General features: G+C 41.1%; 2 protein-coding genes across 6 annotated transcripts in view; both read right to left on the bottom strand.

Moving 5' to 3' along the window:
• The window catches only part of LBR (lamin B receptor), a 19435-nt gene extending 5738 nt beyond the window's left edge, over positions 1-13697 (bottom strand). The window contains exons 1-10 of the mRNA XM_058800762.1: positions 13586-13697; positions 8498-8678; positions 6056-6250; positions 4648-4731; positions 4078-4255; positions 3344-3537; positions 2561-2615; positions 1179-1373; positions 440-543; positions 1-35 (exon numbers count right to left, since the gene is read on the bottom strand). The exon at positions 1-35 is cut by the window's left edge and continues 91 nt beyond it. Coding sequence (XP_058656745.1) covers positions 1-35; positions 440-543; positions 1179-1373; positions 2561-2615; positions 3344-3537; positions 4078-4255; positions 4648-4731; positions 6056-6250; positions 8498-8662 — 1205 coding nt within the window. The 5' untranslated portion in view covers positions 8663-8678; positions 13586-13697. The remainder of the gene's footprint in view (positions 36-439; positions 544-1178; positions 1374-2560; positions 2616-3343; positions 3538-4077; positions 4256-4647; positions 4732-6055; positions 6251-8497; positions 8679-13585) is intronic.
• A 28249-nt stretch (positions 13698-41946) lies between these two features.
• ENAH (ENAH actin regulator) lies at positions 41947-134316 on the bottom strand. Of its 5 annotated transcripts, none has more exons than XM_058801187.1 (15): positions 134139-134316; positions 90239-90404; positions 88682-88859; positions 76846-76930; positions 61802-62121; positions 59793-60602; positions 57556-57863; positions 56563-56702; positions 56130-56184; positions 55787-55835; positions 53222-53288; positions 50771-50833; positions 47365-47443; positions 46096-46153; positions 41947-45000 (listed from the first exon to the last, which is right to left on the bottom strand). In XM_058801187.1, the coding sequence occupies exons 1-15, from the start codon at positions 134141-134143 to the stop codon at positions 44963-44965; spliced, it is 2421 nt and encodes an 806-aa protein (XP_058657170.1). In that variant the 5' UTR covers positions 134144-134316; the 3' UTR covers positions 41947-44962. The 5 variants fall into 5 exon arrangements, with proteins under 5 accessions (XP_058657170.1, XP_058657171.1, XP_058657173.1 ...); XM_058801188.1 differs by having other exon boundaries at positions 59793-59903; XM_058801190.1 differs by lacking the exon at positions 50771-50833 and having other exon boundaries at positions 59793-59903.
• Between the last annotated feature and the right edge of the window lie 9863 nt (positions 134317-144179).

Below are 144179 nucleotides of genomic sequence, written 5' to 3'. Positions count from 1 at the left end.
ATCTCAGCCAAGAGCATTGCCAAGTTTATAACAACCTAAGTTAGAAAAGATTTCATTTAAAAGTTCACTTGTAAAAGAAACTGGTATTTTCTATTACACTACAGGACATTTTAACACAAGTATTTTTGACCAATGTTTAGTTTAAAAAAACCAATAAACTATTTTACAAGTAATTTTGCAACTGACCATATTTTTGAAGCTGTAAAACCTCAACACATGAATACCTTAAAAAGGGTTTTCATCTGCCACAAAACTAAGCTAGAAATTTCCTTCAAATGAATAAAAACAGTCATTAAAAAAATAGCAACGTGGAACTGTTTTTCAGTACTCATTTATAATTACTTATAAATATCCTTAATATCAATTATATGTGTGTGTGTAAAAAAAATCCCTCAGTGTAGTATTTAAGGAAATAAAATAATTCAGATTACTGACTCACCCAGCCAATTAATCCTGGACGCAACTCACAGAAGTATTTGAGGTCAAAGCTGCCAATACGAGGGTTTAATTCATGTCCAGTAAAAAAGTCATAAATAAAATACCCTGCAGGTAAGACAAAACTCTGTTAGCAACTCTTGCTTTTATCTGCCACTACTCTCCTCCCCATAAATAAAATCCTACTGTCCACTAATGTTCTCTCATTACGAATTTTTAAAAGCCTTCAGATTAGCAAAAAAAAAAAAAAAAAAAAACCCCAAAAAATTTTGAAGAGTATGTGCAAAATACAAAACCAAATCTACATAGTTTGTATTTTAAGATGCCCTAATTTTTTATTAATTAGGAGGACTAACCACTTTGGAAGTTCTCCCTGACACTTGTTCCTTCTTTATTTTCAGCCTTATCCTGAAGCTTACATCACAGTGTCTATGAACATGGTCATATGGCATTAATTAATTTTACATTTTCTCCTATTTAGTTGCTTTTGTCTGGGAAAAAGAATTCCCTTTAGCTGTGACAATGACCCATCCATCAAAAAAGGTGGACAAGAAGGAAAACACCATGCCCTGACTTCATACCTGGGACTGAGTTTGTGGGAAAAAACCCAACAAACAAAACTACACAGAGCAAAATTGGAGTCACAGTGTTATAATAACCAGCCCCAAATCCAGCCTGTAATTTGTAGAAATGAAACTATAGCAAACAATTGGACAGGAATCACCCAGAATGTTCCAACTCACCAGAATTTCCACCTGGTGCCAGCTCCTCCTCAGGTGCCTTCAGGGAGCGCAGGTACAGGTAAACGCTCAGCGCCAGAGCAAACGCTGCGGCTGCCACTGCAAACTGCACCAGGTGATCGTACAAGGAATGGAGCTCAAATCCAAAGTACAACAGAACTCCAATGGCTGCAGCAGTCAAAATAAAAGCATAAAACCCTAAAGGATGTAGAAGAAAGATATATTAGTCAAAATAAAAAAAAAATATCTTTTTAGTAGGACCTACCTAATCCAATGTTTCTGCACTTTTACTTCTTCCAGTATTTGTCCATATTCCAGTAACACCTTGGACATCCCATGGTTCACACTTCTGGGGCACAGCAATCTAACTAAGAGACTCTAAGCCCTGAAGTTGTGCTCACCAAAAGGACAAGAGGCAGGAACACTGAATACTTCTCAATCTTTTATGCCATAGGATCCAATTTCAGATTTTAGTGGGAAAATGGACACTGACACTACTAATGGATAATGAGAGCAGGTCACAAAGTCTCATCTGTGAGACAGCTGAGACAACCATAGTCTCATCTTTGAATTATCTTCATATATAGCTTGACACAGATAGCAGTAATTAAAGTATTAAAATGGCTTATCAAGAAGGTAAAACTTGAACACAAACACTTTTGCATACATTGAGAGTATAATTTCACACAGAAAGGACTGATGCCCAAATAGGATCAGGCAGTTCTCTGCTGCCCTCAGCTAAGGACTTGCTCTGGATCCCTTCACAGGGTCATGGAGGGTGAGGTTAGAAGGAACCTCCAGAGCTCACCTGGTCTAGCTCAGCTGGAACCTCCTGTGCTTCACCTGGTGCCCAGTGCCTCCTGTCCTCACCTTTCCTCAAGAAGACTTTTAAATTTGCTGTTATAATTAGCTTTTGCAGCACCAAGACAATGGCTTTTCTTTTTTAACAATCCAAATTATGTAGCTTATTTCCTCCCTTTACCAGAATGCATGGCACAACTACAGACAAAAGTCCAAAACCAAGACAGGTATGAGAAGCCTCAAGGAGCTCACTTTTACAGGATGTAATTCCCCTTGTTTGTTACTTACAGCCCCATTCCAGCTTTAAATGGTGCATCTTACCAGACTATGACAAAACTAATTCACTACCACCCCATACAGTGTAATGTCCTGCTCTTGGGTCACTTAGTTCCTGATGAATACTAAGCACCTTTTCCCAAGAAAAGGCTCATCCTATTTTACCCAAGATTTACACAGACTGTATTCTGTTCTGTATTCTACTCTCTGGTCAAACTGTATCTTTCAATATTTGTGTTTTATGGTGCTGAGCACTGGAAATCCCACAATGGAATCAGTTCTGGAATAACCAGCTGCACCATGCTCACCATTTATCCGGTACTGCAGTCTCCTTCCACTGGAAAGAGGCAGGCCTTCTACAACCTGAGGAGAATAAAATATTAATGATCAAGAAAATGTTTTGTGTGGGCTCTTCAGGTGAGGAAAAGCAAGCTTAACTCTGTCAGAAAGGCATTCAGTCAAAGCAACCAGGCTGGATACACTCAAACCTGAAGCTCATGCACTGTTCTAAAAAACATACTCTGGATAGCAAATGAAAAAGATTAGCAGTTTCGAATAAAAACATTTTTTAAAATAAACCTCTTCTTAAGCAGCTCCAAGAAAGCAGAACTTCTCCAGTCATTGTGAACATGTACAGCAATAAAACATGATTGATCTACTTCAGAGTGTCCTTCCAGAATCTGCCACTAACCCTCAAGTCACAAGAGAAGGAAGGAGAGCCTTTACCTGATATTCATACATATGGCTAGAAAGGTTTATAGACTCCTGTAAATGAAGATTGCATTCCAAAATGCTGGATATCCACAAGAAACTGAGTATTGAAATACTTTGTGAAATTAAAAGTCAGACACCTAAAACTCTTCTAGAATTCCATCAAGCAAAGTTTGTCCACACTTTGATCTGAATGCCTATAAAATGCTTTCTGCCTTCTCTACTGGAAGGCTCTGAAATGCAAAAATGCTGAACCAGCTGAGCTGCTTTAAGCTTACAGAAATCTGCAGCTGCTATATTCCAGTTTATTAAGAAAAACTCATTAAATTGCTTTGAAATTCACTGCATTTAGAACACACTCCACCTTCCAGCCAGCCTACCTTTCCAATTGGCAGCAAGTAAAATGCAGCTTGAAGGAAAAACCACAGGAGAATGACACCAAACACCCTCCAATCCCAAAGACTCTCAAGTGCTGGCAGAGGAGGCAAGTTCAGAAGACTTGGATCATCTTGTTTGCACATCAACAGCAGGTAGAATACAGTAGCAGGCAGGACTAACATCAGCATGAAGGTCCCTGTAAACAGACATCATGGCAGGTTAGAAGGTAAGTACAGAAAATTTAAAAAAAAAATTTCAATCCCACGAAAAAAGCTCAGTATTAAGTAACAAAGAAGAGGTTGCCATTATTTTCTCCTGAACAAGACAGCAGCAATCCCATAGTCATGTAACAGGACACTGAGACATTCTTCTCACTCCCATACATGGTCACTGCATCCCTCCAAAAATAATCCAAAAACTGTCTAAAAATACTTTACTGTCAAGTTTCAAGCACCTATGTTTTGAAAACGTAAAAGCTTTGCTGGTTAATTCTTAAATTTAATCTGGAAATATTTAAATCTCACTGTGGCAAGAGGTGGCACAAGATCTCTGCTGTATTTCACATATGAACTAAGTGCAATAAAGGCTCTTTGCCACTAAATGAAGTGAAACCCAACAATTTTACTCTGAGTTCTGCAGCCAAGGTCCAAAAAACCTGGCATGACAGTATGGTCAGTAAATAAAAACCCACAAAACAGTACCAATTTTCAACTATTAAGACAATTTGCACACGTACCAACTCTTCCCCCAAACTCCATCTCCTTTGTTTTTGTTGATACTTTCTCAATTGGTTTCACAGCCACAAAAGTTTTTTTCTCTGAATAAATCTCTTCTTTTTTCTTGTCATCTTTCCTCGAACGCAAGCTGTACTGCTCGAGCACACGCTTCATTTCCAGGTCTGGTTTTAACTTTTGCTGTAAATGAATAGCAATAATTTACTGTAAGGTTTCCCAGTGATTCTACTTTATTTAACATTTCAGAGGACTGTAAAACACCAGTACACAATTACCCATTCATACAAAGAGACTGCTAAAACCAAGCCCAGTAACCTGTTCGGCTGTGATCACAGATCAGCAGCACAGATCCTCCACTGCCACCCTCCCCTTTCCCTTCTGCCACGTGCCTGGGCACCAGATAACAATCAGGACAATTTAAAATCACTTTCTCTGTAGCAACTTACTCAACCTCTAAGTTTTATGTTGCCTTCTATTTCTGTTTGATTATTGTATTGCCCTTTTTTAAGAATTTCTGAGAGAGCCAAGCTAGCAGTGTGACAAAAAGCTAAGAGCAAGTTCTGTGCTCTTACCTCCAAGATGATGCAGGATGTGGCATTTTTCTCTGTACTTTCAGGTTCACCATTGTACCTTTTGGTGTTATTCTCACTCGGTTTCTGGTCAAAACAAGAAACACATTTTAAGCTTTCAGTGTCCTATATATGGCACTGTTCTGCAGAACTGGAAGTTTGGATTTCTATAAAATACCTTTGAAGAAATAAATTCTCTCATAAAAATTCTTCTCCAGTGAGTCTAGCTTACACAGCTCTGGGAAGACATGACTCACATGTTTTATTTCAACTCCAGTTTTGTTGAAGAGAACCTGGTCTTTCCAGTCTTACAAGAACCAACAGATCAATCCTACTCCTCAAACAGAAGCCAGGACAAAACCACCAAAGACTTTTTGACCCTTTTATCCCAAAAGGTTAAAAGTACTACAAGTAAACAGCAGCTGCTGGCTAAAAAGCTACTTTAAACCAGATTGTGATCCACAGGCACTGGACCACACAGCTCAAAGGAGCTCACTGCAAAACAAACCCCACAACTATTTCAATGCCTAAGAGTACCCATTTACTAAACCTATCTAGCTAGTTTGTATTAACCTGGTTTAGTCTAGCTGGAACCTAATTAAAACCTGTTCATTCCCAATAGATCAGCAGAATGCACTTCCAGTTCCAGGGACTGTGTCTCAGACAAGTGAGAAACCATCTCAAGGGCACAAGAGGCAGAAGAAATGCTGTTTTTCTCTTCATAGAGAAACACCACCTCTACTCCTCTTCACTTAAAGATCACCAGAACCATTTGCAGCACTCAATCTTCACAAAAATGCTAAGAACAAACCTAATAAATTTCAGCTAGACACCAGATACTGGTAAACTTAGAAATCCTTACAAGTTAGTTTTTATAATGAAATCAGTTTTGCAATATTATCCATCAGCATGGCCATATTTAAATATTCCACACTGCCTGTTTTCCACTACTGTTGCACAAAACTGTATATGGTACAGAACTCATTTTATTTCAAATCCTAATACCTACCTGCTATGTAGCAATTAACCGACCCAAAAGTAAGCTAACTTCCATTGCCCCATTTCACAAGTGGAAGCACATGGCTAACAATTACTTCAACATCAAATACCTAATTTTTTTTTGTTTGGATTCAGAGTTCTCACTATCACCAAATTCAGGTAGAACTTTATAACCTTGGTTTACCTCTCAAGAATTTCCTCAAACTTTGCAAGCTAGAAACCCAATTTCTAAAGAAATAAAAGGCAGTTCTGAGATATACTTTTGCAGGTAATTATGCTGTCCAGGGAACATGAACTGCAGCTGGCTTTTACAATGATAAACCCACTGTGCAAAAAAAACAAACAGCAAAAGTTTCTTTAACTAAAAATCCAGCAAACCCCCACAGAAAAAGCCAACAAACAGAACAAATACCGGCAGAGCTATGCTGGGCTCCTGGCTGGGTTTCTTTTTGTCCTCCTTGTGCTCCCTGCTCTGGGAAGCAGAGCGACGCCTGCCCTTGGCCGGCCGGCCGGGAGAGCGGGAGCGGGAGCGGGATCGGCTGCTGCTCCTCCGGGAGGGAGAGCTCGAGGAGGACTGGCTCTTCCTGGGCTTGAACGATGACTGCGACTGAACAAAGATGGAGAGCAAGCAGAGTCTTAGCATGAACCAAAGAACAATTTTAGAAACATGGGGGGGGGTTGTGGTGAGGACTCTGGCACACAGTTCTGTAGATCTGTCTCATATTTCCTCTACTGATGCTCTACAAAGGCTGGTAAGAAAGAGCAACTGCAGAATACTCATTTTGCTGGCAATTCCCAAAGAAGCCCGTTCCGAGTCCAACTGTTGAAGCTGCAGAAATCAGGCTATGGATGTAAGCTACAAAGTGAGCACCAAGCTGTTTGGCACACCACCCTCTCAATCCTGTGCATAGGGAGAGGAATGCAGAGCTGTCTCTCAAGCCCTCAGTGGCTGCTCTCATTTCCACTGCTCAACTTTATTAATGCATTTGAGATAGCAAGGGTCATCATCTGTGTGAGACAACACGGCCTCAACACTAAAATCAACACTAAAAACCCAAGTCAGCCTAATAATTTAATTATATCTGGTAACTCATTTCATAAACAAAAGCACTTTACCCCAAAAGCACTGTTTGATTTCTCTGGGAAGTCTACAATGCTGATTTCCCCATGTAAAGTTTCCACAATGCAACTTTTAGAATGCATAAATGTTTCATGACAAAGAAAGGCACTTTCCCAGCTTGAGTCTGCTAACCTGCATGCAGAAGTAAAAAGTCAGAAAGTCTTGAAACAGTGAAAACTGCTGCCTATCTCAAGGCAGAAACATTTTGGTCCTTGCCTACCTCAAGGCAGAAACATTTTGGTCCTTGCCTACCTCAAGGCAGAAACATTTTGGTCCTTGCCTACCTCAAGGCAGAAACATTTTGGTCCTTGCCTACCTCAAGGCAGAAACATTCTGGTCCCAAAAGAGAAGGCCACTGACTGGGCACGGAGACTGCCACCAGAAGTGACACTATAGCTCACATAAAGGCACACAAACTGGCTTTGAACCCATGCAGGTTTCAGAAGAGGCCATAGAAATGAACTACAGTGAACATTCAAACAAGGTTTTTTCCTCCTGCATTAATAATTTTAAACTGGTTATGAAGTTTCAAAGGCCTTTATTAGTAACAAAAAATAAAATAATGATGAGTAAAGAGGAAGAAATATGCTTATATGACATGAACCTTTCTCAGGGGATTGCAATTGTCACAAACACAGCAGAATGCCTCATGAAGCCTTTGAGGACCTGAACAAGCAGAAGCTCTTTGCAGAAGTTTGAAGTATGAGCTTGAAGGGCATGCACTGTTTATATTTAGTGACATTTAACTGCATCTTCACATTTGTTATCAAATTTTCTTATTTAGAGATGGAAAGCCATCAAATTAGTATCAACCCATTGATTACTACCTTTGTAAAGTACTCAAACTAGTTTTTTATTAAAATCATGCTATAGAGTTCCTGAAGGACCAGACTTGGTTTTCCTCAAAAATATGATACTTTTTTGACATAAATAAAACAACTATGAAACTTGAAAAATGAGGTCATTCTGAACTTCTACTTGTGGTGTCACATAGGAAGAAACTTCTACTTAGCACCAATTCCTTGAAGACACAGTAAAGAAAAACTTGCAAAATAACTACCCAGTCCTAAGCTGAAGTACTGAAAATTAAATACATGTGTACACACTGTGAAAAATGCCAATCACTTATTTTAAATTTTTTAAAGTTTAATAGTAATAAAATGGTTATAAAAATAGTAATATAATTAGAGTAATAATAATTTGGACAATTTGGATTTAGGACAAAATACGAGACAAAAATAAAGTTATGGACAGTCTGAGTACCTCTTTCTGGGCAAGGTAAGCCCGAAAAAGGACCCACATTAACAGAGAATTAACCCTTAAAAGCAACAGCCTGTTGCATATTCATACACCTCATACATGATGCATAAATTCCATTCAAACACAGGATTCTGTCTGGTCAGTGACAGCTTCTTCCTCTGAATCCTGATGGCATCCTCAGGGCTGAGCAAGGTGGGAAGAAATTTGTTTCTTCTGATAATGGAGCAATAAATTCTTTTTCTCTGAAAGATTTAGGTGTCTTGCGGATGCTATCTCAGCGAGAGTACCTCATTCCTTTCTTAAAAAAATATCCCACATACACAGTTTCTATTTTAACATTCCGTGATAAGTTAAAACTATATTGAACACACTACTTAAAAAAATTAACGCAGCATAACTTCTAACATAACACATGCAATATTCATTTGAATATTTGCAAAAAGCCAATCATGACACAGCCATTTTCACACTCACCCTTATGTCACTTTCCTTGAGCGCAAGCTCAGTTCCATCCTTGTACTTGACAGTGTAGAGATGAGCCACATCATCGTAGCTGGTCACCTGCACCTCGTAGTACAGGACGCTGCCCGGCCAGCGGCCCATCACCACCTCGCCATCGGCGAACTTGCGGCTGGGCATCTTCCACACACAGACCCTGCAAAACAAATCCTCAGTGACATGGCAGCCAAACACCAGCCTTCACCTTCCCTCCTCGCTGCCTGTGTCATGGCACTGAAACGGGGACACTTTCAACAAGCCTTCGCCTGAAATAGGGAAAAGGGTGTGCAGTAAGAAACCAGCAGTGGTGTCTTAAAATAGAGACAGGATTGAAGGTGCACATTCTGGACAAACATTCAGATGTATTAAACCAGTACTGAGCAATGCACAATCAGGCAAAGCACATCTTTGACCAAACTTACATCATGAAGCCCATCTTATCTAGAGAGAAATGCAATTACATGGTACTGAAGTGTGCTCTAACCCTTGTTTCCTGTGGTTCTACAGAAATTACACAAGTGATGATTTCTAAACATTAAACATCCCCAATCATTCAACACTTACAGCCACATTACAGTCTCTCTTCAATTTATTATGCCAAACACTCCAAAGTTAGGAAACTTCAGAATTTAAGCTCCTGTCTGGGTTGAACATTTTATATTTTCCACCTCTTTAACAAAAGGGCACAATGCCTTTTCCAGGGCCCCATGGGCAAACAAAGCTCAGCATCAGAGCAATCCCACAGCAAGCTGAAAAATGAAATTCTATCCCCCATTGCACCATCAGGTTTTTATTTGATATTAACAAAACCTGGTGTGAGTGACTACTACCCTTGGGAAAAAAGGTGCTGGGAAAAACCACAACTACAACTTGGAGGAAGTTGTTTTCAAGTGCAAACTCCTGTAGAACTGTTTGTATGCTGCTCTGTGTTATGTCACTGCCTTCTGAAACAGATACCCCAAGCAGAATATACTTTTAATCTCAATGTATCAAGTGAGACTACCTTAAAAGTCTAAGGTGAAATATCCACTAAGTAACTATGGTGAAATAAATATATACTAAATAACTAAGGTGAAATAAATATATACTAAATAACTAAGGTGAAATAAATATATACTAAATAACTAAGGTGAAATAAATATATACTAAATAACTAAGGTGAAATAAATATACACTAACATAACTAGGGTGAAATAAATATATACTAAATAACTAAGGGGAAATATACACTAAATAACTAAGGTGAAATAAATATACACTAAATAACTAAGGTGAAATAAATATATACTGAATAACCAAGGTGAAATATACACTAAATAACTAAGGTAAAGTAAATATATACTAAATAACTAAGGTATAATAACATAAGGTATATACTAACATAACTATGGTAGAATATGCACTAAATAACTAAGGTGAAATAAATACACACTAAATAACAAAGGTAAAATATACACTAACATAACTATGGTGAAGTATACACTAAATAACTAATATGAAATAAACATACACTAAATAACCAAGGTGAAATATACACTAAATAACTAAGGTGAAATAAACATACACTAAAAAACTAAGGTGAAATACACACTAAATAACTAAGGTGAAATATACACTAACATAACTATGGTAAAATATACACTAACATAATCAAGGTAAAATAAATATAACATAACTAACATAACTAAGGTGAAATAAATATACACTAAATAACCAAGGTGAAATATACACTAAATAACTAATATAAAATAAATATACACTAAATAACCAAGGTGAAATATACACTAAATAACTAATATAAAATAAATATACACTAAATAACTAATATAAAATAAATATACACTAAATAACCAAGGTGAAATACACTCTAACATTTCTACCAGCACCCTGTGTACAACCAACACAGAACTCAGAGGGGATGGCAGGGACAGGGAACAAACACAAACTATAAAATGTTGGTGTCAAAGCGTTTCATTGTAACTTGTTTGCTTTATCAATTTGATAAGAAAGTGAAACCACATAAACTAAGGTAAACACAAGTCTTTAACTAGTTAATCATTACATATGAACTAACCTGAAGTGAAAAGTTAAGATTCTTGGGGAAAAAATACTGTTAATATTCAATCACAGACCTTCACCCCACACTGGGAGATGGGGCTCAGTGAGGTTTTACAACCAACATTCATTCTGGCATTTTCTGATAAATTTTACACCTGTGTAGCTCTCCAAGTCAAAAATCAAACAAATTCAGCAGAATTCCCTCATTCGGATTTTATTACTAATACTCCAAACTGCTTCAGACCAGAAATACCTGGCCATCTCCTCTGCTGTATAATATTTGAGGGAGAAAAAAAAAAGTTTTATAGTTTGGTTTCAGTGACACTTGCCAGTCAGAAAAATGATGAGCTCTAGTCTGTGCCTGTCAGGCCTGTGCTATTCCAGCTCTTCTGCCTTTTAACTCGTGTTTGCTGTCCCAGTTTCTTGTTTCTGTCTCATTCTTTCTGAACTCTCACTCCTCCAATTTTCTTTTATCCCAGTCAGCTGAACCCCTTCAAATTCACAGCCCTGCTTCTTATGAACTCCATATTTTTATTTCAATTTCTCCCTTCTCTCCTCGGTCCCAATCTTGGAGTCTTTGTGGATTTTCTGCCCTTTCTGACCAAACCAGTCCTGGCTCCTGTTTGGCACCTCAGCCCAGCTCTGCTCTCACTGCCCGTCCCTGTCTCCCTGTGCAGCTCTCGGGAGATGCAGAGCTGCCCCTGCTCTGTGCCAGCCTCCCGCAGCCACAGCTCCCTGCTGCCCTCCCAGGAGCTGCTGAGGGCACTCACAGCTGTCCCCAGATGTCACCACGGCCCCGTTTCCCCTCTGCTGCTGCACTGCCCACAGCCCAGTCCGGTTTTCCCCTCCTGAGCTGCAGCACCTCAGGCACAGCTGCAGACCTGGAGCCTGAGCAGGACAAAGCTGATCTCACGCAGAGCTGCACAAAACACATCTTTTCTCAAAAAGGGGAACGTGTTTTCATGAAGTTGTCACTGAGGACATGTAAACTGGGGTGGTTTTTTTTTCAATTTACAGCAACCACTCCAGAATTTAGACACAATTTCTGAATTTGAATTCATAAGGATACTAAAATGCAATTCTCTGCTAGATTTGAAAACCCAGCACTTCTGTATGCAAACGTGAAGTCCAAAGAAAAAGTAACTTGATGATTTAATTATTGTGAAAGGCAGAAAGACTTTCTCTTTCTCCAACCTTGTTCCCAAAAGGAGCTCAAGTTAGTTTTAAAAAACTGAGAAATGTGGTTGAAAGACCTGTAGCTAAATCCATGTCATGTAACAGCCTGAGGCAGATACTGCCAATATGAGATCCCAAAGAATAAATCAGCAAGTGAAAATATCTCCTGACTCAAATCTTATTAATGGGAAAATGTATGTATTTTTCAATTCTTTAAATATTACAGCTTAATAATGAGCTCGAATATTAAACATTAAAATAAGTAAATGTAACTTCTTGCCCTATTCCTCATTCCTTACATCCCACTTCAAAAGCTGCACCTTTTCAAGGCAGCCTTCGTCTGTTCAGATGCACACACACAATTACTGCCATCCAGAAGAGAAAACACAGCAAGTCTTTCCAAAAAAATTCTGTTTGGAGATTACATTTCTCATGCACTGCTCTTTCAAGCTCTACACACCCCTGATGATTTTCATGCTATCAGCTGGCATCAGCCTAATATTCCCAGCAGCTCTGCACAAACGTTTGAATTCCCAGGGATTTAAAACATAAATCCAAAGAAAATCAGCTCATACAATGAACCCTGCACTGTGCAGACACCTGAGTGCAAGTTTCGCCACTTATTCAGGAGATGAAATTTGTGTTTTCTCAACCATTACAATTTTCCTTTAGGAATCTAGATTCTAAGAGAAAGGACTTTGAAAAAGAAAAGGACTTTGTATCTTATACCAAGCCAAGCCAATTAATGCAAATCTCCCTGGAGCTTGAAAGTGGGTAAAGAACAAAAGTTTCTGCTGACTCAAACAAGAATGAAATAATTAAAAAGAAACTTGGCTGAGAAACATTATTGCCCCATGCATGAATTTCTGGTCTGCTTAATGACTCTCTCACTAGAGATGTGGGGAAGATATTTCAGTGTGGAGAAAGTGATGACTGCTACCTTGTAGCCACAGGGAGATCAGCAAAGTTGGGCACACAGTTTTAATAATAAATATATAAACACTAAAGAAGTTTTCCCTCTTGGGAGAAAAAAGTTCAGTAATTCCATTTACTAATTCTGATATTTCATCACTGTTAGGTAGTCAGAGGAGGGAGCCAGCTGAATGCAAGAAGAAATGCAGGAAAACACAGAAAACGCTGACAGTCAAGGCTAACAAAACATAGAAAGTTATGAATTCACCACAGAGAGCTGAGCAGGGCCTTTTCAGCAACGCCATTATTCTCTCCTCATTGAGAACAGTGGAGGCACCTATCCCTGTCCAAACCTACTTAACCTCACCACTAAAACCAAGCATCAACAAGCCTCGGGGCAAAAACAACAACGCATCAACCCTCGGGCCGGGAACCGCGGATCTTCCCTTTAGAGAGCCCTTCTACCGGAAACCCCGCGGCAGGGCCTGGAGCCCGGCAGGACCCGGAGCCGGGCAGGGCGGGCCCGGGAGCGGCGGCCGCCGTTGACAGGAAGGCCCCACGGGCCGCCCAGGCCCGGCCCCTCAGCCCCGCCCCGCCCGCGGCCCGGGCCTGGCGCGGCGCCTCCGCCGCGGGGGAAGGGAGGGGCCGGGCCGCACCGCCCCTCAGCGGCCTACTCCCGCTCGGAGCCCGGCGTGGCGGAGCGGCCCCGCTTTGTTCGGCTCCGCCGCGCCACCTCCGGTGCTCCGAGCGAGGCGCCCGCAGCGCTCGTCTGCCCGCCGGGAGCGAGGCCCGAGCGCGGGCCGCGGCCATCAGCCGGAGCGCTTCCCGCCGGGAAAGCCGCCAAGGAAACGCTGCGGGGGAGGGGAGGGGGTGGGAGCTGGGGGTATCCGGGCCCGCGCGCGCCGCCGTTGCCGTTACCTGGAGCCCGCCCGCGCCGGGCCGGGCCGGAGGCGGTTCCGCGGAGCGGCGGGAGCGGGGCCCGAGCGCGCGCCGCTCTCCGCTGAGGGGAACAACCGCCCCGCCGAGCGACGGTTACGGCCGCGCGCACGGCCCCGCCCCCTCGCCCGCCCCGCCAAGCGCGCCCATTGGCCGGGATTGGCCGGGACGCGCCGTTTGAATCGCGGGGTGGCCGCGCCCCATTGGCTGCGCCGGCGATGGCGCGGTCCGCGCGCCCGGCCCCGCCCCGGCGTGAGGGAAATGAGCGCGTTCGGCCCCCGCCCCCCCCCCCCCCCCCCCCCCCCGCCGCCCCTCACGGCGGGTGATGGCGGGAGGGGAGGGAGAGCGGGGCGGAAAGGTCGCTGTCGCGGCGGTGGGGGCAGGCTCAGACCGCCTGCGCCACCCAGGCCCCGCCGCCCGGGTAAACAAAACGGAGCGTTTTGTTTACGGAGCGCTCGCGGTCTCGCCGCCTCCGCCGCCGCCAGTGCTCCTACGCTGTCCGAACAACAGCCTCTGTTCCTTCCATCCCTGCTCCTCCAGTACTCAACAACGACCAAATGTGATAAATATGCAAAAAACAATAAAAAGAAAAAATAGGGCTTAAAAGCAGAGGTGCTTTTAAGCACCTCTCAAAAAGAAAAGTTAGAAAGGGCTGAAAAGCGGAGGTGGCGAGTGCTGCTACACTGACCGAACAGCAGCGAGTGCTGCTACACTGACCGAACAACAGGCTGTGCTCCCTCCAGCGCTAAACAAAGCCAAAATGTGGTAAAAATTGGGTGAAAACAAAGCCGAAATGTGGTAAAATGGGGTGAAAACGCACTGAAACACCCGTTTCTCTCCAAAAGAAAAACAAAAATAAAAGCAGAGGAAGCTTTTGAAGCCGTGAGAGAAGTGCGCCTGCACTGACAGAATAGGCTGTGCTCCCTCCAGCCCTGCACCTCAAGCACTCGACAAAGCCAAAATGTGGCAAAAATACGGTAATAAAGTGTAGTAAAAGCACACCCACTGTCTCCAAAAGGAAAATAAAAAATGGGCTACAAAACAGCAGCGTGCAGTGTGGTTACCCCTGTGCTTTTGGGGCAACTTTTCCAGAAAGGCCACTTGAGCTCCTGGCCAGATTTTGAAATCAGGAAGTCTAAGCAATACTTGAGCAGGCAGAAACAAAATGTGTTGTGAAAAAGTTAACAAATCGTCCTTAACATTGAGGTTTAGCGTTCAAATGAGTTGTTTCCAGAGCTGAGATGTTAAAAGTGGTGTTAAGAAATGTTAAGAGTGAAATACAGAGTGTTTGTGTCCACACAATTTTTATGGACCTCCCAAATTTTCTAAATTTAGCTAACAAGTGGTGCTCTGTGCTAATAAAGCTTCCTAAATGAAGAGAAATTCCCTAAAGACAAGACCACCATTGTCCCATACAGAAAACTGCCAGTGCTGTACAGACACAGCAAAAATCTCAGATAAAAAAGAACCCTGAAACAACAGCAACATCATAGAATAAAAAATAAAAATAAAAAAAAAACACGGACCAAAAAACCACAGCCAAAATGAACTGACATAAACAGGCCCCATGGTATTCATGAGCTTAACTTGTCTGAGATATAATTGTTGTATTTGGGAGGTTGTTTTTGCTGGTTTGTTTGTTTGTTTGTTTCTGTTTGTTTCTATTTTTTTAAGTTTCTAGCTATAATTTTTGAATAAAGAGTATGGCAAGCTTGTTTCTTCTAAGTGATTGCAGGAAAGGGGACGTCCTGAGTGAATTATAAAAAATGGGTATATTTTATTATTTATTCTGCTTATCTTATCCTTGAATTTTTAATTTTCACAAGCAATTCTTTTTAAATTGCATTTGTATGTCCCCTATTTTTGTATCACAGAGGCCCAGTTTATTTTGTCAAGGATTCATTGTATTTTTCACTACAAGATACAGCAAAAGATGTCTAAAGAAGGTTAAAAGTTACTCAGTCTAACCAGACCCCGACGTAAGCATCAATTTTAATAAATGCAGTCAGAATAAATTTGGTTATTAATTGTGTTAAGGCAATCAGCTTTATCTGAGAGACATTTGATTATTTACTACACAAAAGATGCAAATGAAGCTTGATTTCTGGCTTCAGATAATGAATATTTTGGTTCCAGCTAAGATTTCTGCTTTGCTTACTATTGCAAAGTTTAGAACTGTGATGTTAAGAACTGTTTTCAGCAGTTCAGCAATTACAGCAGGTATTGCTTGGAATGAGCCTGCTTTGTTTTGTTGGCAGCAGAGGCCTAGAATTAATATGTTCAAATAATGAAGGGTTTCAGTTGAAATCTTGTTTAGAAAATAAACTTGCCTTCAGAGAAATGGTTTGGGATTGTTTACTCAGCTTGGATTAGAAAGCTCTTGGGCCACTAAGAACTGTTTATTTCAATTCTGCCAGTGATAATTGAGATACATTCGAGAGATAATTTCAGAAATATTTATGGGGCAACCAAGGAACAGGACAAATGTGAAATCCAATCAGCATCACCACCACCAAAACGATCTGCTGTAAGTTAGGTCTGAAATTTGCCAAGATCTAATAAAGCATCCCAATCCCACACTGTAAAACTAAGAAAATAATTCCATTTTAATGAGAATCCCAGAATCATCAAGGTTGGAAGAGATCCTCAATGTCCCTTAGTCCAGCCACCACCTCAGCACCACCATAATCACCCATCACCCAAAAAAAGTTGCAAAAACCTAAAGCTGCCAACACAAGGAGGTTGAGAAACATGGTGATAAATGCCTTTAGCAGAGTCTGCTGGGGTGGGTGGGGTAATAAACTTCTGTTTCCTCTCCTGATTAGGCCTTGGCTAAGAAAACACCCATAAGACTCAGTGGTGTGGTGGGTTTTGTAGTCTTTTAAACAACCCATGTATTCATATATATTAATAAATATATATATATGTGTGTGTGTGTACATTCTATGTGTACATATATAAAAATGTGTGTACATTTATAAATATATATATATAAATATAAATAAATATATAAATACATATAAATATATATATGGTTTCTCTTTCTCCTTCTGTCATATTGGATCAAAGCATCCCAGCCTGTCTGTTGAAAATTTATCTACTTTTTAGAGGAAAGCTCTTGGCTGGCAGCTGTGCTCCTGACATGAAGCCACCATTTACCTGCTGCAGCCAAGCTGCTGCTGAGGAACACATGCACTGGGTCACATCACAAAACAACTGGAAGGAAAGGCAGACCAAATTCTGCATGTGGACAAAACCCATCTCCTCTCTGCTTCTCAAACATTGAAAAGCTGATGGTCCACTTCTTGAAGGTGTTTGAGTGTTTTCAGGCATTTTGGGGATTTCCATTATTATATTTAATTTGCTTCCTATTTTTTTCAGTGGTTGAACGCTTCTTATTTAAGGAGCAGGAGATTTGGGATTAACCTCTGAATGTTACCTAACTAAATCAATAAAGGTTTTGTTTGCACAGACCTCAATGAGGCAGGGATTCCACCCTTGACCATGGAAAAAGTTTCTCATTATATATTCATTTGTGATGTAGAGAATTGGAACTTCAGCCTGCCTATAATAAAGGAGCAGCCTGCCAACAAACACTGCTGCTCTGGGCAAATTGGGTTGAGCACTTGCATTCTGGGAAGTTTTGCAAAATGTTTATCTTTGGAAACAGCTTTAACAAAATACTCAAGGCTATCAAGCATGCTGGGCTCAGCAATAAGAAGAGGGACACAGACTCATGCAAACTGACTCCAGTTCTCTAAACAGGAGAAAGAGGCAAAAAAAGCACATTGAAACTTTGATCTCCACAACAGTGCAACAAATTTCCTTTCTGTATTGTATGTGAATTTGTAAATAAGACTCATTATTGACTGAGGGAAGTTGATGCGATTCTCCAAGAAATGGTTCTTGAGATAAGAGTTTTGGCTGCTGTGTCTTCTGCTGGGCTGCTTACCTTGCCATTTTGCAGCATGGCTGTTCAATTGCTCCAGCAGAAAGCCCTGGGGACAGCTGAGTTTCTGAGGGTTTATGGAAAACACAGACTACAGGATTTGCAAGCATTGGTAATGCAGACCCATTTCTGTGTAGCAAAGTTATGTCCTTGAAAGGGTTGTAAGTGATTAAACAGAAAGTGGCTTTCATTCTAGAGAAAGAAAGAAAATTTCAAAGTTTAAATGGCTTATTCTGAATACAAAGAAAAGCCACTCATCCCCTGGGTACTCCTGACTCACAAGCAGTTTCCCAGAACTCTTCTGGCTTTTAAACCTGTGTTTTAGTCTTCAGAAAGAGGTTACAGAGCAGAGTGACTCCTGCAGGGATCTCCACAGGAAGGGAGGGACAGAACCTACCTTTTCCTGGTTCCTGTGTGACAACCTGCCCTGCATGAAGGGGGAAACCTGGCCTCAATCCCCACTGCTGGCACATGAACAACGTTCCATCCCTAAACATGAAGGCACTCTGGTACCTGAGAAAAAGAAACAAATGAAACACATGGAAAATGCAAAACAGACAGAGCCCAAAGGCTTTGAAGTGTCAGCACAAACAAATACACATGTCTATATATGTATGTGCATATAACACACATAAATATTTATGTATATAGATAAAGAATGAAAACAACATTCACTTTCCAGCCTTATTTTTGCAACCAGTGCATGACTTTTATGCCCACGGCTGGCACTGTATGCAAGACTCTGGAGTAAGACAAAAACTAACATTTCAAATTTATTTATTTATTTGTAAAACAGGCTGAAGAAGCTTCTGGTCTGGAGTGAGCAGGCATTGGAGCATCCATGGGACACAGCCAGGAGGGATCAGCAGGGATCAGAGGCTGCTGACTGGGCCAGTGGCAAACGAGGCCCTGCATCAAGGCACAGTGTTGCACCCACCTCCAGTTTTCTAAATTGTGTTTAAAATTTGCTGCACTATGGGGAAATATTTAGGGAAAATAACCAGGGTAAATTTGGACACATTTGTAACAAATATTTATAACACTGGGATATGTGGAATAGATGATAATTCTTACCAGGGTAAAGACACCAAAGATATGATTTTATTTAACATGGCATTCATATTCTGTCTCATATTTGGTGCTATTGCTATCCTCCCACCTCTCATCTTATTCTGGAAAAAAAATAAAATCTAATTACTCCAAACAGGCCTAAACCTGAAGTGATAAATGAAGTAATCATCTCGATGTATCTAGCAAAAGATGAGCTCACATATTTTGGCTTTAGGAGCTGGTATCACTGCATATCTACTCTCAACAAAATTTACTTCTTCTCTGATTAAACCTGCTCAACTAGTCCTGTTTATAATGTTTTAAAGCACAGTAATTTAAATATTAATTAACTCTTTGAACTTAAACATCTATATTTCTAATAACATGTTAAGATATATATTCATATATGTATCTTATATATCTTATTAATGGATCTACTGTGGTTTATGAAAATTCAGGGTTTACACCGATTCAGATGTGGTGTTTACTTTTTAGAAGAGATTTCTAAAAACCAAACTAGCATATATGTGTCAAGTTCAGCATTTCCAGAAGTATTAGTAAGAAGTGTTAGAGAAGGGCTTCAATACATGTGTGATCCTTGTTCATTGTTTAACATTTAAAATCCTTGTTCCAAAAAATGTTCACATGGATTTAGTTCTGTCAGAAGCAATTTCACTAAATTAATCAAGATGCTTCAGGGCAGGATTTGCATGTACAAGCCTACACCTCCCTCATCTCCACACATCTCTCTTACCTTCCTTCCCTGCATTTTACAGTCTGTTTGCTCTGGCCATGGCTTTATATGTGGACCATTTATGACAAAAAAGCACAATGACAAATCTGTGTCCAGATTCTTGGTGAAACACTGAGCATCCAAGAGCTAGAACAAAACTGCTGAAAGACACTGTCAGTGTGGAAACTTCCCATGAGCCAGTACCTGGAGACAGATAAGCAGCAAAGATTGATACTTCAGAGTCTTCTCTTTTTCTCTCTCCCTTGTTTCTCTCCATTTACCAGGCAGGACAAGCTCAGCTCAAAATATGAGTAATGGCAAACCTCTCCTTTAATTGAAGGAGAAAGGAGAGTTAGGATGATTCCTTACCTAAACCATATTAAACACAGAATTCATAATGAATTCTGGCACTAGGCACACTGCCAGTTTTCAGACATTTCTATGCTTAATTTCAACTGCAGAACCATCCCTGATGTTATTGTAGTAGTTATCTTTTCCCACCATGGATACCTCTGTAGTTTTTGAGTTTCACAAACCAGTCACAGGCATTCCCAAGAGTCAGTGTTCTGGGAAAAAAAAAAAAGTGACTTGGATATTTTAAAAAATAATAAATTTCAGTTAGGACCAATTCCCACACAATGTTTGTTTGTTCAGCACACAAAAGGAAACTGCACTTTGTTCTCCAAGAAAGCTGGCTGTGCTGCAGACATCATTACACTGGCTGAGAGTCCCAGTAGGGCAATTCAGATGGCTCACAGGATATTTTTCCCAACCTGTGCAGAGCTGACCAGACCACCAGTCCCAGAGAGCTTTGGTGAGGTTTTTGAGTCCAAAATGAGACTGCTGTGCACACACCACATCTGGCAGTAAGTGGCAGGATGCTGGTTTAAGATTCAGTGTTGTTAAATACAGTGCTAAAAACAAAAAGCAGAATCTTGGGTACCTGATACTGAACTGCATGAAACCGTTTCCCCCTTCCAGGTAGGATGGTCATGCTGCTGGAGCAAGACCTTATTTTGGTAGCCAGAGATGCACCTCGGTGATAACCTGCCCTGAGCACACTCCCCTGCACAAAAACAAAGACACTTCCTGCTCCTAAGTACTTTGCATTTATGCCAGCAGGCAACGTGACTCACTGCCTTCACTTTGAAATTGTGTTTTTCCCTTCAAAATGGCTCTGGCTGAGCTGGTGTGGATGCATCCATCCTGCTACAACAGGTGGTGCCCAAGTCCAACTGCTGGAACCCCCATGGATCTTAACTGTGCATAACATGGTGCTGCACTGGAGTTATTTATCCTTTTCCTCACTTGTTTCATGAAGAAAATCCCACTCAGAGGTTACTGCTGTAAAGCTCTGCTGTTCCTTGCCTCACACAGCCCTGGTGGAGGCACATGGCAGGAGATCCTCGTGGTGCAAAGGGATTGGGCAAGCAGGGCTGAAAGCCACGCTGCAATTGAAAAACTTGGGTACTTCTCTGTTCCCTTCCTCCCTGCTATATATAATGACATTTCTCAGAGCACGTTTCCCCCTGTTACAACCATTGCACCAGCCCTGGGTGAAGAAGCTGTGGTGGCTGCAAAGCCACTTCCTGCCCTGGCTGAGTTCAGGCTCTGCAGAGGTGCAGCAGCCACCCCATCCTCACCTGCCTCTTCAGCACTGAGACACTATGAGAGCTTTCACCTGATGGAGGGAGAAAAAGAGAAAATCCAGGCAGAATTACAGAGCAGCTCCTGATGGCCAAAAAAGCCAGGGTTGCTTCTGCAGGCTGCAGCAGGCAAGGCTAAACAGAAATCAGGAGATCAACACTGAAGCTTTGCTTCAAAGCTGGGGTTTTACAGCATTTTTGAGTTTGGAGGAGAGGTTTTTGGGTTGTTTTTTTTTTTTTTTTGGTTTGAAAATATGTTATTCAGAAACACCATAATATTCAGACTACTAAAGCCAGTTTGTAGACAGCTACTGATCCAGCATCTCTCGCAGATCCCCCTTTCTCCTGCAGCACTCATTTCAAAAAGGTCAATTTCATAAATGCACAAAGTCTGGGGAGGCTTCTCCCATTCCTTCAAAGGAAAACCTCAGGGAAAGGCCTTTCTGTATATCCTTTCCTGCCTACATATTTACATTTCAGTGAAGGAACTGTGCAGCTCACCCAAGCTGCAGACTTTGCCAGTGACACTGCTGCTCTGCTGTTCACTTGAAACCCAGTTTTGCTTTCAAGTTCAAAATGAAATGCTTTTCTCTTCCTGCTCACAGCAGCCAAACGCTCCTTGAGCCTTCTGAGGCACAGCACGTTTCCTTCGCTGGGAGAGGGGAATTTCCTCTTTTCAAAGCATCAAATCCCTCTCCACACCACAGTCTATATCTGGTTACTGTATACAGCCTCTCAGAAAACTGAAAAAAAAATGGGAAATACAAATTGTTTGGCCACTTTGTATGTATTCAGTAGCTTTGGTCGTTAATTGTACTAGTCTAAACTTTCCTTTCCTTGCAGGGGTGGGGATAAGGACTTAAAATCATCACTTTTAAGAGCAAAGGGAGCCCAGTTTCTGCTTTGCCTCATGCTCCCCAGGTGTCCGTAAGTCAGCACCAAAGATTTCCACTGACTTCCCTTTGCAAAACGAGAGCCCTGTAAGTCTTTAGTGACTTATTCCTACTCATTCTCGTTCTTCTGCCTTATTTTTATTAGCATGGTAGAGCTGCTATGGCTTTGCCATAGCTTTTCATGTGCAGGCAAACAAAATGTCACAGCTCCCAAGGGGTATGGGAGGATTGGAGTCATACACTGGAGAGAAGTTTTCTATAACTCAATAGTTAAAACAAATCAGAGCTTATAGGCTTATAAACATGCAAGGAACTGTTCATAAATACATAAGAAATCTGTAACTGCAAATTTATCTCATTATATAGGCTATATATTGCAAATAATCCACAATAATACATTACTGCTATAGAATTCATTACTATACGGTTATGCAGAATGACATGATTTATAATATAAAACCCCCCATGTGTTATATATATATATATATATATATATATACATATAAATATGTGTATGTGTGCAATATAAACACTTTTTAAATTTTATAATACAAAACTTACATGGTAAAGACAGCTATGAGCCTTCTCTGAAATTCCTGAAAGCACTTGAAATCTGTTCAGCCCTCTTAACATCTAGTTTATAGTTTCAGCACATTCAGTGTGTAAGAAGTTTGCCTGTGTTTCCAGAAGCCATGTGTTTGAGCCTTATTGTTTTGTTTCTCAGGAAAAGTATTGTATCCCTGGCATCCTGAGCAGCTGCTCCAGGGAGGGCAATTCCAAGATACAGTCTTGAGCCATGCTGCCTGTCACAGCAATTTCTCCTAAGCTGTCACAGCAATTTCTCCTAAGCAATTTCTCCTATGCAAATGACCCCGTTTGAGAGCACGGCACAGTGCAAGTGTGAAACAAAACACGAAAAAGAAAAGGGGTAAAAAAGAAAGGAAAAAAAGAGAAAGGAAAAAAGAACGAAAAAAGTGAGAGAAGAGAAAGAAAGAAAAAAAGAAAAAAGCACTTCAAGCTTCTGATTTTAATCTGTTTGGTTTCTTTCATTACTTGTTTGCATGTTTCTTCCCACCTCTCATTATCCCTTTACAAAGCAGCCAAACTTGCCCAACATCTATGCTGGTGGCACGGGAGCAGAGCTGAGCTTTGATGTTGTGTTCTGGATATGAATAACTTCATGTGAGGAGCAAAACAAGCCCTCAGCCACTCCTGCTCCCTAAATTTCATGCTCAGGGTGTGAGTGCTGGGCTGCATGGCACAGCAGGGCCACAGGGAGGGAAGACCTGTGCCCTTCCCAGGGCAGCATTACTGCAGTGACACCAAAACCATACAGAGCAGTTTCCAACCTGAGGCATTGAGGGGCTTGGGTTTGGGACCATTCCCACAAATTAGAGATCTTTTAAAATTATTGTGGTTTTTTTTTTTTTGTTTTTTTTTTTTTTTTTTTTTTTAATGCAGGCCCTTACCTCTCAGTAGAAATAGCTTTTAGAGACATTATCAGAGAAACCACAGACACCAAGATCATGATGAGCTGCCTCTGGGTTTCACCTTGTGGTCTCAGGGGGTGGCATCCTGCAGGACCATAGAGATGGGGGGAAATTGGACAAGGCAGAGAGGAGAAACTCTATAATGAATTTGTCCTCTTTTGCACAAAACACAGCTACTTTAGTCACAGCTGTGGTACCCTTGCAGTCTAGTCTATGCAGTCCAATCTAGGCTGTATTTGCTCTCTGGTATACAGAATAAAATCATTTTAAAATAGCAGGGGTAAAATTAACAAATACACAGACCAATTAGGAAGAATCTGGTTTTGGTAATGAGAATAATACCTCCACCTAAACTGGTGGAAGCTGGAGAACTGTGCTGGTAGGAAACATGGGAGCATTATCCATATGCAGCAGGACATGGAGGCTGTGGGCTGTCCCATGTCTCGCTGGCATTACTGTAATTCCACGGTCCTGTGGAATACCCATTCCCACTGCTGCAGTTTGTGTGAGATTGTCACTGGGCAGATGCCAACAGCCCCCTCAGCTGCCTGCTCTGTGTCCCTGCACTGAGGGCCGGCCTTGGTGACCTGGTGACATTGGCTGCTGCAGGCTGGCAGCTTTTTTGGGGGATTCACAGTGTTCACAGCATGGAAGGAAAAGGCTCACACAGTTACCCTGGTGTGTTTTTTCCCCTCTCCTTCATTCCAAGTCTCACCTCTCAGCTGTCCCTTGCAGGACCAGGTTGTTGCAGGGTTTGGATCTGAGCTGGCGCTCACTGGGTTTAGGGGAGGATCCATCTTCCTGCTGCTGCCGCAGCCAGCTCTTCCTCTCCTGTGCTTTCTGAGGCTCCCTGGAAAAGCTTTCACAGAGATAGAAGAAAAAAGAGCAGCTCTTACACCATGGTTTACTTGTCATGATATCAGGACAACCCCAGGAATTGTTGAAACCTAAAAAAAAAAAAAAAGAAAAAAGATTTGTTTCACTAGATAAGTTGTTTTTTTTTCAGGAAACAAAGTTTCCTCTACATTTTATTTATTGAAACTGTAGCAGCAAATTCCATCTGTAACAGCTTCGAAGGCTGTTGCAGCTCTCCCTTCTAAGAGCTTCCATTACTAAAGCTTGCAGGGGATATTTGTCATGGATAAAACCACAAAATTCAGGGACTGCAGAACCAGAATTGGGTGACTTCATGCTGTGATTTCTGAACCTGCACCTACTGCCTTCTCAATATATGTACTTCTTTTATCTCTTCTTTGAGGACGCTATCTGAAAGCCCCCTCAACTGCAACTTGAGGCAGAGGCAAACCTATTTTATCACATTCTACCTGAAAAACAGGATTTATTGGGTGTGAACATCCAACAAGCTGACAATACAGCACTGGTATGAACTGAGAAATGTTCCCGTGTGCTGGTGCTATTAATATATTATTAACTGAAGGATACCTCTCAGTATTAAAATGGCCTCTTTTGAAATGCCCACCTGGGGATCAGAGATATTCTCCGAGTGCTTTTGTGTCCAGCACCAACACTCTGCAAAAGCCCCCGGTCTCACAAAGCAGCAGGTTGCCCAAGACTGTCCAAATGAGCTCCCTTCACTCTTGGATTTACTCCCCTCATTAAAATCCACCTGAATCAGCAGCTCACAGGTGTGTGCACGAAGGGAGCCTATAAAGATCAGGGTTTGCATCATTAGCAGCCCTCTCTGATGGAGAATCGCACAGCACTGTGAGCTCAAAGTAAATTACACTTTTCTCAGCGAAGCCCACGTCCACAGCAGCCTCACACACAAAACCAGAGAGGATAACACTCTCAGAGTACCAGAGACCTTTCACCAGACCCTGCCTTGCACGTTGGACCATGAACGTGTGGTTTCTGGCTTGACAGACTGCAATTAGAGCAGGCGAGAGCCAAGCAATCAGTGCCTGCTATGACCTCTCACGCTAGGTGTGTGTTAAACACATCGCAATTAGCGTGCTAATTATCTGTGAGGAAAGCTGCTGCAAGGCTCCAGCCCTGCCTTCTCCTGGGAAGGGCAGAAAGTACTTGCTAGATACAAGTTAACTCACAAAATTCAACTTTCTTTTCTATTTTCAGTGGAAGTCACTGCTTTGCAGAGGTAGAACTGGACAAAAGGCTTGAGTTTCTTCATTTTCCTATGTTTTCCTCAGTCACTAGCAGAGCATCGAGGGTTCATCAGCTGAGGATGGCAGCAAAGCAGTTTGACCTGGCTGCCACCAAGGCATGGCCTGGGCTACCCTCCCTGCAGTGGTCCAGGATGCATTCCTGGGCTGGATTCCAGAGCCAGGAGCCTGTGAGAGGATGTGTGTCTGTCTGGTGGGTTTGGGAGCCAGGGTTTGTGCTGCCTTCCCCAGCACACAGCTGTGACCTCGTCCTGCCCTACTTTAGATGTTGTTCTTGGGCTTATGCCCTGCTTAGCCAAGCAAAGCCAAGTCTGATTTATGAGGTGTTGGCCTTTAACAGGCTGTGCAAAAAAAAAAATTATAAAGTCTGGGACACTTCTCATCCCTGCTCCTTCTCCCTGCCCACCCGTGTTTGTGGGAAATAACTTACAGGATAAAATCTTGCCCTGATGCTTCTTCCATGGTCTGTTCCTTCCCCACCTGTGCTTGATGCTGCTCAGAGGCCTCCAAGAGCAAATCCTGCATTTGCTGTGCCACAGCACTGCTGTGTTATTTACTATACCAGAATTATATTATGCTACACTGCTATAGTATTGTACTACACTATACTGGTACTTTACTATATTGATATAGTAAATATCCAGTTATAGCTGGTGTGTTATTTACCATATTGTACTTCTGCAACACGGTTTTAACGACCCAAAATGCAGAAATCTTTCTCTACCACTTTACAAGAGTAATTTCAGTCTGTGGTGATAAAAGGTACCAGTTTGTAGCTGGGATTTCGGCATTGTGAGGTTCACAGTTTGCACATAGGCTAATGCACATGTGAGGATGCAGGATTGGTCTTGTGCTGCCTGGATCCACCCTCAGCTTCCACACAGTGCCAAAAAAGCAGGGAAGGCTGCTTTGGCTGATAAATTGGAGGAATTTCTTGGACGAACTCTGATCAGTATTGCAATGCTGTGATGGCCCCAATGAGGGGAGAGAATGATGCATCTGACTGCATGGATATCAGAAGGTCAATTAATTACTTTATTATACTATATTATTATTCTATACATCTAAAACTGAATCTGCCAAGCACACAACTGCTCACACTGCACAGAATCCCATGACTGTCACCCAACAGTCCTGACACACACACACACACACTCTTGGCCCTGACAGGCCAAGGAAACAAAACCCCATCACTTTGGGTAAACAATCTCCATATTGCATTCTGCTTTTGCACAAACACAGGCACAGCAAGTGATAAGAATTGTGTTTTCTTTCTCTGAGGTTCAGAAAATGCGAATCTCAGAAATATTCTTGGGAAGAATCGTGCCTTACATTTCTCTGTGAGGAGAAATGTGGGGCTACAGATCAGGAAACAGCATCCAGCTCAGAGTAGCATGCTTTGAACAAGCAGATGGATTTTTATCTGGAGAGAGTGCGTGAAAACACCAACCTTGAGGATGCGGAGGGAGCAGATCTCAGTAGAAGCTGCGGGTGCCACACTCATCAAAAAGTACAACGTAAACACACAAGAACCTGCTCCTTTGGAAAGCCCAGGAGACTCCAGGGGAATCGGTGGTTGTGAACCCGATGCAAACCCCCCTGGCCCCATCACTGGCCCCAGAGGGGGATCCTGGCAGGGCTGTGACCTACATTGCTGTTCTGCATTGCTGTTCTGCATTGCTGTTCTGCATTGTTGCTCCCAGCACGTTCTGCAGGGTGAGCACGCTGCCCACAGCCAGCTCAGCATCATTAGTGGCCCTGACAGCCCACGGAGCAATAATTGCAGGCATTATGAGGCAGCCACAGCCCTGACAGGCTCAGAGGGCAGTGCCAGAATCGAGGGAATGTATAGATGAGAACAATAATAGCATCCGGGGACTCGGAGGGAGACAACAAGAGGGTTATTGAAATGTGCTTCGAGGAGGAGGGAGATGAACTCGGATAGGAGGGAATCAAACTGGCATTTCTTTTAATTCAAGTTTGATCTCTGTAATCTGTACATCCAGGGGTAGCTCCAACTCAGACTACCAACTAACACATACCCACCCCACTGCTTCACGTATGGGATTGAGCTGGATCACTTCAGACCTCAGCTGTGACAGCCACATTTTATGGAAAATCCTTTCCTTAGGATTTTTCCTCCTGAGAAGCTGAGAGGCCCCAGGAACAAAATGCAAACATTGATTATCTGCTGCTGGGGAATGCAACAGGTGCATCTGTGATTGGTCTCATGTGGTTGTTTCTAATTAATGGCCAATCACGGCCCAGCTGGCTTGGACAGAGAGCTGAGCCATAAACCTTTGTTATCATTCCTTTCTATTCTATTTCTGGCTAGCCTTCTGATGAAATCCTTTCTTCTATTCTTTTAGTATAGTTTTAATATAATATATACCATAAAATAATAAATCAAGCCTTCTGAAACATGGAGTCAGATCCTTTGTCTCTTCCCTCACCCTCAGATCTCTGTGAACACTGTCACACTCAGCTGCACTAGAAATATTTTTAAATGTGCATTTATATAAAGTTCTGAAAATATTCAGAAAAATAAATTTTTCTCCAGAAGGTTTTTGTGTTGCTAGGCAAAAATGCAGGAATCATTCTGATTAAACCTTAGACTCAAGGGACAGAATGATGATTTAAATCTTGATTATGGAAATACATTATTTTAAAAAGAGATTTTTAAAGCATTGACAGTGTTCGGAAAATTTAAACTTTTAACATATGGGAAGCTACACATGAAAAAGCAGTAACATCCCTTTAACATTACACCTGTGTCCTCATCAGCTGCACTTGGTAGCAACTTGTGCATGTTTTGATTTTGGGGTGAGATACAGCATTTTATGCCAAGCCCCAGAGCCTGCCAGGTTTTACTGTGGTAAAACTGTGGGATATAGTGGGATACTTCTAGACAAGCATGCAGCAGAGTAGCATCAGTTCTAGAAGAACCTGCCTTAGAAAAAAGGAGCAGAGGCTAGTTCCTGGGATTTTCTGGGTGCAGGTACCCCTCCAGTATGGTCATTTCGTGCTTGCTTTCCTCCCCTTCCCCAAAACAAACAGCACAAACTTCAATGTCACGTGTTTAAATTCCCATAATTCAAATAACCAGGGCAGGGCCTTCCCAGAAACAGGACCCAAAGCACAGCTAAGCTGGCACCAGCTGTACCTCCAGGATTCCCCATCCATTTCCCCCTGGGCTGCAGGAGTTCAGAGCCTCTTCCCCAGTGTGAAAAACACCAATCATTTGTTTTTTTAATTGTTTTTAAAATTTTAGAAGTTTAACATTATTAAAATGGACATAAAAATATAATATAATTAGTGTAATAAAAATTTGGACGTTTAGGATTGGGACAATATGAGACAATAAAAACAAAGAGTTATGGACAGTCCAGGTATCTCTTTCTGGGCAAAATCAGCCCGAAAAAGGACCCACATTAACAGAGGATTAACCCTTAAAAGCAACACCTGTTGCACATTCATACACCTCATCCATGATGCATAAATTCCATTCAAGCACAGGATTCTGTCTGGTCAGTGTCAGCTCCTTCCTCTGAATCCTGATGGCATCCTCAGGGCTGAGCGAGGTGGGAAGAAGTTCATTTCTCATGATAATGGAACAATAAATTCTTTTTCTCTGAAAGATTTAGGTGTCCTGCTGCTGCTATCTTGGTGGGAGTTCTTTTGCTTAAAAAAAGTATCTTAGCATAATTTCTATTTTAACATTTTGTTATAACCCAAAACTATATTTAACACGGTACTTAAGAAAACCAACGCAGCGCAACTTTCTAACACAACGCATACAATATTCACTTCAATATTTGCGAAAAGCCAATCCTAAACACCCATTTCCCACAGCCAGCTCTCGGATGAGCGGGGAGCCCTTTACTCCTGCACAGCCAGGGCTCGGAAGCTGCTGCGGAGGTTGGGCCGAGTTCGGGGCCGGGGCTCGCAGCGGGGCCGGGCCCGGAGCGCTCGGCGGGAAATGAGCGAGCTCTGGGCTCCAGAGCCGCCCGGCCCGGCCCAGCTTCTGCTCCATTCGGCATCCTCCGGCCCTGGGAGGCGTGGGGCCAGCGGCCGGGGGCGTTGCCGGGGTTTTTAGCGGAGGTTTTGGTGCTGTGGCCGCCGATGGATTCCTGCTCGCTGCTGTCGCTGCGGGGCCCGCCCTGCGCAGGAAGCTTTCCCAAGGAAAGCGCGTTCTGTAATCTGTAGGGATTCACCCCCCAGATGGCAGGGCGAGAGGTTTTTTTAAAAGGGATGTATTGGGTTATTTAGGTCAGCGTTAAGCTGCTTTACGCCTTTTGTTCTTCCGATCCCGTTCTGGTGTCCCCAAAGTGTGACATGCTGTATCAGAGCATCCTGTTGAGTTGTCTCAATGAAAACCTCTGACACTGCCCAGACAAAAATTGCTCCCTATTAAAATAATCTCATTGCTCCCTATTAAAATAATCCGAGTTGTGCTGGGTTTGTGCTGCTGCAGCTGTGAAACAACACCAAAACCTTTTATTTATTTTTATTTTCAGAGCACAGTAGGCTTCACGAAGGTCCAGCAGTGCTTTGCTCTGTCATTTCTCTCATTTCCTGCTGTAGAGGATGAGTTACATATAGAAATGGCTCTTGAAACTCTGCAGGAAAAAGGTAAATGGTATTGTTATGCACTACAGCAGTAGGCCCATCCAGCTAATAATGAAAAATGCATATTTTATGATTGGCTTTTCGCAAATATTGAAATGAATATTATATGTGTTGTGTTAGAAAGTTATGCTGCATTAATTCTCTTAAGTAGTGTGTTGAATTGAGGTTATAACAAAATGTTAAAATAGAAACTATGCTTTGTAGGAGACTTCTTTTCTAAAGAAAGGACTTGCACTGAGATAGCAGCCACAGGACACCTAAATCTTTCAGAGAAAAAGAATTTCTTGTTCCATTATCAGGAGAAATGAACTTCTTCCCACGTCGCTCAGCCCTGAGGATGCTGTCAGGATTGAGAGGAAGAAGCTGACACTGACCAGACAGAATCCTGTGTTTGAATGGAATTTATGCATCATGGATGAGATGTATGAATATGCAACAGGTGTTGCTTTTAAGGGTTAATCCTCTGTTAACGTGGGTCCTTTTTCAGGCTTATTTTGCCCAGAAAAAGGTACCTAGACTGTCTGTAACTCTTTGTTTCTATTGTCTCATTTTCTCCTAATTCCAATTGCCCAAATTATTATTACTCTGATTGTATTTCTATTTTTATAATCATTTTATTACTATTAAATTTAAAAATTTTAAAAACAAGTGATTGGCATTTTTCACACTAATTTTGTGTTTCACTCTATAATTATAAAACATAGGTAGATATCTTCTACAGAGATCTGAAACACTGAACACAAAGAGCATCTGTGCAGGTCTACTATGCCAAGTTAAAATTTTCCCAGGGGAAAAACATGCATTTCAGATGATGGTTTTTCCCCTCCTTTTTTTGTAATTACGTATTTACTACTATAATAATTACTTATTATTTAAAATACATTTAATGCCATTTTAGATAAAATATGCAGGCTGAAACCAAACATGTAATTTGGGTCTGCAAAGTCAGCAGTACCAGAGTGCTGCTATGAATTATACAATGAAATGAGCTGCAAGGATTTAAAGCTTCTACTACAATTGTTTCTCATTTACCAGTGATTTTACATATGAAGAGGTGTGTTAACTGAACTGAGTGCATCTTTTTACATCACCTGGAGATGAGTGAGTCCCTTCTGCTTTAAAAGCAGATTCTGTGTTCATCCACATGACGTGTGGGATTCAGTTGACTCCGTGTCTTTTCTGGTGGGGAGCCTTGGGGGTGAATAAAGCAGAGTTTTTCTTGTTTAGTTCAAATCACTGAACATTTGTCTCCAAAGTGACTTCTTTCAGCATTTGAAACAAGGTCTGTCTCTGGTGGTGAAGGACAATTCCCTAAGCTTGCAGGGTGTTTGAGGGGTTTTCACAGCAATCTTAATTCGAGTGTGATTTGCATGACGTCTGTTCTCTCTTCCACAATCAGCTCAGGGTCACCTCAGAGGGGCTGCACGCATCTGGATGAGAGCCAGGGAAACTCTCACACAGCTGGAGATGTGCTCAGGACCCTTCAGTCCCTCCTCCTCCTTGCACTGCTCCTGTCCTGGGACACATTCCTTCCTTGGACAGAATCCCAGTGAAGAACTTTGAAATTACCCAGCCTGACCAGGGAAACACATCTGGCATTTTTCATTGGTGACAGACAGAGAAAAGTGACTTCAGCTGGGCTGAGATCTTCTAGGACTGACACTGGTTCAAGGAAAGCAAATCCTTAAAGGAAATAAGAATCAGTGGGTTTTGTTCCATGATATTTAAAGCAAAGAATCAAAGAATCAACATTCCCCTAACAAATAATATTTCCTTTCAGCAACAACTCTCGCTCGTAAAGTGGATTGCAGGGAAATTCCAGAGGGAACAGACCCAGGCCTCATCTAACCTTCCTCTCAGAACAAGGTCAGCTGTAAGGCCAGGCCTGCTCACTCAGAGCTTTCACTGTCCTTGATATGGCATTTTAAATAGGCCAGCAGAACATTCCTCAGTGCCTGTACCAGCACCCAGCAGTCCCACCCTGCATCACATCACTGCAAACCCTGCAGCTGTCAACCTTGCCAGCAGATGCCACTGCAGGAAATTTGGTATGAAATACATAAAACAGTCAAGATTAGGACATTTTGTTACTTGTTATGTCATGGTGCCTGCCCAGCAGCTTTCCAGAATTGCTTAGATCAAAAGATGATGATTGGGAAAAAATTCCTTGGGTAAAAAACTCCTAAGTCCTGCATCACTGTCTCCCCTCTCAGGGGACTGAGTTATCTTGGGGTTGGTGCAGAAACCTCAGCATGGCAGAGAGAGGCTGGACAGGAGAGATGCTGCTCACTGCCCTTAACAATGAGGACACAACAGAAACCCCAAGGAACAGCCACCAGAAACCTCAAGGAACAGCCACACTGCCTTCAGTTCGTGCTGCCCAAATCCTCAGAGACCTGCAGAGCTCAGCAGCCTGAAATGTCCCAGAACCATGGAATAAGGTGAGTTGGAAGGATCCATCAGGATCACCGAGTCCAGCTCCTGGTTCTGCACAGGACATCCCAATAATCCCACCCTGAGGAGTCTCTCAGCTCCTTCCATAAGAAATGGGCTAGGAAAGGGTTTGGGGTTTTTGTTAGTTTCTTGCTGAAGTTTCTCTCTGTGAACTGTTGGTTCTTGACACAAGGAGCCTGGCCAGGCTCACACATGGAAATGCAGCAATCAGCAGGCACCAGCAGCCTCCTGTGGGCAAGGCCAGGCTCCACCTCTGCTGGAGCATTTTGCTGCTGAGGCTCTCAGTCCCTGACACTGCCCAGAGCAGGCAAGAGCAGCACTGCTGCCAGTGAACTGTCCAGACAATGCATGTGAGTCCCTGAGGAGGTGGTGGGAGAACCCATCTGTTTTTCTTGGCCTACATTCTCTGGAGACAGACAGACAGACAGACAGACAGACAGACGGACAGGAGCAGCCCAGCTGCTGCAGCACTCCTGCCAGCTCAGCAGCCTGAGGAGCCTTGATAAGGCTCAAAATGCTCTGTGGGGCTTGGCAGTGCTGGCCTGGGACTTATCCAGGCAGCAGCCAGGCAGGAACCACCACACCCCAGCCTCCCCCTGCTCCCTGGCTTCGTTTTTAAATGAAACTCTGGGTGCAGAGGCTGTGGTGGGAGATCAGGAGTGGTGGGTCCTGTGCTCTGATAAGGGCTGGGGGATGTGGAGGTGGGCCTGCAAATTGCAGAGCAGTAATTAAGGGGTCTCTGCTTCTGAGTGAGCACAGGAAGGTGAGAAAATCCACTTAGAAGAAAACTAAGAAAACCCACTTAGAAAAAAAAACTTAGAAAACCCACTTAGAAAAAAAAACTTAGAAAACCCGCTTAGAAAACCCCTTAGAAAAGGCAATAGGAGCAAGATGGACCCTTAAACAACCAGATGTCCACACAGTTCCTGGGCATCCTCTGAACTGAGGGAGCCTACCAGCTTCTGGAGGAGGTGGAGAGGGACACAGGAGGGATTCGCTCACCTCCCAGCAGAAGATTCTACCCCAGGCTCCTGGGTTTTTCAGAAGGGAATTTCTTCACAGGTGCATCCAACTCCTTGTGTAATGAGCCTCTTTTCCTTCTTAATCTCCCTGATCTCAAGTTAAATGATGAAAACCACCTACCAGCAGCACAGCAGTCAGGGAACTGGAGCAAATCCCTTGGCACTAAGAGCACAAAGGCTCTTCTTGGGCAAATGAGGTCCCCTGTTGTCAAGCCAGTTTGAGAGGGATGGATGAAGCCTCCATCCTCTGGAGATGCTGGTTCTCTCCAGAGCTTTCTAGGCTGGGCAGTTTGGAGTTGGAGACCTGACCAAGATGTGAGAGCTGAGGTGGTGCCAGTCCCTCCTGGAGCTGTAGGTTTCCTTTAGGGCTCCCAGCCTGACCCTTGGCATCCACAGCTCAGGATTTTCCCTGTTCCCAAGATGCTTTCTCCCACCCATAGGAGAAGAGGATGTTCCCTCTCCCTCAGCCCCACCCCTGGTTTCTCCTCATCTCTCCATGGTCAGAGCAGACTTTTGGGCAGGTGACGGTGGCATCTGTCCTGTAGCAGGGTGCAACTCCCAGCACCAACATTCCCCTAACAAATCAAATTTCCTTTCAGCAACAACCCTCACCTCACCGACTCCCCAGAGCCTTTTTGCCCTTCCAGCCTCAAACCCCACTGGCCATGGGATCTTCTGTACATCTCTAGTCTGGAAACATGGGCAGGCCCAGGAGCTCACCAGACAATTTTCTGCTAACTTTTTTGGTTAACTGTGCGCTTGTGGCACACAAAGGTGTTGCCTCATGGCAGGAAATAACTCAAACCACAGAAATATTTCCTTTCTCTTTCTCTTGAAATTTTAGCAGCATGTTTTAGGGTCAGCCCCTCAGAAATGTAGAAGTGTCACTCTCAGGTTTGTGCTAGAAGGTAAAATGCATATATTTTTTTTAGTGGGTGATTATTTGAAAGATTGTTATTTTTGCCCTTCAGAAAATTCTACCTGAATGTAACATCAACAGCTGAGCCCAAAGGCCACTCCGTCAGTGGAGAAAAACAAAAGAAACAGAGGAAATAGTTAATAAAATCCCTTAGAAGAATGAATGCACTTGGGCAAAACCATCACCAACATGCACCAACTGCATATTTGGCAGAACTGAAGCAGCAGATGCAGATTTTTCTTTTTCCCCCAGCAACTATTGCTGTCCAATGGTGCCTACCATCTCCACTTTTTGTTTTAACAGATCTTTTGGAACATGACACAGTATCTGTGCAGGCTCAGTATAAATTTTGGTCTGCAGGCAAAGCAGACTAAACACACAGAATCCATCTGGCTGTCCACAGACAGAGTTCTCTCATCTGCAACTTTTTTTACACTTGAAAAAAGTGGAAATTGTTAATCACAGGCTTAAGTAGGAGTTCAGATTTATGGATGAAAAGCCCATCAAGAATTAAATTGCTTTGCTAAACTAAGAAAATAACAGATGCTGATGCAAGGAGTGGAAATACCACAAGTTTCTTGTGATATCCCCTATGTAGTTCGCTACAAATATTTAACCTGAGTATGGAAAATTCCTTTTAAATTGTAGTCCTCACACAAGCAAAGGTTTGGTTTTGAATGAGACCAAAAGAATCAGCTCCTCTAATCAAAATCTCTCTATTGCCACATTCTACTTTGATGGTGTGCTTTTCATAGGAAATAGTGGAAGTGAGAGGAGTTTCCCTGCATGACCCCTCCATTGCCACATTTCTGTTACATTTTTCCAGAGAAAATCCATGCAAGGACACAAAGTAGATGGATGGATTTTCTTTGGGAAAATGTAACAGAAATGTGACTATGGAGGGGTCATGCAGGCAAACTCCTCTCACTTCCACTATTTCCTATGAAAAGCATAAGACAGAGAGGCTGGGAAGTTACAGTTATATTAATAATTTCTTGTAAGAAAAAAAAAAAAAAAAGACATTTTCCTTATTCCTGTCTTGGTCCAACACTGTCAGTGATCCTTTTGTCTCTGTGTCCCACACAGATTGCCAGCTCATCAATCCCATTTTATCCTGAGACCTTGGAAAGATCTTTGATCATTTTTTCATTTTAAGCAGAATCTCAGGTGTTTGAGAACAGAGATCATGCACTGAACATTTTCTCCTAATGGGCCCATTGTGTTTTTCTGAGGCTGGCAGGGTGCAATCACACACACATTACAATTTATTCCTTAGTTCCCACAGACCTTATTTTCCTTCTTCCTCAGCTCCAGCTCTTTTACACCTTTCCCATGACACAGCACAACACTGGGCATTGTATCTGGAAGGGAAACACCCTGCCCTTTGCAGAGGGATTTACCAGCAATAATTTACTTCTCAGTACACAATCATCTGCACAACCCTCCAGCCTGAGCATCCCTGAAGGGAATTCCATGGGTTTTTATTTTTAAGTTGTATCCTGGGTGCTGAAGTACTTGGGTGTTTGTACTGCTGTGCCCTGAGGCTTGCCAGGTATTTTTGCTGCTTGTCCAATGGCAAAGAGCATTGTGCCAAACAGCACAGCCCACATCACCTGCCCCCTCTCCTCCATAGCTCCAGACAGACTGTTCTGCCATTTATTTATTTATTTTGCCATCACTGTTTTTGGACAACAGCTGAAGAAGATCCTGTTGTGGTGGGAAGACATTGAGCACACCACCAACACAGGATTGCTTGTAAAGCCCCAGCAAACCCCCAGAGAGGAGCAGATCTCCTGGAGCCTAAACCTAATTCCTGACAGCCAATAACCCAAAGCACCTGGGCAAAGTGTCAAGGTTTAACCTCAGCAGCCAACCAAGCACCACACAGCTGCTTGCTCATTGCTCCTCCAGTGGGATGGGGAGGAGAATCAGGAAAAAAAAAAAAGATGCAAAAAGCCCTGAACTCATGGGGTGAGATAAGAGCAGGTCAATAATTGATAGTACTACTACTACTAATAGAGAGAGAAATAAACCCCAAGGAAAACAAGGGAGGCACAAGATAGCTCAGGCTCTGCCATGAGCTGCAAAAACCTTCTCAACAGGCAAGTGAGAGGATGCTAAGGGAGAAGATTTAGGAAGCCTGGAGGAAAAACATGGATCCAGATCCATGTGCCTACCTTTCAAGATGAATTCAAGGTTCAAAAGACCATGAACAGTCTGAACAGTCATCCCTGCCTCTTCTGAAGCTGTTTTAGGACTAAAATCACCTTGGAAACTGTTTTCCAGATTGGGAAGGAAGCAGTTCCATTAACAGCTCAGTGATGCTTTCAGCTGCTCCAAGGGGCATCTTCAAGAGGAAGAACTGAAATTAACTGGAACATGAAATCTCTATGAAGTTCACAAAATACAAAAAAACTGTTTCTAAGTCGGTTTGCAATACAGAATTTCAGTCTGTGATGCAGCACTTCAGTGAAGTCTTTTTCTGGCAGCATTAGCCTTGGCAATGATATTAAAAATCTCCTCTGAGAAAACTTTGTAATGGAAGCATTTTTATTCCCTTTAAATCAGACCTGTTGCCATTTCTGAGATTCTAATGAGGAACCTCTCCCTAAAAAGGAGTTTCCCTTACCTGTTGCAAATTTAGTTCTACTGCATTTAGTAGAAATTTAGTTCTACTGAAACTCAGTAGCAGAACTCCAAATTCCAAGGCTTGCAGTGGCTGCACCCCCCTGCAATGCCAGCTCCAAACTGCACCAGCTGGAGATGCCCTCCAGCTTCTTGCTCAAAAGGGAGCCCTGACTTGTCAGTAATTGCTGTTTATTTATCCAGTATCTCTGCCTCAGCTATTCCAGCTATTCAACAGGAAAAAAAACAAAAAGGTGCCATTTCCTCCAATTCACATTATATTTTATTGCTTAAAATATTTTTCATAGATGCATAAAAAATGCTGGGCAATTACTAGATTTACTAGTTGTGACAATTACTGGATTGTAGTAAGGACAAGACAATTCCATCTGATGGCTGGGAACATTTCAGACTGAAAAAAAGCCAAACTGGTCTTGACTTCAGAGAAGCTGAGAATACTCAGGGCTTGAACATGTGCAATGTTTTTCATCCTGATAGGTGAGAGTTATACAGGGAAACCTTCATGATTTGGGTCCAGTAAACAAATCACAAACCCTTTTGCCTTTAGAGTAACATGGAAGGTAAATTTGGTCTTTTTATTGATTTATTTGCTCTAAAGGTTGCAGGCTGACACTGAAGAGGAGCAATGACTTCATGCCCATGAGGCTGCCCTTCAGCAGACACACAAAATGCAATTATTGCACAATGACAGAAATTTCCTGGTGGTGCTCAGGGCTCCAGGGCCAGGCTGTGCTGGAGCCTGCAGGGCTCAGCCTCCACTCCTGAACTCATCTCCCTTTGTGCCAACCAGATATGTCAAAGGCATTATTTTGGTCATGTAGTTCACCTCTAATGAAAAAATAAAGGCATAAAAGTGAAAAGGAATGCAGCAAGAAATTGCAGTAATTTTAAAGTGCCCATTCCCCTTCTCTTCTTCTCCTCTGGTTTCCTCACACACAAAACCCAGATGCTCCAATCAACATTAATTGTTTTGACCATACTAATCCTGCCACCATCTTTGAAGCCCTTTGCAACCCTACTCCTTCATTTTCAAGGAAAGAATTTGCATTTTTGGCTGCCAAACCCTTTCTCTTGTGGAGTCCTCTCATTGCCCACCACTGCTGTGGACTTGTGATTTCTCTACCTATTTTCCCTGAGGCTGCAGTACCCCAGTTCCATCTCTAAGCCAATCAATAAATTGCACAACTGCCACATATCCGGCTTGATTTTGTAAAAGCCCTCAAAGAGTGCTTTTATTTATCTTTTTAAAAAGAAATTAATTTGAAGAGTACTTGAAAGCTGGCACTGGTATGCAGTGTGTTCCCTTTCCTTGCCCTCTGAGATCTGTGTGGGCATGGGACCTTGTGAAGATTTGGGGTAAATTTGCCACCACAGCTCCACAAAAGTACCTGGGAAGAGTGTTTAAATCTTTTAAATCTGAAGGAGTTTGTTTGCCCTCAAGGAACAGAACAACCAAAGCAAATTTTAAGGCCTCACTCAGCAATTCTGCCTCTAAAATCGTCTCCAGCACCCCCTGAGCTGCCAGGTTAGGCAGATCCCCCAATCTCCAGCTTTGCTGGGTATCACTGACTCATCTCTTTAAGGTGAGAACAAAGGAAAAAGCTGACAAGCAGTGGATTTCCTTTCTCCTCTGATGCTGCACCCACGGCTGACTGCACTCCTCTCCCTCTGGGGACACAGAATCCATCAGGTACTGCCCCTCCCATGCCCCTGAACTTCCTGTGCCCAACAGGACTGAGCTCCCCACTGCTCCTGGGTGTAGTGGTCACCTCCTCCTCATCCTCACTTCATTAAGGCACAGAACAGCCAATCTGAGTTTTCTGAGTGCCCAACTCCTGCTTCAAGTCACTCTGGGGAGGTGGAACACATGAACTGGCTCAGTGACTGAGACTCACTCTCATAACAAGAAGGAAGGTAAGAGTAGGCTCTAAAAGGTTCTCACCTCAGAGAATCCAAACACTGGCTGCATTTCTACCTTCACTCCCTCTGAACACAAAGATTTTTCACTTACCCCATGAACTCCTTGATGAAGCAGCTCCATCAGCACTGGACTCCTGGGACCCCTCAGCTTCCAACACTGCAGAGTTCCCCTGTGGCACTGAGAGCCAGGCAGAGCTTCTCTCATCACTGAGCTGTTTTTGATGCTCACCATTGAGGCAGAATTGGCCTGGCATTGGCAAAGGAAGATTTCAGCCTAAAAGCCATGGAAAATTGTGTTTCCTGGCAGTGACAGACAGCCCTGGATCCAGTCAGGAGGGAGTTATGAGTGTGTGTGCACCCCCCTTTTTTTCAGGAGGGCTTTTGGGGCTGGTTCTGCAGCGTCCCAGGGCTCACTGAGCTATGTGGGGTCTAAGGGGTTTCACAAGAACAGGACTTGGAAAAAAATGCCAAGTGGCAGAAAATTTACCTTCAACACAGAGATAATTTATTTTTAAACTTCTTAGCCCTAGATTGATGGACAAGCAGCCTTCAGACTGCCCAGAAAGCCTGACTATCTCAATTTATGGATTCCATCAGCATCCAGAGAAGGTTTAAAAGCTGTTTGTGTTTTCCAGCCCCATTCATTCCAGCAGCACCCTTCTCTGCAGGCAACCTGAACACTTCCAGACTCCCCTACACTTTCTCCTCCTGTACCCACTTCCTCACCTCTATTTTTTTCCCCTCTGCCTGTGTCAGCAGGACAATTCCCAGAGACTCTGCAAGGAAAAGCAGTTCAGCAGACCTCCAGCACATTAGCACAGAAAACTTATTGCTGGGCTGATGTTGTTCAGGGAATAGCTGGGGACTTGGTGATAAAAAGTTACATTAAAGATGGCAAACAGCAGATGATGATGGGAGATCCCTTCCAACTCTACTGTGCTTGAGCTGAGGCAGAGAGGGACCCGCAGTCACAAAGACAAGTGGAATTGTCACACAGGTGACAGCTCTAAAACAGGCTGAGAAGGGAGGAGAAGGTGGTGCCCACCGCTGAGTATCAATGATGGCAAAATGAAGCATCTCAGAGAAGATGTGAGCTTGCAGCTGCCACAGCCAGAGCAGCAACAGAGCCAGCTGCAGCAGCTGCTCCACATCTCCACTGAACATTTATCAGAGAGTAACACTCACTGAGATCCAGGACACCGAGTTCTACAATGTAAATGTTAGAAAACACAGCTACATAACGACAGAGTTCAACTGGGATCCAGCCATAAAAGGGAGGCCATTTCCAAAGCTCATCACTGTGACAACCAACCATCCAAGGGAGGCCCCTGCAGATTGTTGGGTTTGCCTGAGCTTTTCCACATCCAGAACCACCCCTCCTCTGCCATAACTTGGAAAATTACATCCATTTCTATTGTACATGTTTTTAATTAAGATTATAAACTTAGACTGACTTGAATACATCTCCTGTGTATCAATTTCAACAGTCTCAGGTGACCATTTCCAGTGTTCAAATAAATATTAACTCCTGGTAGGCCCTCAAAGAGGCTGACTTCAAAACAAGCTCTTCTGAATGTGCCAATGCATGCTGTGACAGCACTGATTTCACACACAACCTCCCTCTCCCTTAAGACTCACAGACAGCATGCAAAAGAAGCCTCATTTCCCAAAATCATCCCTTCAGACAATTTAAGTGATCTTTAGCCTATTCTTCAAGAACTTTCAAGTGGCCCCAGTTCCTCCAAAATCACCAACTTTTCCCTTTGTACCTTCTCTCCATCACCTCCTGCCCAGCAACAGCCGATAGAATCAAGACAAAATCACAGCTTCAAAAGGAATTGTGAAGTCTTTGGTAAAAAAACAATTTGGGGAAAATTTTTCTTGCTTCCCATCTTGGTCACCTACTGAAAACTGAGGGAATCTTCTTGATTTTGCACTTTCTTTGTATGACTAGACGTAAAAGACATTGGCAAGTAATATTCAGCACTGGAACTGAGCCAAACTGAACATTTTGAGAAGAGCCCATGGCAATCCCCACTGCGATCAACCACAGACCATCTCCCTGCCTTTTAATACACAACTTTAAAAAGTAGCTACCATCCACCTCCTGACACCAATGGACTGAGTTGGTAACACTGTTAGGACACTTAAATCAGAAATGTTTACTCCTGGTGCCTAAGCACTGCCCCAAGAACAGCAGACCATTTCAGAATCTGGTGATAATTTTATTTTAAAAACCCAAAACCTTTATAACTCACTAAGGTTGGTGCCAAACTCGGCACTGGGACCAAGGTTTGCCAAACAGCAGCACCAGTGAAGTACAGCCTCATCATGTCAAGGATATTTGAAGAGCTCTGCTCAGGATTCTGCTGCAAGATAAATTGAGGAAACTGTCCTTAGTGCACAGAAACCTCTAATGATCTGCCATGGTAGGTCATTGCTTTATTACCAGTACTGAAAATAAGTCATGAACTTAAAAGCAGCAAGAGAAAAAGTCAGACTGGCTGCAATTATTTCCCTCCCAGTCTTTCCTTCTCCCTCCATGTTCTCCATGGATACAGAGACCAAAGTGTGTATATGCCATGTGAGAGTGTAAATCACATCATACATTTGAAATTAATTTTAATTTATGTACAGCAGTCACCGTTCATGGATGTACACAGTCCCTGCAGTTACATTCTTTATAAGGTTAAATCTTCACTGTTCTCTACTGGATCTTCTGATGGAGAAACAGAAAGGAAGCGGAATCAAGGAGTAAGGAATGATCACAGTCATTAAAAATTTGGGGACTTTGAGCAGTGAATCTCAGAGAGTCTTCTATGAGGTTCCAGAAATAAATGGTGGCAACGCGTATATATTGCAATTTTATTTCATTCGCTCAAACAAAACGTTAGCATGTAAGAAATTTAAAATGACACAATATGATAAAAATAGCAGAGAATGAACTGAGAAACTAAAAAGAAGGTAAACCTAAATGCATGAAAAGTCAACATTCATTAGTGAACAGCTTCAGTCTTTGATTGACACTTGGTAACTTTAAAACAAGGAACTGGAAATCATTGTGACTGTCTGAAGAGATTTCAGCACCAGCACTAAGGGTTTTACATTCAGTTGGTTTGCGGTTGGCTCGGGAGCCACTCGTCTCTAGTGCAGGTTTATCACAGGTCAGATCACAGTGTTGAGGAAAGCAACGCCCTCCTGGCATTAGGAAGGATCCCTTAAACTGCCCTCAGCTTAAGACATCCATGTACAAAAGCACAGAACCACCACAATATGGTTTTTAAAGGACTTAAGTCACCGGTAAGCAAAGCAATCGCAGCTTCTGCAGTTCATTTTCAATACTGAAATCTCTGGAAACGGTGCAACTGTCAGTAGGTCAGGAAATGTCTACAGTCATCTTTAATTCAATCCAATTTCCTGGAAAGAACCAGTTCTGCAGGTTGGGATTACAGAAAGTATGGATGTAGAAGCAGCACAAAAAGACAACATCTGTTCCTTTTTCCTTTTAAACAGAAATCATGTTAATTGTAGACCAAGGCACAAAACGTTTAGTGCATAAGCCAGTTCCTTGCACAATCTAGAAGTTCAGCCTTTTATTTTGGACCACTTATAGCCATCCATGCTATTCCACTGTGTAACTCCTGAACCCTCCTAGAAACAAATCAAACGTGATTTCTGACAAGGGTAAACATCCTCACTGCTCAAAAAGTCTGTGTAAAACAAAAAGCTACATCAACAAAGATGAAAATGCCTCCTCTTGTTTTGAGAAAAACAGTACTTGACAAGCTTACTATAGATTTTTTCTTTTTAATGCCTTCAATAAATGCATGCAGAAAAGTGATGTTGTTTCTCCTCTTTATTAAAAAAAAAAAAAATAATAAATGGAGTTAGGCAATATTTCCACTGTCATCTTCCCTTAGAATCTGAACCTGAAGGATCAGGCAATGTCTGAATGGGAAAAAATTTCCTAGTGAAGCCTTTCTGAAGCTGTTGAGTGCTGTTTTGCTTTGGTGTTCAGCACTCTAGACACTCTGTTATTGAAGGAATCTGTGCCACGAATGGAGCTGCCTGTACTTGGTAAACAAATCTCTCCACAAGTTGTAAGTAAACTTTTCTTCTGGATCAGCACAGATTCCAAAGCAAACAGGGCTTGGAAAAATGGACAGTGCAAGGAAAAGGGAAGATTTTGATCCATTTTTTTTTTTGTTCAAAGCACTACAAAGCCAATTTGCAGAATGTCTATTCCACTGAACTTTACCACATTAAAAAACAAAATAAAAAAAAATAAAATTTACACTCATAAGACTGAAAACCCTGGGGAAAGAGAGAGGTATCACCTCACCTCCCCTAAAAATGACTCTCAAATTGTTGAGCAAAACCAATAGCATTTCATTGCTATTTTTCAGGGTTTGTCTGGTGTGGAGCTGTGCGGGTTTTTTGTCGGCTTTGAGTTTTTTTGGAAAGGAGGGTGGCAGATAAATAAGGAGGAGAAGGGGCCATTTACTGTGACCTGATGGTTCTCAGGTAACTCCTGCTGTTCTGTTTCATTAAACAACCAAACAAAAAGGAGTCTCAGAAAAGAGTGAAGCAGAGGGTCATGGTGAAAAGGTGAAGGACAATGCACTTACACAGGGGCATCCTCAGCAAGTCAGATGCCTACAACGTTTTTTCTCTCACCGAGAAATGAGTTTGGTTCACCTGGGAGTTTCAGAACCATTACTGGAAGTTATTACTGAATTTCAAATAGAAAACTGAAAAAAGATACAAAAGGATCAAGTACCTGGTTCCATTAACATGGTTACTGATAAAAGTCATGTTTTCCTCATTATTACACATGCATGTAAGATGAAGAAAAAGTGTAGAAATAATAAAAATGTGTCACCTTCCCCCTCCCTCTTCCCACATCTTCCTGGGCATAAATTAAGCCTTACAAATGAAAAGGCTACTCTGTGACATGCAATTTTTCTTTTAATTAAAAAGCTGGCTGTGTTGTGTTACATTACAAAATGTCCACATGCATAAATCTAAAAAAAGCCCCAAAATCTACTGTAAATCTACAACATACTAATGATTTACATTTGACTGCTGATTCGCTTTATGTCGAAGTCTTAGATTTGGTAAAGCATCGTAACAATGTAGGAAGGCATCTACATCTTTAAACTCTGGGCTGTATTTGCTTTTTTTCTTTTTTTAAATTTTCCTAGAAAATTGCATGAAGGCTAACTAGAGAGGCTTCCTATCATAAAATTCCAAAATCTTGATATGCCATCACCGTCTAGGTCACCCTCACTTACAAATATTGCCCTTTCAAAGCACGTGTCTCCAATTGCTCCTCGTCTCGTGAACCGAACTTCTACACATCTGATCTCTTAAATTACTCATGGAAACATCAGATATGATAGGAAGACAAACCTGAGATACATTTGAAGTACAACAGTATAACTTGCTAACTCCTTCATTAATAAAGAAAACCTCTCTGAAAAGCCTTCCCAAGCTTTTCCCTGTTGTTGTTTTGTTGTTTTGTTTTTCTTTTGTCTCAACAACAAATTCTGAAACGTGTGCAATTTTATCTTGACATGAGTAGACTTCAAAGCACTGTGATCTTGTCTGATAGATGTAGGAATTTCTGCATAATCATTACAGTAACTTTAAGAGTCTTTTCCACCCTGCTGTAAAGGTCAGAAAAAAGCTGCAAACTAGGAGGGGAAGAGCATTATCACCAGAGTGATGTGTCTGAAGCTTTTCAGAATAGGTTGTTTCTCCCTCCTTCCAAGTGTCTGTCTGTCTCCGTTTTCTTCTAACAGCTCACAAAACGTAGTCAGTTTTATATCAAGTTAAAGAGTCACATCGGCTTAGTACGAGTCTTTCTATGCAGTATTGGACTTGCTGAGTTCCTGCCTGATAGCTGCAGAGAGACAGAGACAGGGTTAGCAAATCAAATAAAGAATTCTTTACTTCAGGGCAGCAAGCTGGACACACAACTGACCCCCCAAAGCAGGCTCATCCTGCTCTCACAATGTGAAGAACCAGCACCTAAGGCAGCCCCACGTGGCTTCACACAAGTGGCATTAGCAACCAGGCACTGCCTTGTTTCTTCCTGTAAAATTTATGTTGAAATCCTAATTTTCAGTTCTCACCTCCAGCAAGCCTGTGGGAAACACCACCATTGGGATTTTCAAAGCGATTTTCATTTATTTTAATTTTTTTTTTAATTTAAGAGCAGCCTCGGGGGCCTGTTTGTACTCTACTGGTCTAAAAGGCCGTGGTACAACACAGCACAAACAAAATATACTTTCCTTTGTCCCAAACCAGCCAGTTCTTTCTACATATCAGTTGATGACATTCAATATTTTATCAGCAGTGGTATTAGATTATTATGACTTTTTTTCCTCCCCACTTTGTTTTGGTACATTCCACAAAGCCAAAAAGAACAAAAGGCCCAGCAAGGTAGTAAATAATATACAGAGTTTTGCTTAATTCCTGACAGGTGAACCTTTAGGATTATGTTTTCTCAATGATTTCCCTTAAGTACAGAAGACTACATAGGAAAATATCTTGTGTTAAAATAGAAATTAAAACTGTGAGACTTCTTTTCTTTGAATCATTTGTTACAGATCAAAGAGGTAACTGAAAGCTGGAAGCTTTCATTAGAATTCTTTCAAATTCTCTTCTAAATATTTCTAGTTTTGAAATACATACCTCAGCAGCTCTGGATTATTTAGAAATAACCCACCTACCACCACATGACATTAAAGATAACTTCAAATCACTCAAATACACCATCACTTCAACCACTCTTAAAAGACACCTTTGTATCAATATTCTACTAAAACAAAACCCCCAGGAGGGAAATCCCTGAAGCACATCAACTGGAACAGGTCTGGCACTAGTGCTTTGCCACCAGACAAAGAACAAAGCTACTTTTACTTTTACTTTTTACTTTAAAGCACCTGCAGCTACTCTAACTCTGAGCAGCAGCAGTGAACAGAGCAATACTTACCATCAATGAGTTCTTCCTTTAATTTTGTTAACTCCTTCCTCATTTCATCTAAAATATCCTAAAAATGTGTCAAGGCATAAATAACAGATTAGCAAAGAGATTAGTTTTTGCAAACTGTAAATTTCTGTGGAGAGAAATCCAGAATTATCCCACTACAATTCTTCCCATTAATCCTTAACCCTTTTGAGAAGCATAACCCACCCCTCAGCTTCCAAATTAATCCTGAATACCTAAGGCATCCCTAGAACATTATTAGTGCAGTTACAACACAGAAAAAACAGCCCCTAGATTGATTCCTGTACAATTTATGAGAGGTGAAGGGTTAAGAACGAGAGAGCTTTGCTGCAGGTGAGATGTGATGTGGAATGCAAAGAAAGGAGCTCACTAAACACCACAAGCCAAGGAAGTATTCCAAGGAAAAAAAACCCCCAGGTAACCAAGGTATCAGGGTCCCAGTCCCAGTGGAATGTGATGGAATGAAGAGAACAGAGTGAAGTGCTGTCCCTGCTTGCTGTTTTTTCCATCCTTTCCTCCAAGCTCCTCCAGAACCACCCCCCAGGCCAGAAGCCACTCTAAAACTGCTGAACCAGGACCCAATCCAGAACCAACCAAAACTGATCCATAAACCAACCTAAAGCCAAGCACTATGTGGGGACATGGTCTAGAAGCAACTAAAAGTTGCTACCAAAGTAGAAGTGGCTCTAGAATTACCCACTGAGCTGCAGCCTGCACCAGAATTTCTCTCCCCACTTGGGGATGATTGATCCAAACACCACCTGGAGATCCTTCACCTCCAACTCCACAACTCCCACAGGATTCCTCTGCTCTTGAACTGGGGAGCTGCACAAATTGCAGTATCCCTGGGTGCTCTTCTACCCCAAAACTTGTGACCACAGGTGCTCACAGCTGATATTAAATCATGGTGGTACTGCTAGAGCTGCCCCAAGGGCTTGGTGTTTGTTTGAATACAGAGAAGGAAAGATTTCCCAGGCAAACTGATTTCCCAGTTCCATTTATAATGCCAACACCATCCTGTGAGTGCTCCTAATGCAAAAGCAGGAACTTTGTGAGACACAAACAGGGCTGTCTAAGCCTCCATCCTACACCTCCTAAGAACACTGACACATGCCTGGGCAAAAATAAAGCCTAGTAATTACTAAATCATTAAAACTTCGCAACTAACAAAACAGCTAAAAGTTGGTATCAGGCAGCTGCATGTTCTTATATCCAACTTCCACAGCAACATTTTTTAAAGCATTATCCACATACCTGCTTCAATCTGTCATAATCTAGACCTTCTGACTGTACTCCGTTGGCACTGGGCTGTCCCGTTGGTGTAGATTTTGGTCTGCAGCACAAAAACACATCCAAGACTTACTGGCTGCTCATTATTACAGGATACATAAGAGATTCTCCCATCAAAATTGCTGATATTTGTATAACAAAAATATAGTAAAAAATCAGAATGGAAAACAAAAAAATATTGGGAGTGGGAGGATGGGAAAAAATCAAGCAGACCCAAAATACCACACAGAATAGAAAGCAACACCCAAGAACGTTTTCCACACACTGGAAATAATAATTACCATAAGAGTTATTAGTTCAAACCAAGAACTTTCAAAGCAGCAGACAGATTTCACTGTCAGTGGTTTCTGATTTCTTCACAATGGGCATGAAAAGCTGAATGCCTTCAAATGTCAAGCACTTTCCTTTTGTAACTGAGGCTCATTCAAAAGAGGCTCTGTCTCCCAAGGAAGCACTCCCACCAACTAATGTCTGCATGCTGATGCTGACTGTATAGATGCTGAGCAATCACCCTGGGGCATTTTCAACACTTGACAGACCCAAGCAATGCTATCCAACTCCTCTGCAACCTCAATTATTCCATCAGTTGCTTTCTAAAGCTACTGAAAGCAAATACTGTAACAGCACCAAGATTTATCTTTATTTATGATAACTGAGAGCAAGTTCTAATGTTTTGGACTATGTCATATTTCATGTTTGCTTATGAAACACTCTCTTTTAGACATCAAAAACTTGCTTCCACAGATCACCTTGCATTTTTAACACAGATTCCAAGAGAAGGGGGTTTTCCTGCCTTTCCACTTCTCTTTCCTGATTCCTTCTTTCATTCAAGGGGTAATTCAGACTCAGGGACTTACAGAGCTGTGAGCAGAGACAGAGCCTGGATGTTCACAGCAGGAATACCAAGAGAGTTCTCCCAAGAGGGAGGAATGTTCTGCTGTTCTTAAATACTTTTTACACCTTTGCTAACATTCTCCCTTCCCTTACCAAGCCAACTTCAAGCCAAAAAGAAGCTGTGGATAAAATTCTTGACAATTCATCTCAAGGGGTTTAGAATTATCACAGTATGGTAATTTTAAGGAAGGGCAGAGTATAAAGTAGACTAAGCTGGGTCCTATTTCATTGCCCTTGTATGTGGCATCTCTGGCCTACACTCAGTGTGTCCCTTCAAAATTCCTACACAGGAGAAATTCATTCAGCACTGCATTTTTCTGCATTTGGTACATGAGGGTGCAGACAGATTTACTGCCACAAAGGTCGATAAGAATGAAAAAAAGACTTTATTTCTTCGTTTGTTTTACAAAATAACTACCTTGAGCTTTCATGCATCTTCCCTTACAAGACAGTTTATCCATAAGGAAATTATCCTATTCTACTGTGGTTTTGTTCAGTAAGAGCTGAATGAACCTCACACTGGGCTGTCTTGTTGGCTTTTACAACCTGACAGGACTTTGTTCTGACTTGCTAACTGAAGAAGAGCACTCAAAAATGTGATTCCCACAGAAAAGGGTGCACACATCAAAATGTTGGTTTGATACTTGTTCTTCCCTGGGGATCACAGAGCTCAACTGTCACAGCTGTAAAGACTTTAGTCCACACAGTTTAAATATAAGTTCCCAGAGAGAAATTGCTAATTACTATTCTTGAAACACACCAAAATGAAACACACAATCCGCTGAGTAAGACAGAAGATTAAATATTGAGTAACTTGATATGAAAGCAGCTGGAAAATAGAATTCACCTTGCAACCACCAGAGAAACTACAGTGTGCACTAATGCTATGAAGGCAAACCACAGTTTAGGATCTTTTACAGAACTGTTCACATGTTACAGTGCTTGGGTCAGTATGGAAGAATTCCTTGCTCAAAAACATTTATCAGCTGAGATCTTTGACCATTGCTGTTTCATCAGGTACCTGGTATTTAAAGAGTTACTTGCAGTTTACACCTGAAATTGTGAGCCCTGACCTACTCCAGGCAGAACACTGATTTTTTCAGATAGCTCATAGATAGTTTCTGATCATTTCCATTGACTGTAGTTCTGTTCCCATACACTGTGGCATGACAGCCTTTATCCAACATGACTGAAAAAAATCCTCTTAAATGCAGCACCTGGCAATTGGTAACAGTCACCTAATGCCTGCCTTAATGGAAAAACCCAATCAGTATTATGCTTTAATATTTTTAAAAATTACTTATCAGTTCAATGTATTCATAAGATGACTTCAAAGAAAAGCTCTACACAAACTGACTGCTTCCTTTTCTCCATATCTTTAGAACAAAGAGTCAGTTTTACCCACCACAACTATCTACTGCTTCTATCTGTTAAAAATCTCCTCAGGAAAGCTTCTTTATGAACACTGCCCCTCAGTCTTGACAATGTGCTCACTTTTTGCTTTCCAAAATGCAAAACATTCTTAATTCAAACACTGAAATACTATAATTAGCAAAATAAATAATTTCTAACATCAGGAAAATCTAGCTGTGTTCCTCCCCAAATTATGCCAATTTTTTTCCCCCTTTTTCAGCCTGAATGCAGCTGTCATTTAGGCAAACATGAACTATTGAAATTGAGTGAATACAAACATCCCAACGTGGCTGAAGAGCTCTCCCGTGTGGTTTTCCATAGCATTGCCTGACAGTCCCTAACACACCTTCAACCAAGCATGCAAAGGAAAGTTTTTATCCATGCCAACATGCAGAACACACCACCCAAGATAAGTAGCTAAAAGGGGAACTTTTCATACAAAAAGATTAAGTAATCACCACAAGGAGTGCCTTCATGAGAAACAAAGCTGGAATTTGACTCAGTAATTCTGAGAGGCTCTGGAACAACATTTACCTCTGGAAAGCTCTCAAAGCCTGAAGGGTTTCAATGTCAGCACTTTATGACCACTAGAGAGTGAAATTTAAGATCTCCAGCAAAAAATACACATGATGTTAACCAACTTGTGAATATGTTCCAAGTAGAAAGATTAAATTTATGTTTTAAAAGTCTTCAATCAAAAAGCAGATGTAAAAACACACCTAGAAAATTAATTCCTGTTCCTCTGTATCTAAACTAACAGTTTTGAAAAACCTTCTTAAAACACTGCAAATGGTCCACTAAATCCTGGCATATTCAACAGGAATTTGTACCTTTGCAGGTGGAGACTGCCAGAAAAGCAGGATTTTATATGAATTCCTACCTGGTTCTTTAGCCATCTCAATTTGCCTTTTAACCAGTCCAAAAATGGGCTCATCTGATCAAACAAAATGTGGGGGAGGAACCTGGTGGTGCATGTGGTGATTACCAACCCATGTAGAAAAAGTCCAACCCTGAACTGGTCAAAGGAGGTGTTAGGAAGTCTCAAATCCCAACAGGATGATACCTGTTTAATGAATCATAGAACCTGTTTTCAGAAGCAAGCAGATTTTTCCATGGAGATTCCCGTCTATTAGGGGGAGAAACACTACCTTTAAAAGCTATTACAGCTCTTCATTTTGTTCACTTTTAGCACCTTCAACACCATGGGGTTTCAGTAGATTCAAGAGTTCTACTTGCATGTTTCAGGAAATATTAAAAACCCACAGCTTAAGTCTTTTCTGTTTGCTCCAAAAAGCAAAGGCCTCATTTTAGACAGGACACTAATTTGTTTTAAAATACTTCTAGCATTCTCTCTGGATAACAACAACTTCATCCTCTACCTCTGGGGAAGCTCTGAAGAGAAAATTTTATTGACTTGCCAGTTTCTTAAGTGTGCTTTGCTTAATCCCTGTGTGTGACTCACATCCTCCCTGCAGAGGTCAGGTGAAAGAAATCCTCACATCCTAAAGGGTGAAAGAAATCCCCTCCTGGCAAACACAGTGTTAGTGGTTCAAACTGCAGCTCCCCTTGACTAAACAAAGCTAATTTAACAAGCTGCTTGCTGAGAGAGACTTGGCAAATGTAGGAAGTTAAGAGAAATACAAGGATATTCAAGAGAGACTTCTTCTAACAGCTTCTCCTTGTATGAAACTTTCCTCATCCTGGCAGAGCATGCTGTCAACACTGACTAAAAAATGGTATCAGCAGGCCTGAAGTATGTGTTATGGCACCTTCCAGCAGGTTATGACAGCACTGAGAAAGAAAACTGATATTAAATAAACACAGAATTCTTATTTTGGATTAGAGTATACACCCAGGGAAGTTCACATCAAGTTAAATTCTATTTGCATTTTCCACTGGATGAATGAAGACAAAAGTCTGATGGAGAAAGTGCCCCAATAAAACTAAGAGAGATATTAAAAATCCTCTGTACTCCTCTAGGTCAGAAAACATTTTTAAATAGACCTCAGCAACCTCTGAATTTCACTAGCTTGAAAAAGATCAGAAAAACTGGAAGCATGAAACAGTTTACAAAAACCTATTGTAGAATCAAGACTTCAGAACATCCCAGACTCCCCAAAAGAGTCAGACATTGAGAGTTGCCCTACTTATTAATCCCTTTACCCTATGGATAAGCAATTTGAGCCAAGTACCTACAGCCAAAGGGCCAGGTCAGCACCTGTCTCACACAACATGAACTCTAAAATGCTCTTTAGGACTCCTTACACCAATTATTTCTGTGACAAGCTCCCCTGGAATGCCACCTTTTGAAGCAGATCAAAATCTCAGCACAAGGGACCTTGGTCAAAGCAGGTCAGAGCCACTGGGGAGGAGGGGGAGAGGGCAGGGAAAGCCAAGGGCAAAGGTGATGCAGGATTTTGTTACACTGACAGGGTGGCAGAGGGAACATCACCACCAATGGCACCTGCTTATGGACAAAAAACACAGCAAGCAACCAGAACCAAGGCTGCAGACACCTCAAACTCCTGCATTTATTCTAAAATAGAGATACTTTCTTCACAAAGAGTGTTTAGTGTTGCATTTTAGAACTGAAGACCCCAAGGGCAATCCCAACTACAAGTGAGGCCACTCATAGAACAATTGTTTTTAATACTCTGATCACCAAATATTTTATAGCTGTGTCCAACAGCCAGATTTTAATGGGAATTCAAGTAATTTCAAACACAGCATTCCCAAGTTGAACATGTTTCTCTCGCTTTCTCTCAAGAAATTCAGGGAACTTCTTAGATTGTCAGGGGTCAGAAGCTTTTAACCTCTGTGTACAATACACAGGAATTCTAAATGAACAAGCCTTCTGCCTAAAGTAAATTACAATCAAATATATATCCAAAAACTTGCTAAAGTAGCCATTTTACTTGCTGAAAATGCCTTTCAAAACACTCCCTACTCACCAGAGTTCCAGCTGACAAGTTATCAAAGATTAGTTGATGCACTGAAGGATGTAAAACATTTCTATACTCCTTTAGGATGGACTTTCTTAGATTGGTATGAGAGCTACTGAAAATTGCCACAGAATCAAATCTTACCAAGATAACTGAAATATCCACAAAGGCACTCTGTGAGTGGCAGAGAAATAGAAAGAACACCTATTCTGTAGATTTACTACTGAACATGTGAACTGCAGCACATTTCGTTTCACCTTGCTGGAAATTTCAGACTTCAAATAAAAAATTCAACATTGCTGTAGGCAAATATAGACCTTATTAATTCAGGTTATACACCAAAAATTGTTAAACTTTTTGGGGTAAAACTTTTGATTTTAGTGTCAAAAATTTCTCTTATTAGCATTCTCCAAAAGTAACTCTTCATTCCTACTTAAAACTGCTTAAAGCAGGTTCATAGCAGCAATTTTAAACCCATAAAGATGATCTTTACTATTCTAGTTCAGTATCTTTAGCAGCATGTGCAACAATAACAAATGTAAGGAAAAGCAGCTGGTACAAAAGGGGAGTACCTGGAAATAACAGGTGACTTGCTTCCATTCACTGTATTTGTCCTTTCCCAAGGCTTTCTTGTTAGTTCTGAAAAACAGAGTGAGAAGATGAAAAACTGTTTTTTTCTATCCACTGGGTAATTTATGTGAGGAAACTTCAAGCATCTGGCGACTCAAGTCAACTGCTTGGTGTTTTGCTTTTTTTTTATTACATTGCTTTAGCTCTTTCACATTCAGCTACCTCTTGTTGTACTCATCTGTGAATGTGACTGTGTTCACAGGGGTCTTATGTTGAAGGAAGAGATGGAGATCTGACTCCATATTTCAGCAGGTTTGGTTTATGATTTTATGATATATATTACATTAAAACTATACTAAAAGAATAGAAGAAAGGATTTCATCAGAAGGCTAGCTAAGAATAGAATAGAAAGGAATGATAACAAAGGTTTGTGGCTCAGCTCTCTGTCTGAGACAGCTGGGCTGTGATTGGCCATTAATTAGAAACAACCACATCAGACCAATCACAGATGCACCTGCTGCATTCTACAGCAGCAGATAATCAATGTTTACATTTTGTTCCTGAGGCCTCCCAGCTTCTCAGGAAGAAAAAAATCCTAAGGAAAGGATTTTTCATAAAATGTGTCTGTGACATGTGAATGCATCAAGTGAGAGCATCTTGAAGTGTCACTGGTCTCCCAGACACTGTAAATGCCATTTGATTCTTAATCTCCAGCTGGGAGAAGGTCAGCCTATATTTTATAGGCATTGGATTTATTTACATGTATTTATAGGTACTGGATGGCTTCAGCTGTGAACCACAGAATTCTGTAACCAGTCAGCTGCAGACACTTGAGGAATAGGTTTCTAAGCTAAAGGAGTTTTCTTAAACTCTTAATCACAGAAAATTAATCCAGTGCCAGTTTCAGTGAAGTGCCAGCAGGTACAACCTGACAACCAGAGTATCTTTCAGCAACAAGAAAGAAGGAGGTTCACTCCTTACAACCTGCACAAGTTAAAACAGCCTTTCTGTAGTGTGGATTGCTATTAATTGCTATCATTACTTACTCAGGACTTCAGTGCGCCAGTGATCTTATCAGTCTTCACTTCAGATTTGGAGTTTGTTTGGTGTGCTCACTTTCTTTCATATTGCTTAGTTAGCTCTGCTAAGCTGGGCAAGCAGAGAGGCAGAAAGGCCCTTTCAGGGTTTCTTATTGACCAGAAAATTCCCTGGGATGCAGCTGGATACTGAGAACATCTAAATTGCACAAGTCTGCCAGCACAGTCTGTAACCCAGCCAAGTGCAGGCTCCTTATGCAAGTAATAAGCCTTAAACTTAATTTTATACATCAGTTTTCAGAACTTGTCCTGCCATAGGAGTTATTTTAGAAGGATTTTAGCTATATCTGCAAAACTGGGAAACTTCTGCTATGGCTGCAGTTTGCTCAAGGATGCCAAATACTCCTCTTAAAACACTTTAAAGACCTGTTCCAGTGATGAGGCTCAGCACTACCAGAGCATCCTACAGCAAGAAACAAAGAAAACTTCCTCAACTGGAAGGGAATGGTCAAATTCTGAACACAATTGACATTTTTAACAGGTCTGGTGAGGCTTCTTATCATCACCAATTAAAGAAACCAATTCCAGAGGTTTTAATTTCCCTCTTTTTGGGCCTATATTATTAGAAGTGTTCCAAAAGCAGTCATTTTCTCAAGGCTAATGTCCTTTCTGTTTAACAGAATGCGTTGAACAAAATGAAGCAGACACTTGTAGAAGAAGAGGAAAAAAAAGGTGTGTGTGTGTGAAAACCTTGATTTGTGCGATGTCATTTATTTCCTTGCAGTCTGACTTCTCTAGATGAGTGCCTGTATCTCAGTACTAACTTTGCCAGTTATTTCCATCTGGACACACAACCCCTGGCACTCCTTTTTATTCCCCAGCCAGGTTTTGTTCACACTACAGCAGTGGTTTTCAGTATTAAGGCCTGCACATCTCATCAAGTGGTTGAATCATCTGGAAGAGAAGTGCACACATGGGCAAGCAATCAGCAGAGGAAGCTGGAACATACTGGAAGTTGGTGTCTTCATTATCCAGTTATTTCCTTTCTGCTTCCAGTGCCTTTTGGGGTGACAGACTGCAGGGTTAAATGGCACAGCTCCCTCCTTTTGCAGGTATGTACTGAGAGGTGCCCAGGGAAACTGAGGGTACAACAAGGCACTACTAAGGGAACAGGAAAATAAAGTTTTGAGTGTCTCTTGAGAGACAATAATTTACATATTTTACATCTGCATGCCACCTGCAGAATGTGTAAGTTTTCCTCACTGACTGTGTTGGCTACAGAGCTCCAAGCACTGCCCCTTCAGCAGAGGGGTCATGGGCAAAGAATTTCAGCACTCTGCATTTATATTCTTTATTCACTTATGGTCTTTTTATCCATCATCTTCTGAACCAGGACCCATTCTACAGCAAAACCCCAGGCTGTAATCATGGGAGAAGAGGGAGGCTCCAAAATTCAGCAGAGCTGACCAAGATTTGTCACTAGATTTTAGCAATACAGAGTCCCAGAGTTCACAAACCTGAGCTACTTACCAGGTGTGCTTGTTGAAGAAACCTTAGAAGATGAAGACTCTGATTCTTCCTGATTAAAATGGAGAAGAGAGGGAATAGGGAGAGAGGAGAGGAGAAAAATAATCTTTATAATCTGTTAGATTCACAAGAACCAATCTCAACTGTTTAAATATTTCAGTTTTTATATATATATTTAAAATGGCTCTGCAGAACTGTATATAGAAAATGAGCAAGCACTTCACAGAGGAGTGGTTATATGTATATTTTATACAGTAAAGTATAAATAATCCCTTGTACACCACTGGAATCTCTCTGCTAATCCTTGTACTGAGCAATGTGAATCAGATAAAATTTCTCAACTCACAGCTTTATCTTCTTTCTGCTCTGGTTCTGTTGATCCCTTTTCAGCAATTCTTCTCCTGTAAGCAGAGACAAATGTTACCAAGCTCATAATGGCTTTAAGATGGAAGAATGTTGTTTACTGCAATTAAAGACTTATACAGCCTCATGAAAATTAGTGTTTTAAGAAGTACTTTCAAAGCACCTTCAAAGGCAAAGCCTTCCTGCCAAAGCAACTGTGCAATTTGAAGTCTGCATGCCTTGCCTTGCTGCTGCACAAAGGCTTACACAGAAGTACTGGATTACACTCACATAAAAATGGCTATTCATGAAACATGATCAGCTTCCCAAAGCAACCCTGAGCTGCTCTCCATCTGATCCCCAGCCAGCTGCAAGCCCAAATCCCACCTGTGTGATGATGACTAAGCAGCTGGAGCAGAGCAGGAACAGCTCCTCACCTCCTGGCCAGCAGGGCACTCATTTCTTCCATCAACCCACTGCCTCCCAAGGGAAGGGGTCCATTTCCACGGCCACCATCTGTTTTGGATGAAGCAGAGCCTCCTCCTCCTCCTCCACTCGAACTGGAGGAGTCTTCACCCTTCAGAGCACACAAAAAGACAGCAGATGTGCCAACAGAACGAGAGCTGACTTCATGGAACCAGCAAAGTTCATGTGCAAGAAAGGCACATATTGTATTTGCTGGGAATGTCCTGACAAAGGCAGGAATGATGAATCTGACTCCATATTCTCAGAAGGCTAATTTATTACTTTGTAATATTGTATTATATTAAAGAATACTATACTATACTATACTAAGAATACAGAAAGGATACTTACTCAATGCTAAAAGATAATAATGAAAACTCCTGACTCTTTCTAGAGTCCTGACAGAGCTTGGCCCCAATTAGCCAAAGAGTCAAAACAACTGACAGCAGAATCCAATGACTCCAAACACATTGCAAATGTGAGTACAACGCAGGAGAAGCAAATGAGATAAGAATTGTTTTCCTTTTCTCTGAGGCTCCTCAGCTTCCCAGGAGAAAAATCCTGGGCGAAGGGATTTTTTCAGAGAATGTGAATGAAACAAAGCTCTGACTTCCACTGGAATGGTGGCTCTTTGCTCAGTGTACTAGACATTAAACTGGTAAGATATTGGGCAAGAAAACACTGAATTTCAGCAGGAGAGAAGCACTTTTATCCATTCTTATCTTTTTCTCTGAGGCTTCTCAGCTTCCCAGGAGAGAAATCCTGGGTGAAGGGATTTTTTCAGAGAATGTGAATGCCACAGGCACAAGTGAAGAATGGCATGGGCTGGCAGCACATCCTGTAATGCTTTTTCCTTCATGAACTAAGCCTACCCCAAATACCTTGATACTGCTGTTGACCTTGACCAAAGCTTAGAAGCAGTGGGGGACACAGGAAGGTGAAAAAGAAACCAGAGCTCTATTTACCCGTGAGACTTTCCTAAGCTTGGCTCCAGCGAGTGCAGCTGCTAGTCCAGTTAGAGGGCGATTATCCTCGGCCACGAACCCCGCCGAAAAGCCCGAGGCCGGCAGGGGGGGAGCCGGAGGGGGCAGGGGAACGGGAGGGGCTTGGCTGGGCAGCGGAGGAGGCGGCGGCGGCGGCGGCGGCGGCCCCGAGGGCGGCAGGGGAGGAGGTGGCGGAGGGCCAGGAGGAGCCGGGGCTGCTATTGAAGACTGAGCTGGGCCAGGGGGCAGGGGAGGTGGAGGAGGAGGTGCAGGCGGTCCTTGGACAGCACCTAGTGTCAGAGAGAAAACAAACAGAAGACATTAGGGATTTGGAAAACAAAAGGTCTTGCTTCCATTGAAATGGGTGGTTCTTTTGCTCAGTGTACGAGACATTAGAACTGGTAAGATACTGGGTAAGGAAACACTAAACTTCAGCGGGAGAGAAGCATTCTTAAATAATGTACTAAAAAAATTACACAGGATCCTGTGAGAGATCAGACAGTTCCAGAGACATTTACATGAAACCCCACCAGTCAGGGTCTGTGCTGCAGCCAAGAACAGCTTTACACCAGGAAACAGGCAGAGAGTAAAGTCAGGCATGAGCATCGTAGCAGGAGAACCACAGGGTGTGCTCACATGATGCTGAACAGTACCTTACTGCATTAACAAACCCTAACACACCACCCAAACATCTGAACCCCTGAACTGTTCCAGTGCCAATGCTAACTTCTAAGCTGTATGTAAATCTTTCCTTTAAAATAATCCCAGCAATCAACTTTTACAATTCAATACAAACAGTAATTAGTGAGTTAGAAGACTGACATATTTCAAGCTAATGGGAAGAAGCCCTTCTATTTTTTATCTATCATTCTTCTACTTATTTAAATTCACATTGTTATCCAAATACAAAGTGTACTTTGGAAAAAGAATATTCTGATGATCACTGTACTATTATTATTATTATTATTATTGGAAGAGTTTAAGAAATCTTGACGTAGACAACAGCTCCACACCTCCACAGATCCTACCTGTGTCTCACCAAAACCACCAAAAGGCAGGCAAGATACTGCACAACTACCTTAATCTCTAAAGGCAGGAATTTCACATATGAGTCTTCCTGGTCTCCTACTCTGCTACCACTGCAGAAATTCTGTTAAACCCTCTTGGCATCACTCACTGTCCAAGTGCACACTTTTATTCCTACTAGAAGTGAGGCCATTTATTCTATTTCCACTCCATCCCAAAGCAGCTCAGACCTTCATTTCAGACAGGAGGATATAAACAGGGTCCATTCTGCATGGCTTGTACCAAGCTGCTTATCCCCCAGGAACCCCTCTGCCCACACCTTTGGAGCCGCTGCAGAGTTCTGTACAAAGACCTACATCTACTAAATCCACCTAAATCTGTTAAATCAGTATAAAAGCAGGTTAACAAAGACATGTATTACCATGTTAACAAAGACATGTATTACCATGTAAAATGCATTTCTATCATATTGGTGGAGTGTTCATTAAGGTTGTCACCTGCTTAAATCAAACTTATTGTCCAAAGTCTTCTTAGCTACACTGGTAAAATACTGCAGAAGGACCTCTCTCTGCAGAAGGACCGTCTCCCTGTATCTAAATACACATGTATATATGTATGTGCACTAGGCAATGTATCTAAATACAACCACTGCCCAGAAAGAAATGCTGTAGGTGCACACATTACTTTCTAAATTTGAAGTATTCCTTACTAAAAGTCATTTACACGTCCAAAGCCACACATGTGCTCCTCTAGGTTGGCTGCCATTAGGAAATGGATGATCTATGAACTAATGAAGTGGTAACACCACTTCTCAAATAAACCATGACCTCACTGAAGGCCATTTACATGTCCAAAGCCACACATGTGCTCCTCTATGTTGGCTGCCATTAATGATCTGTGAACAATGAAGTGGTAACACCACTTCCCAAATAAACCAACAACGCAGGGTTTACCAAGCAAGAATGTGACCAATTGTGTTCTCCAAAGGCGAGTTCTTAAGAAATGAGGATTTTACTCATGACAGGCCACAGAACATTGGCTCCTAGGCACAGAGCTCTTCCATTTCCCTTACCCCAGCAGTGTTGGGCATTAGGATCAGTGCAGCTTGGGGAGCACTGTGCTCATGCCTGGGGGCAGTCAGGGCTCTGCCCTGCCCAGCTTAGCGCATTAGTAGCAATAACAGAAAGCCTTACCCTGCTGGCTCGGAGCTTCAACCGGCTGAGAGGCTGCCTGCAAGACTGGCTCAGAAGCAGAGGAGTCTCCCAGCACAGAGTTTAGAGAGTTCTCAACAGAGGCAGGGGTAGCTGCAGAGGGAGAAGGGAGAACACTAGGCTTGGATGAGGGAGTCGAGGCATTCGGGGAGTTGGGAGAAGGAGAAGCTTGAGGCCCAGAGAGTGACAGAGGCGGAAAGGAAGGCAGCGGGGGGGGAGGAGGTGGCGGAGGCGGCGTTGAACCTGAGGTAGAAGGTGAAGGAACCGGATAAGCCAGGTTTTCGGGAAGCCCGTTGGGAGCCGTGGGAGAAGACGTGGACGCTTGGGCCGCCGCGTTGGAAGCCGCCACGGGCAGGACGGGTCTGGGCCCGGCGGCCTTGCCCGGAGGGCTGCTGATCATGACCGGAGGAGACGGGGGCAGGGGCGCGAAGCTGGGCGCGGCCCAGGCCGCGGGCCTGCTGCTGCTGCTGGGAGGCAACGTGGCCGCGGCGCCCACGGGAGAAGGGGGCCGGGAGCTTTTGTTCACGGGCCGAGGAACCGTGGCGTAATGGGGGAGAACGGGGTGGAAAGCCGAGCCTAGGGATGTAGCAAAACGCGATGCAGAGTGCCTTAGAGGCGGTGTAGGGGGAGTGGAGGTCGGTGGTGCAGAAGTCACTACAGCGTACTCCGGTGTGGCCTCGGCCATTGGCGCTGAGACTGCTTTTGCATATGATGGAGGAGGTGCTGAAGGAGGCTGGCAACTGGAGTATTCAGGAAGTGGAGTGCTATACGGGGAGTTGTCGAAAGATGGAGCTGGACAGAAGATGGAAAGCAGCAGCAAAGGCAGGATAAAAAAAGGAGAAAGAGAAAAAGGGAGCTAATGAAGCAACAAAACCAGCATTCGAACAAAATGTAAAAATGTAGACTACAGTTAGTACCAGAGGATTAGGCACAAGTGAAAATACTGTTAGGAAAGTTTTACATATTATCAACAGCTGCTCTTAAATTTTACCAACTCTTTTTGTGCCAACAACTGAATTTACAAGAACGTTCTAGAGAAAGTTTTCTCAAATCCCATCTGTGAGATGGGTTAGATATTGGGTTGAGCAATCAGTCTTTTACCAGCTTTTATCTTCTTGTTTGGTTGCAAACTGCAAGCAAATGTAGTGATCTTAACATTTGTTTCAACTCTTACCATAGGCAGCAAGTGTCATCTCTCTATACCCCAGAAAAAGCTGCATAGCAAATATTGAAAGTACTGGGAATAAAGCTACCAATAAAATCCTCTGCTCTAAAATGACTTACATAGTATTCCTTGACTTTCACCATGAGCTGACTTATGTAAATTGAGTTTGAGACTGAAGAACAACCAAGCGCTTGACTAATGTTCCATTATATTACCAAAATGAGAAAGCTTTCAGTTATCACTGGATGCTTTTCCACAGGCAGAGCATTATCTTATCTACAAATACATACAACACATTTCACTGAAATGTTACTACAATGATAGATTAAGCAAGGCTTCAGACTGAAAAGCATTTCTCACACTATTGCTTTGCCTTATATAGCAACATACCTTCTATGTTAACACACTCAACCTGATACCTTTTAGGGGTTTTTTCCCAACTTATATAATGACAACATGTTTGTTGAATAGAGCTAAAAATGATAAGGTATTTAGAAAGTTTAACTCATCACACTTCAACCAATATTGGAGGTGCCCAAAATGATTCAAGTTCTTCCACGCAATCAGAGAGTACGGCAACGGAGTGAGCAAAGAATGCAAAAAAATTTATTTCAGAATTAATGGAAAATTATGACAGGAAAGTCAAATATCTTAGACTTCTTGCCATAGAAAAAGGGAAGGGATTCCAGCCAAATGAAGCCTGAAATACTGACTGTGGCTACACAGCTCTACACCCTTGCCATTTGTTGGTTCTCTCCCACTCCATCACCCAAACACATCAAGAGCGGTCTAGCTGTAGAACACGCTCGGATTTTGAAATTCTTACCAGCATTTGAAATTCTTCTCTCTCTTTCCCATTCCAACTGTTCCCTTTCCAACTGTTCTTGCCGCTCTCTCTCTTGCCTCTCCCGTTCGAGTCGTTCCAGTCTCTCGCGGTCCTGCCTCTCCTTCTCCTGTCTCTCCCTCTCCAGGCGCTCCTGCCGTTCCCTCTCCTGCCGTTCCCTCTCCAGCTGCTCCTGCTCCAGGCGCTCTCTTTCCAGCCTTTCCCTTTCCAGCCTCTCTCTCTCCAGCCTCTCCCGTTCCATCCGTTCGCGATCCAGCCTCTCCCGTTCCAGCTCCTTCTGCCTCTGCTGCTCTTGCAACTGTCTGCAGTGGTGAGAAAAGGAAAGAGACTCAGCTGCAAAGTGAAAACCAAACACCTCAGGCAGCTCTTCAAAGGACAAGGACATAAACCAACAATCCTGGAAGCAGCCAGAACAAAAGCACAGCATTTCTACCTACCTGGAAGTCTTAATCCTAACACGCCACTTTTCTGAGCTGGATAATAGTTTTATTATGTTTACAGTAAAAAGAATCACATATCTGATTTCCTCTTTACTAACTGAACATTCTGAGAGACAAACTTCAAGAGGTAATTTACTGCTCATTTAATAACTGATACAATCTTCCCAGTTTGGGATATGGAGTTACATTTGTTCTTTGCACAGTATTTTATACTCACAGCAGTGAATAGAAGTACAGTGAAATAGCACTAACACAAATACTCATTAAAAAAAAAGAAACACCTCAAACAAATTATGGTTTTTGGATTAACTAGTCAGACAGAATTCGTCCATATTTTATTTTATTCCATATCCATCAAAATGCACACGTGTCCATCCTCACTTGCATCCTAACAGACACACAGCTGAACTGGCAACAACATGAGAACACCCTGAAGGCACAGGAAAAATGGACATGGTCAAAAAAAATCCAGGGTGCAGCAGCCAAGGAAACACTGCAGGGAGCTGGCAGGGCTTGCAGCTCATGGGAGGCTTTGCAAAGCAAAGCAGAGAGGGGGAAGATGTGAAGAGGAGGAAAACAAGTAAAAGCCAGGCAGTGGAAATACCCTAAGGGTAAGAAGAAACCTTGCAAAATTCTCTGCCAAAGCCACTGGGTTGGCTGAAAGGACTTTCTTAAAAAAAAAAAAAAATGCAGTGGGAAAAGCTATATACCACCTGTCTGATCCTTTCTTCTCAACTCGTTCTGTATTTTCTTTAGGGTTTTTTAGGGCTTTTCAAAAGATATATCCTCTTAGTTGGTTAAAATACAACTTCTTGATTTTCAAAGCTTTTTCATCTCTTGGGGATAACTCAGTGATGGAACAAAATTAGGCTGATCCTCCTCCCAGCTGTGGCCAGTGTGTTCCTGTCAGTACTAAACACTGAAAATGCTGCTAGTTGTTGTTCTCTATTTAATTCTTGTTTCCAAAAAAAGAGATAAATCACAACAGTTAGAAAGAAAATCTGGTCTACAAAGCACAGAGCCATTTTTTCTGCCATGTTTCAGAAGCAAACTGATGACAGCTTCTCAACAAACAAAAAGGACATCCAGCTCTTAACTATAAAGCAGAGAGGAGATCTGAATTTTGACACCTCAAGTTAACAGATGTGTGTTTTCTATATTACGCCACTGGGCAATTTAATTTGGACAGTCATTGGCAATATTATGCTGTGTATGTAGAGTCATAAGGACAGAATTCTGAAAAGGGAACTTCAGCTGTTTCACTCCTTTTCATGACTAGAAAATACCAGCATAACTGCAAATTCCAGCCCATGAACTATTGTTATTGAAATCCATTCCATTTTCAGACCATTGTTTTTCCTTTAAAAACAAAAAAAAATTTACAAATTTTAAAATTTTATTATTTCTATAACCAAGTTGTTGTTGTGCACAACAAAAGGCCTTTTTTCACTACCTAACTCATTACCCATCAGAAGCAAAAAACCAGTTCTGCTCCTTGACCATTTCCTCCCTCAGCCACAAACCAAAGCTGTAAGAACAGTCACTATGAAATAAGAGCTGCAACCCAGCTTTTGTTAAATGACTGATTTTTAGTATCTGAAATCTACTAAAACGTCTGGTGATTGACCCATACAGATTTGGAGTCAGTAGAGGAGCTCTAGAAATGTTAATATAATATAATGAACATAATACAAACCATAGAAATATTAATTTAATACCTCCAAGAGGTATTAAAAATATTTTTGATGTTACACTTTTGCTTGTTCTGTACAAAACTGATTTGACTATGTGCTCCTTTTTCTCCTCAGATAAAACCTATTATTAGAGGAAAACAGGGTTTTCATCAAGGCTAACTCCAGCTTGGTCAGGTTAAAATTCTTTTTTTTTTCCATAAAGGAGAAGTGGATGCACATGTTTGTACCTAAAAGACTGTTCAGAGCAGAAGACAACGCTGACAGATGCCAAAGCAGCTTTGTTTATTTCCATCATTCTTTTGCATCCATTTGCCAGAAATTAGCATATTCCACCTAGAAATGTACATTCTGTTCATCCTAAACCTAAAATGTAGATATGACATTTGAGATTATAAACATTTTAGGTTATATTTAGTTTATAATACTGGAAGGTATCAATTCCCTGGGTTTAACAACACATCAAGCTACTGCCAGAAAATTTATTTTTCTTTAGTTCTTCATTTCTTTACAGAAATAGAAGCTCAATATAGGTCACTCCTCACACAAGGGCAGCATTGCCAAGGCTGTTTTCCAATAAGCCATACCACGGGCTCTGCCATAATTTCATATTTCCATAAACAACTTGGAAAAGGAACAGTGAGGTGCTTGTCATAAAGCTCCTTAATAATATTTAGTTATTCAGGGCAGCAAGGATGATGGCTGATTATAAGGAATTACTGATCTTCTAATTCCAACTAACCTGGGAATAAAATTGGCAAATAAACCTTCACTGAAGTGAAGCAGGACAGAGAGAGAGAAATATCTGCTAAATGAATTTACAGAGTGCTGGACTTTGGGTTGCCTGTGGACCCAGGAGTGAGATCTAAGGGTTACAACAACATCCATTCATTGATGTGTCCTGTTCAAAAACCCCAACCAGACACTAAACATGAAGAAAGGATTATGGACAGTTCAGAAATAGCACCACCCTGCCTCACAATCCCTGCATCCCTTCTCCCACCTCAAAACAGGGAGAAAATCAGAACTGAAAAGACTTTAAGAGCAGCAGAAAAGTGTTATCAAATGTACCCAACACCTTCCATCTAAAAATAGTTTAGAAAGCTGTAATTCTGCATTCTGGGAAAGACAACTGGAGCTCTGAGTGATGGGGACACTCCTTCACAACAGCTGGGAGGAAAGAGTCAACGAAATAATGAGAGCAAAGCTCAAAAGAAAAGAGCAGCCCTGCACATCAGGCAGATGAGCTATGGAACTCTTTGCCAGAGTGATTCAAAGAAAAAGCAGGAAAAAACCCACAGGGAAGAAAAAATAAAACCCCAACACAACCATGGGAAATCACTTAGAAAACAGCAACTCCATCATGCAGAAGCTGTTGAACCAAGAGATGCCCAGAGGATGGAGAGCAGCAGAGGGAAGCATTCCAGGTGTTTGGCCTGGCCCAGAAGGGTTTGTGTCACACCAATATGCATCTAAGTGTTTAAATTTAGTCTGAAGCAAAAATTATTTCAACTGGCAATGAACACTATCAAATTATATTGACCAAATAAGATAAAAGACAGTGAAATAACCACTTTTATCCACACAGCACCTGAGTAACAAATTAGTCATTATTTAGTAAATATTGAGTAAGGCAGTATTTAACTTTTTTTTTCTTTTTTTTGGTAAAAGAATCCCCATTTCTTCAGAAAATAAAAGGAATAAACCCAGAATTTTTTGCCAGGAACAAAGTTAAGCACTTTGCTTACAATACAAAAGCTCTACCAAGAGAGGGCAGCAAAATACCTTGCAAGCATCTCTTATAAATATGAGATTAAATACACCATTGTTGAGAATAATTTCTCATTATATGTCACTGAAGCATCTCTTTGTCAACAAAGAAAAAAAAAAAGAAGGCAAAACAACAAGCAAAAAAAAAACAAACCCAAAAAACCCCACACCTCACAACTCACTACACTTCTGCTGTAATTTTAACAATTTTAATAAACCTTTTGAATAGCAAACCAAAAGGTGCATAGGTCAGATGCCAGTAATGCAATCAAGCTGCTTTAACACAACTTAATAAGCAAGGAAGATTCCATAAGCTACACACTAGATCTTAGCAAGTGTTACAGTTGCAGCTAAAAAAGATTAAGACCACATTTGATTATTAATGATAAAATTTAAAAAAATAAATCCCTCTGGCTTTGTTTAGTCAGCATTAGATAGTATAATTTTATTTTTAAATTTTGTCAAGAGATCAAAATTATATTAGACAAAAGCATTAGCAGATTAAGGAGAGTCATCACACACCAATTAAAGCGCATCTGAATGTCAAGACTGGTAGTTCAAGAACCCTGTGAAAGCAATACCTGAACACCCTTCAGTCTTAGAAAGCACATCTGGCCACCAGGACAACTTTGGAAAAGCTAAAGAGACACTCCAAATGCCCCAGAGAGCTGTCCTGTAGTGAAATGCTTGTTATGCAAAGACAATGTGATTATTCCAACTATTTCAGAAGTGTGACTTATTAAATGTAAGAGGTAATGTCCATGAAATAGCTGAGCCTGCTGTAGAGCTGCACATGTCAGTCACACACAAGGTGCTGTTACTCATGTTTAGATTCAGAGTCAACTTCAGAACCTCAGAATAGCTGGGAGCTCTATCACAGTGACTGCTCATGACACCTTCTTTGTGGATTTTAATTAGCTTCATGCCCAAAGCATTTTGGGAAAGTTCACTTTGGGGTGTTTGGGAGAGGCTCTTGGTTATTTTTTGTTTTGGTGGTGCTGTTGTTAAATTAGCTTACTTTAATATTGCACCAGCTCTTAAAATTATTTCCCCTCTTGCCCTTATAATTTTGTCCAGTTAAGGAGATACTGTCTGAGGATAAAGAAAGAATCATATTTACAATATTAACTCGTGACTTAATATGAGCATTAATCCTGCAGTTCTTTGGGCAGCCAAGCAGCAGGAGCATGACTACATTCTTGAAATAACACATGGGGGAAAAAAAAGATGCAGTGAGCAGGATTAAGCACACACTGTTGCATCCCTGCTGGAAAAAATCCCCCCACATTCTGTGATGGTGACAATGTTTAGAATTTCTCCTACGTGACAACTGCAAAACAGAATTGCAGTTAATTTACTTACTCGGGTACACACAAAGCCTTCCTGGCCAGCTCTTGATCATAAAAAGGAATAACAATTAAGCAGCCTTGTTGTCTCAGCTCCTGTTATTCTGTGAAATGAGCCAGCACCACATGCACACTGAGATCACTTTCCATTTAGCAAGTAGCACCACTTCATTCAAAGGCCAGTGTGAGTGATGGGTGAGTAGGAAGCTGTCTCAAACTATTTTTTTTTTTTTTTTATCTGTATTGGGGAAGGGGAAGGGAACAGATGGGTTTTTTTAATTTCTCCTCCTCGAGGTGAATGGCTGTGAGATCCTCTGGGCCTTTTGCTGAAGATCTCAACATGGTCAATCAAAGGAATGGAGCCCTCAGTTGATTGTGTTAAAATATGGCCATTACCACACAGGTTGAAGAGAATACAAAGATCTCAACCAGATTAAGAAAATTCAGTGTTTACTGGTAAAACAATATTCCAGTTCAGAGCAGACTTAAAAGCCAGAGAGAATCTGTCCTTTCCTGGGACACTTTCCCTACCTAAGCCTCCATATTTTGTCACCTGCAGCAGAGTCACTGGATTTGTACAAAACTCCTTCCACCAGAGCAAGGATGCCTTGAAACATGAAGAAACTCCAGCTGTGTCAAAACCCAGAGCTTCTGTCACAAGGGCACCAAGAGGGAAAAAAACCCCTATGAGTAACAAATGCAGAGCTGAAACAGTCTGGCAGGTCACCTTGCTTCCTCAAGTGGAAGTTGTGCTGTACATTCACATAAATCTTCAGCATTCTAACACTTGCTTTGCTCTTGGCTGTGAGATCAAGCCATTACATTTTTTCCTAAAAAGATGATAGGAAACTGCACTGAGGAGCCCATATATCAACCTGAATAACAGAGTTCAGCCACGAACCTGGAAGGCTCCTTGTCACAAAGCCAGATACATTAAAAACAGAGGTATTTCCATGAACAGTACAAAGGCATCTTTGTATCACATCCAAATTCAGGAGGCACTGAGCTGACAGACACTCCAAGATGAACAGAAACTTGTTTGAAGTATTTAATTTTAAAACTCACTGTAGAAAACAAAGATCCAAGACAAAGCCTGCAGAAAACAAAATATCTTGAGGAACAGACCTGACTGAAGCAATTGCTGCATTGAATGAAGAGGTCAGCTGCAGGCAGATAATTCATAATATTTGACAGCTGTTAGTTGCCATTTATGAACACATCAATTTCATATTTCATTTTTTCTTGGCAGAAAAACTGTGTGTCAAAGCAGGGCATCAAATCACTCAAAGATCAATATGAACACTATCCCAGTTTTGTCTGCTTAAAGATACAAAAACAAGGCAAATGAGGGGGGGGGAAAGAATTTCAATATGTGTATCAAAAGAAGACACCAAAAGCCATCACTTGAGTTATTAAAAAACAACGTGGACTTAAAAATATACAATTGAGGGGAGCTTTTCTGTGTCTCACATGGTGGTTTTTTTGCTTTTTTGAAAAATAGTTTCTTGCTTGTGCTGTTACTTTTTCTAAAATGACAAAGTATGTCAGAAGAGAGACCTAAGGATGACACTAAGAAGGCAGCATGAAGGTTGCCAGACTATTGCTGGTTGTAAGTATTGTAGTAATATTCTGCACTTATTGTTCAGAAAGTTACCATTCAGGCATTCAGTATAGGAAACCAAATGTGGTTCTAAGAAAGTACTCAACAGCTGATGCATCTTTCTTTCTGTGTTTCACTAGGGGTTTTTTAAGTTTTAAAGGCAAGAAATCCAGGAATAATACTATGCTAAATTCTAGAAGTAAATGTATCACATCAGCTATGATTAAAGCTGGGCTCATCAATCCAAACAAACTGAGCTGTTCAAGCTGGAGCTTCAGTGTACCCAGACTTTTGGGGCTGCCCTGAGCTCCTCTAACCCAGCAACAAGCAAGCCAGCAATGTTTGGAGTTTTATTCTCAAATGCTGTTAGCCCCAGCATGTGGGCACAGATAGCATTATCTAATCCAACAGTCACTACTCACTAGAACACATCTCACATGATGGTTTCTCCTCCTCCCAGCACTGAGTCACTGCAGCAAACACAGCAGCAGCTGGCTGCACACAGGCTACACAATGTCTGCCTGAGCCACAGGCACCAGCAGAGATGCAGGCTGACCTCAGCTCCATCTGAAACATGCTGCCCTCTACCTTGTGAGCACCAGGAACTCTCTCTGGACATCCACAGAAGTACATACAGACACAGCCAAACTACTTTAGCCCTGTTGAAACTATTACAGGGGGAAAAAATACTTTGACATGTTATTTTGAACTTAGCTCGTAGGCACAGGCACCAGTAACAGATGCAGGCTGACCTCAGTTCCATCTGAAGCACCTTGTCCTCTACATTGTGATCACCAGGAACATCTGGACACCCACAGAAGTAGATGCAGACACAGACAAGCTACTTTAGCCCTGTTGAAACTATTACAGGGGGGAAAAAGGGCTTTGACATGTTATTTTGAAGTTAGCTCCTAGCCACAGGCAACAGCACCAGGCTGACCTCAGCTCCATCTGAAGCACCTTGTCCTCTATGTTGTGATCACCAGGAACATCTGGACATCCACAGAAGTAGATAAAGTGGATACAGACACAGCCAAACTACTTTAGCACTGTTGAAACTATTACAGGGGGAAAAAATGCTTTGACATGTTATTTTGAACTTAGCTCGCAGGCACAGGCACCAGTAACAGATGCAGGCTGACCTCAGCTCCATCTGAAGCACCTTGTCCTCTACATTGTGATCACCAGGAACACCTGGACATCCACAGAAGTAGATGCAGACACAGCCAACCCACTTTAGCCTTGTAGGGGGAAAAAAAAGTGCTCTGGCATGTTATTTTGAACTTAGCTCCTAGGCACAGGCACCAGGCTGACCTCAGTTCCATCTGAAGCACCTTGTCCTCTATATTGTGATCACCAGGAACATCTGGACACCCACAGAAGTAGATACAGACACAGCCAAGCTATTTTAGCCCTGTTGAAACTATTATAGGGGGAAAAAAAGTGCTTTAACATGTTATTTTGAACTTAGCTCCTAGCCACACAGATGCAGGCTGATCTCAGCTCAGCTCCATCTGAAGCACCTTGTCCTCTACATTGTGATCACCAGGAACATCTGGACACCCACAGAAGTAGATACAGACACAGCCAAGCTATTTTAGCCCTGTTGAAACTATTACAGGGAAAAAAAGTGCTTAGGCATGTTATTTTGAACTTAGCTCCTAGCTTGATTTTTAATAGTTTAATCCTCTGATCAGGAGTACAAGTTCAGGAAAGTGTGTCCTGTTATGGCTCTTCAAATTTGCAGGAATTTATCTGAGTAATCAAAATGAAGTACAAGCATTAAACGTGCTCTTCCATCTTTAATATTAAATATTTATTCACCACTCCAAAATTCAGCATTTGCCACAGAGCTCACTCTCCTGTATGGTCACGCAAAGCTACTGAATATTTACAATATCTCAGTGCCCACACATTATGTACCATGGAATGAACACACACCACCCCCCAAATTTCATAATTCATGTACAAAGAGAAAATACATCCACAACCTGGAAATTTGCAAGCTGTATTGACACCAAACACAGGCAATCTCCACAGAGACTGAGAATCTTCATAAATAAGAAGTTCAGGATGCACCAATAACATAAGCTCAGCAGAAATTATCAGTATTTAACCTCTTTGCATCTTCCTAAGCAATCTCAGCTGCATAAACTTCACTTTGCATTATCTAAACTAAACTCCTGCTCTAAAAATCTGACCAGGTCAGCTTTATTTTCTGTCAAGTGCTTGACAGTCAGGACAGTTTCTACCAGACCATAATCCACATGGTGTCAGAGAAACCCAGACCAGACTTAGTCAGCTTGGTACAATGAGCAAGACACAGGAACTCAGAAGATTTGCCAAGTCTGACTGTTAAATGCCAGAGGTTTGTGAAGTGAGTTGCTGTATTTGCTCTGGAAATGACAATTTCTGCCACTCTGAACTGTGCTCTGCACCTTTGGTTCTTTCAGCAGCACTGAGAGGTGAGACTGGTTCAAATTGTGGTTTGTAACAAACACTTTACACAGGGTGAAATGATGATGTAATTAACTGCATTTATCATGATTTTGAAACACTGCACAAATCCGGGTCCTTACAGCTATTCCCAAAGTTCAGGCAGCTTTCTCTTGATCAGACACCATGGCATGTAACACTTCCAATGTCCATTTGGTTTTCCCTGTACATTAATGTGGTCTACAGGTTGGTGGTTCTCCCCTCTAAAAACAGGACACCTACTAGGAATTCTCATTCTATTCTAATCACCAAAATCTGCAACATCATATATCACATATCATCCAACCCCTCCTGTTCTCCTTCATTCTCATGTATCTCAACTCACATCAGCAACAAGGACTTGCTTTGCTCAGCAAAACACCAAAAGAAATTTGATTGCTACAGGTCCCATTAGTGCACTGATGCCTGTTTTTGTGCTCCTCACACTTCTACAGCAATCCTCCTCTCTTCCACATGAATTGAAAATTCCCTCTTGGTATCTGTCAAATGCTTTACCAAAGCCTTTCTGCTTTTGTGAAGAAAATACTGTCTGGGTCCAGTTTACTGTCCAATGTTTTATCTGTTACCAAAGTCAAATTAACAGGCTTTCATCTCCTTGATCAAAAGGGATTTAAGGTTTAAGAAGGAGCTTTTATGTTATAAGCTAAAAATGCATTAGCTGCAAGTAGCAAGAACTAGGTTTTATCAGTCAAGCAAAAATTAGTAGCCAGCCACTGTGATAAAGACATGAAGAGACAAACTAGAGACTTGAAATGCATTAGACAGAGGAATTCTAACAGACTAAGGGATCTATTAATGCTCTTGGATAAACCTCATTAAGCCTGATTTTCCTCATCTCCATCTTTTTAATAATATTATCTCAAACTAAGAGAACATGAGCTTTCCTGGCAGATGCTAGATCACAGAAGGACACCTGTACTCATGGAATTTTAGAAAAAAGAAGAATCTCAGCAGTAGAAAAACCTACTTTCATTGGCAACTCCCACTCAGTAGTGAATTCCAGTGAGTACAACTTGAACACAATTTCTTAAAAGGGAACCACAATAACCAAAAATCTTGAAAAGTTTAGAACAACTTTCAACTCCAGTTTCATGTTCTGCATTAAACAGAAAAAAGCTCACAGAACTGAAAGATTTGAAAGCAATTCTACTGATGTCATCAGAATACATCCATGCTTAATGGAAGAGTGGTCTCCTCAGCAGATCAATGTTACCAGCATCTACAGTTATGCTGTAACCATACAACACCCATTACACCTACCCATAAAGCCAGGCTAGTCTCTGAAAGCTTCACTACAAATGGAAAGAAAATTAGGCTAAAAAAAAAAAAGAAAAGCCCTTTTGATTCCATCTAAACCATGTCTATGCCCAGCTACAAACTATACAATCATATGAGTGGATGCTACTGACCTCTCAAACCCTAAACCAAAAAGCCAACAACTCCATCGTATTCATGTGTATTTCAGATTAGAGCTGTGTGCTCAGTTATTATCTAATCAATCCATTTGCCTTTTAAAGAAATCCTACTTCCCTGGAAGAAGCTGTTGGATAAATGGCACCATTTCAGAAGCAAAGCAAAGTTGGAAGCTGTACATCTAGCCACTAACTAGGGAAAAGTCACAGGCTGTGGGAAGTCAGTAGAAACAAGGTTACCAGGGACACACAGCCACGGGCAAACTTTTATTCCTTTAAACTACAATAGCTACATTGACACTGAATTGCAGGATTTTTTTTCCTAGCATTTCTACATATGTTTTCAAAACAGCTCAGGAGTATGTAATAAATACTAAGTTACAAGGAGGGAAAACATTTTATTTTAGTTAAAGAATAAGATTAGCAAAATTCAGAAAAAATGTTTTAATCTGTAAAATAAAAATCTTGCCTTCAAGTCTCTTATTTACTAAGAAACTGCTCCATTTGACAGTCTCTGAACGTGTACCAAAACTAAGAATCCTTCCACAGGATGTTATGAAACCCACACCATATCAATACTAAATTCTAGCACAGGCATACCCTGTGTTTTCCTTAACAGTATCACAAACCAAACTAAACCAAAGAAATAAAGTATTTAATAATTACAGTCCCTCCCAATATTCTGCTGTTGCATTTTCCAAACCTGTAATGTTTTTGAGTACTTACGAAAGGATTCGGTCGAGTTTTGGTCCATGACGCCCCTGAAGGGCAGTGGGGGGCTTGTACACCCTCATCATTCCTTACTATCTGTACAGTTCCTCTGTTCCTGGAGCTCTTTATTTATGAAGCAGTGACCATTTTGAAGTTATTTATAAACATTAACTCATTAAATTCCCAAGTGTCATCTTAGATACCAATTCAGTGACTCATATTCCTGACAATGTATTTACCACGGCTGGGAGAGAAGGTAAATTTACATGCACCAGTAGCACACACAGGCATGCCATGAACTAATCTTGTATTTTAAAATGCTCTTTGGCATTAGGTAACTCTGCAGTTATTAACAAATGTGTGTGTCAACTGAAGCTGGCTCATTATCCATCAGTGGAATTTATAAACACTGCCTGGCCACCACTCTGACAAAATGAAAACCAGCCCACAGAACAAAATATCCCTTCAGTTTTGAGGATCAAAAATGGAAGCTGGAGTGTTTTAAAGCCTGCTATTACTCTACTGAAGTGAGTGCAAATTAAGGAAAATTACAGCTAGCTTCAAGTACTCCCTGAGAGGGAAAGCATCCACCATATGTTAAGGTTGCTTAAAACACAATAACAAAGTTATCAATTCACAGAAAAAATTACTTCATTACACCTTATGTGTAATCTTGGCCTTATAAAAACCTCAGTGTTTCAGATGGCACATCTGGTCCCAGCAGCCTTAGGAACTGTACCACTGCCCAGTAAGCAATACAAATATTCACTAGGAAGCTCTGCAGCAAAATAAACAAAGCAGTTTTACCCAAAATGCAAGGGCATCTAAATCCTTTCTAAAATAGAGAAAAATCTCTGAACCAAAATAATGTATTCTGCTGGCAATGAACTAATTTCACTCTTCAATTCCCAATTTTCCCAAGATTCCTGAACACTGGTTATGAAAGCAAAGGAAAACATCAGACCCTGATGGGTGAAGAGCTCTCTTTATTATGCCACTCTTCACTGGTCAGTCCTTTGGCAAAATACTTCTGAAGAAATGTTTCTATTTCTGCCTAGGAAAACCCTGAAGCTCCAAGCCACATAATTTAACTTTGAAATTAGTCCTTCTCTGAGCAGAGGGTTAGACTAGACCTCCACAGGGTCCCTTTAATTTTCATGCAAACAGATATTTTTCTCCAGCTTAGAATAATTTTAAAAACATTTTCCTGCACTTAGCACAGGAGTCAGTTACACACTACTAAATCCAGGCACACCTAAGAGGAGGGATGGGAGAACAGAACTCAAAGACAACTATTATCAAGCCACACTTGAAAGAAAACCCTCACCCAACAGACACACATTCCACAAGCCACAGACTTGGCACAGCCTTTCTCCTGATCCATCACAAACCCCATGTTCCTTCCCACGCAGTAACATTTATTCCCATTTCTTGCATTCCCTGTAGTCTTACTGCTCCCCACAGGATTCAAGCCTGCCCACACTGCTTTTACCCTTTAGTGAGATTGGAAATGTCACTTGGAGATATGTTAAAAGTAATATATACTTCAACCTTTTCTTCCCAACTATTTACTACTCTCTACATGACGGTAGTAACTCTTGCTCTTAGAGTCTGAAAGCTGCTAGACAGTTACTACAGAAGAGAAGTTCTAGCTTAGAGTTAATTGAACTTTATTATCACCATGTAGTTACAGGAGTAATGAGACTGAAGAAGCATTTGTGAAATGTTTTAACAAAATTACATGTTCTTCTTAAGCTTAATGACACAGCAGCAATAGTCCTTCCACGGGCAATCTGTCTAGCAGCATGAGTAAACTCATTCCAGTGCTCCATCCTTGTTTCAGGGAAAAACAAAACAAACCCAGACCCAGACTTCAAAGAGGACATTGCATTAAATGGAAACAAGTTGGGCACACTGATCAAAAAAGCCAAGCCATAAGAATGCCATCTGATAGGATGGCCTTCACATACCAAAAATTTCAAGAGACTTTCAGAGCTCTTAATATAGGGCAGCACTTTATTCTGAGGAGATGCCGCTCTACAATGCTTCTCTCTAAAGTATTTCAGCATTATAAATTTCAGATAATGCAGCTTTCTAAAGGAACAGACAGCAAATAAAAATACTAAAAACCACTAATGTAGGACAGAAAAAAATATTGAAAGAAAAAAGGCTTTTTAAAAGTCTGTCAAAAGAAGTGACATAAAAGACTTTTATCATGACAGCAAACTTGCACATAAACACATCAAACAGACAGATTTGTAATGAGGTTCTTGCTATTTGTTCTTAAACAAGGTAACTTTCAGATAAAGTGATTCCTGCTCAGATTTAAGAAGACACAGAAGAAAATAGACAGACAAGTATGATGCCAATTTTGATGGCAACCCTTTGTTCAACATATACAGCTTGATTATCAAATGAATTATTCCTAAATTGGCAATTGGGTTCTGCTCACCTTTAAATGCTGAACAACAAAATAGAAAAAGCTTCAGTGCTAATTAGACCCAACATGTTTAAGCATTCTCCCAGTCAGCACAAAAAGCTATTAGGTACATTTACACCACCAGTCTGGACCACCTCCCATTTATCCAAGGCTCCCGTTCCCTGGATCTGTCCTGCATGTGAATCATTCCCAGCATCCCTTCAGGAAGGGAACAGCTAATCTCCTGGGAGTGTTTTGATGGTAAAATAATCCAGGATTGCAGCACAGGCAGTGTGCTTGGGACAGCCCAAGGTCTTGCTGTTTTCCCTTAGCCCAGTGTGAGAGCACTGTCCTGCAAGCCTCTGCCATGTCACACACCCATAACCCCCACACTCACCCCACATTGCCACAAAACAAATGTGGGAAGATGACAACCACAGAGTCTGTAGAAATTGGGCACTTCATCAATACATAATGATTATTAAAAGAAATGTGAAAAAACTCAGTTCAAAATGCTACAGGTCTGAAAAAATATCCCACAGGGATAGAAATCGCATGGAACAGGTAAACTTGGAGGAAGCCCCAGCTGACCAAGGGAACACAGATATAACCAGCAATGCTCCAGCTGAAAATTACACTGCTAAAAGCTCCATCAATTTATACGCTACAAGCAGAAAATTAAGGCTTTTTGCTAAATAATACACTGCAAAGGCAAACAAGATTTGCAATAGAATGTTCTGATCTAGCACATCCACACTCAAGACAAAAGCCCTGTCATTCATGATGACTCAGTTCTCTGCTTCTCAAACTTCCTTCCTCGCTTGCTGCTTTTTTCAGTGTCAAAAACTGAACACACAACAGTCACTGGAAAATTAATTAGCCTGGCTGAAAATGACAACAGTGAAATCTCCCAAGGCTTCCCCTCTGATCTTCAACTCTTTCCCCTGCATTGTTTGAATGGGTGGAGAGCAGGAACAAGGGATCCAACAACAAAGTTTTTATAGAGTGGCACTGAAAACTGTGCACATACAAATGCTGCCCTCGTGCAGGAGAGCAATTCTAAGTCCTTGACATTTATTTTCTCCTCATTAAGAGTTATCACTTCCTTGAACTGAACAGCTGTTCACTTTTAATACCATACCTTCTCTGGATTTCCATTTCTTCTTGTGATGGACCATTCTGCACTTGAGAGGGAAGCTGTGAATTCTGTCGAGGCAATGTAGGACCTAAGAGCAAAGACAGATCATAAATTAATGGTTTGAATTTTTACCATGCAAAAAAAAAAAAAGGCACAAAATCAAAGAAAAAGGCCAGCCATCACACAACATTAAGAACTGCTCACTTTTGCTTTTTAAGCCAAACAAGCTCAACAGCATAATGCAGCAAATAAAAACTGCAACCTCACACATGTACAATGTTACCTCACACATCTGCAGAATGATTTTATTTTACATGGATGGAAAGGTCTCACAAAAATGCAAACCAAACTTTCTGCATGACAGAATTTGACAAAAGCTTTGAAAAGCACTCCAAGTCTGATTGTTTTTCTTAAAACAATGAACAAATACTCTTGGAGGAGCAGGAAAGGCTCAAAAAATTAAACCACTCACCTAAATAGAACACTGGAAAAGGGGGAGAAAACAGAAAAAGGAAAAAAACAAAAGAACAGGAGAAAAACCATCAGAACCATACCACCACACTGAGAGAAGGAAGATAAAGCATGTTTCTACAGGTCACACCAGAATTTACTCAGATTTCAGGTCATCAATTTGGATCAAAGACCTTTTTTGCATAGGTAAATATTGTGTCCAAAGGAATGGGGGATACAACAAATGTGCAAACTCGGAATTCTGCTAAGCACAGGAGATGCAAAAGGGAAGGTCATGCAAAATCATCTTCAGCCTTTACTGACGGGAAATTCTGAATCATACAACTTTCAAGTAATTGTCAATGTGAGATCTGTATTCTAGAAACAAAAAAAGCTTTACCATTTTAATCACAAATGTATTTACAGCACAAAAGTAAAAAGAAGTGAAGACAAAGTGTAGAATGGAATACAGGAGACCATGGATGCATTGCTGCTGTCAGGCAGTAATCTAGGAAATTATTTAGACTACAGCTATGCTCAAGATTATAGAATTTATAAGAAAGTATAGAATTTATTATTCTATATAGAATAATATATAGAATTATTCTATATTCTATATAGAATAATATAGAATTTCATATTATAGAATTTGTAAAAATTAAAATCAATTAAAACATCAAGTTTTGAAAATGTCCAAGAGCAAAGCAGTGATTTCTCAATGATATTCCACCAAACCAGTTAGAGTTATGGAGTTGTAATGAGATCTTCCCCATCTCAAATATCAAAATACAAAATCTTTTCCTATCTGAATTGGTGAAAGTCACCCAAACCCATAAAAAGACCATGTGTGATACACATCAAGGACAGGCATTTTGCTTGAGACACAGCAAACAAGTCCCTTGTCTAAAAGCCCTGCAGAAAGGTTAATTTCCTCAGAATGCCACAGTATTGTGTCCACTGTGATCTTTAATCATGAAAATTATAAAAGTGTACACTATCTATGTACCCTACAAATACAAAAAGTAATGGGACTTAATTGTGGAGGATGAAAGCAGGCAGTTTACTACAGATGTGGTGTCTTCCTTAGCTATTCTTTCAGCAAGCATCAGGCCCTTATACCCAATGCCTGGATGCTGGGATGCACTAGTTTTGCTTGAAGTATCTCCAAGAGACACCTCCAGGTATAAAACCTATATTTTAATGCAATATTTAAAAAACTATATATTGATAGTGCGATATTTAAAAACTATATATTTTAACCTGTATTTTAAATGCAAAAAAAAAAAATTATTAATTTATCATTGCAGTTAAATGACCATTAAACAGAAACATCTGCCCCATGGCTCATCTGGAAAGCTTTTTTGCTTTAAAACTTCCATAAGACACACAGTCTCCTCCTCTCCTCTCCCCCGTGTGAGAGGTGGAAAGCTGCAATGCCCATGACAGCAGCTCCCAGGCAGCTGGGATATTTGCTGCCTGCAGCCTTTCATGGCCTTTCACAGGCAGACAAATCCAGGAGCAGTGAAAGGTGCTGTAAACACCAAACACCAGCTCTGCTGCTTGCCATGCCCAGCAGAACACTCGGGTAAGTCAAGGCTCACAGCCTGAGCTGCAAAATGCAAGCAGCACTTTGAGTATCAGACATAGGATGAAATTCATAAATTCCTGTCTTATTCCTCAAGATGGAACATGCTGACCTGAAAGTTAATAATGAAAAACAAAAAAGAAAAGAAATGGTCACAATGCATCCGTAGACCAACCAGAACTATTTTGTGCTAAAAATGCAGTAGAAATGAAAAGTTCAGTTCAGCCAATTTAATCTTTAAGAGTATTTAAAAGGTTTTTATGAAGAAGGTTTTATCATGCTGCAGTAACTGGGTGCAGACCACCACTCTCCGACCTTTTAAATCATTCTTGAGCCAACACCTCCAGAAAGTAAACACCAAACTTCATCTGCTCTGGCCTTTCCAACACACCTAGCTGTGAGAAAGCCTGTTCTTGTAGCCTCAAACTTTGTTCCAGAGCACTGTCCTTCAGAAAACCACCAATTTATCCATCAGTTCTGCACAAGGCAAACATGAGCAAGCCAAGGCAGCTTTAGCTTGGCCAGCCCACTCCAGTGATGGGCTTCTTTCACAGCTATGCACACAGAAGAGGAAAAAAAATCCCCTGCTGGCAATTAACCTGGTGGTTCCAGTACTCATTACACATTTTTGCCTCAAGGAAATGCAATTTGAGTATAACAAAGGCTTTTAAGAAAAGGGAAGTTCAGCTCCCAAGTCATCTGTACTGTTTTCTCATGAAATTTCCCTCTGCAGCCACCCTGCTAATGAACATTATAAAATTAAAGGTACATGCCAGGTGGAGAAGTATGTTTTATCCTAGAAGGTTTATAACAGCAAGCCAAGACTATCACTTCATTGCTAAAATACAGCTGCCTGGGTAGCAGGACAGGTGGTATATTAAATAAACAGGAACTAGGTAGTGAAAACCTCTCTCAGAGGCTTCTGAACACTTTTAAGATACCAAAGAAACATCAACCCCCATGAGAAACACTCAGATACTGCCTGGAAAAGAACTCTGATCCTTTTACAGGATCACTTTATCTTCAGAAGCCAATATAAGCCAAGAGAGAGATGAGGCTGAATGGTCTATTCATTCTGAGTTTTAAAGAAAACCTAACATCTCTCTTTTTCTAAAAAAGCACAGATGGTGCACTCTGCAGCACATTCTGACAGACAGAGGATATAATTTTATACTAATTTGTTCAGCAGCCATTCCAGTTTCAATGCTTTCTGTTTTTCAGCTTATTTTCACCTTTGCATCACCCTTCCTCTATGACAGCTCAGGCAACTGTGTGGTGAGAAATGGACTGGCAATCTAACACATTAAAATCTCAGGGGGAAAAGCCTGCATTAAACATTTCCACCAGCCAGATGACAGCCAGAGCTGGTGCTCCATGCAGTCACACAGACAATTATGGTGGCATCAACATCAGAACATCAACACCAGACTGCTGGGCAGTGCCTGAACCAAACCAAGCATCCCCAACATCACCCTTCTAAACCACAACCAGAGTTGGCGTTTATCAAACTCCTTGATTTTTTTAGCTCTAATTGACTGGTTACTTTGTATCTCTGTTCAAAAGCCAAACAATTTCAGTTGTACAACCCTATGGAAGCATAGGAAGGAAATACAGGGTTTGCCCTCCCTCAATGCCTTTTGTTCCTCTGTTTTGTTCCTCTTTTGTGTTCAAAGGGGTCTCAAGTTGAGGGAAGAGACAAGGATCTGACTCCATGTTTCAGAAGGCTGATTTATTATTTTATGATATATATATTACATTAAAACTATACTAAAAGAATAGAAGAAAGGATTTCCTCAGAAGGCCAGCTAAGAATAGAGTAGGAAGGAATGATAACAAAGGTTTGTGGCTCAGCTCTCTGTCCAAGCCAGCTGGGCTGTGATTGGCCATTAATTACAAACATTCAACATGGGCCAATCACAGATGCACCTGTTGCATTCCACAGCAGCAGATAATCAATGTTTGCATTTTGTTCCTGAGGCCTCTCAGCTTCTCAGGAGGAAAAATCCTGAGGAAAGGATTTTCCATAAAAGATGTCTGCGATCTTTCAGTCACCTCCTCTCTTTTGGAGTGTCACACCCCACCCTACCCCACTTTTTCTCATGCCAGCTGCATTGGATGTTATCAGTGTTGACACTGGCTGATAGTGAAAATATCACATTCCTGGAGCCCTAAAAAACCCCCAGGAATCAGCTGCTCAAGACTGGCACAACACATGTGCTGCAAGTTCTGCACTGAGCTGCAATGGGTGTTTTCCTTTGGCTGGACAGGCTCACTTGGGAGCTGGTAACACAGGGATGGTGAAAAGGGGTTTGGAAGAACCAGATCATGTGAAATCTTCCTCAGAACCTCACATGCCCTAAATCAAGAAGGCAAAACCACACAGAAAACCTCCCACCTGCAATTACTGTAATTCAGAGTACAGCTTATTCTCACCCTAATTTTTGAATAAATCTGCTAAGGCTGGTCAACTATCACACTTAAGAATTTTAGTTTGAGGTAAAGATCTCCATTTTCTCCCCAGAGAAAACGTTTATATAAACAACTTAGTAACTAAGAAATCCCACTCCTTCACTTCTCAGTATGTTAGTGCCAAAACTAAGCAGTGCTCCAATTATACAGTCTGATATCCAAATCAAAGTGTGACTTGTCTTTTAGAAGTCTTTTCCAAGACTGAAAGTGGACAGCAAATTTATTTATAAATTTATATGATATAAACATAAGTGACCTGGCTAATTATAATCTTTAGAAAATATTTTCTTTAGGGACAGTTTGAATACTCCTACTAAACAAAGCCCACACCCCAGGCAAGAGTTCAAAGCTACAGCCAAAAAGATGTGTTTTTGTTAGGAAATATAAGAACTTATTTAAAAAATAAAAAAAGAACGTGTGTTTAAATGGTTAAAGGTTTTCTGAATGAATGGGAATGAGGCTTTTCAGAGATCTGTGCAGGAAGCAATAAGAACAACAACTGTGGTATCCCTCTTTGATGTGTCTCCAGCTCCATTCAGAGCCTGTCCTGCTCCAGGCCATGCCAGAACAAAGGCTGGGTTGATTTCTAACCAGCCTTGAGCAGAACCAAAACCAAGTCACTGCTCCAGCCACAAGAATTTATTTAAACTAACAGAGACAAGTAGTCATCTTCAAGTGCAGATTTTTGATGCAGTATCATCTAAATACCAATGAGGACAGCATGGGTTAGAAACTTTTAAAACCCAAGTAGATACATTGAAAGAAACAAAACAAAACTAACCATACATAATGTATTGATCATCAGATCAGTGTAGAAGTTTATTTTATGACACATACCCTCCCAACAGGTGTTATGGGTTTATATGCAAGACCATGATGGCCAAAAACCAGGGCATTAACTAGTGACAAAATTTTCTCTAGTACTTCTATTAGGATGAATCAAGCACTAGCCAAGGTTTCCCCTCCCTTCAAACCCCTTCTTCCTCACTCACTTCAGCTGAGTTAATTCACTCATCACTCCAAATCTGAAGCTAAACACTTTCCACTTCAATCCACAAGCTCTTATAACTCAATCAAGGCAATAAAAGGCAACAAGAACAACAAAACTATTCATGAAAGCACACATGAATTTAAGCAGAGGTAAGCCTCCTATCAGTGCCAGCAGAAGCCCCTATCAGAGCCAGCAGTGCCTTGGACACCAGGCTCTGATAACCTGGGAGCCAGGCTTGGCTCAAACCCAATTTTCTGGGGGACATCAGCAGCTCCCAGTGTCCCTGTGCCACCCTGCCATGCCCAGGGACAAAGCTTCACCAGCAGGAGCTGCAGCTGCTGGATGAAACTACAACACCACAAACATCAAGGAGCAAATACTGAAGTTAAATATGTCAATAGCATCCACTGTGGGATATTTAGAGCTCCCCTCCACCCTCAGCTGTGCCAAAATTTGATAAAATAGCAATGTTATAGGTGATGGCTGTCACTGCTGGGGGATAACAGTACAGAAATGAGCCTGACCAAGGTGTATTTCACAGCTATCTTCATGACTTTTATGAAAACAGCCTGCTCCCAAAAGGCAGATTAAATCTATCTACAACTTCTACTGATAATATTTTTAAAGACAACACTATAAACCCCAACTGTAAAATAGGCTGACATTCCTCTGTGTTTATTAAACAAAACTTTATCCATAAATTAATGTACTTCTATTAATATTTGCCATGCAGTTTAGACCAGCTACCAGATTTTAATTAAATTCTTTGGATTGTTCACCTAAAGTTTAATGCTTTCACATGACACACCACTAATTCTGAAGAACCAAAAGAAAAAAATTAGAAACACCATACAGGCAACTCTTAAAAGTTTGTATAACTCTGAAAACTTAGCAACTCTCCCTTCACTTCCGAACACCACAACTGACACTGATGATGCTTTCAATAATCTTATCTGCAATTACCATGAAGAGGAAATACTCTGCCCAATAAACAGGTAGAACTTCCTGCAGGATCAGCATTTTGGCACATAAATCAGGATTACTTAATCAGTATCAGCTATTATAAACACCTAGTAATGACCTAAAAAAAATATTTAATCAATCCCACATTTAAAAGGAAGGGAAAAATCTTGTTAGCAAGACCAGAGATATTATCCAACTTTTGACAACACAGGTAATAAAAATACCATCATGTTACTCCTGTTCTGACAGGGAGTGCTGACAGCCTGTTCCAGAGGCTTGCTGAGAGTACAGGTATAGCATCATTACTTCACTGCTGCAGAATTTTTATTCTCCCAAAACAAGTTTTAGCATGACATGAACCAAAGCAGTACAAAGAAAAGCACCCCCCAAGCTCCACATGCACTTTTCTCATTTCAGTCCTCTGTAGTCTCTCTATATATTCAAATTAGGCAGCCCCAATTTTTGTTTCAGTTTGCATTTCCCAAAGATATTAAATTATTCAATCCATTATTTGAGTGCATTCCTCTACCAGCAAGGATTTAATTACCTATCTCTGCTGGAAGAGAAAGGACATTAATGTACAGCTGTGAATAAAGATTTGTTTATTTAATAACTGGACAACCTAACTTCTAGAGTTACTCATTCAAGAGGAATTCAAAAAACTTGAACCACAGGGGCTTTTTCCCCTCCAAGGTCAGAAGGATAAAATAATGAGACCTTGGAAACAAAGAAACCCTGGTTCTTTTTCTTCCTCCCCATTTTCCTATGAATTAAACTGTGATCTAAGGCAACACTAGAACAGATTCACTGAATCCTTCATGACCTTGCCTTTACATCCAGAACACTCCAAAAATCTTTTCAAGAACTAATATACAACTGCTACAGATTAGCACAAAAAAGCATCACAGATCTCACATCTATGTAATTCTATGAGAGAGAATGAAAATAGATTTATTTACTATTGTGACATCCTTGCTTCAGTTCTTCTGCCGCTTTCATCTTCTGCAACAAACGACTCCCAGGACCTCCCAGGTGCAAATCACACATCTAGAAACCCCACATTCTCTCAGCAAGGCTTTCCTGAGGTTGGGGACAGATGCCACACAAAGCAGCAGTGATCCCAGCTGAACTAGGAGGTGCTTTTTGCAGCAGAACTGAGAATGATGCTCCTTTGTTCCTCCCAGCACAAGCTTCCCTTACGTGACCTTATTCCTTCAAAGAAATAATCCATTGTCTCACACATCAGAGAATTCTCAGCTGTCTGATTTCCCCTCGTTGAGGCTTTTCTCTCATTCCAGAGCCACTTTGATTGCAACAATGAGCCCTACTTAATGCAGATATGAAAATTTCCTTTGTCATGCAATGCAAAACCTTTGTGGCAAGCTGTCATCTCCAGACAAGACAATTACTGAATATCTGAACACCCTGCACAGAGCCTCAGAGCCAGAAATCCTCTTCATTTGACCTCTTAAACTTGATGACATGCACTTGGCATTTGATGAAGGTGTCACTTTTGACCATGTCAAACAGTTATTTCATGTAATGAGTAGTAAGTCTTTCCAAATTTTCTCAAATGAGGGCCAGGAATAAAACCTCGGTTCACTTTTAATGCATTTCTGAAACAGTGTGGGGCAGGAACCTGCACTATTTAATTCTTTAAAATTCCAGGACAAAATGCAGTCCTGTGTTGTCCTACTCTGCTGCATTGCCTACAATCTGCCCAACTAGCCTGCAGGGAAATAGGGTTTGCTAATGCAATCATTCAAACCAGAAAAGAGCTAAAATAAAATAAATTCATTTAAATAAGCAGAGTTCAACCATTTGAGACGTTAGCATGTTCATTTATCAGTCCTGTAACACAGGGAGAGGATAAAATCCTACATCAGCAGAGCATTTGCAGCAGTTTCACTGATAAGGCAGCCTTTGCTTCTGAGACAAACCTGCACTGCTTTTATAGCTAAAGCTGCCACTTGCAGTAAAGCCTTTGCTCTTCACTTCAGAGGTTTTCACTGTGCACTCTGAACTCATCAGAAAGACAAAAACCTGTCCCTGAGAGCTCAGCAGTGCCTCGACTCCAGCAGATCCACTAGAGGGAGATCCTAAATTAAACAACCTCCAATTCTGCCAGCAGGCAGCAGAACAGCTGAGGATGCCAACTAAAAGATCAATGACATTTTTCAAATATGTGCAAGAGAAGGAGACCATGATTTAATTTTATTTTAAAAAGAGAGAGCCGTACCCAACAGCTGACTTGCAAACCAAAAGGATGTACACAACTTAATCTTTAATATCCCTCAGAAGTCATTTAGATTTCTGTGAACCCTTGCATAAAATTTAAAATTCATCTGCAGCTTTATGAATTTCTGAATAGTATGCTCAGCTAACATTAAAACTGCTTTCCTTTTATGAATAAAATACAACATAAAATAAGCAAGCTAATAAAAGAAATTGCCAAAATGAGAAAGCACAGCAGAAAATAAGGATACTGCAAGAATCTAACTTTAACTGGATGCAATTCTATAATAAAAGGGAATCTATCTATGTAGGATCTCTTTATTTTTATTTCAGTTGGAGGTTCTGTATGCCATTTTGGATACACTAGGAAACACAGCAATTTATTTAAACTAATAGAGACAAGTTGTCATCTTCAAGTACAGATTTTTGAAGCAGTATCATCCAAACACCAGCAAGGACAGCATGGGTTAGAAATATTTAAAATCCAAGCAGATACATTGAAAGAAACAAAACTAATCATATATAATGTATTGATCATCATATGTCAGTGTAAGTTTATTTTATGACACACACCCTCTCAACACCTTTTCAGAAAGAGTAATTTGTTTATAAAAGAGAGGCAGCTGCAATCCATTTCCTAAAATGAAGAGCTAATATTAGAGCCTCAGAGCCAGTGACCTGTCTAAGTAAATATTCATCTATTTCAGAGATCCTGGGGGAGGAACCTAACACCAAGGATTCATTTCTAGCTGCACTTTTAGGAAATTATACCAGCTACACAGAAGCAAAATTCACTGAGCTTTGAGCAAGGAGCACAAGTAGTTGGATTATAAATTGCAAGCCACTTAGCAACCTATTGCCATTATTGAAGCAGCATGTTCAGAAAGATACTTCAGAAAAATTAAGTAATATCTAGATCAGACAGTGACAAACTTCCCAGCTGATAAAACTTGTTGACAGTAGTCTAACACAGAAACATGATGAACATTTATCTTTAAACATTGTCTGAAGCGAGATGAGGCTGAGAGAGCAATTCCCTGTGCCTTATCAGGAATTTTTTTTAGAAGCAGCAGTGCAAAACTGCTCATCTGCTGAAACAATGCTGATAATGTGAAGGTTTGGTTTTATTTCAGCTTGGTGGAAGCTAGAGCACCTATCTGTGGCACAGGTGACAGCTCATCTGAAACCACCACAGCCCTTGGCAGACAGCAGCCAGGGAAGAACAATTATCTCCTGTGCTCACCATCAGCTTGTGATGCAGCTAATTAATGCATTTTGACTTGTGCCTGCTGCTACCCCCAAATTAAATTCACAACAAGGAGAAACAAAGTGACAATGCTGTAATTCAGAAGAAAACTTAAAGGTTAACCCAGTCACTTTCAAACATGGTTACAAACCTTAATTCGTGTCCAGCTCAGAACTGTTGAGAACAAACCAGAGGACAACAGCACTGTAGTCAGCAACCAGGCTGTGATAAGTCATACACAGTTATGAAATTTTACAGTCAGAAAATTTTAGTTTTATCCAAGTCTTTACAAAGTGAAGTGGCATCTCTGTTTATAATAAAATTTCTACTACTGAGCAATATAAAGATGCAGCAGCCCATAAATACCTTGCATAAAGTAGCAAGAGAACAAGTCATTAGACAAATTACAAGGCACAAAATTTAAAAAGGACACACTGTCTAACTAAAAAATGAGCAATGCCATGCCTGCCTATGTCATTTCAGCCTCTCTAGCAGCTCAGGTTCAGTGTTATGAGGAGTTAAACTGAACTACAAAGATGTGTATATGCCTATATACACACTGAAACACAAATTCTGCAAGTACAGGTAATGGGAAAGAACTTGAACCCCACAAATCTGTGGTAATTACCATCAATCAGGCTTTTTCATCAAAAGAGTACAAACCAACACTTCATGTGTTCCCAAATACTGGCTGGGAGAAGGTGATGAACAGTCAGAATGCATGGAAAGTTTACAGCTGAGTAACCCTTAGGGAAAGCAGAACTGAGGTATGTAGAAGAGAAAACACCCAGCTGAGAGGCAGGAGACTGGGAATCACAACTGGCTTATTTTAGCAGGAAAAAAGGAACCTCCTAATTCTAGCTACCACTTCTATTTTGGCCTCCTGTGTTGTGTAACAATGTAAGCACTGCAGAATTTATCATCCACAGCCTAGACAGATTAGTTTCAAAAGGTAGAAGTCTTGAAAGGACTACCAGAAAAAACACCAACTTGATAAAACCACCTTTTTTTGCTGTAGCTGAGACAGCCCTGGTATAGTTATCTACAGCCTCTCTTCCACACAAGAGAAAGAAAACTGGCACACAAGTACTATCTCTTGTTACACAGGCAATCTTGAAACTTTAATGAGGACAAAAGAATTCTATTTGGTTACAAGAACACAAAAGACTCTTAGTCTTTTAGAAGAACCTCCCTCTGTGTGTGTCACAGTGTTACACTGATCAATTTGCTGTAGAGCCTACCCAGAATGTGTTACAGATATCAGCAGAATACTGACAGCCAGGGATTTTTCCACCACTCTTTTACAGCCTATGTCACCCTGAACTTCAAACAAAAGAAATTACAAACCTGGTGTCTAAACTGTATGTGCTCATCTGAATGTTAACCCTGGATTCAAGGTTTCTGAGCTGGTAAAAACTGCCAGAGAATTGCAAAGTTTGGAGGAAAAAACCTTCACAATTTTTTAATAAACCAGTAACCAGTGAGAAGCAAAAATACCAACACACAATAGGAACCTAGATGTCTCTAGAAATCCTGAAAAGTATCTTCCTTATGCTTCTTGGGCAGGTCTTTTTGTTTTGCTTCCTTAAAAAAAAAAAAAAAAAAAAAAAAACAACAAAAAAAGGCAAAGCCAGCAGCAGTAAGCCAGCAGTTTCTGTATCTAATATAGAAATATGTAAATTGATTTACTTGCTAGGAAGTACAATTACAGAAATGCCAGTTGAGTTGAGAAGCACTGTTAAGAAGCAGTAATTAGTCAGACAAAACATCCCAATAATTAAAACACCTAGAGGCCTATTTATGATGAAAAACAAGACTTATAGACTTTTACACATAAACATTTGAATTTTTCTGTACTTGAGCAATCTTAGGGGAAGAAAATAAGTGAAGAGACTCTTACCAGCTTCCTGTGAATTTAATACTTCTAAGGCATGCATCATGGCACTTGCGAAGACGTTGGCATCTTCTTTGCTGCCAAAATTCAGACCATACACTTGCCTAGCATCACGCCACTGGTGGAAGGTCTGTGTAGCCTGATTGTACTTCAGCCCTTTTGGAATGGCACAATTTATTACCACCTGTAATCATTAAAAAAAAAAAAAAGTTTACTTATGTTTAAAATTGCTGTTCCAGCAGAAGTTTCAGCTTTGTGTAGATTTTGTTCCTCCACCACACGGGTTAATTCGTGACCCATAATCTGTGAAACACAAGGCTGAAAGCACAAAACATTTCAATTTTAATTCCATCACTGTCTGTAATCAGTGGTGGGAATACACAAGGGGACTAATGAGATATTTTGTATCAACTTTTGTAGTTAAAGTGTTCCCACTTCAAAAGATGCAGCCACGTTTCCTAACAGCAATGCAATAACACCAGCAGCAGATTACTGAAACACACATCTGAAAAGCAGAAACTCCTTTTCCCGTGAATTTCACAGGGTATTTGTTGGGTTTCTTTTTTAACCAAGTTATCACCTTCTCCCTGTGGCTGCTGCACCCCTTGGCTTGCAGGGCTTTCAGCAGCAGTTTCCTGGATTTGTACCACGGATGACAGGGTATCATTTTGCAAGGTTGCTGTGGCTCACACAAAAGATGAAAATTTGAGCTATTAGGGCAACCATTTACTACAAGCCATCCACTAAGAGGATCCCATTGCACTTGGATAACTATATCCTCTCACCTTTTTCTGCTGAATAATGGGACAAAAAAAACCCCAGATTCGCTCTCAGATGAATGCACAGAGATCATTTATTACTTGGAGTAAATATTTAGTAACAAATCACACAGGGGGTTACCAGCTTAGAACACAGGTGTGTAATAAATGACCAAAAACGGACCAAAAGAATTCTATTAAAGGCTGGGAGGGAGGGAAACAACTATTAGGAGCTTTTCTCAAACAAAATATTAGGTTTTAACCCCATCCCAAGTATTACATGGCAGAGCACATTTACAGACAGAGTGCTAATTTATTTAATCATGAGCCAGTAACTTCATCAAGGAAATAAAGATGTAATCCCTGTTACTCCCTTCTCACTCTCCTTAAGTGCTAGATGATCAGCATTACTAAACATCAGAAGGTTTTTTGAACAAAATGACCTGGGGATATGAGACATCATGCATCCAAGTTTCCATGAGGTAGGAAGAGCTGAAAGAACTGCTGGTGTCTACCCAGGCTGCAGCTCACAGTGCAGAGTGGGGGAGAGAAGCTTTCAGGTTGCCACTTTGCCTTAAAAAGAACCAGATGACTTCTGTGTACACCACTAGTCTTTATAAATAGATATCTGTGGGAAGGAATGGCAAAAGGACCATTGCCTTGGGGCTATGCAAAGTGCTTAGTTCACAGGGAAAAAGCAATAAAAGCTCTGCTACTTCAGTTTAAAAAACACATTTTTTTTTTAAATTGGCCCCATAATTTTGCTAAAGACTTAATATTCTAAATTTTTCAGAGATTTCCTCACCTGATGATCCTGAATCTTCCTGCCCACTACTCTGAAAGTGTTGTTGCCTGTGTGATGATAGATGTGAACTCTGCTGAATCCAGTTGATCCTCCAGCTGGTACCCATTTCTTGTTGGCATCATCGTAGACCATGACAGCAGCTCGTGCTTGGCAGATACTCTGTTCACTGGTAATACACAAAGTGGAGGAAAAAATAAAATTACATGTGGCAAAGCATCATCTTTCTGGTTAAGTTGTTTTTATTTAAAATGTTAAAGCAGTAGCCCTTGCAACTTGCTGAAATTCCACGTTTCTGAACACAAAACCACCAGACTTTGAGATTTTGCTTATATGAGTTCATTCTGAAAAGCTGTGGTCCAGACAGACAGGCCTAACAACTAATAAAAGAGATCAAGAAGGTATTCACTTCTTCTTTCTGCACTTTCCCCCCTTACAGTTATTCTCCCCCTCCTTTTCCTTACCACCAGCCATGAATTTTCATTAAATGCCATAACCATGTACGAAGACCAAAGAGCAAAGAATCTGGAGTTGCACAAGCTTCATACAATCTACCCTTCCCAGTGGAAATCACTGCTACAAGAAATGAGAATTGGAAGGCCCTTGCACCTTTTAACATATAGACAAGGAAACAAACACAGGGAATAAAGTCCAGCACAAAAAATTCATCAGCTCACAAATAAAACTCATTTTGGTTTTGACACATTTTACAACAGCTGACACCCAGATGTAATATTTTCTCCCTGAGAAAAGGTTCTACTGATCCCCAGAAAGTGCAAATTCATCAGGAGATTGCTATTGGTAGCTAATCCTGATTATGCCAGTCATCTGGAAGCTGAGCTACAGCCTGAAGTTAAAAAGGAGCACATCATAAACGTCATCATATAAGAAACACATGAAATCAGAGCATACCAGAAACAGAGTATTTATTAGGAGAGGAAAGGGTGATACCATCCATGCAGGTTCTCTTTGGGGGTAATGTCCAGATGCAGACAGGAAACCAAAATAGAAAGGAATGATTTCTTATCAGTAAGTCAGATTCTGTGAACATAGCACTCCAGCACATCCAGCATTATAGGAAGCACATGATGCCTGGCTTGCAAGGAATGTGGCCTAACATTTGGGAGACTGAGAAGGCTGAGGAGATGCAGGAAAGTAAAGGATTATTTCTTTATATTTGATGGAAGAGGGAAAGGATGCCTCCCCCACTCATCTTGTTTTTTGTGATTTTTATTGGTTGGTTGGTTTGGGAAGGGGTGCGTGTGTTTGTTGGGTTTTTTTTCAAAAGACCATGCTGGACTTTTCAGTATCTTATTCACATCTCTTAATACAAGAAAATTCTTAATTACATCCAGCTGTTTTGTTACCTTCCAATCCCGACATTTTTGAGAAAACAGAATCAATTTCTATCACACTTTCCATGGCATTCTAACAATTCTAAAAGTGCTCGATACTGGGATGCTCTTTAGGGCTCATGGAGAAGAGAGAATACTGAGATCATGTCTCTCATGCACATGGCAGATTCATGATCAAATGAGGAAATAGGTTCTTAATTTTAAAAATGCAAGTGTTCTAACCCCATCACCTATTCAACAGCTAGATTAGAATGGGATTACAACCTTTAATTAGACCACTTTTTCTAGTTCAATTTAGGGATAATAAAGTAATAATATACATAACTAAAGTGCTTCTTTTCTAAGCATAGTTTATAGCTTAGACTGGAAGGAGCACATTCAAAACATGAAGACTAAATGCAAAGAAAATAAACTTTGGTACAGCTTTTAGGCATTCTGCAGTCCCATTAAATATATACCACAGTGAAATACAGTTCACTCACTTGAGAAGAGGACAGTGCAAGAACCTACTGGATTTCTTTATTTTTAGATGTTTTTGGCACACATCTCAAAGTTCAAACCTAGAAACATTCTGTACTGTTCACAAAGTACATGACAAACAGTAGTGGTTTTTCTAAAATGCCTGATAGTAAACTTGGAAAACTTCTGAAGCCATAATAAATTTTTGCTATATTTCAATTTGGATCAATCACAGGCATAATAAACCATAGGTGACAGGCCCAGATACTGATTTGGTTTGGAGAGTTCTTGCCAAAAAGTAACTTCTACTCAGTCATGTGCCAGACAGATTAAAAAAAAAAAAAAAAGATTCTATTAAAAATTGAGACTGTGATTCTAAGCTAATATGTTCCAATTATAACAAAGGTAGAAGCAGAGAGTGACTGAGTAATGGTACAGTGAGCAGGACAGACCATCAAATTTCAGGTGCTCTTATTCAGCCTAAGTTTATACAACTTTTTACATTATTTTATTTAGCATACAAAAAAAAATTTAAAATAAAGAAGAAGAACCTATTCATTTAAAAACTATTCAGTATTCAAGTGGTATTCTTCACAAGTGCAAATAAGATGACCTTGAATTGAATTTCCAGCTTTTCTTAAACAACTGCTAAACTATTTTTAGTTCCACTTCTCAGGCCATGTCTTACAACTGAAAATATTAACCAAGTCTAGATCTCAACTGCTTCATGTTCCATTTAAAACAGAAATTTTCATAACAGGGAATTATTCCTATCCATATAAAAATATGAGATGATTCATAAACTTTTAAAAATGACAACTACAAACCATTTCCAGCTGACCTTTTCAATCACTACATAATAAACCTTCTGCCTTCACTTCATACAAATCCTGTAACTAAAATTTCAGTGTTCCAAGTGTGCAATTTTCATATCCAGGTATCAATCTGAAGGTGACATGCTCCCCTCCTAACAACAGCTCCCACCACACAGCACTTTGTTTATCAGACTGCAAGAGTAAGATGGAAAAATGAAAGAAAGAAAAGATCCCCATCAGAAAGAAATGAAACCATCACAGGATGCTAGCCTATTTCCAGGGTTCAATAATTATCAGGTGAAAGGGTGATTTATTCCATTACTCTCTCTTAGTAATAAGCTCTCTAAAATGAAGAAAAAAAGGAAAGCATGGAGGCATGAGCTTTAGTGAAAAGAATCTAGTTCTGCTCTGCAATGGCAATTTGATAGTTTAGCATCTGAATATTGTATATTGTACATTATAATTAGACACCATAAAGTATTTAAAAATGCAAAAAGAAAAGTATACTAGAAATCCATTAACTTCAAAGGGTTACAGCAAATCAAAAATCCTCACTGTTAGCTCATGACTAGCTTTGACAGGTCTAATGAAAAATACAGTTTAGGGTTTTTTTCTGAAGATCCATCTTTTTCTAGGAAAATTCTGACTTTAACATACACATTGTTACTAGAACCTGAACCAGCCTCTTGTATCCAAACATATATGAACTCTTGCAAAAGAGCAAGAGCCAAGTGAAGAGGAATGGTATCATTTATTGTATTTCTTGCTTTTCCTGCTTATGACACTTCCCTGCTGTACTTGTATTAGGGAAGAGATTTTCACCCATATTAGTATTTATAAATGAGCTCTTCACAGTCCCCAGGGTTTGCTGTGACACATGTGTCCCTTACATGACCTGTGCTAGGATGGCTTCCTTCATTCACTGCACCAGAATCACTTGGGTCTGATCACAAATGCAGATTCTTTTACACTGGTGGCAAATTGTCTCCAGCTATGTTACAAGAGAAAAATGCCATGTCATCAGGCCTTCAAAAGCATCCTACTGGGTTTACTTGCCTATCTACAAATTTTCCTCTTCCTGGTGGGGTGTAATGGTTCCAGAAACCATTAGACTTGGATTGGCCTGCACCTTTTCAATGTGTGAGTTGATTAGGGGATGTGGGAGATTGAGCATCTCCAGCTTCACATGCTACTGCCAAAACACACAGCTGCTCCAAGAACTGATTGCTGGATTATTAGCAGTGTGCTGGGGAACTACAGTGAAATATTAACAAAGAAAAACTGAGAATTCAGTATGTTCCCAAGTAAACTTACTAAACCAAGTCTATGAAATTATTTGCAGAAAACAGAAAATTCATACGAGGGAACATTCATGCAAAAAAAGTGCTTACCAAACCTTAGGAGACAAAGTGTACAAAGCTCTCTTCCCAGAATGTAAAGCTTGACAAATAGCTGGATAAATATATGTTAGGAGGAGTTATTCTCCAGACAAAGATGCAAGGCTCTGATTGTTGAAGCCAGCCATTATTCTGGGTAAGTCCACCTACAGCAATACCATATAAAGCCAACGACAGGGTGGCTGGTTTTTATTTGGGGTGGAAGAGTGGGGGGAGGTCTGGCACTCAAAAGGCTCACACAAAAAACCACAGTAGTAATGAATCATAAGTATAAGATTATTCTTATGGGAGAATATACTTTCCTCCTCCAGTGATGAGATCATACAAAAAGCTCAAAAACCATAGCAAACTGAACCCTAGCAGACATCATTCTCTTGCCCAGATGGAATGTGTTCATTCTTTCACATCCCAAGTTCTTAAGCTCAATGCACAGTGACACCAATCCAGTCTGCTGACCTAAGCCTTATTTTTTTTTCTCCCTCTCCACAAGAAGTGGATGCTTGGTTTTCCTCCCTCAAGAAGTAAAAAGGATAAACATACTTCAAGGACCAAACTCATATGAAACAGCACAATTGCAGCCACAGAAAAGGTCATTTAACTATACTAATAAAAGCTGTGACAGCTCTGATGCTCAACCTTTGCTATTTTTGTCAGTAATGTAACAATGAGGGGTTTGAAAAATTATATCCCATTACCACTGCCTCTGGTGATTCAGGTTGGTTTTTTTTTTTCCTGCTATGTTCTCAATTTACAGAGACATAACAACATGTTCTTAAAATGTGCAGTCTTTGCAGGGCAGAAGGAATGGGAAGAGACACTGATTCATCAAACGCCTGTTTAGGATTTTCAAACCATGTGGCACAAAGCTAGAAAAACTCTAAACATTTCCAATTCTAACATCTTAAAAATACACATTTTTGAAAAGCAGCTAAATGCTGGTGGAGATATAAAGTTGTCTATCTTAGTGGTGGTGTTTTGCAAGGTAATTTTTCCTGCTTGTTCCTAAATCCCAACTGGCACATCACAGTGGAAATGTGTGTTCTCTGTTTAGCTATTAAAAAGTTAAAACCCAAAACCTAAAAAATTCCCATGTATACTGTACCACTACTTTCTATTAACTAAATCAGACACTCTAGACAAAGTTGTCATGTATTCTAAGTTGCTCATCTGGCTTTACAGTTAGGCTATTTTTTAGCATCTTGAAGTTAACACAGAAATATTTCCTATGCCCTCAAATATGCTCCAGACTGAACTCAATTACACAGCTTAATATTTATTTTTTGGGAGCAGAGGAAAGGGCTTGGCTTTGTTGATGGAGGTGATGTGAGTGAGGAGAGGGGAAGAACTTTGGATTACTTTAGGTTTTTAACTCATAATCAGCTGCCTTAATTTTATTCATTTCTTGAACTTTAGCACTTCAGCCAGAAGGCCATCTCAGAGGGGGCTGAGTATAACAATTCTTCTCCTCCTTCTGCCAACAAGACATCATGGAAAAATATAGACCTTTAGGGCTCTGCAGAGGTGAACACAGCAGTTCAATAAGTCAAGTTTCTCTAACTCATCCTCAGCTGGAAAGGAAGAATCTCAACTTTCCCTGCATTACTAAACATGGTGCTGCAAGGGAAAATCACATGCTTGGTACAGCAGCAGGAACTGAGCTGTGCTGTGCACTTGTGCCCAACTTCAAATGATGCAGCTTGCCCACCCCAACACTTCAGCCAGGACAGAATTCACTTGCTATTTAGGTTTTAAAAGAAGATTCAGTTAGGAGCAGCTGATTCATCTGACCTGCTTCCATGCAGATCCTTCTTCAGACACTACAACCCCCCTTGCTGATTCCTTCCAGCAGATCCAACTCAAACAAGAGAGCCTGCTGGAACAGGAGGTGAATGCAGAGGGAAAAATCCCAGATTGCTTCACTAGCAGCTCTCCTGTGCTTGCCTGTGCCTGGGAAACTTTTGATTGATAACTGAGAGATTCATTCATCTCTCCCACTTTTCCGTCTCTGATAAGCCAGAGATTCATTCATCTCTCCCACTTTTTCTTCTCATGAATTACTCAGAATACAGATTAGCTGCAACATCAGAAACCAGCAGAAAATCCTGCATGGAAAGTCCCAACTAGAAATAACACTAGTACTGCTGAGAAGCAGGGGAAACTGAATTATTTGGATTAATATTTGGCAAAGGAAAGGTGCTTTGCTCTCGGCGCAGGGTTCTGCAACACTCCAGAGTTTTAGTTGGTACACAGTTTGCTGAGGACAAACTTTTTTTGCTCAATGAACACCTTCCACTGAAAGAAAATTGGTTTTCATCTTGTGCATAAAAGTATTTAACATTAATTTAGGAGAAGCCTGCTGTCAGAGCCAGAAAAGTCTCATAAATTTCTCTTGCTGCTATAAATCTGTTCCTTGATGATTTTGCATTTGTAGCTTGTTCCACAGCAGCAGGTGAATATCAAACAGCTGAAAGAAATCATTGCAGGACTTTCAGGCAGAAAGAGAAATATTATTTAGAACAGCAGGTTGATGTCAAGTGAAAGCCTACATTTCACACAGAACTCCCAAATTAAAGCCCAAAGAAATTTTCTTTACCCAAACATTTCACATATTCATGTATTTCATGTTTTTATGCAATGAACAAAGCAATTTTGTGTTGGCAATTCAATATTGTCTCCAGGTTTGTCATATGCTGGTTCACATAAAAATTCACCTATTCTCTCAAAGGAAATCAGAAATAACTAGGAGAGAACACAAGTCAAACCAATAAACACTGACTCTACAGAGACAAACCTTAAAAAAAACCCAGAAGTATAAATAGGAATTAAGAACAGACTGAAAAACTGGATTTTGAGTTGCATGAAACTAGTTGTATTAACAATGGCTAGCTATATATAAAAAAATATAGTGTAAGATTAATAAAATATACATATGTGACTAATTTTAGCTACCCCTAAATTCAAAAATACTCTCTGAAGTCCAACCAAAGATGATATTAAGATACTTCACTTCTCAGCTCTCATTTAAACAGAATGTGTAGTTACCCAAAACCAGATACCAGTTTTGTAAGAGAAACAGACACTAAAATCCTTTCATACACAAAGGTAAAGGTGTGTTTTAAACAATTCCTTCAGCAGACAGAAGGAATAACCATTTGCTGTCTTCTTCCTTTAAAAAGTACAGAATTCTGAACTTTCACCACCCATCATTCCAAGCTTGAGACAGAGAATATATGCTAGAATTGCATATATACTGGAATTTTATACACAGATTTGGTCTTTGCCTTGTATGCAAACTTGGTGGTAACTTTATGGAAATACTTTATTAGAAGCCTTCATTATTTTAGCTTGGAGGTAAGATTTTCAATGAAACAACCTGCAAGAGACAAGAGCAACATTTTCCCACTTCCTTCCACTATTTTCTATATCTTTTCATCCCACAGAGAATCATGATGATATTTTTTTCCAATAAATATTTCCAACAGATGTTTTGAAAAAAAATCAGGACTATACAGAGGTCAAGGATTTCATTAAAACACATTTACACTGACAGGGGAAATCTTTCTAGCCATTATTTTTATACTGGTAAAATAAAGTCCTGCATTTAGACTCCACAGAACCATGAAATAAGATAATTCAGTTTATGCTTGCTCCATGCACTCATCCATATCCTTGTTTTCTTTTATCCTCTTACACAGGGGTGTTCCCTTAGACATGGCATTTTTGGTAATTTACCCTGATTTTTTTGCTGAAAATATTACATTGTTATAATCAAATCCATTTTTCCACTGATTTTTCAAACATGTTTCTTCAGGGCATTTACCACTTTGCTTGCACTAAAAGGCAGGGCAGAATCCATGCAGAAACTGAAGCAGATTCAATTCTGTGGCACCACAAGCCAAAGGTTTTGCCACAGTAAAGGCTAATTCTGCCTGGGTACTGATTTTACTCAACACTGCAACAGGAGCAGAGATTCCTACCATGACCTTTCGCCCATCTCAAGACAGATTTTTATCAAAAATCAATTTCTTGCTTTGTCTCTGTTGTCAAAGCTAATGGACAAAAATCTCTAGAGCAAAATCTGGGAATGAAGCAACCTGCAAGGACCAGGGTACCCTGTAATTGAACAAAGCTATCAACCATAAAAATCAGAATCTTTACTGAATAGGAGACATCATGATGGATTGAAAAGTTCAAAGCTTTTAACCTGAAGGCCTTAAAAGACCAGGACCAAAAGCTAGCCAGGCATATTAGTTCTTCCCTACAAACAGTCTGTTTTTTGAGGGTTTGTTGCCTTCTTTGCTGCAATTCCATGAATCTGAGCCCAACATATTGTGGAAAACCTTTCTAAGCAGGCATGAAAAACATCTCCAACAACTAGACTGACAACTGATGACTTCCTGTGAAAAACCACTTCACATCCATATATTTCCTATGTTGTATACATATTTTAACAAAAAAGTGACCTTCTTCTGTTATTTCCTAAGCTTCTGACACATGGTACAAATCACAGCTTTCAGAGCCCAGATTCTCCAGGCAATCCCAGCTCCTGAACGTGCTGCAACAGAATCCACCATTACATTACCAGCAGCACAGATCATGTAACTCATTTTACTTTCAGATAACCAATGCCCAGCTCCTCTTGAACAGCAAGAAAGCAGCATTTTAACATCACCTATTTAATATAAGGGCAGCCTCTGATGTAGAGAGCTGTGTAAAGGGAAGGTGGCTGATCTCTGAGTGACACGTTCCAGCCCCAGTGTTAACACATGAATATGCAAGTCATGGTTCATTACAAAAAGATTCATTACAAGAAGGAATTGTCTTCCTAAAATTTAATTTCACCTGGAAGAAAAACAACCCACCAGCATATTTCGTTAATTTAACACTTGCTTTTAAACACCAGGCTGACATTCAGTGTAGGGCAGGTTGGATTGGGTCTAGAGGAAAGTGACTGTGCCCATGGCACAGGGGTTGGAAATGGGTGATCTTTGAGGTCCCTTCCAACCCAAACCTTCTATGGTTTTATGGCTTAATCATGCAAATGTGAGCAGCAAAGTACAAGAAAAGGCTAAATACAATTGCCTTGGTCTCAAAACCGAGTTTGGTCCCAGAGTTCCCAGGTTTCCATGAGTATTGCATTAGAGGGAAATAAAGCTGGGGCTCCGGAATGATAAACTGGATACACAGAGTCCATCCACCTGAACAGCAAGCACCAAACAGGTGAAGGTGCCATGTGGTGACACCATGAAGGAGCCATGTGGTGACACCATGAGGCCACTCTAACAGCTCCACAGGGCAATCAAGAGAAGCTCCTGACAGCTTGAAAAAGACAAATGTCATGACCATGCTCCAGCAGAACAAGAACTAAGGCTTGGGGAGCCAGAGGCTCAGAGGGCTGCAGGCAGCAGTTTGACATCTCCCTGGTGAAGTGTCACTAGAGCATTTCTCAGGGGGATCAGCACCACCACAATGCTGTTTAATGTGTCTATCAGCAGGAAAATGGGATGTAACGAAACTTCAGCAAGTCTGTGGATGCATTTCTGTAAATTGGGATAGACTGGTATAGTGTTCAGAGGTTTCTCAGCAGGTTGGAGAAATCAGGCAACAGAAACTTCAAGAAATCTGGAGGCAAGGGCTTCAAACTGGCACCCAGGACAAAATAACCTCAATGATGTAAAAAGTGATTGTTCCCCTCTATTCAGACTGCATCTGGCACATTGTACCCAATTTTGGGCTCCCCAGTGGAAGGAACAACTTGGACAAATTGGAGCAAATCAAAGAGAAAGCCATTAACGGGGCTAGAGGAAAAGATGCACTGGGAATGGCTTCACAGCTGTGCTAGGAACATAATGGCCACTCTCAACTACTCAACAGGGAATTACAGCGAACAAGAGTCACAATCTTCTCAGAAGTGCACTACAGAAAGGTGGGAGATAAAAGTGCAGAGTAGGAGCTTTTAGCCAGGCACAGAGAGCTGCACCAAGAAATCAGTGAAATACTGGGAGAGGCTGCCCAGAGGAGCTGTGGAATCTCCATCCCTTGAGACTTCAAAATTCAACCCAGCAAAGGTGATGGGAGCAGATGAACCCCAAGAACTCCCACCTTGACTAAGACAGTGTGTGGCTTGAGAAGAAATAAAATTCTTTGAGAACACCCCACTGAACTGCAGATACACAAGCACTTTATTTGTGATAATTTCTGCCTTAGCACCTCATTTTATTGGAATGCTCTTCTCAAAAATAACAACATGCATTTCACACTTGAAGTTTCAAGCAGCCTCTCCTTCTGTAGCCTTTAAATGAAGATCTTAGAGACTGCTGGTGGTTCTAATATTCAAAGCCTAAAAGTAAGAGGTTTAAATAAACAACATAGTATTTATATCACTGATGTGTACTACCAAATAAATGTCAGAATATTTAATAATAAGCAATAATTTCTTTCACACTCTGCTCCCAACAAAACACCTAAGATTGATTCATGAATTTCTGACATCTCTTAACAAGGCTGTACTACAAAATACTTCAACTATAAACAGAGCTCTTGACAATCCTGTCCTCATTTCCGAGGGCACCAGGATAAGGCAAAGTTCTGGGCCTTATTCAAGCAGCTCAAAACAAAGGAATCCTTAAGCAACCCAAGACCTGTCACAGTGTAGTAAGCAAACACTGATGTGTAAAAATTACCCCAGTTACAACAGCTTCCTTGTACAGGAAAATCTAATGAGCATCCTAATGTTGTGCATTCAGTAGAGATGTTTATGATAATGTGTAGAACAAAGGAATACTAAATTTCCACTTAAATGCCTCTCCATTGCAGAGGTCTGCTCTCCTCTTTGAGCACAGGTTTCCACATACAGATTTCACAAATCAAGGAGAGCTTATCATCATCAAGTTGACACAATCTGGAAGCATTCTGCTTTCACTTCAATTATGGGTTATTTACATTTGCCATTGAATGCAGTCAAAGTTAGCACCTATATCGAAACATGAATTCAATTTTCCTGCCAAACTACTGCACTTACTCATGGAACAGCACATTTTTCTTGTACTCTCCTCTTCTTTGATCCAAATTACTTTTTGGCAAGGCTAAGTCAGTCTTATTTGAATAAGACTCTGATTTCTTTCCCTCATCATTTTATCTCTCAATATCACTTTTTGAACTACTCTTTTTTCACTCCTCCTATACCCTACACATTAGTAATTTCCTTCCTGACGTGGCTGCTCACACAGCTACTTCAGAAGCTCTTCTTCCAAGTCTGACTGCAAGTCAGTCAAGATTTTAACTTGAAGAAATTACTGATTCCAACTCATCCACCACCCCCCAAAACTTCCTCCCTTCTTCCAGCAAGGCTTGCTAATACACTTCCCTCAAGGTACTAAGGTTTGCCATTAAAACCTAGTCCCTGAGGTATAATCTCAATTGCATAGATTCTTTTATTAAATGCAGCTTAAATTAACCTATAAGCATTCAAAACCGCGATCAGTTTTTCCTCTGAATATCCTTCATATCCCCAAAAAAATTCCGCAAAAAATTCTGCACTCCCCAAATCTGAATCTTGATTTCATCAGTTAATGACTTTGCTAACAACAAGGTGGTAAAGGTAATACGATCTAAAAATTCTACCAGTATTTATACATTTATTTATAAATTAAATGCTTTTTCTGGAGCTGGCAGAGGGATTCAGAGGAATCTGTGCTGTCATGTGTGTGCTGCTGTAACTCAAACAGAAGGGACAGGTTACTTGTACACCAATTGTTACGTGCACGAGCAAAAGGCTTGAGGTGCTCTACTCTGCCTCTCCAGACTAGCAGGCAAAGAACAGCACAAGAAGAAATAGGAAAATCAATGTTAGAATTCATTGCAAAAGTATTTTGAGACTCAGTGACCCACTTTTAACTTTGAACACCAACAGACGACTGCAGTAACTAATTCAATCTAGTTAATAATTAACATTTACATTTGTGCATTCATTACTTCCAACGTTCTGTCCTAGAAAACTGGATGATCTACATGCACCATGAAACACTGAGCAGAAGCTGTTTGATTTTCCCACAATGTCAGCTATTTCAAGCATCTCTTGCAATAAAAATTAAGCAGAGAGTGCAGTGGCAGTAAGCACACAGCCCTTCAACAGAAGTGTATCAACACAGATGTGTGCTTCAAGCACTTGTTTGGAGGGGTTTTACCCACACAAATCCACATTTGCACCATTGTAAAAAAAAAAAAAAAATCTATTTTTCAACATCTCTCACCTCTCTCAAATAGGTCTGTATCAAAATTCTAGCAAAATGGTTTCAGAGTAAAAAGTAAAAATAAAAAAGAAAGAGCAGTCTCACTCCAGAGCAGACAACACCCACAAAGAAAAAAAATTACTCAACCACTATGCAAGGTCATAAAAGTTACTATATTGATCAACATCTTTCTCATGAGTTACACACCGGTTTTTCTTCTAGAGAGCAGCTCTTGTAGCATTTCAAACCTCTTGGCAAAGTAATTATTGCTTCAGACTGCAATACTTTGTTTCCCCCATTTTAGGATGCTTTGCTTGTTAGCTCCTTAAATGTTGTCACTGAGATCTGCCTTCACACCAGAAAAACAGTTCCCAAGTTAAACAGTGAGAAACTGTGTTTGCCTTGCTTTCCTGCTCCCAATTCCTCAGCACTTCAGCTGTCTCTCCAGTTGTTCCCTTTGCTTTGCAAATGCTCATGTTTAGAGACAAAACCTCAATTTTAAGACTCGAAAGGCAATTCTCTTTCACATTTACTTTAATCTTAAATGTGTGTCCCAGCTGGAAACAGGACAATATGCTAATCTGTTAAACAGTAGGATCTACAGTAACAGGCACATATCCATGTTCTGTTCCATTAAAATACCACCTACCTCTACCCCCAAGTTTTAGAACAAATTGCATCACATCTACTGGTGATGGCAAAAGGAGATTGTATTTCCCAAGAGTCCTTTCATTTTAAACTTTCCCAGACATGACAAATCACACTTTCAAGTATATCTGCATGAACAAATACAAATAATTATTCAACAAATCCAAAACCTCTGCATGTGAATTTCTATCTGTACCTGTGCACAGACGGAAATCGAGTCTTGACAATCAAGACTTGACTCCATAACAGCCAAAATTTGATTAAAAACATCTCTCAGAAGAAAAAAACCTAAAGATTTTTATGTTTTCATATATTATGTTGTACATATAATACATTATTTTACAAAAAATTCCATTATGTAAGTCCTTTGTACCCAATGGTATTACCAGGTCGGGAAGTCCTTTAAAGTTCTGATAATTAATTTTTTTTTCTTTAGGGCAAGGACAAAAGTAGTTACTGACTTCCTTTACTAGAAAAACAGGAAAATGAAGTATTCAAAATAGCAATTAGATCCAAAAACCCCCTGATTTAGCAAGAGTACATTTATTACATTACTATCAAAACTGGGAGATATGTTTAGACATTTTCTTCTAATATTAGTTAGAACTGGATGTCAGCTATTCTATTTCCTCCTTTTCAAGGATCATAACTGACTACACCTTATCTCACCCTGAGAGCCCAGTATTTAAACTGAAAATACTATTACTTTGTACTTAATTTTACTGCTTATCTTTTCTTACCCAAGTTTATTCAGTGAATCATTACATACAAGGAAGTAATTCTCATTAAACTGAAATTAGAAATTCAATCTAGAAAGTAGGAACACAAACAGCCTAAACAGAACAGCAGCTCTAGCCCATTAAGGCTTTTATTCTGTGGTTTTAAGTATTAAAAATACATCAGAAGAATAAAAAGGTAGAGGCCTATACTAACCACTATACATTCCAAATAAAAAAAAAAATATTTGCAAACTGCAACTGGGAAAAGAGTATTTAAAAGCAAATTTATATATTCATTGATTATTTGTACTGATAAATAATTTAGAGGAGAAACTACAACGAAAAGGTGAGCTGAAGAACAATTTTGCTCACACTAGAAAATCAAGACTCCTTATCAGCATATCCATTGTTTAGGGTTATGCTGGCTGCAAGTGCCAGAAAGCTTTATCTGAGCAGGGATTTTCACTGGTTCAGCTAATCCGGCTGCAATTATCAGAAAATGCTCTTTTAACACATAAAGGCAGCACAATCCAGCTGGCATCCAGGGGCCTCTCCCATTGTACAAGACCAGCTCCAAATGGAACGTGCCTTTCACTGCTCTAGATCAACACTCCAACCTTTGTATTCCCTTCCCTCTCCACCTTTTGGAAGCCACCTTTTCCAGGCAACCCTGCCTCTCAGAACCTGCATTTTAGGATGCTGCTGTCTCTCATCCTCATTTCAGTGCTGAGATAACTTGAGATTTATGGCAGAGAACATCTGGCTGCTGTTTCCAGCCCTTACTCCTAGGCTGGGTTTTTCCAGTGTCACTACACTCTCTTTCAACAGCTCCATTCAGAGGTTTAATCTTTAAACCACACAGGGAGTGTTCTGCAGCTTCCCTCTTCACAGAAACTCTGGGAATCCTACTCTCCAACCAGGGCCTTCAGGTCTGCTTGAAAATAAGGACTTTTGAGGCAGTTTTGGTGGGGTTTTTCTGATTTGGTTTGTTTTGGGTTTTTCTGGCATGTTGACGGGCGGTTTTTTGTTCTTTAACTCAAGAATATTTCCATGCTGCAGCACACACATCAGTTTGATAACACCAGCTACACACTTAGCAAGATTTAGTTCTCTTCAGTTGTTACCTGCCTCACAAAAGGTACCTGGCTCCCTTTTTTTAAAGAAAATTATATACAAGACAAGGGGATTAACACCAAACAGCATTTTCAGACTAGTTATGCATTCATACACCAGAATACATTATGTGATCAGCTGCTAAGCTAAGGTAAGCAAACAGACCACACTACCAACCCTAAATAGGTATTTTGCAAGGAGACAGAGGGAAAAGAGAAGTTTTATTACCAGCTTTATGCCATATGTGGTTATATGTTACAACCACAATTCAATTAGCTGGTCCCTGACATAGTGTAATTCAGTTTCCATTTCTGCATATCCAATTGTCCAAATTAATTTCTTAAAAAGCAGGCGATGAAATGTAACGATAAAATTTGGTTAATGCAATGTGACACAAAGTCAACAGAACTCAGTTAACACATCTCTGTGCATAAAATGAACAGGTAATGTTCCAGAAAACACTAACAACCTTTAAATAGGCTGCAAAAAATTACATATTTTCAACTTTTTTTCCACTGTGACCTTTTTCCTCCCCTACATCAGCATATTACTTGTGAGGGTTGTTTTGTTTATAGAGTTTATCTTTAAAAGCAAAAAGGTAAACTGCTTGTTCTCCCTCCTCCCATGCACAAAGAACAGCATTCACTGCCTCCATGAAGGACCTAAGGGCTGTGAGTCATTTGTTTTGGAAAAAAGCTCCCAAAGGCTATCAAGCAAGACTGTTGAGATAAAGCCTTTCAAGACTTACATCAGGGTTTCCCAGACACTACGTGTACCACTAAGTGCAGACTAATCACATTTTGTCAGGCTGCACACTACTCCTGAACCCATCCAGCAGCATGCCACTGAGGCCAATGCAACCATGAACTATTAGAGGCACATGCTGCTCCATGGAAGAGCTCTTCTGCTGCTGCATCCTGGTGCAAGTTGCTTCAGAAGCAAAATCCAATCTTTGAGCAACACATTCTAGCCCCAGTGTTAACATATGAACATGCAATTCATGGTTCATTACAAGAAAGATTCATTACAAGAAGGAATTGTCTTCCTAAAACTTAATTTCATCTGGAAAGGAAAGTAACCCACCTGCATATTTTGTTAATTTAACACTTGTTTTTAAACACCGGGTTTTTGTTAATTTAGCACTTGTTTTTAAACACCAGGCTGACACTGACCTGAGTGTAGGGCAGGTTGAATGGGACTCTGAGCAATCCAGATCAGTGCAAAGTGTCAGGGGTTGGAAGTGGGTGATGTTTTCCACAAAACTGAGACAGACAGGAAGCAAAACCAAGCAGGGGGGACTTGGGGTTCCTATTGCCAGCTAGACTGCACAAAGCAGAAAGCTGCAGAAAGGCTGCTCCAGGCTGAAGCAGAAAAGAATCCCCAGCAAACTGGTCAGCCACCCCAGCAGCACAATGCTCTGAATTAGCCAAAGCTCTGGTTTGGTTCAGGAACTTTTATTCCAGGCACCTAAGGCTGCCAGCAACCTAGGCAGCCTAATGAAAGCCAGGCCCTGTCAGAAGCAGCAGTTTGGATGTCAGTAGCTGTTTCCCTTATGGTTCTGTGTCAGACCTACAGCAGCATCTGCACTCAAAGCAGGACAGAGGTTATTTAAATCCAGCCATGGCAACACATCTCCCTCCACCAGCTGGGACATCAGGCAGTGTTTTTTAACAGCTAATATCCGCTAAATTAAATGGACACACAGAGAGGTCCACAAGAGCAAGACTTCTCAAAAAAATAACCCAAAACCAACACAAAAGCACAGGCATTTTGAAGAAAATATTCAAATGAAAAATACAATAACAAGCACCAGCATGCAGCCTTACCTCTTCCTGCCTAACAATGGTCAGAAAAGTAGCCAACACAATATAAGGGAGCATTCAAAGCAAATTGGGAAGTCTGGGAACAGACCAAATGCTGTTCACAATTGCTCACAAAACACAGCATACAGTGGGACCCATCATGAGCACCTGTGTTTGCTTCACCTCCACAGCTAAAGAAACAATTAGAAAAGCCTTCAAAGAGGTAAAGCAGCGCCCTGAAACACCTAAAAATACTGCTGCATCCCATAAAGACATTCAGTTTATGGAACAGCCTCATGAAAAAACATGCATGTCTTTTATAGTGCGGTGTAAGCCCATAGGGAACACTTTCATACTATTTTTTTTTAAAGATAAATAATTGTACTAAGTACAGATGTATCAAACAATTTCTTCACATCCATTAAGTAACCAACATTCACACTGCAAGGTCTAGTGATATTAACAATGGCTTGGTCAAAACAATCCAAATAGTATCATTACTGCCAAGAGCAGAGGCTTCCTGTTGAGAGGCAAATCCACCTCCAAGTATGAAAAACATGCTCATAAAAACTAAGATTCCCAGTCACCTGTGAATGTAAGATTTAATTTAATATAATATGTAACATTATAACCTTTCCTGTGACAAATCCATTGATGAGTAGCTTGCCATGAAATAGGGGGGGAAAATAAAAGCTGTAGCTACTAGTGGTCATTTGGGAATTGTTTCTAACAATCTGGTTCAGGTAATGTGGGCACAAACAAGATTACAAGGGAAGTGCCACCTTCCTGCATGGAAGGACAAAAGATCACACAGAAGTGACAGGCACTGCCTTCGTTATCCAAATTATTTAGGGCAGGGGGGAAGCACTGCATGCTAACTATACTGGCATCTATCCATATAATGTAAAATCTAAAGCATAAAGAGAAAACAACTTCAGTTTGTTTTCTACAAACACGAGCACAAAGTAACACACTGGACTAGAGCAGACACAAACTGGGAAAACACTTGGCAAGGCAGAAGTGCATCAAAAAAGACATGGGAGTCACAAGGTTACAAAATAAAAGAGTAAAGCATTCCACACAGAGGAAAAAACCCTAATAACATCCTCTATAAACAAGAACAACAGGAAAATTCCTCTAGCAGTAACAGCAGCGAAACACTAGAACAGACTATGAAGAAATATTGTGAAATCTCACGGAAGAGTCTGAAAAAGTTATGCATGTCAATATGGGTTTATTGGATTATTTCTTTCCGAGCTGCTATTTTTGGAGCACCCCTTGACCTCACAGCCAGCAGAGCACACCTGCAGGAGGTGCCAGCCCCCCTTTCAGACCCCATCACACGAACCCCTCCAGGCAGTGATGCAATTCCACAGGTACCCAGCCCAGGTGAACCCTGGCACAGGAGAGAGCAGCCCTGGCAGAACAAGGTCAGGATCCAGCAGCAGAGTTACAGAATGGATTGCAGCACTCAGGTGCTGCTTTCATGGCTCCCAGGGCGGCAGGAGCCTGTCTCAGAAGGCACAGAGGAAGAATCAATCAGCCAAATGTATCCGCCTCGGATGTTCCCCGGCCATGGCTCTGCTCCCATGTCTGAGAAACACCCAAGGAGCATGCATAACTTCATTAGGATCCCAAGCTACAGCTCAACTAATTTGCAATTATGGCACCAGCTGGTGGCCCAAAGCACCATGCTGTGTCATTTGAGCCTCCCAATGTCTGTGGCAGTAAAAAAAAACCCCGATGCTTACAGTATCCCAACTTCCTTTAGCATTCCAGAGACAAAGTTACATGTAGGCAATCAACTGAGCAAGGATCTAAACACTCACTTATCATGGTTTAGGAAATGAGAAGTCTTCCCTGAATTCAGAATGTCTCATCAACATAAGTGAGACACAGCTCAGCAGTGTTCTTACTGTTTTTTCTCACACTTCTCCAAGTGATTTTTATTTTGACTTATCTGCCCAGGATAAACAGTCCCTCAAATGCAGCACTGTCTAGAAATGATGCTGGTAAATTATGAGCAGGCATCTGATTAATTCAGAGTCCCAGGATAACAGATTAGAGAACAAACTCTTCATGGTTGGAGCAGAACGTTCTGCCTCCTTACACGTTCTGCCTCCTTACACGTGTGACTTCACAACACACAAAGACTCTCAGGTTGCTGACAAAGGAACAAACAACCCCTCCCCACCAAAAAAAAAAAAAAGCAGAGCTTGCATAATAATGATTCTAACTCAGTGTTTCCCATCCACTGGCAGGGACACTAAATTGTCTGTTTTCGAGGTCAAAAAGCACTATTTTTCCTAAATATTTCAGACAATATGAAATATTTAGGAAATATTTCATATTTTCTATGGAAATTAAATAGGAAATTTGTCTCCATATAAGAGACAAATATTCCAAGTTTCAAATATTACACATGGCAGCACATGCAGAGAGAATTTTTTGGGCAAGGGGGAAGAAACAAAACAGAAGTTCTTCCTTTACCATCACAGGAGGCATTTACTATTCTGAGAACCAGAAACCTGGTCCTCATAAACAATGAGGGACTGTGAAAAGTAAAGCTGAATAATCAACATGAAGTGTTATCTGTTTTTATCATTTCTGGAACCCATTAACCTTTAGCAATAATATTCCTTAAGATGAAACAAAATGAAACTAATGAATCCCTAAATTAAACCAAATTAATCCCTAAACAATCTAGAAACAGACTCCTGGTTACAGTTCCCAACAATTTTTAATATAGTAAAATAATAATTTTGTTTTTAGTATTATTCTGTTTAAGTTTCAGTGGTTTCAATTATTAAGGTGCCTGATGAAACTCATTCCACTGTGGTTACTCAAATGGTATTTGTTCCAGCTGATAAGAATATGCAAATTTTTTGGTCAAACAGTCTGGATCTTTATCTGCTTCTTTTAAAAATTCTGGATTACAGATGGTTTTGACAAAGTCCTGAGCACGCACAGCTTCTCTTCACGTATTGTACATGAAGAATTTTGTACAGCTTTGCTGTGTGGAGCATCTCCCTTCTGAGGAAAGGCAGAGGGAGCTGGGCCTGTTCAGCCCTGAGAAGAGACAGCACAGAGGGATGTCAATGTCACCAATGCCATCAATGTCTCTGAGTATCTGAGGGAGGGTGCCAGGAGGAAGGATCCAGGCTCTTTTCAGTGATCTCAGTGATGCCAGGCAACAGCACAAGAGGCAGAAACCCATGCACAGAAGTTTCACCTGAGTATGAGAAAGCACTTCTCCTGTGCAGTGCCTGAGCACTGGAGCAGGCTGTCCAGAGAGGCTGTGACGCTCTCCCCTTCACTGGGGACACACAAGAGCCATGGGGACACAACCCTGTGCCATCATGTGTGCTCTGGGGTGACCCTGCTCGAGCAGAGAGGTTGGACCAGGTGACCCAGAGTGGTTCCTTCTGACTGACCCGTGCTGTGAAAATATTCTGTGGCACCAAGGATGACACAAACATCTGCAAGTGCCTGGTAATTCCAACTATGGCAATTTGTGGCTCTTCACCACCTCCAGACGTGCATCAGCTTCTCAGATGCTGCAGTCCACATTTAAGCCTAATTTAACTCCCATTATCAACCACTTCAGATGTTTATCCTCCAGCTGCTGCTGCTTCTGCCAGAGCATTAAGTGACAACAAATGGCCAAGCTGTCCATCTTCCCAATGTCCCTGAGAAACTTGGTATCAGCTCTCCTGTGTAATTCTAGTGTTTGGATGAATTCTAACACCTTGGGACAACTCTGATAATTAGATTCAAATAACCTGACCACTGAAGGCTGAACAACTATTAAAACACTCTTCCTAAAAAGAGAGCTTGAGAATTCTGGGCTTGTGGTATTTGGTATTGGTTCTGAAATCAGCTTTTGCTCTCTAAAGGCCCAGCCCCTATGAGTGGTCCTTCATGCCAGGTACATAAATACATATAAAGGATGAAGAGGAGATGTTGAACTTTCTCTCCTCCTTTTTGTAACAGATTGATCAGAATCTGCCTGCAGAAAACCAGAGAAGAAAATTGCGTGGCAAAGTTTGCATGGATGTTCTCTGTGCTAGAATCAGGGTGGTGCTATCCATGCTCCCCTTTCATATACAAAGTGACATTTTTAGAAATACTGGCTAAAGGAAGCTTAGAATTAAAACTTGCACATATCAGCAAATTTGTATTTTTGAAAGTCTTGACTTCAGCATATATGGAGAGGTTATATTTTTAACAAACCGCATTTAAAAAAAACCTGTCAGACAGTACACAAGGTCTGTTTGCAGAATGACTGCACAAATTCCTGCTCTGTGCATGCCATTTGACTCAAAGTGCAATCCCAAAGACAACAGGTCTCTGTTTTTCACATACCAATTGTTGGCTTGAATCAGTGAATTCATTGTCTGAGCCTGCATGACCACAGCCATAATGTAATTTAAATAAAGTTCTGGTTCCCCAAACTTTTACAAGTACTTTGAATACTTTCTGATATCATAACATCACTGATTACTCTAAAGCAGCCTCCAGACTTGAAAACTATAAAACTTTGTGAGGAAACAAAAACCGCCCTACAAAGCCTCACATGATTGATTCTGAGGCTGTTTAAAAGCTTTCCATCAAATCCTACACCTTAAGAGACCTGCACTGGGTTTGTGAAGGTTCTTTAGAGGGCAAAGCACTGACTTCTCCCACTGTCCCACATCTCAGGTGGTGCCAGAACCTGCAGGGCCCCTCCTGGCAGCCAGGTACAAAAAGCTCCCTCCAGATCCTTCTCCAGCTGAGAACAACCCTGCAGGATGCTCACAAAGGAGAGCTCCAATACACCAGCCCTTCCTCTGGAGAGAATGCAACAGCATTATCGAATTTTTATTGAATGAATACATCCTGTGGTAAAGTTGAATTTACTTGATTCAGCCTAAATTTAACTCACCCATAATCTCTATGCTTACCTTCAGCTAACAATCCCATGCCATCATTTCCATTTTCATTTTATTGCTGCTTAACACTTTTTGTTCAGTTCCTTTGCTGTACACAGGGTGTAGAATCCCAACAGCCAAAAATGCTGTTCTTTGCAAAATTTATGCTGCAACAACAGCCAGAATCGTGTCTAACATTCATTAATATTCAGTTCTGGGTACTCCAGTGATAAAACTTAAACAAGTGATTCAGTTATAATAGCAAGTACCTCTAGACAACATTTCATTATCAATTTGCTGTCACTGCAATTTGAGTAGGAATCCAAATTTATTGCAGTATTCTTGGATTTTCATCTAGGTTCTAGTATTATTCATCTATGAAAGCAATTAGCAGAAAAAACATTCATTTATTAAATGGCCCCAAACAAACAGTGAACACCTTTTCAGTCAAGAGTTCCATTTCGCAGGACAAAAAAAGGGCATGTGAAAAAAAGCTGTTTAAAACACCTAAGTACACACTGATTTTTGCAGCTAGCCATCAGCAACAATACTGCAGAGAAACAAAACAGCTGAATACAGAGTTGGGTCTCAATTGGATCAGAGAGGCAATGAATTAAGTTCACAACTGCTTTTAAAGGAAACACAAGGTAGAGGTTTTCTGTATCAAAAAGAGTTATCCACCTTAAAATGGGAGCTCAGTGTAAGTTATTTGTAAAGGCAACTCACTGTGGTCAGCAAATATCCTCACTAGGTGTGATTCTAAGAGACAGGACAAGTCAGGCCTTTCCTGCCTCAATCACTGTTCCATTTTACAATCCAAAAGAACTTAATTTGGCCTAAATTTAAATTACATAACCTCAGCTCCTTTCAATGGGAGCTTTACAACCGTAAATAAAGACAGCTTTTGGTCCTGACATGGAAACATCATTGAATTTTGAATTAACTAGAACACAAGCACATTTTCTTATACACAGCTACATTCTCTCTTAACAGACAGCATCTTAACAGAAAAAAAAAAAAGAAATTCTGCTGTAGCTACCTGCACCTTCTGGGTGCACACCACTTGTGAAGGTTTTAAACTCCAGATTCCCCACAACAAATCAGGAACTCATCAGTTTCGTGCCTGTACTTCAACACTAGATTGTTAACCTCTTCAATATCTAAAGCCTACAAAATTTCCACTTTCCATCACTGAAAAATTACTCCTACTCCTGTTTATGACAACCATGGATGTAAGAGAAATCAAGCTCAAAATCTTCATTAGTGTCAGATTAAGACTTAAAACATCCAGAAATGCTGTGAGAAAATTCCTGGAGTAACTCACAATACACAGACTATGCCAATCCACAAATATAAGCAGTATGAATGCAATGGCCAGCATACAACTTAAAAGAGGAGTAAATTCAAGCATTTCACTAGACTTTAACCATATCATAGATGCTGGGGGTTTTCCAGTCAGTATTTCTCTTACACTGAAAAGCTTCTATCAAAGTCACAGTATATAGAGTGATGCCACCATAACTATCTTCTGAGGTCACCATGCTTCAGTTTTACAACTCTCATGTCAAGGAGATAAAGGGAAGGCAGGTTAAAGAGCCAACCAATACTACTACACCATAAAAATCTACTGACTTTTTTTCTGACATACAAAGGTCCTGTGAATTTAAAGTTTAAGGTCTTAAAACTCACATGCCTGCATTACAGGTTCTAAGCTTAAAATTTTCATATTCCTCTGTGTCACAGGATTTCTATTCAGTTTTCTGTGCTTTGCTCTAAGCACAGTTAAGTTACCTAAGGGAGAGCTAAAAAAAGAAAAAGGGGGGAAGGAAAAAGAAAAACAAGAAAAACTGACCTCTAACATGAATAATGAACCAGGTAGAGCAGCAGGACAGTGACCTGGTGCAAGGAATAGCTGCAGGAAAGCCCTGCTCTTGCTCAGTGTAAATCACACACAGGAGCTGTGCAAGTTTCAGGCTCTTCCCTCCAGCCATGAAAATTACACAACGTGCGCTGCCTCTGTGCTAGACACACAAAGAACACTTTTATAGAAACTGTGCCGTAAAAATATTACAGACTGCTGGAGCAATCACCAAAGGAACCTGTCAAAAAATTGTCAAAATGTTTAGAAAGATCTTCCCTTACTAGTGCAGACCTTTATGTGCTAAAAGGAATAAACTGGAAGGTGCTGTTTGGATACTCTAAACTCCTTCATCTGCATATCCACTTAACCCACAGTGAGGAAAATTAACAATGCCCTTTTGGTTTTAGGAGCAACATGATTGTTCCTCCTTTTCATTTTACTTGCAAAGAAATATATTCACTGTATTGTACACTATAAACCAGGCTGCTTAAAAGAAGCAGAACTCACAATGACAGGGCAAAGGGAAGGAGTTGCAAATCTGAACTTCTGATTTGACTCCACCTAAATAAATCCCTACCACCCTAAAGGTTAAAAAGTTACATACAAAGATAGCGAATTTCTGGACTTTGTTGCTACAGGAAGTTATGGAGAGAGATAAGATCAGCAAGCGACAAAGGAATTTAGAGGAATTCATGGGTAACAGGTTCTTAAAAAATAATAATACAAGGAATCCATAGGCATGTTCCAAAACACCTCAAAACAGACAACGGATTCTAGGGTGCTGGCAGAGGGAGAGAAAAAGAGATCCCCATGGGGCTGCTGGCAATTTCTGCCAAGCTGTTTCTCCTGTTGCTGCTCCCCAGGATGGTGCATGGGACTGCACTGAGCAGAGGTCTGCCCCAGCAGGGACCCTCTCCAATTTCAGTGCTACTCTAATATTAAAATCTCTGCAGTTCACACAAAGCCTAACTCCCTCCATAGGCAGGGAATCACAGAACGCTGGTATCTGTCTTGTTTAAATTACACATCCTGTTTTCTTCGTCTTGTTATCAAGGCAGTTAAATCTAAGATAGGAAGCAAAGTCTTTGAGATAAAAAGTCATTTGCTATTGTTTTAAGTAGTCAGAAGGAAGTCCCAGTTTAAATAAACAGCCACTCTGCCCAGGGATCACCACTGGGGAAATGCTGGCAAGCTTTCTTTTTTAATCTGACATTAATTTTAGATGTAACAGCTTTCAAACCTATTTGCATTATTTCACAAGTAATCTACTGCTACACTACTTTTGATATATTTTTATCTATTATTTCATAACAAACCAATAAACCTAAATGCAGTCCCTACAAGCCCTGTTCTCTGGTTATCAGGAAACTCCAGAAAAGCATTGCCCCTCTAAGAGCAGGCTGTCAGATGGAAGGAATTCAGAAAGCACAATGCAGAATAAGACTGAATCCGAGACAACTAACAGATCTGTGAGCTCTGTGAAGAAACTGTGAGGAGTTCAACACCCGAATTTGATGCTGAAGAGAAAATAAAAGAAAAAAGAGATGATCTCAGCAGCAAAGGAGCACGTGTTTGTGTGCTAGTGGGGCTGGTGTGTTTACAGGCAAGATGTGCCAATGTTGCCCTCATTACTATCACACACACACTGTTTAATCTCTGTGGTAAGGAATTATCCAGGAAAAGAGCTTACACTTCCAAGAGACACTAAACCCAACAGGAAAGCTGAACTTCACAGGCTTGCAGGGAGACACTGCCTGCAGTCCTCTGAAGAATTTTAAAGCAATCCCATCTCCATAAGCTATGATCTCCCACATCTCAGCTACTAAAAGGATGGGAAGTTGGCCAATGCCATCACCTTTGACTACTCAAGGCTGATAGAGCAGCAGTGCCTGGCCAGACCTGCTGCAGTGTCAAACGAGAAAAACAACTCCAGCTCCTGCTTCAGCTGGAGAGCTAACAATAGATGCAGTGCATTCCACGGATCAAATAGAGCTGCAAATAATCCCAGCATTTTTTGCCATGGTCACAGGGAGAAAGAACACAGGCTGTCAATGAAGTTCTCCCCCAACTGGGGAAATACTGGGGGAAGTCTTATTTGAAAATGGCTTTTTATACTATTATCTCTGAAGATGAGCAAATAGATTCTAAAGTGGTTTGAGCTCACCAACCCTTGCCTAAACCATAGAGCAAGACATTCTAAAGCTAGGAAACAAAAATTCTCATTTTCAGACAATGACCTGACAATGATCTAGACAACGATCTTTTATATGCCTTTTGCAAACAAGGCATATAAAGGATCTTTTAAAATGCATACTAAATTTAAGATTGATATTTCAGTTACAGTTTGTCCAGTTAGTCCAAATAAATCACAGAAAAAAAAAACCCTAAAGATCTCTAGAAGAATAAAATGTTTTTTAAAATTATCATTAGAAAAATTGTTCCATCAACTTCAGAATTTTTAGGAAAAGAATGGCAAAAAAGCAGATAACGGTTTCAGACAAAAATTCTGCTTCTAATTTCTACAAAGCCTGCAATGAAATACAATTTTAGCAAGTGCTAGGCATCACTCATCAGCACTTAGTGAAGCTTAAACAAAGCAGTGATCAGGTAAGCCTTCATAACAACATTTATTTTGACCAAGCATAACTAAATTCCAAAACCTTGAGCTAAGTTACACTACAAATCAAGTCTTCTCTGTCCTATTACATTTTTGGTAGCAGCTCCACAACTGCAGGGCTATAAAGATGTGGATGCTCTCCTGCTCATCCATCCCATCAACAGGTATCTGTAACCCTACAGGAATCACCTGGAAAGCATCCTTGGCAGAAAGCTGACAGACAGACACTCACTGCCAAATGAACATTTGTTTCATTAAGAATACCACTGAGAGAGGTTTAAAATGCAAAAATCTAGTTCAGGTTTGCCCTTGTGCCTTTGCTGGCCCCAGTGGAGAAGATAGGAGCAAAAGGCAGTGCTTGTTTTGGGAAGGCATGTGATAATCTTGATAGGAAAAATGGCCACTTACCTCACCCTCTGGATTTTACTTAGAACAGTAATTTTAAATAAACAGTAATTCAAAAAACCAAACCAAACCAAAAAAAAAAAAAAAAAAAAAAGAAAAAGAAAAAACCACAAAAAAACCCAAACACCCAAAACCAAAAAAATCCCCATAAACCAGTTAAGCTCTCTCTGTACATGGAATTTGCTGGTTAAAAAAATGGGCATTCTCCCTATTCCCACTCCTCTTCTGATCTCTTTTTCCATACTATCTGTGAAGCTTTTTAAGCCTAACATCCAATAGGGAGACAACCAGCCTGAAGTTACTCACTTAAGCCTGAAGATGCTCAACATTGTACAGGAGATGAAAGGAATTCCATGGAAAGACAATAGCTACAAATAGCAGCTTGTTGCAACACAAAAGGAAAATAAAATGCAAAGGTTTTCACATTTTCAAGCTGTTTTGCAGACACGAGTAGTGATACTGTCTGTTTTTAATAAAAATTCAAATGGTTTTTCAAATAGAAGTAAATAATCCATGATTACCAGTTTAAAAGCTTATCCCCTAAGTGTACCAAGCAGCTACACAGCAAATTAGTATTTGATAACCCAGTCTAGCAGTATTTCCAACACTTCCAGAGAATTATGAAACACAAATAAGCTGTGTACAAAGGAGACAAACCACCTGTCTCTTAAACTATTTTATAGTATTTTTGCTAGGTGCAGAAGCCAGAAGCACTGCTAATTACATCTCAGCAAAATTATCTCTCATAGCACAAAGCTTCTTCAAGCACAGGTTTATTTTCAAGTAAAACATTTTGTTTTAAAAAATGATTACACTTATCAACTTTGTACTGTAGAAGAACATACTATAAATCACAAAACACTCTCTCATGCATTAGACTTCCTTAAAGGTTTCTAAACTATGCAGATTCCTTTTATGACAATATACCTCATTCTGATGAAAACATGGAATTCCTGCTGCAAGGCAGAGCAAATTTAAGATTCAGTAGAGAGCAAATTTAAGATTCTGCTACAATCTACTGCAGCAAACAACAGCCCGGGCCAGACTGAAAGGATTTTAATCAGGTGCCTGCAACACACTGGTAGCACAGTAAGGGAATGGAATCTGAAGCACAGTGCAGTTGTGTAACTACAGCAAGAAGAGTTTAAGGTAAAAAGAGGGTGATTCCTCCAAAACCAAGCTCCTCCACTCTTTCAGGCTATCATCAGCAGGTTGTAGGCCAGCATTTTACCCCAAAAACTCATCCACCCTGCTTGGATCCCAGGAGGGGAATCCTTCACAAAGGAGTATTACAGGGGAGCTCACACCACTCTCACTCTTTATGCTTCAGTCTTTTCCCTGCAGCACTGACAGAGATACCAGCAACAGATTGCTCCACACTGCTTTTTACAAAGCTCATCTTCTCAACTGTGCAAAAATTTGCAAGCTACAACCATGACTGATGACTTTCTTTGTATATTTTGTGTCTGCACTTACAATGTACCTTCTCCCCCATGAGAAAAACCTGAATGTCACAGCTACGAGCCTCAGTTTTCAGGAGCCTGCAGTTGTTTGGCTTGCACTGAACAGATACAGCTCCAAGCTGTGAAACTCAGCAACATTTTCCAGGAAACTACTACATTTCAGCTGGTGCTCACAAGCTCAGCCCATGGAGCGATGTCTGTCATGTTTGCAGAAGCCATGGCCCAGTGTTACACCCAGAGCAGATGTGAGGTTTGGATGGGGAAGGAAGCAGGCTGGCATGTCCATAAAGTGTCTATGTGTTTAACTTCAATCACAACAAAAACACCAGCACAAACTATCAGTAAAAACTTGCTAAAAGGTAACAATTGCATCTTCAATGCCACTTATGAACTAATGATGTCAAATAAGTTGAATTTCCTCCAGTTCTTCTGGAGTTCTACATGAATTACCACACAGGGCAGAGCTGCTGTCAAATGACTTCAGTCTTGACAGCATTCACAGGGCATTTTTGTAAGAGATTTATACACAAAATTACTGTAAGGAGAGCAGAAAGGAGATCTGAAAACCTTATTCAGACACCAGATGCTCCACTCAGAGAAAATATATCAAGTGCAACTTTGCAATGCCTGTGCTGCAGCAGAGCCATGAGGAGATGGAAGAGTATTCCTGCTATCAGAGAGGAGAGGAGCCCAGAAGAAGATGCAAACAGGGGAAGAATTCTGACTAATATTGGCACACTGGAAGAGTGACAGAAAAAACAAGTTCAGGTCTATGTTTAGACACATGCCAGTGCACAGATGCAAATCAGGATGTGACAGACTGGACAACAATCAGCCTTAGCTTCCAAATGAGGGGGACCAAATGGCAGGAGGTCTTAAAAACAGACCACAATGAGAGATAAATGAAATTGGTGAGCTCAATCTTCAAAAGGCTCAGGTGAAACACAAGCCTCACATGCACTAGAGTAGCTTCAGAGAGAATAAGCTGGTCTGTACTATCCATGGTTAGTGAGTATGGAAGCATTAATACACAGAAGGAAGATTTAAATAAAGTAGTGAGACAAAACCTCCAATTGTAATTCAGAATGGGAAAAAGTTTCACAACAGAGGTGATACCATCTCGGAATAAAGATACATTTAAATAAGGTGCCCAAACAGCAACCTACAAACCAGAGCCTGCAGGAAGAATCTGTCTGCCCTGATGATCTCTGGAATCATTTCTCTCTGGAGCCTCCAAAGATTTAGGCAGAGAATGTGTACAGTTATTTTGAAAAGCTGTCCCTTGCTGCTCAGAGGGTACCACCACACCTCCTTCCTTAATAACCAGGCCTACATCTGCCATGTAGCCAAAACTCACAAAAGTGACCCATCTCATCATTTGTTGTGCACTTCCAGTTATCCAAAAGGAGTCACTGAAGTGGACTGCCCCAGTCAGGTGAACATCACCCATCTTTTATCTGTGTGGCAAAGGGGAGATCAATTTAATCCAATCCAAAGCACCTTCAGAGAAAGCCACCAGGTCTAACCCACACAAAGCACTAGGACAGTGAACAAAGTGTTCCAGTCCCGTCTTAAAAGCTGATGGATAACTATTGATGGATGCTAATTGGCTGAAGTTAGCAACTCTGATTAAGCACAGTACAAGGAGAGCACAGATCCCTGGAGTTTGGGTTCCTGGCAAGCACACCTTGCTGTGATCACACTTTGTTTCCTTCATGTGCATGCTCTGCTAACAGGACAAGAACTCCCAAGAGTTACAGTAATTTTAGACAACACAATCTGTTCCAAATCTAGGTGCCTTTCAAGTATCATGGCACATTATATTTGGCCTATTATTTCCATCTTTAAAGAACATGAAAAAATCACACTGCATTCTCTGGTTTAAAAATAAACTCCAAAGTTTAAAAAAAGTACACGAGTTAAGAGCCCTGCAAAGTTCTGGTTGCTTATATATGAAGGAAGGAGAGACTTGCAGTTGTAAAACCATTAAAAAGTCTTAGTTACATACTTACTCCTCTCACCCCTCCCACCTTTTTTCTCAGACTGCCTCTGACTTTGGATAGATGAACTGAGGAGTAAACGAACAGCTAGTAGGTTTCTTCATTATTCAATGTGTAGTGACGTTTTTTGCACATTAATCAAAACTTGTTCTGAATACCAAATTCAGAAGTTATTCACAGTTTAAGCACAGTGTCATAAAATATAGCATTTGAGAGCTTCAAACTTGAGCACAGCTTCTTTTTAAGAAATTAGCAAAAGTTGGGAAGTAAAAGAGAAACAGACAAGAAGTTGTTTCCTCCATGGGAGGGCTGAAGCACAACAGCTGTGCACCCAGGCTTCTGATATCGCTCATTTAATCCAAGATGATCTAGGAGCCTTTGTCTTCAGTGGCCATCTAAGATTCTCTCTGCTTTGAAGGACTAAGGTAGATGCTGAATAATTTAATATTTTGGCAGATCAGGCCCACAGCCTTAAGTTAGTCAGTAAGAAAACAAGCTGGGACACAGCTGATGAACACCCCTGACAACTCTCAAGCAGCACCAAAGGACAGAAATTCTTTGAAAAATAAGAAGCAGTCAGTGCTTGCAGGAAACACTGAGTCTATGAGATCATCTTACCTCCAAGCAATTCCCTATCTCATTCATTAGAGACTTTCCAACCTCTGCAACAGAGAAAGAAACTAAAAAACAAGCAAACAAAACAAAGCAGGCTTCAAGCCCCCATCTATTTCTATCTGCAAACCAGAATCCAGGCTCTATTGTATGGGAGGAAAAAACAGCATAAAACCATTCACATGCTCCAACATCCTTTTTGAGATAATTCTGCATCTGGTGTATGCATACAGATATTAATTAATGACCCAGAACTAGCAGGGTGGTGTCACTGCTCACTTATACACAAAGATTGTATTGATTTCTTTTCAACAGCCAAACAGAGCTTTGGACCACTGGTATCAAACCTACAAGATTTGTCCCAATTAATTAATTGAATTAATTTCAATTTGGGGGGAAAGATGATGGATAAGAAAAGCTGAGTGCATTGTAATAGTCCTATTATAACAGCATAGCACCTGACCCTAACTTTTAAATGCTCTTTGTTCTACAGTCAGTGTTTCCAGAGTTTCTACTCTGAGTTCCTTTAGGATTTACCTAAGCAGCACACTACTTAAAACTTACAGCTCTAATTTCTCACCTTCCTGGGTATATTCTACAACTTCTCCATCTACACACTAAAATAAGTCCATTTCACTAAAATTACAAATTAAAGTATTATTTTCACAATTAAATTTTGTTCTGCCTCCCTTCTCAAGAAGTGGAGACACTTTTACAAATTCCTAATATTCCATTTTTACAAATTCCTATTGTTTCCTGAGCCAAAAGATAGAACTAAAACAAGCCATCACAGCATTGAAAGTCACAAGCAGTTTTTTATTCTCATCAAACATTTGTGCAGCAGAAGTAGAGATCCCTCTTCCCAAACAGAAAGCAAAAAGGCCCCAAGCATCCCTGGTTTTGTATTTAAACCACTTTTGTGACAGAGCTCAGGTTTGATCTCACCAAATGCCCTAAGAATTTTTTAGGTTGCATCAAATTCTCTTTGTGGACACAAATCTTTTTTTTTATGGGGCCAGCCTGAGAACAGGCACACAACTCCCTGGCTTTGAGGTCTGAATTAAGCATCAGACTACCAGAAAGGCATTTGTGCTACTAAAGGCTGCTTGCTGAATGATGCTTTATAGATTAGAGACACCCCCTTGGCAAAACAAGCAAGAGAACAGTACTGAGAGGGGTTTTGAACCTTTTCCTAGCTCTACTTCAACTCTTCCTTTTGGTTTCTGCTTTATTAAGAAGCTACACATAAGTACATTTACTACAGTATTTTTTTAAAGAAAAGCTACTTTCAAATCTGCTTCAGATTTAAAGAGATGTCAGACAGTTCTAAGAGCAAGAAAGACAGTATTTGACCTGCTAATTTAAATATCTACCCTAATTTCAGCTTAGATTTTGTGAATTGTCCTTCAAAACCCACACAAAAATTCAGAAAACTGACTAAAATAAGATGATTACACAGTATAAACATCATGCCTGAGACACAATGCATATGTTAAAAAAGCACAGTATTACAAATCCTCAGCTTTCCATTTCTGTATTTCAGACATCTATACTGCTTGACAGATTTTGAAGCAAAGATCAAATTAACATCCTCCTCGATTTCAAATATTACTTTTGCCTTGTTTTCCACTACAGAAGACTAACTAGATTATAAAATAATGCCTTACCAGATGTTGTCATTTGTCCATTACTTAATTACTGCTTCCAGAGCCACAGAGGGTAATTTTCCCAAACACGCTCTAAACATTTATTCCAGAATCCATTGAAAGCAAATGTGCAGAATTCAGATGCTGAGACTGGTTGGGTTTAGCACTGGAGGGAATGGGGAGGGAGGCAGAGGAGGTATGAACACATTCAAATATTAACATTAAATCTAATAATTAAAAACTAACCACACGTTTTGGTTTAAAGATTCAGACGGTGCCATCTGCATAAAGGTCCTCACAATTCACAGCCCAACCATCTTTCCCCCACATAACCAATTTCTCCCTTTGGAAGCGCTGACATGTTGCTTGGCAATGCCACCCCACCTCGGGGAGGATAACCAGCAGCCCTTTTCTGTCTGCCTGGCAGCCTGACTGTGCTGCACAGGTGTCCCATCCGTGCAGACAAAGAGAGGCCCTGCGAGTGCACTGACGTCACTGCAGCCCCAGAATAGCAGCTCCCATGCACATCTCATACTCCAGGGCTACAGGAAGCCAAACCATCCCCTCCTGCTCAAGTATAAAATGAACGGGCACAGATATGTGCTGGGAATACCAATTTAATATATCCTGCACTAAGTGACATTCTGTTTGTTGCATAGCAACAGGAATCTACTGCAGAAAAACAATATGGAACTTTTTTTTTTTTCCCCCCACTTGCCAAGCTACAATTAACCCCAGTCTTCCTGAGAAACAGAATATCCACAGCATAAACATTACCTTTGCCACCAGTTCACCATCTCCAGCATTTATTCTGTTCTATATTAAAATGATTTTGTGCATTTAAGTGGCTGGAGGGTAGGGTGCTGCCAAGAGAAAATTCCCTGCTGCAGTGCATATGGCCAGCAACATTTTAATTCTTTAATAATGACCAATAAAAAGTTCTTAGATGCACAAAACTTCCATTCTTAAGCATTAAATGCTTTTGTCATTTTACAACATTTCTGTCATACTATTTAAAAAAAAATAAAGCACTCAAATTCTGAAAGAAAAGCCTATGGCTTTATTTCCAAATGGTTTTGCTTTGTTTTGTTTGGGGGATTGGTTTTGTCTTACAAAATAATAAAAATGAGCACCTACCCAAACTACTTTGAAGTTAAAATTAGTTTCTCTTCAGATTTCATAACAATGTATGAACACCTAAACTCTGTGCCTCTTCATGGGAAAGTTCTCTATAAGACAGTAAGAACTGCACAAGATTTCCCCATGTTCCCAAAAGAACAAGAAAATTACAATCACTCAAGAGGCTGGGAAATGGATACATTGATCCATCATAAATTATATAAAAATACGCAGCAGCAAATTGGAGAGAATCCTCTCTCAGGTTTTTGTATCTTTGCTAGCTCTTTTTTACCAGGCAAAGCTCATTGATAAAAATACCTGATAAGTGGGCTTTGGGGTGAGTCTAGTCCCTAGAGTCACCCCAAGCACAGACACACTCAAGGCCCAGGAGGTTAGTTCAATTCAGGATGAAAAAAAATGTGAAATTTTAAATACATGGATTCAAAATCTGGGCAATGCTGAGACTGGTACTACATAAATCACCAAAGCTGCAAGCATTCCTCACAGTTACATGAACAGCCTTCATATCAAGATTCTCTTTTTATTGTTGGGGCAGGGAGCACTACAAGAGGAGAGGTCTCTTGATCCATCTGCCCTAAGAAAAGGAGGCATGGAAATTCAAGGCAAGATATCCTGGGTACTCAGAATTGGCTTTACAATTAGATAGAGAGTACACTCCTCTATCCTGTGGTAACTGGGGATTTCAACAGGGAAAATAAAATCCTACTATTAAGTGTTATTAAGCATTAGTCATGTCTAAAGATGCAAGCCTTGCAATGCAATCCACTTTTATCTGCATCCTACAGATTTACTACACAAAAGTCACACCAGTGACCAAGACTGTGTCTTCACAAAAATAACAAACATGTGCTCTTTTAAAAAGGCATTCCAAGCATCCTTTTCCCCCAATGGCTTCCAGCAGTCAGATGATTCGAAGGAAAATATATCTTGATGCTTTAGATGGAAACAGTGACATTTGAAAAGTATTCTCACAGGTTTACTTTCTGACATTGCTCTCTGCAATGCCATCTCCACTTCCTTTATGCAGACATCATCTTTGTAGGGTAACACAAAAACAAATTGCAGTTTAAATAGATCCTACAGCTGCTAGCCTGTTTTCAAGCACCCAATTCCTTAACCTCTGAAATAAGAATTATACCAAATATTGCTATGAGGTCAGACATCAAACCATGAGCTACCTACAAAAAAATAAACCACACTGTAACATTTACCTGTATCTGCAACAATCCACACAGTACAAAATCTCCACATGATGTCTCCAAATAATTGAGCAACTTTCTGAGGAACTCAGCCTTTGGGTGTGTGAAATTGCCCGTGTCCTGTTCCCCACCACTGCAGCAGGTGATCTAATGAAATATATTGCCTCTCCTTATAAAACCTTTGTCATGTTCATAAATTTAGAGCAACACAGCAACAGCATTCATAACCTGCAAGGCAACCTTTGTGTTTGTCATCCTGCCATCCATTTGTGGATTTAGCTATTGTTGGAAGCTACGTTCCTGTGACAATTACAGGAGCACAGACCTGTTCCATCAGTGACTAAGAAAGGTACACAAAATAAAAGGAATACCCTTTGGTTTCAAAGTCACCTTTACAGTATGCCAAAGAAAAAGCCTGAAGCCACCCTATTCCTCCAAGCTTTATGAACACACTACTCAAAGATACTGACAGAATACAAAATCAAATCCCTGAGTGCAGCATCCAGATTTCTTCATCTCACAATTCAATGCAAGGTCAGATGATAAGTGTAGCAGAAATCATTCTGAGGATAATTCATACATGATGCAGTTAACACAGCTGATCACCAAACCAAGGGCTACTGGACTCATCAATCAGTGTGGAATTAAAACAATGATTTCCACCACAATCCTTCAGATTGCAGCATGAGATCTTGAAGATGCAAAATCTTTTTGGCTGACTTGGTTTATGTGCTTACTGCTTTGGTCTTCTTGCTCAACCCCAAGTAAAAATTTTCATCCAAAAGCCACTACTGCATTTCCACTAAAAACCCAAGGAAACCATTGAAATGGTACAAAACCTCATTGTCAATTACTCTCCCAAACACATAACACTGAAGAAGCAGCTGAACAACAACTTGTGTTAGAGTTCAAGCAATTACTACTCAAGTGCTCTAATCATTCATCTCCTCATCCTCCTACTCATGATTAGACACAGGCTCCCTGCTCGTTTTCCAAAATGGACCTCTCTCCTCAGCCTTCCCTTGGTGAGAACAACACTGAGCTGCAAAGTTCAGTCCTCCCTGAGCCCTGGAACAGCAGGCTCTGACCAAGGGGGAAAGCACTGGCTACCAGAGACTAGGGACAGAACTACTGACTCCACACAGTTCATATCTGACTGGAAAGCAGTCCTGTGTTCCAAACGTGTTCATTTCATGTACGTACATCACACACCTCCTGCACCATCCTCCTAATGTGATTCAACTAAGTAGATCGGTGTATAACAATAAATTGAAATAAAATATAATCTCTGACCATATTCAGAGATTTCTATCAAAGCAGAAGTATTCTGAACTACAAAAAAAAGTATCTCTAAACATAATTTTTTTAAAAAATAAGTCAGTATTTCTGCTAGAGTAGTACATAACGAAAACCAAACCATACCTCTTAAGTAGCACATTCAGTGATTAAATTTATATATACAAATGGTAAATTTCAATACTGTTCATTTTCCTAGGGCTGTCATTCATTTTTTTTTTTTTTTCACTATTCACCATTTTGATTCATTACGTCTGCCAAAATTGGGCTCATTTGGATCAGGTTTCACTGTTTGGTCAGTCTGGCCACACCATCTATTTCAGACCATAGGTAACTATGTTTATTCTGGAGTTGTGAAGTTCATTTACCATCATCCACAGTAGCCAATTGCAGATTTCTAAAAACAGGCTTTGCAAATGCATTCAAAAACACAAAACAAGTTTTCTAGGAAAGTTTCACTGTGTATGGTTTTAAATACAAATCCAACAATATTTTTTTTTAAAAAATCAGTTTTATTAAACTTAGGCTAGGTACTCTTAAAGAAGAGCCAGCACTGTTTAATGGACTAAGGCTTGCCAAATGGATCATACATTTTCCTCAAATACCAACAAGAGTTCAACACAGGAGATTTTAATAATAAAAGGTGCACACATCACTATGCACTGTTTATAGAAGACTCTTTTATAGAAGCTTTTAAAAGAAAGCAAAGGGCAATGAGATTTTTATAGAACAGGAAAATACAGGGAGAAAACAAGTTTTCAAAATGAGTAGCAGTGCACAGTGTTCATTGTAATGCATTATTGACATGAAAAACATACACTAACTAGAAAAGGAAAATTCATGCTCATCTGGAGCTGGAAGCTTGGAGCCTGAAAAAAGCCACATATTCACCATAAGTTACTGGAAGAACTAGTGATTTTAGGCAGCAATACTGCCAGGTTCAATGCCCAGATTTACTCAGAGCACATGCTGAAGTCACATTTGCAAAGCCAACCAGAGAGCTGAAAGGAACCTAAAATTACCAACCACCTCTCTCCACCAGTGCCAGTAAAAATACCACTAATGCAGCACTATTGAAAGTTTTGTTGGAAATACATGAACTACAACAGAGTCTTAAATCATCTTTCCATTTAGTACTTCCATTTTCAATCCATACGACAGGAAAAAAACCACAGCTTAATGGAAATCTCCACAAAATATAAAGTTCTAGCAGACATGACCACTTACAAAGACATATTGGTCTACACAGCTGAAATAGAAGAGTGTTCACCAGGAGCCAGATGGGACCACATAAAACTCTACCTAAACTACAAGCCCTTCAAAGCATTTCAGTTTAAAAGTTGCTTTCATTGTATGGTAACCAGCAATAAACTGACAGAAGTCAGTTAAACTGCATTTTAGGAAATTGCTTTAAGGACCTACACAGAAATTTATCTCCTCTAAAAAGAAAATTTAGATCTTTCTTTACTTGCTATAAAACTGCAACTAATGCATAATATAGGCCTCAGCTATATCAGTGATTACTCTTGCTCTTTTACCATTCTGCTTAATTCCAGGTTTTAAAAGTTCTCTTCTGAATTAGGTACCAAGTATACTTCAGCAAACCATAACCCTGCCTTACCTTCTGTGTGGAATTTGCAGTAAGCATAGACTATTTTGTAATCCAGTTCAGGAAACAGAAATTTCAAATTTGTGAAGAAAAGACAATGAAGAACAATTTCAAACAAAACCCTTCCAATTGGATTTGCGCTGCACACTAGAAGTTTATAGAGTTATTTCTGGCAGCACACCAGTCCAGCAAAGCAGCATTTTTGTATTACCCTCTGGAGTGCAATCAGTTTCCACTTCTTTCTCCCATACTTCACCTGGTGTCAGCACCTTTCTTTACCATAATAAAAATAAAAAGTCAAAACACACAACACCAACTCACACACTCAGCAAAGAAGCAGACCAGTTTTGTTCTAAACCGAAATTGTTTTTACCATTCTTCTTTTACATAAAACAGCTTTGCCTGGAGAATTTTCAATATGTGAAACCAAGAGCAGAATATTTCTTTTGCCTGAATATTGGTGGTGTTTTCTTTTAACGAGCCTTGCCTAAAGATTACTCAGAGAGACAAGAGAGTTGTACTTCAATTCCTCACATTAACTTGTGCGCTGATTCCCCAAACATGTGCTTGTTACAAGCAGTTCAGCTGGAAAGACTGATCTGAAATGGACTGACACATCATCCCACATCCCTGCTCTCCACCAGGCTGTCACCAGCTTTGGGCAGGAGCCCCAGAGAGATGTCACATCACCTCCCCAGCAGCAGTTCCAAAAGCTCCACACAGAGCCATAACATCAGGAGCAGCACAAACCAGCACAGGCTGCTAAGCACAACATCCCCATTCTCTTCTGAAGTCTTTTAACATTTCTCATGAAACAGCTACAGAGAAGGAGACTTGTAATACATGATAGCAGGGAAAAGGTTTGGCAATTAGAAGGATAATTTATTAAGAGTATTTGAAGTAAAATTCAACATTTTCCTCTGTAACCAGTATTGCTACGGAGCATTTTCAAATCAGACTCAATTACTTAGATATACGTTTTTATTTCTCATGTTAGAAAATTTGAAAGGTGAAATAAGGTGGTGCAGCTATTTCTAAAAGGGGGGAAAGTTTCTGTATATTATCCAGCCAAGAAAAGCTCCATACAAACGATGTTCTTCTCCAGGTTAGTGAGAACCCATGGGAAGTTGGGAAAGGCACAGCAGGGACACAACAGTGGCTCCTCACTGCAGGTTTAAATACAGGCAGGTACAAAAGCAGCTTCACTCCCACAGCAATCCCAAGGGAGAGTCTAACAGCCCAAGAACACAAAGTAGCTGTATTGAATTCCCAAGGACTGGCAGGGCAAGGTGGGGTGGGAGAGCGAGGCAGGCACCAACAAATAACACAGCTGACAGCTCAGCAAGGCTGATGTGACTCCAGTCTCTGCTACATTAAACGTGAGCTATGACTAGAAATCAATTTTTTATTAATTGAACACAAAAAGCACCTATCTTCTGCTCTCTCCCACCACTACAGCACTCTTAAAACCTAAACATGCCTGATGTTTAAAGAGCTTGCACATGGATTTCTCCACTGCTGAGTGGAAGCAGGCATGAACTGTCAAAAGCAATTCTAGATGAAAGGTCAAAGCAAAGAAGGGAATAATATCTGTTTCACAAAAATACATTTGCTCTCTCTAGTAATGAAAGCAAATGACTCTATGCAGTGGTTCAATAACCCACTTCTATAATAGTTCCACATGAGCTGCCCTGGCATGGCAAGGAGCAGCCCTCATTACAAAGTATTTCCAATCACATGCCTGAGGCACAGCCCAGAGACGTCACTTAGGGCAAAGCATCCACTGAAACAGGTGCTGGGAGAAAAATGTTTCTGCTTTTTATGGAAGTAGAGAAAAAAGGCTTTTAGGCTGGAGTGGCCTGAAGCAGGATGCCAACTAACTCGCTCTTGTTTTCTGACCTCCAACAGCAAACATGAAACCCTGAACCAGAGTCAAGGAAAAACTTGTACATGCCCTTTCCAGAGAGCATTCCTCAATTATACACACTCCCAGACTGTTTCTAATTTTTAGAGGCTGACAACACAATTGCTAAGATGGTCATAAATAGCTTTGTCTAAAAAAATTGGATTCTCATTCCTGCAACTGTCCATTCACAGGGAAAATTTTTAAAGATTTATACTTTTACTATTAAAATAATTCACTAAACTACCCAGAGGCCTTGGGGGCAAAACAGCTGTTAGATCCCATATCAGGTGGGCAGAAACAGCCTGTCCAAAAATTACTTGCAACTGTCACAAATAAAGTGCAAGCTAAAGACCACACTTCTATCAGACAGATGACTCAGTCCATCTGTTAGTATACTTAAGAACAAGGAAAGTAACCTGAATTTTTGTATCCACCTGAAAAAAAAATACCCTGCCCACACCACCAATTATCTTGAGATACAAGCAATTTTAGGAACTGTATTGCTTGCAGTTATGCATATCCAGTCTAATTTAACTGCCTGCTTGCACTTCCAACATTTTGTCAAATATTTCTCAACTAAATTAAGCCTCCTATTTCAAATACACCATTCGGGCAAGTATTAAAACTAAAGGCACAATTCCAAAGAGTTACCTTACGTATCCAAGAATAACTTAATGTCACCATCAAATTGATGGCCTTGCTTCTGTGCTGTTTCACCACCTTAAATAACTGCAGTTATTGCAGCAGACTGAAGTGTACTATTGTCTCTAATAATGCTTTTGGTGTACCCACTTTCCTGGAAACCCCAGGAAATGTGTGTGGGTTCCTCCAAGCATTCCTAGTCCTAATGGAGGTTCGTGTTTTGTTACTTGTGCTGTGGGCTTGCACTCAGTAAACACTGAGTATGGGATTAGTTTTCTTAACACAACACTTAAAACACAATGAAGGCTTACTAATCCAGGCACAAAAAATGCTGACTTTTAAATAATAACATGAAGTGCATTCTGTAGCAATATATTTGAGCAGAAAAGCTGCTGATTGTAAGTAAATGGAAATTTCAGTGTGGTTTAGATACCACAAATTTAACCACCTTTTTAGCTTGAAAACACAAGCAAGAATACAACATGACTTTTCAGAAAAGGCAAAATCTATAGTGATTTAGCTGTTTGCCCTATCTAAACATGGAAGGAAATTCACAATATATGATACAGTATATTGATAGTACATAGTATATAGATATGCATAGTAGCCCATCATAAACACAAAGTATTATACTGGAAATACTCAAATTTAAAATTTCTAAAAAGTGCTGTTTCTTTTCCAGTTCTTGGGAACTTGGGTAATGAAACCTGACTAAGCAGCCTGCTTTCTGACCAGCACACTAATGAAAAACAATTCTTTCCCACACAAAGAAATGGACGTAGTAATCCCAAGAGAAGGCTGTACAGTTTGATTTTTAACAAAGTCAGTATCTTGTAAAGCTCATTTGTTTTTATTGGAGTTAACACTCAAAATGAGCCTGATATGCAAAAAAAAAAAAAAAAAAGAAAAAAAGAAGGTAATTCAGTTAACCTTCAGTGCAGAATCCCAGCTCTAGCAGCAGAGTTGTGTTTACCAGCTTCTGTAACACAAGACTTCAACATATGCTACAATAAAAGTCTGCTCACACACGTTCTTCTTGTACAAACAGGATGGAAATCATGCTTTTACTAGAACAGGGGCACCAAACTCTGCTGTTACCTGCATCCTCACCACCTTCCAGTCAGCTGGTGAATGGAAACTCCCCTGAAAATGCCCATTCCTGGATACCTATTATATCGTAAGTGCTCTCAGGAAAGTGGATTAGGGGCAGCACTTCTGTCAGCCGAGCAGAGCACAAAGAGAGCAACAGGTGTCCGTGGGAATCAGCTGTTTACCTAGGGCAGGAGACACAGATACACACTGCCCTATTCAAGCACCAAGTAACCTCATACTCAGGCTAGACCATTTCACTGGGATATTCAATATTCAGGGTTTCTCTGCAACCTAAAACCCCGAACAGATGTTATTCAAATAGCATATCATTTCAATTTGAATACAAAGCAGACTTCTGCAAGAATTAATTCTTGTGGAGTGTCGGTGTTTGTGTCTTACAGAGCTGCTGGTTATTTGAACATTCAAAGATGCTCTTCACAACGATGTTTAGTATTATCTGACAGAAGGGAAATCAGTTTCCTCTTTGGTAACTGACCAGCTAAACACCCAGACAAGACACAAGATCTTAACACAAAATCATCAGTATTAGTTCAAGCTCATGATGGCTGAAGAAAAGCTAAAACATAGGAGAGAAAGTGCAGGTGCTTCCCCCTCACCTATTTATTTTATTTTTTTGGAGCACCAACTGCACACTTACCTGCCCAAGAGCAATGACAGAATGCAGTTTACTCATCCCACGAGACCATCAATATTGTGCCAGAAGTATATTTTTGGTATGAACTGCTAAGATCTAACAGCATCTGCAAACACAGGAGCTGTATATGAAATGCTGGTTGCTCGTCCCATCTGCCCTGTCACTCCTCACCCATCAGACCTCGCCTTGACCAGCAAATGCACATTAAAAGTCATTGCCTGAACATATACAGCATGAAGATATTGTCTGAACATGTTTCAGAAATATACCATCAACCATAGTCTAAACAAGCCCGAAGAGAGAGCAGTGCAGTGAAAGCTTGCCATTGTACTGGAGTCGGACCAATTAAACAAAACTGAGGGAGTTTAATAGTGCCTCTATAGAGAGAAAATACTTCTTTAACCACATCATTTTTTTAGCCTGTGTAGTTTAATTGGTACAGCTTGTTTCTTTTTTTCCAGAGGGCTGGAACCAAGCGTTCTGGAAGTCAGTTTCCTTTGAAACACCCCAGGACCACTCATCAGAGCAGCCCTCCAAATCTTGTGATCTGCATCTCCCCCTCAGCAGCCTGATGCTCTCCAGGCAGGGCAGAAAGCTCCAAGGCCAGTAATATATTCATTTACCTGCATTTACTCACTGCTGCAAGTCAGCTATTCAAACACCTAAATAAGCAACCTAAGGGTAGGTTCAGCCTAGACACTTTCCTGTTGTGCTGGTTGAGAGGAATACTTGTGCTCCCTCCAAGCTGGCACAAGTCCTAGCACACATACAGCTACACTAGCTCTCCTCACTCAGCATCACCCTCACAATTAAAGAACCTTTTTGCCAGCACGAATCCCAAACTTCCATGGGGCTTCCCGAGGTATTTGTGCCAAGCCTTGCTCGATTAGCAGCGTTCATTGTGCTGAAGGCTGTCAAGATAATTAAAAAGAACACCTCTGCTTAAAGGATCTGGAGACAAACTTGTAGGTTTTTCCAAGTTCGTTCGCAGGATATCTGACTTCTACATGAGCAACACGAATAACTGAAAATAAATTATCACAAGACAAAACAAAGCTTAAAATAACGCGGGACATAAATACCCACAGTTAACAAAGAAAACTCGAGGGAAATACAGGAACACAATTCTAAACAAAACAGCGGGGAGATTGTTCCCATGCTTCCCGCTGCAACGCTACCCTTTCCCCTGAAGGTGCACTGAATGAGGGAATCCTCGCAGTACAAAGAATTTTATTATGATTTTCCTGTAATTGACAAGGAATTCCAATGGCTCGTCAGTTTTACGCAGCAGAGGAATTTGCCCACTTTGATCGCGCAAACCTTGCCGGACCCCTACTCCAAAGGTCCTCACAGTCATGTCTTTAAGACAAAGAACGCTCATATCCAACTGCAAAGCAGACAATAACTTCCAGGCGAAAGGAAAAAAAAAAAAAAAAAAAAGAAAGGAAGGCATGAGTAACTCGTTTCCCCAGCTGTCTGAGAGAGGGGCAGGCCTACAGGGAGCACGGCGGCGTCCCCGGGCAGCCGGACCGGCGCTCGCCCGGCCACCGAGCCGCATTTCTCACCGGGTCCTGCACCAATCCACAGAGGAGATTATGGAAACGGAACAGGCGCTAAAAGCGAGCCGGGGGGAGGATGGCGGGGGGGAAGGGGGGAGGCAGAAAATCGCCTTCGAATGAATGAAGCCGGCGGGGAGCGGAGTTCCCGGCGGGAAGGCGGCAGGCAGGCACCCACCTCCCCGCCTGCCGCCCCCAGCCGCGGCCACCTCTGTGTTTACATCGCGCACCTCCGAACGCGGCACTTCCCCGGCTGCCGAGAGGGGGATCCCCCTCCCCGCTTCCCCCCGGCGCCTCTTTATTGATTACCGAGGGAAAAGCCCAGCTGCTGCTGCAATGCAACACGCGCCGGCTAAGGCGGAGGGAAAGGGGGAGAAGAAAAAAAAAAACCACCACCGGCAGAGAAAGAAAGGAGCCGGGCGCCCGGGGCTCACGCCGTGCCCGGCCCGGGGGAGGCGCCGCGGCGGGGCCGCCCCCAGCCCCGGACTCGGGCCCTGCCGCCGCCCCCCGACCGCAACTTCGCCGCCGCCGCGGGGGGACGGGGACGGCGGGCCGCCCTTCCCCCGCCGCCACTAACAATGGGCCCTTCCCCCACCGCGGGGCTCCCCTCGGCCCGGCCCCCTCCCCCGCCGCCGGCCGATCCCCCCGGCTCCCAGTGCCCTTCCCGTTCCCGGCCGTGCGCCGTCCGAGCCGGGGGGCGCGGAGCATCGCCCCCCAGCCCGCGCCCGCCGCCCGCTCCGGAGCCGGCCGCTCACCTCATGGTGCTGCCCGCGGTCGGGGAGCCGCTCCCGCTGCCTCGCTCCCTGCTGCGCCGCCTCCCCCGCCCCGCTCCGCCGCTCGCCGCGTCCCCGCAGAGCGAGACCCCCGGAGAGCGAGACCCCCGCCCGGCAGCGCCGCCCGCCCGCCCGCTCCGCCGCTCCCTCCGCCGCCGGGCCGGGCCAGACCACCGCGGGGAGCCGGGGGTGGGAGGGGACGGGAGAGGTGGGGGAAAGGGGCGGGGAGGAGCGAACCACCGCGCGGGAAGGGCGGGGGGAAAGGAGGAGGAGGAGACCGCGAACGGGCGGGCGGGGGCGGCCGGAGACACCGGCGGGGCCGCGGGAGCGGCGGCGGCCGGGGGTGCGGGAGCGGCGGCGGGCGGGAGGAGAGAGAGAGGGAGGGAGGGAGGAAGGGGCGGGCGGCGGAGGAGGAGGCCGCGCCCACCGCCGCGCTGTGCCCGGGCGGCTCGCTGGGGCTCGGCGGCCCCGGCGCGGGGTGGCGGGGGTGGAGGGACGGGCCGGCCGCAGGTGAGGCGGTGGCAGGAGCGGCGGCTCCTCGGGAGAACTGCCCGCCCGCCCGCGGCAGCGTCTTCCCCGGCGGCCTCGGGAGTCGCCCCGGAGCGGAGGGGCGGGATGGGCTCCCGGAGAGCCGCGTCCCGGCGTGTGAACAGCTCCGCTCGGCCCCGCGCTGCCCGCCCCGGGCTCGGTCCGGCCCGGCCCGCAGTCCCTGCCCGGTGCGGGAGCGAACACGGAGCCCCCGAGCCCCCATGCCCGAGTTCGGCAGGCACCGCGGGCAGCGGCCCCTCGGTGCCCCGGGAGCCGGTGGCCCGAGCCTTTCTCAGGAATTCTGCAGCAATGTTATTTCTGCACCTTTCGGTAGCCCCGAAAAGCGCCTGCCCTAAATGCGGGTTTACGTTCTGCTGTCGGTACCGGCAGCGGACCCAGCGCACTGTACAAGTAACTTTAACCCAGCTCCTTGCTGTCAGCTAGCGAGTGAATGCCCGTTGTCTTTGGTCTCGGTTAAAAGAAGTGATGAGCAAAGCGTCTTTGCAATTCCCAATGCCGTTAAGCCATCTTGGTGCTTTCACACCTCCAATTTCATTTTCCCCTGATGAATACCAGGGGTTTCTATGGTCTAGTAGTAAAAATATACACAAGAAACAAGCATCTTCTTTATAAGTGTCTAGACTTCTAGATATTAAAAAAATGAAGAATTTAAAAAATACATGTGTATTTCTGATGTAGGTTCCACACATGTAAGGGGATTTTACCATGAATCTCAGCTATTTGGCACCACCTCTTCCTTGATCAGTGAGGCAGAACCGCTCTCTGTCAATTAATGGTGTCAGTAGCACAGTAAGAGATGAACTAATCAATGAGGGAAAAAATGGCCAATTGTTAGAAAACACTAACTTGGGAACAAGGACAGTCTCTGAAACTGAAGCTAATGAAGAATAGTTTAGTAAGAAAACATGTTTTTACTGGCAAAGGGATGATGTCAATGAAAATGTTGCAGTATAGGTGAATCACAAAATGCAGATGAGTAATCAGAAGAAAAGCGACATTGTGATCTTAAAAATTGTGTACCTTTGTCAACAATGTAAAGACAGTCTGGAAAAGGGACACAATTGATTCTGATAAATAAAATTACCTTAATTGCTTTCAACAAATGCTGAGGACTCTAATGACTGGCAGTGGACCTCAGTTCTTAAGGCATAATGAATTTTCTAAGATCTGGGCTTCCTACCACCAGAACATCCTCCAAATAAAAGGTTTGGAAAGAAAGCCATTCTGGCAGTGAAGAGTCTCTTGAAGGCAGCCAAGCAGAAATGTTAAAATCTGTGTCTATATAGATACATCTAAGATCTATGTCTAATGGGCTTCAGCAGGTACATGAGAAGAAGGGATGGCAGAGACAGTCAGAAGAAGGAGGATTTTGTTCAAAGACACCAATTGTTCTATAACAGGATAAAAATCAGCATCATAATGTGTCTGTCCTGATGCAACTGTCTGGTCTTATTAGTCAAACCTAAAAGAATTTTGACTGTGACAGGTATATAAAAACCACTGAAAGTGTGCCTGGGCTCCGGGTCTGCCTGAGAGGGAATGAAAATAGCCAGAAGCTTTTACTCCTGCAAAATAACTATTATCGCTATTTGTGTTATATTACTAGGTGTTCTTAGCCAAATCAGATATGGTCATAGCTGGATTTCTCAAGACCTACTCAGTGGTACAATAGAATTTGTAAAAATGCCAGAAGAATCATTTTGCATGCTGGCATCGCAGATGTCACCAAGTGCAAAGTCATTTTGGACGCTAGCTTAGTCAAAAATCCCATTGAATTAATCTGTAACAAAATACTAAATCTGCAGTAACTCATATTAGCAGCTACATGAGGAGGAGAGGAGCCAAAATTATATAGGGCAGAAATCAAATTATAAACGTTGAATGCCTCTTTCTTTCCAGGTCAATTTAGTGAGGTTATTGTCAAGAAATGAGAGTAGTCTGGCAGGAGAAGGAGTTAGTGTCATGTATATGTTTATGGTACTGAATTATGCATTGGGAAATCTGCCTGCTCTCAAGCAGACTGTGTGCTCCCAAGCCGTAATTGCTCGCTGTGTCCTGTGTCCAAGTCACTTGGTGTGACCCTGCTGTCACCTCTCTTGCTGACAGGATCCTCCAGCAGCACAGCATGGGTGTCAATGCCCTCTGCATCCCATCCCACTGCTCTCCCTTCTTCTGGCAGTGACCAAACCAATGTGGCACAAAGCCCTCTTAGCTGGTGGTGTCACGCTAAGAACTCGAGCTCCGTGACAACCCACGTAATGGTTCTTCCACTCAGTGTCCAAGGATTGTGTTCATGCCCTTCCTCCTCTGGACCCAAGCAGCTCAGGATACCCCAAAACCACTCTGCATTCTTCCCTCCTGCGTTTTCTGCTGCTCAGCTGCAGGTTAGGGCTGGAATTCAGGGGCTCTGAAAAGCTAAGCAGGTTGAGCAGTTTGGTGCGCCTGCTCTCCAAACAGCCTGACTAGTGAAGGCTTTCTGGTGGCTACAGAAATGGCTCACCCAGGCATAAAGCAGAAGAGGATGAGCTCCTGTTTCATATCAGCCAAATGCAAGAGGCTTGGCAGGTCCAAACCCAGCAGATCCCATCACATCCCATCAGTATGGATCACCCTTGACACAGGGTCAGGAGGAGGATGTTCTAATGTTCTGGAGACATTCAGGGAATCCAAAAGCCTCAAAAAGCAGAGTAATCCTTTCTCTCACAGTGAGATTTCCCCTGTCTTCTCTGGAACAATCTCCCACTTTCCAGTCTTCGTTTGTTCAGAAAGGAAAAAGTAGCTGAGATCTTCATATGTCTTACAAAAGTCAGTGTCCTAGGACAGCAGCTCATATGCAAAATCACTTTGGCCTTCTTCAATGACTGTAAATAACATCATGCAGGATGCAGTCAAAGAAGCTTCTGGAACAGGGGAAAGTGTTTTTTTTTCTGGTGGTTTTGGCTTTTTGAGCGTTATTGTTCTTTTCACTTAATACATCCAGAGTTTGGTTTTTGAATACGTAAGAAAAGATACTTTATTTCACTTGTTTGGATTATTTTCTATAGAAAAGTATAGAAAGAAAACACAATTTGCTATATATAATAGAAGTGAGACAGTTGCAACAACAAAGCATGAGCTTTCTCTCCAGAGATAGTGAAGGGCTTTCCAAAAATGGTGAACTAAAAGAAAATAGCTCTGACAGTGTGTTTCTGGTAGCATTGAAGATTATCAAAACAAAAATGAATTAAGTAATTGAATATATTTTTCTCATCAGTGATTATGTTAATCTAATTTATAAATACATCTTTTGCTCTGGACCAGACACAGAGCTGATGCCTGAATTCTGTGGGGTCGTGCTTAGTTGAACAAAATGAAGATCCAACTATTATATAGATAGTTAAAGTATACTGGCCAGTATAATTCTTCCTGTCCTCTTCTTGCTTTCCCTCAGCCCCAAGTCATTTTCAATTTCAGGTTGCCATGAGTCAGCCGACTGCTGAACTGTTGCATAGCAGACCATGAAAGGAAATGCTTTCAACTAAAAACTCCTTAGTTTTATTTTACTTATGAAATTACACAGTTTTTCCTAACTGCCTTCTGGGGAAGGGGGAGTAAACTATCTCTAAAATTCTCTAGGAATGCTAAAATAAACAATTATTGGCATGACTCAGCAGATAACAACAACAATAGCCAAGAAGGTCTTTGCTTAAAGGAAAAAGATTTTTATTCTGTTGTGAAAAAGGCAAAAACAACATCACCAGCAAAGGAAGCAAATCTTTTGCTATCAAACACAGTCCTTTGACTCCCAAATGTGAAACTTGGTCTTCCTACCAGCATACCCTGCTCCTTGTTGTGCAAGTAAACAACTCCTGGATCTTCCATCAGGCACCTCCAAAGAGGAATGAAACCAGCAGCTGAAGCTTTCTGCTGTGCTTCTTTCCACCAAGGTTCCTAAAAGTGCCCCCCACACTATCAAACAGCATCAGCACATCAAACCACCAGCCTCTGGAGATGTGAGCGGGGAGTGTGGCATGTGTCTTTCAGGCTGTTCCCAGTAGACTCAAATACTTAAGTGAAAATTCCTTGTATAAAAAGGGATTGTTTTCCCTCCCTAGGTTTACTATGAAAAGAATCTGTATTGTGCTGCAGGCTATTCAGGGAGGGTTGAAGTCTCTTTTTGTGTAAGTACTGTCTATCAAGTGTAAATCGATGTGTTGTGTACTTAGTGTAAAAATGCTTTTCTGACACTCAGATAAATTATGATTGTTGTTTTGACCCTAGTCTTTCATTCGCCTCCACTCAGCTGCTGACTTTTGTGGTTTTTGAGATGAAATGTTGATTTAGGACCAGTGGAATTGACCAATCTCATCTCTTCCTTTCCATCTAATTTTATACTCTTATTCCCTAATAGTCTTATTTGCCACCACTCTGCATTCTTCTTGTGCATTACCAATAAAATGTATTCATTATGTCCTTCTCTCTCCCTTGCTAATGTCTTAGAACAAATTGTACCCTGCTGCTTTATCTTTTGCTGGAGCAAAGTCAAGGCACAAAGCTGGCCCAGGATTTGGCTAAGATTGTTTTGAGCCATCTTTTCCTACAACTCTAGATGAGTTATTCTCTGAGGTCCTCAATCACAGCCAAGAATTTGGACCATTATTAATTAGTTATTATTAATAACTGTTAAGTGCCTACAGTGCTCTTGTAGCACAAAAAAGGGCAGGCTTCTTGCCTACAAGAGCTATGTATGGGATGTCTACACTGCAGCCTCCCATGTCCAAGCCAGCTTTAAAATACTCAGGTATATAAATATTATATAAGATAATACTTACCTTTCTTACCCTACCTTAAAGTGCACTGAGCTCTGCAAGCAGCTTCTATAACCCCAGTGAGCTTTGACTTCACCAGAACACATTCACTGCACTGCACCCCTTCATCCTGTCTGAAATCAGGCAGGCAGATGCCAAAGGAAAAGCTGTGGCCTTTCAGCTGTACTGAATTTCACCAACTTAACATTACCTTGCACTCCTCTGGGGTTATTTTACTCAGATTCCTTTGCAAATACATTGCTCTGCATTTTGTCCATCTTTCTCCTTTCTCATCCCTTCTATTTTAGATGAATGACAGCACACTTGCTATTGCTGGTAAGTTTTCATTCACTACAAAGTTGGAATAACTTACCATGGAAGTACAGTCCCAGTTATAGATGAATGACAACACTTTTACTATAGCTGGTTAGTTTCCATTGACTGCAAAGTCAGAATAACTTGCAGTAAAAATAATGTCCTGATTATAGATGAATTACAACACTTTTGCTATTGTGAGGGAGCACCTGTGGATTGCAAAGCTGTTAGTAACCTACAATACAAATGTTGTTCCAAGAAAGGTTGCAGCTTAGTCAGATGATAACCTTTTTAGTCCTTTTCCAGCACTGCAGATTCTGCTTTCTGGCAATAGCTATAGCCAGTTCCATAATTTGGATTTCAAATTTAGTAAGTGATAAATCATGCATGAGACCCAAAATATACAAAGCAGCAGTTGCAAAAATATTCTTCCTCAGTATTTTAGAAAGAACATCACAAAATTTTTTTGCCAAAAGAATTAATGTTTCTATAAAAAGACGTGAAGAAATGAGCTCTTAAGAGATTACAACATTAACACATGCCATTATTATTACTATAACTAGCTAGAAACTGTTTCAGAATGTAGATATACTCTATAAAATCAATGAGAAGGAATTCCTCGCAACTGGCCCTAAGTCATGCTCACAGGACTAGGGATCTTACCCATAATCACTCTCTGCTGAGTATTTATTTATTCTGCACTTCCTCTGTTAGTTCAGCTCCCATGTGTCACAAATACAACCACATAAACAGTGATGGATTTGCTCCAGCTCCTTCCACCCTCAGACAGCACAGAACCACCTCGTAGCCTATTTCCTGTGTCACAGGTTTATTTCTACACAACTCATCCTGAGTGTTTGACACTGCCTGGAGTGCTGCAGTCAGGAATTCAGCTACTACGGTCAACTGAGTGCTTTCCAAGAATACACTCATTAAACAGTGCTGCTGGAGACTCTACATCCAAATCCTTGCTGAATGCTGGCCTTTCTTACTGGTTAATAAGAAAGGATTCATCTTCTGGAGAGTGTAAATAAGTAGAGGTAGGAAAAGACCAATAAAAATTCCCCACCAGGATTTTTTCAGAGTATTCAAAAAACAACTTTCTGCTATCTGGAATACATTTTACTGCCAGAAGTTCTTATTTGTAAAACTTCTCTTGTTTCTCTTAGGCTTAGTGTGTCTAGATAAATTCTATCTTCCCTGATTTTTTTTCTCTTCTAAATAGCTGTAAATTTTATCACAGATTTCTTCAGACATCAACTATCCCAAAAATATCAACGGCTCTCTGTCACCAAACCAAATTTTTCATTGTTCCCATAGCTCACTTTCTCAAAAGCTTCCACTGACACTTTGTGGTTTTGTTCTAAGCTCTCTCCCATGTCTGTAGTCCTGGGGACAAGGGCACAAAATTATTCTTTATTCAAGGTACAAACAACTGCTCTTTGCTTCTGAACATGGAAAGAGAAATCATATTTCAAGAGACTGTTTCCACTAAAGTTGTTGTCAGTCTTACAGATTCTGTGGATTTCTAATAAAGCACAGGTAGCACCAACTGGAGACAGAATGATTTGTAACCCTAAGAACTGCTCAGACAATAATTTTATTTAATTGTCATGACTGATTGAACATTTCTAAGCTTCCAATTGTGAATAGAGGTTGCTTTGTGCAGGGAAATTATTCTTCTAACAATGATCCATTCATTCTGCTGTGACTATACCAGAGGGTGAAGGGGAAATGCCAGCTTTGCAATGTTTTAAATTATTATTATTATTAAAACAACTGTACTAGGGTATTGGCACATCCACAAAGAAATAAAACCCTTCCACTGCTTACCAGTTCATGGTTTAGAATCATCCTAAACTGGTAGCAGCCACAACCATTAGCATCTGATAGGGTTGGTATATTCATAAAATCATCAGTAAAATCCTCCAAGAGCTCCTGGACAAAATCAAACAGAAAAAGGAAATCTGCAGAGGATGGAAGCAGGAACAGAGGAACAGGTGGCCTGAGAGGAATATAGACAGAATTGTAGCCAGGGATCAGATTATGAAAGCCAAAACCCTGATGGAATTAAAACTGGCCAGGGACATCAAAGAGAACAAAAAAGGCTTCTACAGGTACATTGATGATAAAAGAAAAACCAAGGAAAATGTGGGCCATCTTCAGAAGGAGATGGAAGAGCTGGTTACCCGGGTGGGACATGGAGAAGGGTGAGAACTCAGTGATGTTTTTGCCTCCATTTCCACCAGCAGGGGCTCCAGCCACACCAGCCAAGTCACAGAAGCCAAAGGCGGTGACTGGGGGAATGAAGAACCACCCAGTGCAAGGGAAGAACAGGTTCCAGAGCATCTGAGGAGTGTGAAGGTGTAAAATCCATGGAACCTGAGGAGATGCATGAGGTGCATGGGTCCTGAGGGCACCAGTGGATGAAGTGGCTGAGCCACTATCCATGCTATTTGAGAAATCGTGGCAGTCTGGTGAAGCAGGCAGTTGGTGGATAAGGAATTGGCTGGATGGTCACTCTGCAAGTGCTGTGGTCAGCAGCTCCATGTCCAAGAGGAAACCAGTGATGAGTGGTGCTCCTCAGGGGTCACTGTGGGGACTGCTGATCTCCAACACCTCCATCAGGGACAGGGACTGTGGAGGCAGTGCATCCTCGGCACATTTGCTGGGGACATGAGCTGAGTGGTGCTGGAGGGAAGGGACACCACAGGGACCTCCACAGGATTGGGCCTACCTGAACCTTGTGAAGCTCAACAAGGCCAAGTGTAAGGTCCTGGATCTTGGCATCCATCCCTGGAAGTGTTCAAGGCCAGTTTAGGTGGGTCTTTGAGCAGCCTGCTGCAGTGGAAGGTCTCCCTGCCCAAGGCAGGGGTTGGAACTAGATGGTCTTCAAGGTCTCTTCCAACTCAAGCCATCCTAGGATTCTGTGGTTGTACAAATATGAGCTAATGTGTTGGTAAAAACATGCTCAGATAAAAATGCTAGGAAGGTAAGATGCCCATCTCTTTCCACAAGAAGTGATGGATAAGGTGGAAAATGCACAATTAAATGGGAATCTAGGCAAGGTTGCCAGCCTGTTCCTAGAACCCAGCAGCAAGAGCAATCCTTGTGCGCTCCTTTGGAGCAATGGCTGAGAACAGGAGCAGGAAATGAAATGGGGCTTCAGCAAGAAGGTGGGGAAGTTACAATGCTAAAAAATTGAAGAAAGTGGGGAGGTTACAATGCTAAAACCCTGTATGAATTCATCAGCATTTGTCCTGAGAAAAGAACAAGTCATTGATCTACAAAGGCAGGAAATGAATTTTTTTTAGGAATTACCATATAATCATGTTTCATAGACATTACTCTAAATACAACAATATTACTCTAAACCAAATCCAGAGAAAATATAATACCAAAGTCAGTCTGCCATTGTAGAGGTGGGCTTTGCATTTATCAGTTTAATTTTGGCTTTAAAACCAAAGGAGGCCAGTTACACTGATAAAGCTGCTCTGCATTGCCCTTCCATCTCTTAACTTCATCAGAAAAACTCAAAGGGAGTTTTAAAGCAAACACATTACAAGATTCATTTGACAATAACCATCATGAACTTCACGTTCTTCTCCATAATCTGGGACAGATGGAGTGTCCAGAGGACAGCTGAAGGCAGATATGTGCCTCCTGTCCCAGCAAAGCACAGGGATTTCTGTCTCACAATGGTCCTTTCAGGTTGACCACACTTGTGGTAACTCAGAGCAGGCTGGAAGCTGCTGCAGGGTTTGCTTGGGAAGGGAGAGGAGTCAGGTAAAGCTCAGAAGATGAACCAGCCCAGGGAATCCCAGGGGGATTTCATGCATGAATCACATCATGTTAGGTCAAAGCACGCCACAAGAAGTGATGCCTTTGAACCTGAACAAAATGGGACTGAAAGCATTGCTTTGGAATCCTGCTCTGTGACTTCTACAGAGATGTAGGAAATTTCACCCTAGTAAATAAATTCTGGTTGCATTCATATTAAATTAAATAAGAAAGAAGTGCTCTTGCTTTCACTTACATTCAGATCACTGAGGAAAGCCCAAAGCTGTTGATTTTTTTGGGGAAGATCAGTGTGGTGTAGGCTGCAGGAAGGTGTTGGACACAGGAGTTCTTGAGCACAGCTAGATCCACATAGAGCTTTCTCTATGAACCTCTTCATTTGCAGCATTTTCAGACAATTTTTGGAGTGGATCTTTTAAGTCACAGAAATAAGCAAGTTACCCTCATTATCAGTGCATTACTGATATGTCAGCCAGGACAGCAAAGCTGGTTCATGTGCTCCACAAGTACCTGAGCATGTCCTCTCTGTGTCAGTTAACCTTTAACATAAATCAAACCCACACAAACTGTGACC

Source organism: Ammospiza caudacuta, chromosome 3, assembly GCF_027887145.1.
Source record: "Ammospiza caudacuta isolate bAmmCau1 chromosome 3, bAmmCau1.pri, whole genome shotgun sequence".
NCBI lineage: Eukaryota > Metazoa > Chordata > Aves > Passeriformes > Passerellidae > Ammospiza > Ammospiza caudacuta.
The sequence above is the reverse complement of the archived record's forward strand: the minus strand, read 5'-3'. Positions and strand labels throughout refer to the sequence as shown.

Bases quoted from the DNA above. Each gene is read 5' to 3' on its own strand.
- ENAH (XM_058801187.1), bottom strand. The intron at 56,703-57,555 runs GTAAATAGAGCT...TGTGCTCTGAAG, and splicing joins AGCTTAGGAAAGTCTCACGG to GGTGAAGACTCCTCCAGTTC. The intron at 46,154-47,364 runs GTATGTGGATAA...ACACATTTTTAG, and splicing joins ATTATGACAGATTGAAGCAG to GATATTTTAGATGAAATGAG.